A 144,179-nucleotide genomic window follows, 5' to 3' on the forward strand; every position below is an offset into this window, starting at 1 on the left:
GCTGTAGAGCGCTTGTGGCAGCAGGACTCAGAGATGAGGGCAAGGTGGAGGGAGAAGGAGAGGGGAGGGGAGGGATGGATGGATGGAGGGACACTGAGAGAATGAAAGAGAGACAGAGGGATGAGGAGATGCAGGAACAAAAAGAGGAGTAGGATTTATTCTGGATACATATTTTCAAAGACTAAAAAAGCCATTAGTCAGGGGGTGTGCAGGGGATTTGTGTGGATAAAGAGGATTGTAACACCACTGCATGTGATGTGCACAGACAATGATGGAATGGAGAGCCACAACCGGAATTGGGGTGTTGTTTTCAAGGTGGCAGAGAAAATGAGGGATGCGGGAGTCAGGCTCCCCCTCCCCTCCTCACCCTCCTCACCCTCCTCACCACCCCACTGCACTCTCTAATTTGGGATGGGGCTGTGTGTTTACGAGACGTTTGGGTTTCAGGGGCTGGATAAGGCTGCTGAAGGGAAAAGAAAGGCAGGGATGGAGAGCTGTGGGGGGGTTGGAGGGGGGAGAGAGAGAGAGAGACAAGCAGCAGCAGCTTACATAAGCCTGTGCACTCAAAGGACAGGCCATTTAATTTACATTGAGCCGCATGGTTCCTCATTCAATGTGGTGTTCACTGTGGTTGACATTAGCATTTTTAAATGATAGAATGCAGTTCGACTTGACATGATGGAAGGGGGTGCAATAACTGAATGTGACTTGACGGCATTGTGTTTGTGTGTTTGTGTTCCTGGTGAGACTGGCAGTAGAGTGGGATGTTTTTCATCAGGGTCAAGTTTGAATGTAGGGCTGTTGTTAGGTGTTTGTAGGTATGAAAATCCATCATGTTTTACTTTACCCACAGTTAAGTATGTAATGTCTGCATGAAGTGCATGGAGCCTTTTCCTCCTCAGCTCAGCTGCTGTCAACGTTTGTTCTGCTACCACCCGCTGTGTTCACAGTATGTATATTTCACATACACTATAACTTTAGAAAAGCTAAAAGCAGTTCCTACATTCAGAGTGTATATGTGTTATTTGATAGAGCAGGTGCACAGAACCAACATTTAATTTAAAAGCCCACTAATAAGAGAAAAAAGCATCATTAGCTATAATTTGCTCTGCTACCACCATAAAAACTTATAATAATTTTTTAAAATGTTTCATTAATTGCCCTCTCTCCTGAAAACATGTTTTCTAAGTCAGACTGTTGGAAATTCACTCTATTGGTAAAGTAGTTTAGCAATTAGCAGCAGCTGGTTTTCATTATTTTCTGTAATTGAATCACCTCCAACAGTTACATGTATGACAATTACATATCTGCTTGCTATTACCAAGTAGTTTCAGCTCTTTTTGTAATGATAGATGTTTGGGCTGCAGTGAACAGTTATTTTCCTTTTTGATTAATATGTGGGTTATTGTCTCAGTCGTATAGAAAATTGGAAAATAGTAAAAAAAATCATATTTCCACTGAGCACAAATTGACATATTCACATCCCATGTTTTGTCCAAGCAGCAGACAGTTAGGAACTCACAACATGTCAGAAGAAAGAATTTTTGCTTGATAAATTACCAAAGATACTAATCAACTATCAAAATTAATTAATCGACTAGTTTGGATACTGTGACTTCCAGGATATGAGTGCATTGTGGAGTCTGCTTTGGTCTGGACACACTTGACACTTGCCGTTCAGTCCTCACAAAGTTTCTGCGTGAATGTAATGGGACTCAGTCTGTCGCTCCTCAGTCCAGCAGCAGGCGAACTGGAGGCGACACAGTCATTTGACACATTAAATATGTGAAACTCTGAACAAATCCAGAGTTTTTTGTTTTCCAAGGTCATAGATGGTCCATGAGCAAAAAATAGCTTATATGCATAAGGGTTCTGATTTTCTTTTTTTAGCACGATAATTTACAACCTCTGGGTGTCTTTTCCTAAGAGAGGTTTCCTCTGTGGAGCTCGTACTAATCCAGGATGAGTAGGAGGGGAGCGGAGTCAGGGGACTCTTGAATCGATCGTCCTACTTTTATTTCCTGCACCAAACAAGAGCCAAGAGAGCTTGACTCTATACATGTCATGTTGTGGATTCAGAAACAGTTCTCAGTCCTCATTGTCCAACAGAGAGGTAGAGCCATTGAAATTATCCTAAATATTCCCTCAGCCACTGTTCATGTCAACAGTAACCTGTTCATGTCAGAAATCATCATCATTGTTGTGAAACCAAATCATAAAAAGATCCATGTTATCATCGTTTGTCTTTTGTAAAGGCAGGTGCAGAAGTGAGTAACCTTTGTGTGCTTTACACTGAAGAATGACGATGACAGTTTGTTAGCAGCATCATACAGTTGCGCAATACGACTGAGTCACTGTTAGGGCTGGTAGATCCAGGCTAATATCTACTGAAGCAGTTTGTCTGCAGGATTTAAACTTTAACTCACATTGTTTGTCCATTTTGTGTACAGAAAGATACAGTGGCTCCTAAAATTACTCCCCATCATCCACAGAGCATCAGCTCCAGCAAATAGATGACAGTCAACAATCAGCAGTTTTGGTTTGACATTAAGAGGAAATTGCACACTGCAAAGATGTTACTTCTGAAGGTGCGTTTGGTTTGCACTGCACCATACAAGAGGGTCCTTGTGCGTGCATCTGAACAGGAAGTCCAACAAAACCTAGCATGGATATGAGCAAAGTGACTTTGTTTTTTCACTTAGTCATGGAGATTTAGATGAACATGTTGCAAGGTTACCAGGCAAATTTGGTTCTGCTCTGAGTCAGCATCATATCATTCCTCTCATTTGGAGCCATTTTGCATGGCTACACCCTGGGAAGGCTCCCTGTGGGGGCTCAGTGAGGAAGGCAGTTGGACAGGCGGAGCCTTCCCCTCATCTGATGGCAGGATGCCGGCAGAGTAAGCCACTGGGTGTATCCTCTTAGCTCGTGCTTGGTTGTCACCTGGCCCCTGTTGGCCAGTGGTCTTAATGGAAGATCAGGCCTCATTGGTTTTGTCCAAGGCTGTTGCCCTTTTGTAACCATGCAGTGGTACTTATATTAGACAAAGTAGGATTGTACAACTGAGATAAATTAGTTTGACAAATATTCAGTGAGGATTTTATCATTTGAAAGAGTCAGTTTTCCTGAGCTACAGAATGTAGCATTGAGACACTTAAGATTTTACAACATCCACTGTCTGCACGAAACAGTTTTGTTAAAAAAAATCACACATGGGAATAACAATCATTAATATCCCTTTGAAACCCCTCACAAAATCCACCAGCTGTTCAAGTGTGAGGTCAAGGATGTACAAAGAAATAGGTGCTTCAAGTACAAAGAACATAATAATTGCGGATGAATTATGTTTTAGACCCGTTGTAATAGTTTTCATAATCATTGTACCTTTTAGAGAAAGAGAGAAACTGAGCCAGGCATATCTAACAACAAAACCCTGATGTAATAGTCCTAAAATGTGTGGAAGCTGCTGTCTTCATGAGACATGTTTATGTAAGCACCTGCTGTGAATACTTATGTTTCTTTCTGTTATATTTAGACAGCCCACATGAATAAAAGACACTCAACTGATTCCACGTTCACATGTTATAAAATGCCTCCTTTCAGAAAAATATCGAAGCTTATTGTCCTTAATCACAATGTTCCTCTCAGTTATGTCATACATACATTAAACCATTAAGCGGTGCAGTGGCCCTTTGTCATTGTTCTCATTGCTATTTCAGGAGAAGTGCACTCAATTGTATTTAGAGCCAGTGAAAGCAGACCAGGACCAGCCATTCATGCTTGCACCACGTCACTTCATCACAATACTTAGTAGATAGATATCAAAAAGGCAGAAAACATCTCGTGCTTAAAGGAGTGTAAAAATACCTTCATGAAGGATATTCTATGCTCCGGCTAGTGCATGAAACATTAGAGATTATTAACATATTTCTTTCCGACTGAAGGGCCTCTTTATTCTGACACAACTATGAGGAGGAAGTTGCAACCTCAAGTGTTTCATTTTCATATAAAAGACATGGCTAATAAAGAAGTGAGAGGAGAGAGCAGTATGAGCAGATACCTTTCAGTGCTGCGTTGTCTGTCTACGCTTACAGAGCCAAAGAGCAGCTGCACACAGGAAACTGACTCAGAGACGTGACCTCAGTTGCATGGAAGGGAAGGGAGCTGGAGGGGTGTCTCACATTTGCTTTGAAATTAAGTTCTGCCACACTTTCGCTTATACTTGGTCATTTTTATTAATGTGACACAAATATGTGCCTTGCAGTCAGAGCAGTTATGTGTCAATTTTATACCTTAGTAAAAAAAAAAAAAAAAAAAAAAAAAAAATTAGCGGCAGAAATAATAATAGCGGCTCCAGGCAACACTGATAAACTTTAAAATTGAGCAAGTTCTGTCTGTAATGGCTCAATGAATCATTTCATGCAACTCATTAGTGCACACAAGTAATTCACAGGATACATAGCAGTCTCCTGGTGTTTTCATTCAGGTGTAAAACCACAGACACAGACAGAACCTGTTAACTCTTGCGACCATAGCCTGCACACATAGCATCACAGAAAAGCTAGTAAATCACCTGCTATGCGCATCATCATAGTTAGCATACTGGTGCAAAAGCTGCTCCTTTTTATGTAGGTCAGAAGGTGGAGAGCTGCTGGTGTAAATGACACGAGGCCACCAGGCAGGAGGAGGGCTGTAAGCAGCAGCAAGTGCAGGTGTACAATGAAATTTTTTTTTCACATTTTGATATTGATCATTTTTGGACCTTTTACTATTTGTAACTAGCTACAAGATAAAGGTGTAGCAAATGTGCACGATAATAGTTGCAGTGGATCCAACACCACACGACTGGTATCCACCTCTTCCCCAGCCTTTTTTATACTTTATTACAGAGTGCATATCATAGTTTTACACTTGCTTAGAATTCATTCAATATTAATATATTTTACCATGAAAAAATAAATAAATGAAAATGAAAGGAAAGAGAAAAAGGGGAAGAAATACAAATAACAAGAGTAACCACACACAGAGACTCCCCCCTCTCATTCAAGAAGTAACAGCTGTAATTTCCTCTCTACCTTGTAGGCCTTGATTTCTGTGAAAAAAGTGTGTGGACTAGCAGAAAAGCAGAAAAGATTGTTAATCGCTGATTTTACCGATGCCTGCGCTGTGAGAGTCAACAAGAGACAGAAGTCTATTTCTCCAAATAATGATAGCAATTTTTGTCCATTGAGATCATAATGGACATAGACTGAACTAGTGTAGCTTGTAAGTTTGATGGCAACCATTTAGAGGTGGCCTTTCCTCGCTGCTGTACCCTCAAGTCATAAGCGGCACTTATTGAGAGTAACTGAAGACAGCTTTCGGAGATTTGCTCCCATAAACAAAGATTTTCAGCTGAGAAATGGGAATGAGTTTGGGCACCGTTGGCTCCGCAGCCATTTCGTGGGCACTGGGCTGTATTTCAGTGGACAATACAGAGAGAGAGGAAGCGGAGGAGGTCAGTGTCTCTTCCTCTGAAAGTAGAAAAGGTAAGGTAACAGTTCAGAGGGCTATTAAAGCAAAATCAGACAATCTCTTTTCTTCTGCCTCAGAGCTGCTTACACAGATGAAGCAGGGGTAACAGTGAACCGTTGAGCTCAACATAATAGAAACAGTCATGAAGCTGAGGGTCAGTTCCTTTCCCTGTCACACACGCCCACACGCGCACACACATGCGCACACACATGGCGGTCGCAGAGGGACAGCTGCTCTTCCTGTCACTGTGTGGACAGTGGACCACATCTTTAAGGCTTGGACACTGTTTCATAGAGTCAGCAAAGGCACACAAAGACACACATGCACTCAAACCATGTCTCATGTTTAGGCCTCAAAGCTCTCTGTCTGCCCCTCCCTCCGTCGCACACATGGCCTGCTACAAGGTGTATTTTCAGATACACAGGAAGTGGCAGTGCTCTGCCAGCACACAGTGTTGATGTCATGGCAAATAACATGTCAAACAATAGCCCGAGTTAGGTACTTTCTTTTACTGTGGCAGAACAGCACGTAGATTATGTTGGAAACAATAGCGCCTGAAATTATATTTTAGAGTGCATCGCTTTTAGGTTGTACTATTTATTAGAAGAGGAAGTTAGGTTTTAATATGGACAATACTATAGAAGGAGCTTTTTTTGAGCATACTTCCTCTTTGCATTTATTGAAAGGGGAGGTTCACTGATTATGCATCCATTGTGATCAAAAAATAATACAAAACAATGTCTACATGCACTGATTTGTGAAATTTTGTGATGTATTGCTCTGAGTCCCAGTGACAGTGTCTGACTCTTCAACACTGCAGCAGCTTGTTTGCTTAGCACAACCTAATTTCCTTACAAAAGCAAAAGCAAAAAAATAAAGAACTGAAACTCGACCAGACGCCACATAAAGCACTTGTTTGATGACCTCAAACATATTGGTTTACTGTAAGACATGAGCCACACATGCACAAAGAAGTCAGACACAGTCTTATATATGAATCATAACTAATCAGCTCCAGTTTGTGTGTGTCTGGGTGCATCCCTGATGGTTCAAGAGTGGACAACCAACCAATGAATAATTAACATCTTGGTAACCCTCGCCCCCTTTCGCCCAGACTCTTTAATAATGTATTAGGCAGAAGACTTATTTTCAATTTTTGAAGGACACATTTAAAGGAGGGCAGCGCTCTCCTTGAAATTAAAGTTATTTGATTGTGCGGAGATGATGCTTTATCCTACTGTAGAGCCCAGGGGGAGGTTTGACCTCCACATGCAACCATAACAACAGTGCCATACAGCAGAGCTGATGCAGACAAAGACAGCATTTTACTGACCCTTTTTGCTGATTGGTCCTTTTACAGAAAAAGGCATTCAACATTTCCACTAGTTGAAATATTTTCCAGACTTTCTCCAGACTTTTTGGAGCTAATCATGGCCCTTCCTCTGAAATAGGACAAGGCTTTTTTTTCACATTTCACAAACAACATGCTAGGAGGGGAAAGCCCATTGTCACTGTATCCTTAAAAGATCCAGTTGTCATCAGTATGCTGTAACATAACTGACAATAGAAAACTAAAAGAAGACAGGTGTAGTGATTGCTTTCTATTTTCTGTGTTGCAATGCTTGAGTCGTATGTGAAGGAAATAACAGCCAACACTGTCTTTAAATGAAGCTGCTGTTCTGTTATCTGTCATCATCACCTTGAAGTGCTGTGAAAACATTATTAGAGCAAGAATTCAAAAAGCAACAGTCAAAGTCTCTCCACTAGCGATGCTACATGCATAATATATAAGGAAAAAAAAAAATATGTGGAGAATTGCAGGGAAATTAACGATTATTAATGACAGGATCAAACTGTGGGTTACTGTCGCACTTACTAGCAAGAGTGCCAGTCTCTGTCACTGCAAAATATTGCTCACATCAATAGCAGAGAGTCTTCAAAAAACCTGCTCTTTTTCCTGCCTTGACAGCACCCCCACACCCACCCCCCGCCATTTTTTTTTTTTTTTTTTTTTAAATCGGCCCATTGAGCACCAGGTGCCAGAGATGCCGGCTTACATGTCTGTGGGGACCAATAGCTCTGACTGACGTCCGCAAACTGTTTGAATGAAAAAGGGAGATAAAACACATTACAAAAAAGAGAGTGCTGCAGTACCATCCACTTAGCAGCCTCTGGACTTGGCCCAGTTCACTGTCCGCAGTGTGGTGAAGGGGAGGGGAGGGGGGTTGTATGGTGGGGGAGATTGAGAATGCCTAAAGCAAGTGTTTGGCGTTCTCTGAATCCGATTCAGTCACATTAATACACATTAACGCGTTGCAACCAGCTCGGTTCAGAGTCACATATTCAGTAGCAAAGCAGGGATGCAACCTGATCTCATATGTAACAGGGTTGCGAGGGGATCAATAATGAGAGTGAGACTGAGTCTCGCTTTAAATTTCCCAAAATCAATCACTATTAGGGAGTTGATTTAGACCCTGTGGTTAAGAAATCGGCAAGTTGGCTTTTAACTATAAGGATAGACGGTGACACTTGAGCAGCTGACCTCCACACTGTGAAGCTGGACATTTAAAAGGCTTTCTAAGAAAATGCCTGAACTAGAGGAAATATTCACTGAAGTGCAATAACATGTCACGAGATGCTGTTGTTTGTGGTGAATCTTTACGTATCATTCTTAGTGTCATGTATCAACAACAATCTTCTGCTTTGAAAGACTGCTTGCATAATATGTAGAGGCATGCAGGGTGTTTCGCAACTTTAGTCTTCATTTCTGAGAGAGACACAACGGGCATAACATTATGGTGCAAATCTAAATAGTTGCTGCAACTTGATGTGAGCGATAGTGTGATAGGGTTGATAAGGCTGTAGAAAGAGCACAACTTTTGTCACTGATCACATCTAATTGCTGCTAAGCTGTTAAGCCGATTTCCACAGCTTCACCTGAAGGGAAACCAGATCAGATCTCAATCGCCTGCATCAGGGCACGGTCTTTCTTTTACCATTAAATACTTCAAACGACTGCACCATCAACGTTGATTATGATCACGTGAGCTGAGTTTAAGTTGACATCATTTACTGGCAGAAAGCAAATAACTGCTCATTCATGCTGCAGTGTGGCAGCCTGTCTGCTGTAGTTGTGGAAGTAGAAACAATGACGACACCCATCCTTTTAGGGTTCAAAAGTCAGTCATCTCTTCCTGTTTCACAGGACGCAGGACTTGCACGAGCCAATGCAAAATAAGTGAAGCGGCCATGACTTCCCCAAAACAGTGTATGTTTAATACAACTCTCCTCTGACTTGAGTTTGTGCCCTGACATTGTACACCAGAGGCCCATTAACCTTGTTCTGAGCTTGATGTGGAAGTGGACCTCATTTACTGTTGTCAGTTAAACCAAACATATACCCTGGGCAGTCATAGCCCTTCAAAGTCAATCTGGTGCAAAAAGAACAAAGGACAGGAGACAAAGAAATATAATCCTTAAAAGCAGATCAAATGATGCTGCTCCACAATCTCATTTCACATTTCCTTTTCTGCTCCAAGGGTTTCAGGTAGATCTTTAACTTTTGGTGATGAGAACTCAACACTGTCATTACATCTGACGGACACAGGAGCTCAGCACACAAATAGATTTTTCATTACTAAAATAAAGTCTACTTCATCTGCACTATGTGAACTCATTATTGTCCACTGGCTGAGTTTTAAGCTCTGAGATGCAGGATTAAACACTGCTGTCTACATGCATTATTGAGTTTCTCTGGTGTGCAGACTGGCTCTGGTACTGTGAGGGGATCTGCAGAGGACAGCAGCCTCCCAGTGGTCTTAGTGGATTCTCCAAATCTGTAATAAGAAAAAAAAAAATCCTGGAGAGCATCGGCTGCATGTCTTTGCCATCTCTTCTGGTCTGATCCTGTGGCGGAAGAGAGAAACAAAGCAACTTTTATTATGCTTATTATTTTTAATTGATTGAACATTTGCAGAGCAGGGTGGAACTATATGCACAAAAAATCATATTGAAATGATTTTGGCAGATATTTTGCGATTGCAATATGAGTCATGATTTCAGTTCAAATAGTAATTTCTGGATTTTATTTACACTGAAAAAAATATAAAAATGATGATGATGTGATTTTTGTTGGGTTTTGTGCCAGCAGAGCATGTTCCCTTACATCTGGAGGACATGGGTTATGGGCTGAGACATGTCTGCCTCAGCAAAATGCTTGATTTATGTTATGCTGTGGCACATTTGACTTTTTTTGTTTAAATTGAAACTCCTGCAATTTGGATATTGCACTTGGAGTCATATTATTAATCAACTTAAGTCAGTGTGGATCAAGGGCAGGAGAATGACCAAGTGAAGCATTTCTTTAGATCGCTGAGACACAGATGACGGATGGAAATATCAGTTAAGCGCACATACAACAACTACAAGACAACATAGATCATGGAGATATAAGTCATGCCAAAAATGTTGTAAACTCTCCTTAAAGCCATTTACTCGAAGTTGTTGCTGCTAACCAGCCCAGTGAAGGGTCAAATTTCTGTTGATGTGATAGTAGAGTTGTGTCTCCAGGAGCATCAGGGGTCATGCATGGTTTCCATCATCTCATACACTGACTGACATTTGAGAAATATGTGTGCACCATGGATGTGGGGAGTGCAACCAACTATAACTGTATTTGCTCCTTTATACGAGAGAAAGGATAGTTGATAGGTGCTGCTACTTCATATCATCTTAAAACAATTTCAATCGCAGTGATCTCTGAATGGACAGAGACCAAATGTCTTATATTTTAGCTCTATGTACTTATTATGTTAGAAAGTGATGAAACTGCATCACAGTGTGTCAGTAACATTTGGCTGTTGATCTTCTTTAGTTTGAGGCTTCACATTTAGCACATGATCATTTCAGTTCAACCATGCCATCCAGTTTCAAACTGTTCTGGAAACTGTTTTTAAACTAGTGAGATGCAGCAGCATCATCAGACAAAAAGCCATGCATGTTTGCAATCAGAGCACAATCAGCTGTATTGTACCTTTTGAAAAAAGCGCTTTCCGTTGCTGTTTATTGTTTCAAGCCTTCATAATATCCTTAAGTTCTGTTTTATTGCCACTCAGTCAGTCCTGCTGTTACAAAATGATCCATTTATGAACATATTAGGGTTTGGTTTAAGCCAGATTGATCTGCGATTGTAAGATTATTCAGATAGATGTATCCTGGGAAAACATTAAGTAAGTTATCAATAATTGATGTGGGGTTTTTTGTAGGAAAGTATTTTTTTTTGGCTCAAGAGGTAGTTGTTTAAATGATGAAACCTCACTGGTTTTGTGTTTAGAGGATCTACAGTGCAATGACATTCATTTCATAGTTTACTGACAAAAAACAATGGGGCCAGATAAATTCAGCAGAAACTTGAGGGGGCAGGGACAAAACACTTCAGTTCCTCTTTACTTTGTGCATCTACGTAAGGTGTATCAGACACTTCTCTATAAAAGTACCACAGAGAGGACTGTTTCTATTCAAAGAGAGGTCACTTTTGAAGGAGTTACTAATATATATTTCAAACACTAGTCTGGATCTAGTGAAGATCTAAATATGGCACACATCGGACATGGTAAGAAAATGACTTGTCTTGCTTTTTAAAACGTTTGGCTTCTTCCCATGAATTAAACTATTTCAGAAACTACAATTTTCTGTTTCTGCTCTTGATTCTGATTCAAAAGCAATGTGTTTATTATCCTCACACAGTGGTAAACAGAGATGAAAAGTAACTTAATAGCATAGTACTGGATAGATGCTGGAACACCAGACAGATTATGTAGATGTGAATCATGCGAATGATTTGGTGATCCAAGTTCTGTGCTGTTCCTCTTGAAATCTGGTTAAAATTCAGTCCGCACTAATTAAGAACCTAAAAAAACTGAGAATATTTAGTCCTTAGTTTTCTTTAGGGAACAGTAGCGTAGGGATCTGATACTAAGGAACCACAGAAACTAATTAGGAACTAAAAGATTTTTTTGCACGTTGCAAGCATGAGGCTTTGAGACGATCTTCTGGCATCACTGGTGTCAAACAAGTCTCTATACAGATTAATTTACTTTTATATTTTCCTGCCACCTACATCCTGCAGCCACTAAACCCATTTAGATCTATGCATACAGCGTCTATACAATATATGTATCTGGTATTCAGGAGCCGAGATATGAATGAACTTAAAATGATTCAGTCAACCAATCTTCCTGTGTTTTACAAGCAAGCAGTTAAATCATGACAGGATCATTGCTCCGCCTCGTTTGTCCTTGTTTCCTGGTTGGAGTAAACAGCATGACCAAGGTCACTGTCGCAGACGTCATCAGTCGTGGGCTCATTTGACAAAAATGAAATCATTTCACCCTCTGAGTAGAGTAAACAGGTTTATTATAAAACACTGGTGGACTGGATACCACATCGAGAGAGGGTGGCACCAGACTGGTTACTATGGAAACAAGGACTGATTCATGGGTTGGGGTCTTAAGAAGCTCAGGAATATGTGATTTGCACAAAGGTAGTGAGTGATTAGTGTCCAAGCTCAACCCTCGCTGTGCTGGTGGAGAGCAGGAGTGTTTCTAGTCGACCCTGGAAGTTCAGTTTGTTGTTGGAACAACATGAAAGCAATCTGTGATTTCTGGAAAAAAAAAGAACCTGCTGCCAATAATCTACACTCCCACTTTGAGACAGCAGAGAAAATTGATTGCTCACACTTTTTCGAGGCATTGTGAAACATGCAGATGATGTTGCAGCTAATGATTGCAGATAGGCGTAGACAAACATCCATTGTGCCCACATGGGTGATGATGTTTTAGATCGTTTGAGGGTTCCCAGGCAGAAACATGAGCAGGGTGTTAATGTCAGCAGCCCTGGCACCATATAGATGGTGCATAGAGGCTGCTCTGTGTGAACCAGCGCTTGTGTGTCAGATGGGAAACCACACATGGCAGGAAATGTTGTGAATTGACCACTTTATAGTGCAATGTTCCACATATAGTTCAGTCATATATGACCACAGCTCTATATAAACATTCACTCATTCATTCTGCACATGTACATATGTTAAGAGATGTATATGTAAAAATGTGATCAAATTTGACATTTTTGGACAACTAGGTAGGTTTGCACTGAGGGGATTTGGACTCATGGCCCTTCAGACAGATTTTTGTGAACTTTTCTTTTAATGTGCTACCTGTCCTCTGATGTTGCAAATTTAAAGCTCTCCTGGGGGAATTGTGCGCTCAGGGATGGTCTGTGTCAGCTTGTCTCAGTGTACTACGTGAGCAGACCAACCACCACCAAAATAAAAAGCACACAAATGTTAAACTTTAAACACGATTGTTTGAAATGACAATACTGGCTGTTGGGAGATAAATTATCTGAGGATAAGACTATGGTGTTGTCACAGAAACCCACTCTACGGAGACTTTGAAATATAAATATGAATATATTAATTAATATATTAGCATTTGTCACACAGCTCAGGCAGTTGTTATATTAAACTGAAAAGTTAGGCTTTCAGATCTGTAATATATATAATATATAGTCTGTATATAACAAAAGCCTTCATACATTTTTTAGTCCTCCAAAACAAAACCTTGGTGGCTGTTGTTCTCTACATTGTGCACAACATCAGTGTTACTGCCTGTAATAAGAAAACAGAGACAGAAGACAATGCTGGAGGTGATCAAATGCTGCATCAAATGATCCAAAACAATAGCATGTTATAATACAATGAGTTCAATACAAGTCATTTTTTCTCTCGTTGAAGAGCAGTCATTATCCACTTCTGAATTAACAAAAACCTTTGAGAGAAACTAAGAAGCTAAATCTACATTCAGCAGCACTTCCTGGCAACACAGAGCACCTCCAAGTGTAAAGCGAATGTCTTCTAGATGATGCGTGCATGTTTACACCTCGACACGTATTAGCATATGTAGACACACCTTTGAAACTGCTGATAACCTCTGATTGTCCACAACTTCCATATTTACTTTACAGCTTTTTAAAGGCTTTTCACAAAAAAATGTAAAACATCTGCTGATATATTCTCTGTGATGAAATAGACAGAGTAAGAGAGAGCAAGCAAAGAAGGAAAACAAAGATTTCTTGTTACTTCCTCACTTTTCTAAATAGAATTTGTATGTTGTGTGTGTGGGCGTGTGTGTGTGTGTGTGTGTGTGTGTGTGTGTGTGTGTGTGTGTGTGTGTGTGTGTGTGTGTGCGCGCAAGCTGGCTAGCTGTTCTGGTAGCAGCTCTGCACCACTGCACCTGCTCTTTAGGCTGCAAGCACAAGAGGGGAGATGCATGTGAAAAAGCTAGACAGGAAGAAGTCTCATACCTTTTTCAAAGCGACAAAAGGTTTCAGCTTGGGCTGATTGACGTCAGTTTGGTCAAAGACAGGGCATCAGAGACAGATATAGACAGAAACTGGATGATCTGTATCTGGAACAAAATGCACTTTGCTGGTAAGTTGCAATCAAAACTTAAAACGGTGAATCGCAAAAGGGCTTTAAAAAAAAAAGGGAAGCACAATTCTTCATACTCTTGAGCTCAAAGCTCTTGGCTTTAATTTACTCTTAACCTCTTCATTGACTAAGTGAAAATAAACAGTTAAACTCCATACTTTTAGTTATTAACAATGTTTCTGTTGTTATTATTTATATTTCTTTTAAACACTGGTGCAGGAGTAAACTACAAAACTGTATCTGTGTGAATGTTCCATATGTGAGTGTGAAGGACAGTTTACACTCGTTTCTTTTGTATGTTGGCACACTGTCAGTAAGCCAGGAAGGCCCCCTCCCCTGTGTTAATACTGTCTATTGTGAGCATGTGCAGGGTGGATGTGGTGAGCATAAAGTCTGCTATGGAGCTATTTAGGGAAACTTTGGAACGGAAAGTGTGTAAAGGAAAGAATAATAATGAAAGAAAACAGAGGTACAAGGCATTACTCAACAATAAAGCACATGTCGGACCTGCTTGGAGCTTTACTGGTCGAATTCAATACTTGTTTATCAAAGCCATTCTTCCCCACAAAGTGTTTTTTGTGTTCTCACTGACAGGCAGCTTTGGGTTGAATATAAATCTGTGGATTAAGATAATAGCAGTTTGGGTGAATGATGAGAAAGATGTTGCTAAAGACATTTTTTTTTCTCACTTTTTCTATAAAGGTGGCCAGTGGACAAGACCAAAAGGGAAGCTGCAGGCACTGAAGAGTGCAGACGAATGGATGCCATGTTAGAAGGGCTGATACAGACAGAACCTCTTCTACACAGAGGACAGAGAGTCGGGCTCCAGTGATGATCCCCACATCCTCACTCCACAGGAAGGAGCATCCCGCAACTGGAATACCACCAAAACACACATCTGCACACCTGGACGGACCCCTGCAACGAGAAACAGCTGAATATTCCCCTCAGTCTTTTTCATTTACACTCAAGAACTCTCTGCGTTGTGAATACAGAGTGTGGCACCTCACAGAAGCATCTATGATAGGAAAGGTTGAGAGAGTTCAACCATCTTAAGTGGTGTGAATGAGGAGTATATTTGTTGCTTTCACTCAGAAGGGTTTTCATCTTTGTGCACAGCGCTCCTGTTTCACACCAGCACCATAGATACCAGGAAAGAAATTTAACTGGGAGAGCAGAAAGCTCTGGACCAGAGTGGAGAAGAGACTGTGGGACTGGAGTTGGTTTCTCAGGCACCATGCAGTCAGATGACCTCTTCATCCGCAAGTTTCGGCGTCAGAATGTGCGGCCGCCGATTGCCACCGTCAACTTTGACCCCAAACCGGAAGCAGGAGTAGTGGAGTGGCCCCCCAGGAGGGATGGTGACGGAGCTGATGGCGACAGCCTCACTCCGAGCCGCGTGGGGCTGAACCTGAGGTCAGTGGGCCGGGGCCACATCATGCAGAGAAGTAACAGCGATGTAACCTTAGGAGACTTGGACTCCTCCGGGAAGGCAGGGGGGAAAGCAGCTCGGGCGGTTGGTGAGAAGGTGGGTGTGGGGGCTCAGGGCGACTCAGGTGTGCTGCTACATAGGGAATACGGCAGCCTGTCGTCACTGGAGAGACAGACTCAAGCCCAGGAGCCAAGCACAGATGACCAGGGGCCCCTGAGTCCAAATGCCCTCCGCTTCAAAGATCCTTTCCTACTTTTAGGACTGCAGGGCAACCCTCCGGAGCCTGATGGATTCTTTCGGGGTCTCTCTGTTTCCACAGGGGACTCCCCAAAACCTGCCAAGCCGCCGAAGCCTGAAGGTCTAAGTAAGAAAACCAAGCCTGGGCCCCCTCAGATCCCCCAACCAGGTCCGTATGACAACCTCGGGGGCGGAGCCTGGGTGAGGAACTTTGCCCACTACGATGTTCAGAGCATCCTGTTTGACCTCACCGAGGCAGCCACCAACAGAGACAGCATTGGGCGGAAAAAGAATATCACCTCAGGGGCTTCAGCCGCCTCCCAGCTGCGCCCCCTCTCCCAGGCCGCTCCCTCCTCACCTGCACAGGGCGGGGGAGGCAACGGGGTCAACGCAGATGACCCTGAGCAGTCGCTGCTGCTGGACGAGGGGGATGGCAATGATAATGAACTCCTGCTCAGCTGCCCCCACTTCCGCAACGAGACCGGGGGAGAAGAGCAGGTGGGTCTGGGTCGATCCCAGGGCCGACGGGGACTCTGGTCCAGCCTGCGAACCCCCAACGATGCCGTGTCAGTCCTGGAGGAGCCCAGAGAGAGTCACGTCCAGCAGCAGGGCAAAAGCAACTACTTTATAGAGCATGCAGATCTGGGAGCCCATTACTATCGCAAGTACTTCTACATGAAAGGTAGGTTTACTGATTCTGTTTACGACGGTTAATGGAGAGAATAATATCACAGGGAGAAAAATCAATTTCTGTTCAGCTTAACAAAAACTGGAAGTACACTGTGGTGCTATTCAATTATTAAACAATCACTTATCAAGTCTTTATCAAAATTTCTCTCAGATTTGTCATCTAATCATTTAGAGACTATGCAAGAATTATTCAAGAGGAGGGGGAGGTTAGGGAGGGTTGGACTTGTCAGCCTGGATTTATATTTTATTTCAGGGTTTTCTCATCAAAATCAGCATCTCATCTCCCCACCCTGATCATTTCCGTACAGTCCCTTTTCAGCATCGTATTATTTCAACCCCCCACACTGTCACAGTTTTTTGACCTGGTGCATCACTTTCATTATTGGTCTTCACAGTTGTACGTATGTGACTGTACTTTCATCATAGAACACCAGAATTTCTTCGGCATGGACGATCGCCTCGGTCCAGTGGCCATCAGTTTCCGTCGAGAGGAGAAAGAAGGATCCAGTGGAGCTCAGTACAATTACAGAATCATCTTTCGCACCACAGAGGTAAAGTGGCGTTTTCTCTTCCCTCAAAGCTCTCTTCAGGTTCAGTGTGTGTAAAATTGATTTGACTGGATGTGATGAATGTGAACCCTCTCCTCAGATGAAGACACTGCGAGGTTCCATCTTGGAGGAGTCAGTGCCCTCTGCTGCTCGTCACACGACCCCCAGAGGCTTGTCTCCCAAGAGGCTGCTGGAGTTCATCATGCCTGAGTTGAACCTGCACTGCCTTCGCTTGGCCTCAAACTCCCCCAAGGTCCGGGACACCCTGCTGAAGCTGGACGAACAGGGGGTAAGTGAGGATACGTCTGCTCACACCAAGGACTGCAGCATGTGTCAGGCAGAAATCTTTTCAGAACATCAGATAGTGTCAAATAGCATCAGAACCCCTGAGTATCTAGAGCTTGTAACTAAAAGCACATACTGTACAGTCTATTAAAAATCTCACACTGCTGTCCACAGTGATCGATCACATGTGTTTAGGTGTGAAGGTGCCTGTTCACTCACTTTGTAAGACAGCAGCTGCTGATTTTGTCTGATGTTACTTTTTCACATCAAATAGGTTGTGTATTATAAAGAAAAAGTAGATGTTATAAGCGTCAGCTTCAGTATCAAAATGTTGATACTATGCTGCTAATTTATGTCGACATTTTTTGAAGTGTTATTTACAGACAGAAATGAAATTCAATTTCAGTTTTCATATAATAATAATTAGTCTGTCTATCACTGTTTCAATAAATAATTTTAAATGTTCAACATCATGATAAGTATTTGTCACATGTTCTCAGAGCCAAAACAAAGTGTTGTCTTCAAGTTTCTTATTTTGTCTGACAAACACATTGAAAGAATAAAAAAAAAAACAGAGATTAAACTAAAAAAGCAATCAGATTGTCAGGGTTAAGAAACTTAAAACATTTTTTTTTTAGATGTGTTGATCCTCTGTTTATCATCATTTAAGCCCCGTCACAGGAACAGAAGCTTTATTTTTCTGACTGTGTTGCAGCGGCTGCTGAACATTAAAACTCACCCACGACAGCCTCTAGCTTCACCTCTGGGGTTAACTAGATCAGAAAAGCAATCAGCAACTTTGACAAAATAAACTGTCTCTCTATTTGAAGCGTTGCAGCAGCCTGAACTCTGGTGTAAAAGCTGAAGGGGATTGATAAGGACAATAATGTAATGTATGCTATGAGGGTGTGTAACATTGTGCTTATTGAGCTGTAAAGTAAGATGTCAAATGATGAGGGTACTCCATTATATGAAAGGTCTTGGTAGATGGTATGGTTGAAGACGGTATAAATGTGCACATTTGACTGTGTGGTGAGGATAATTCTAAACTCTTTGCTTCTCTGTCCTCTGGCATAGCTGAATTTCCAGCGAAAGGTCGGGGTGATGTACTGTCGGGCCGGACAGAGCTCAGAGGAAGATATGTACAACAACGAGAGCTCCGGGCCAGCGTTTGAGGAGTTCCTGGATCTGCTCGGGGAGCGGGTGCGGCTGAAGGGCTGGGAGAAATACAGAGCTCAGCTGGACAACAAGAGTGAGCTGAAAACACGCACCACACCCCGATCTATTGGCTGCATCTCACCTTGTCGCAGGACCATTATCCGAAGGGCATCAGTGCGCCACTGAAAGCCCAAGATAACTCCTATCTAGCCACATGTAATCTGAGTAATGCCTGCAAATAAGCATAGTCACTGCCGATTATCTCCGAGCTGTTTTCCCTTCAGTGAGCAGCAGAGAACAGCAAATGGGACAGATTTCACCCGGACTGTGACAGTTTGAGTTTTCATTCAGAGATGTTGACTGATTTTGCTAAATCTCTTCCTGTCTGTCTCTGTGTGTGATGTGTGTGTGTGTGTGTGTGTGTGTGTGTGTGTGTTTCTGTGTGTCTTGTGCCTGTGCAGCGGACTCAACTGGGACACATTCCCTATACACACGCTACCAGGACTACGAGATTATGTTTCATGTGTCCACTATGCTGCCCTACACAGCCAACAACACACAACAGGTAAAATTTACCCAGACAAAACATTTCCTTTTCCCGCCCTTTGTGTTTCTCCAAAGCCATGTTCATGTCTTGGAGGTGAGTTTTCTCTGATGTTTCACCTCCATTCTTTAAAATTGCATCAGTGTCAATTGAACCTTCATTATCCATCTCTGTTCAGACTGTCATGTTTTGGTAAACGCTTTAGAAAAAGCCTCTGTGCTCTGCAACAAGCATGACATAAAAATCCTGCCCCCCAGTGTTCACTCCCACCTTCCTGTTCAGCTGACTGTCACTTCTTTATGTGCAGTCTGTGGTTTAAGCCTGTTTGCTGTCATTTACAAAGAAACTGGACATGGCATACTGATATAGATTAAAAGCTTAAATAAAATAAAACATGGTAGTGACAACACTCTGGTGTTCTTCTTTAACCTAGCAGCTACATGGTGGCTACAGTTTGGGATTTGTAGTTTTAGTTGAATGACTTGTTTGTTTATTCTGTATTTACATCTCAATTTCATTTTTGTTGATTGAGTGGCATTTTTTTCAACTCATAAAAAGTTTCCTCATGAATAATGAATGATCTTGAAGTTACAAGATTGACTTAATCATTCTTTTAATATTGAGTTGTGCTAACTGTAATAGTAACATGTTAGTTAGCCCAGGGTCTTTACTTTAACTGAATTCTTTTTACAAGTTAACTTTTATTTTAATTAACAGCTTTGATTTTCATCATATTGTTTAATGGATCTCCATTAGCTGTTGGACTGTTGGACAACTACTTCCCCTGGGGTGTATATGAAAAGAAAATACATATAATCAACAAATGTTTACGCTTACGCTACAGACAGTAAATAATAACAATACAATTACATCCAACAATACATATAAGAGACATATACAAAACATTGAAATAGAACAATTTAAATGGGTTGATTGGAAAAATCATCTCAGTCCACTTGAACATGTAAGACATGTTTGCTTAATGTTTTTGCAGGCCTGTCTTCAATGATAATCTATTTAGCTGTTTGTTAAAACCTTTTTGTTATTGATTCTTGAGATATAAAGAAAGGCAAACTGTTCCACTGAGATAAGGCTCATTCTCCTCCCAGTTTTATTTTACTGTGACTCAGGCCTGTTTGTCTAATAAAATTCTTTGTGTGTATGTGTGTGTATGTGTGTTTTATCTCGTCAGCTGCTGAGGAAGCGACATATCGGAAACGACATTGTGACGATCGTTTTCCAGGAGCCAGGCGCACTGCCCTTCACTCCGAAGTCCATCCGCTCCCATTTCCAACACGTCTTCATCATCGTTCAGGTTCATGAGCCCTGCACTGACAACACCTATTACAGGTATGAGTTCTTCCTCTGTTTCACTGTGGAAAATCCCATTATTGAAACAGGCATTCAATTTTCAGACTCTTTTTATTGATTTCTTTTCTTTTATGGGCTGAAATCTGTTGAAATAATGAATTTGTGGTGAAGTAAAACAAGTTATGAAAAGATCTGAGCTTTAAGGAAAGACACAAAATAGTTCACAGAAGATTTTACTCAACGTATCGTTCATGATATGCATGTATATGTGTGTAAAGATGAGTGTTACTATGTACATTGTTTTATGTGTCATCTCACATCATAGTAGTAGTGGATCAGCTCAGTGGGTAGCACAAATATGTTCACCACTGCAGCAGATTCAGTGTAAATGTTTGTAATTCTGCAGGGTACTACAGAGCACTCTCTACTACTGAAAACAAGACATAGATCCACTGTGCCCTCTCTCTTACTCCATTATTCCTCTGTTTGTCTCTCCCTCTCAGGGTGGCTGTGACACGCTCTAAAGACATGCCATTATTTGGCCCATTGTTTCCTAAGGGCGCCCGATTCCCTCGCACGCCTGCCTTCAGAGACTTCCTCCTAGCGAAAGCAGTGAACGCTGAAAACGCTGCGGAGAAGTCCGAGAAGTTCCGCTCCATGGCCACTCGCACGCGGCAGGAATATCTGAAGGACCTGGCCGAAAACTATGTGACCACAACACCCATCGACTCCTCCACCAAGTTCCCCCTGCTCTCTCTGGGAGGCAAGCGCAAAGACAAACTGAAGGGCACCAAAGGTGCCGAGCTGCACAGTGCCGGGGCGCTGGTGTGGGCGGTGATGGTCTACAGCAGAGATGAAGGGGAGGCAGGAGAGCTCAAGCTCCCCTGTCTGCTCGGGGTGTCAGCCGAGTCGGTGGTGCTCATTGAGAGGTACACACGCAGGGTGGTGTTTAACTGCTCCTGCCGAGACGTCATTGGCTGGAAAGCAGTGACAGAGACTAAGGAGGGGGGGCCTTGCTTGGATATCTTCTATGAGCGTGGGGAGTCAGTTTCTATCTGTGTGATGGAGAGCCAGGTGGAGGATATACGAGAGGTGGTGCAGAGGCTAGAGGTGGGTGATTGTGGCCTGATTGGAAATGTTGCAGTGAGTGGTGTATGTCTTTCTGAATCATTCATCTTTTTCTGCACCTCTGCAGCTGGTTACGCGGGGTTGTGAGGCGCTGGAGGTCACCCCCCTGCGTGATGGTGTCGGCCAGCCGGGCTTCCTGATGAACGAGGAGGGCTTTGTGACCGAGCTGCAGCGGTTCTGCTATGCTGAGAGCGGAGGCCTGCAGCTGTGGGCTCGTGTGGTGCGGCTGTGCGGACACTCGCTGGTTCACCTGAGCCCCGAGGAGAGGACCAGGCTGCTGCGCACTGCGCACAAGATCCACATCACTGTCATCCCACCGGACGAGAACGGCAAGCCTCGCAGGTGGGTGAGGCTGCAGATAGAAGGAGAGGGGGGAGGGAGGGAGAGAACAGAAACGAGGGCACTTTTGGGTCAATAGACACAGGGTGAGACTAGAAGGGGCTCGTGGGTATAAAGCAAGCTGCGGAAAGTGAAGAGTAGTCCCAGTGAGGGGTGAGAGAGAGGTTGACAGCTGATAAGGAGGAGAGGGTTAGCAGGACAAGTCAGTTCAGAAAAACAAGAGAGGTGGCAGTCTGGGGTCACGGCTCATTCTGCTGTTGATGGCGGCCTGCAGTCAGTGTCACATCAGCTGGATAACAACCAATCAATCCCCCTAATGATGTTTAATCACTCTGGCACAGGCTGTCCCACTGTTACTAGAACGTTTTCCATTCAGCTGATAGACAGACAGATAGAAGCGTTCAACTAAATAAAAACCAATATTAAACTGGGCACCTCAGCAGCTCTCAGTTGATGAAGTAACATTTCAAACCTGGCTGCAGAAGCATCCACAGAGAACTCCCCTGGTTTATTTATATTTCAGCCCTGCAATGCTTGTTCTGTGACAACAAAGCACAAATTGTCACACAGATGTCATAATTCATGATAAGAAATGGAGGCTCTGTGATTTCAAAGGAATATAATAGAAGTTCAGACAAATATAGCCCTTTTTTTCCATTTGATCTTTGTTTTTGGTTTCTAGATGGATTAATGACTCAGCAGTGAAATGAGAAGCTGGACGAAAAAGAGGGTCTTGTTGGTTTTTTTCTTACTGAGTATGTTGTTGTATGTTCTGCAGAAGTTTCTCCGAGCTGTACCAGAAAGCCATCAAGGATGCAGAGTGTAAGCCTGGCGAAGATCAGTCAGGAGAGGCCTGGGTGCTGGACGAGCGGGAAGAAGAGGAGGAGGATGAGGAGGAGGAGGCGAAGGAGGACGAGCTGAAGGCGGGTGGGGTTAGTGAAGCGGACATAATGGAGGTGCAGATGGAGGCCGAAGAGGGCGAAGAGCAGTCGTGTGATAAAGGGCAAAGCGAGAGAAGTCATGAATCGCTCCTCACGACGCCCAGCTTACCTTTGTTACGGGCCACTTCTCTGCAGGACCAACCAGCCAATCAGAGTCCGGAGGGCAGCGCCTCGCAGCTCACACGCAGCTACTCATTGGAGAGACAGCCGTCCTACAGGGATACGTGTGATGGGTGAGTGTTAACTAAAGCTAACGTTCATTTAAGCTGTCATTAGTTGTCATGAGAGTGCTACGGAGGCAAGATAAGACAACTTTATGTTATTAAAAACCACAAGAAATGCTGCTTTGGTAGATGTACCAATCCATCTAGATACATCTGCGGTTGGGTAGACCATCAGCTCATCCAACATGGCTGAAAATATCCTCAAACTAAGGCTGACGCATCACAATTAAAACTCAGTCAGTCAGGGCGTCACTTTCTCAGCAAAGGACGAGCCACAAAGAAAGGACACCAACCACTGCGTCACTTTCCTTTACTGGATTGTGTTTCCTTAATGCTGTAGCATTTGAATTCTGGTTCACATGTTAAACTTACTTTAATATAAGTGCAGATGTTCTTCTTTCAACTTCTGTGAAAATTATTGATAGTTTTTTTTTCTTTTTGTTGACAATAACTCGAGTAAATGACAACAAGAAAGCACATTCCTTTCCCTTTTGTGTCCATAATGTCTGCACTGTGCACACCATAGTGTACTACTTCATCCTCCTCAAGTACCAAAGCCCTGGCCTGACAGTCACAGGAATGTTTACAAAGTGTTAAGCTCAAATAAGAGAGAAAAATGTGTTTAAAAGCAGCATGACATGTATGTGTCTGCCTGGCAAATGATTTGAAGCACACTCGCTGGTTTCTCTCCAAAAAGTCACATCAGGTTGAGAAGGATGTTGTGCATAAAGGAAATATTCATGAGGATAATATTAAACTCTGCTGCTGACCAAAATGAATTTGACTGCTTTTTATTATAAGGCAAAGCAGAACTGAATAATTTGACTGAACTGCTTCAGATCTGATATTTTCTGATAGATAATTTTGTGAGTGCAGGATAGCAAATGTCAATCAAGGCAACATCTAAGCCGCCCCAGAGATTACTTGTCTAAGTGCTCCAGTTTCTGTTTTGACCTCTGGACTGGATAATAAAAATAAAAAAAATGTCACGAAGCATCAACAGCAGATTTGCTTTGTGTTTTTTTCCCCCACATCTCCTCCTCGATGCCTGGCGGACAGACACATGTACGACAACGTGGCACTGAAGGTTGAGCACCACATCTATGAAAACGTCGGGGAGCTGAGAGACGCCACACCTGATCTGATCCTGGCTGTCAAACCCAAGGTTCCCCTGGAGGACGAACAGGTGACAGACTGAGACGAAAGGACATCTGATCGGTTTCAGCCCAACACTCCATCCCCTGTCTGACAGTGTCGTCTCCCCTTTATCTCTGTCTTTATGTTGTCTTCAGTTCATGGGGGCTGATTTTGGCGATGACAAAGCCTCAGCGAGTGACTCCTCTCTCTCGTCTTCCCGGTTGTCATGTGTAGACCGAGATGAAAGAAATTCACGAGCCCTAAGTCTTCATAACTCCATCACCAAGAGTAAGTGCTTCCCTGTACCTGTAGATTTTTCAAATTAAACTTTAAATACACACTGACAGTAACAACACATATTTATTTTGTATTCTTTAACAAAAGGAATATTAACAGCAAGAAAAGTAAAAACATAAATGTATGAAAATGAATTAGGAGGCAAAGAGAGACCCAGAGATATTATGATATTGAGATATGATTATCTTATGACTGATCATGGACTCAGAACAATGCTCCTGTCTCAGAGACAACAGCTGACACAACTGTTCAAATGATGCCAAAATGGAACAATTACACATGTTTGCGGATCATCTCTGCCTGATTTGAGCCTCAAATTCCTTTCTTTCCAGATTTTTTCTGCCTTAAACCCCTCTCTTCATTATCCTCCCTCTGCTTCCCTCTGCATCCCCTTTGTCCCTCCTCTTTCATCCACGCTGCCCCCTATTCCGCTAATCTAATATCACCCCTGCGCTGCTGCCACCCCCTGCCAGGGCTGGGATAAAAGGGGGACAGATGGGTAGTGGGAGGGGTGGAGTTTTAGGCAGCCCCAAATCAAGGAACCCCTCTTACACCATCTGCTCTGCCTCCGCTGAGACTAAGAGACTCATCATTTAACTGCCGTAAGAGCACACTTGCTCATCCTCTCATCAGATTCTTCTGATTTTTGTGGGGGTGGACTCTGGAGCTGCTCATTGTTTTTGCATTACGTTCTTTCACAGGAAGTCAGCAGGTTTTTTTAAAAGCATCATAACTTTTTATACTGAGTATCCAAGAGTCAGCAGATCTAAAAAAAAAAAAAAAACATTTACGGCATCTTGAATATCATTTTCTTTAATTAAATTTGCCTCCAATAATTTAACAAAACTTGATGATATTAAGCTAATTTTCTTACATTGTGACTTTCATCTACTGTGCTTTGGTCGTATGCCGCCTTAAATTCAATCTTCACCGGTGAAAAACATCTTACAATGTCAGAAAACTCTTCTCAGTGAAACCTGCAGGCGTTCTACATACATCATGACATCTCCTCCTTGTCCCTGTATACCCTGGGATCTGACCAGCGTTAACACAGCAGCATCCCCCAGTGGTGGCTCTTTGTTACTGTAGAGCCAAAGTGAATCTGGCTTCTTATAATGACTACAGTCTCACTGTTGTGCTGCAGTGTACACTCATCTGCTACACTGAGATGTGTTTCAAATGGCAGCTTGATAAATCTTGGCCTCTCTCTCTCAGTTCTCTCAGAGACAACAGACTCTACTGAGGAGGAGTGGCAGTCCATCGCCGACCTGGCCACAGCCTGCCGCAGCATCCTGGAGGCTTTGTCACGAGAGGGTGAGGAACTATTTACACACGCACACCTCACTTACTGTCTGTATAGATGTAAAATAATACAACAAGCTGTCGTAGTTGTCGGCACAATCACAAACACCAAGAGAAACCCGGATTCGATCCGACAGCTACAGAGTTCTCCCTATGTTAGATAGACTTTTGATAGATATACAAGAACCAGTAATGTAATTTATTTTGTGTACACTATATGACCAAAAGTATGTAGACACTCCTGGCCTGTTTTTCATTGTTTTGGCGCCTTTATTCCAACTATAGAGTAATATTGGAGATGGTACCAACTTTGTGGCAACACTTTGTCAAAGGCCCTTATCTGATTCCACATGAAAATATGTAATACACTGCACAAAGTGTTTTCCGCAAAAAAAAAAAAAAAAAGAAGAAGTTTTCCAGTTTGGCGTGGAAGAACTCAACTAGCCTGTACAGAGCTGTTACCTCCACTCCGTCCGACACCTTTGGGATAAATTGGATAAATTGGAAAGACGACTTTGAGCCGGGACTTATCACCCAACAACAGTGTTTGACCTCACTAAAGCGCTTGTGGCTGCAGCCTGGTTCTAAAATCATGTGCAGAGTGACAGATGTTCATTCGGCTGGTCACATACTTTTGGCCATTTCACGTATATTGGAAAAAAAGACTCCACGTTCTATCCTTAGAGAAAGTGTATATCTGTTGTACTGCTGTTGTAAACTGCAATAATGTCCATAACATTCTTTATCACAGACCGCAAAGCCGGAGACCCTGCAGGGGCTGACCAGACCGATGGCAAGCTGAAAGACTCAAAGGAGAGGTGGGTTGCTATACAGTACATACAGGACGAAACAGATAGTTCAGTTCCTCTGTAGTTAGTCTCTTGGTTTTCCTCATCTGCGTCACTGCACACATCCCTTCTCTCAGCTCAATGAGACCTCTACTCCTCCATTCTTTCACAATTGTTTGGACTTTATCAGCTACATCCCACTGTTTGAGTCAATGCAATGGCTTCACGTGACTCAGTGACGCACTTGCACACATGCAGACACAGATGCACACTGTCATCTTTCTGAATAACTCCCAACCTAATCCTTTTTTTTTTTTTTAAATTCTACTTTCATACTTTTCCCAGCTTCTCGGTTGTCCTCTTTATCTCCTTCATGCTGTGTCTGAGCAGATAAAGTCCACAGATCTGTTTACCAAAAGCAAAACAGAAAACAAGTCAATAAAAATTAAGCAAACACCAATGTAGAGCTTTTCTTCAGTCCAAGGTTTTATATTCAGAGGCATAGTTTATATCCACTACTGTAGATGTCAGCTTTGATGACTTTATCACCAATAAATCTTGCTCCAGTCAGCATGTAAATACTTAAAATAGAATCGAGTACAGTATACTCCATATACTGTACTGTTTAATCACCTCTCATTAGCTTCTGTTTGGGACCCTGAACTTGCAAGTATCACAACTTTTGTTAAAAATTTCCATCAAAAGTTCCATTTGTCTATTTTTCAGTATATACCAGTAGAATAAAAGACAGCAATTCAGATTATATTTGGACTGCACTTAAAATTAAACACTCAACCTCTTTCAAAAATATTCTCTCCTCAAATCTAGCTAACACTCACTATTTTCAATATTATCACTTTTGGATCATTTGCACAAATGAGCTATAAACTGAACAAAAAGGTAAAATATATATACATATACGTATATAATATATATACAGTATGTCATGCTTTTCGCATCACCAGGAGAGCAGTTGTGCTTTGCTCTGTAGGGCGTAGCCATTATGTACTACTGCATCATGGGATGACTGTACTCATTCAGAATAGGTCTGCTCGTCAGCCACAGCAATTACTGTAAATTGATCTCTGAGTATTACAGGTTTTATTAAGACGGCGGGGACGATGCCCTGAGCTCTGAGGCTGCCAGAGTGACACACGGCTCCACGGCCGATCGAGCAAATTAAAAAGTTCACTCAGTATTAGATGAAAGGAGGTGTTATATAACAATTTTAAAAAAAAACAAAATTTAATTCCAGCAGATACCAGTGAAGACATCGATCTTTTGGTTTGGTTGTTCGAAAACAAGATAATTTTTAATCTTTGGTTTCCATTTATATATTTTCCAATTATGATCCTTAAAATCCTGTAATTGCTTTTGACGAAGTGTCACTGCTTCTCTTTGTTGCAGTGACTCTCCAGGCCACCTAGAGGAGAAGGTATCGCAGCTGGAGGCCATGTTGAAGAAGCTGCAGGATGACCTGCAAAAGGTGCTTTGACTTTCATGAATGTTTTTTTTTTTTCTAATAACATTTTCAGTGAGCTGCACAGGAAAATCAGCAGGTAGGAAAAAGTATTTCAATTGATCGGTTTCTGAGAAGATTAGTATTTTCTGATGCAGCCTCTTGTCTACTTGTACAAACCCTGTCATCCTGAAGTCACAGCTGACTCACTGTAGAGATGCATCAAAAACACTCAAAAGCCATTTATGTATCCTTCTATGTAACATTTTCCAGATTTTTGGAATATTCACATTTTATACTTTTAAAAAATATTTAAGATGTCTTTAATGCTGTTATCAATATTTCCTAAGACTTCTGCACTACTAAACATAATTCTGTCTTATGCAAATTTTTCCTGAAGATGTGAAAGATTAAGATTCTCAGCACAAAGTCCACTTGTGTTTCCAAACTTTCAGCCCCATCTCACCTCAGTCAGCTACAGACAAATGGAGATTGTGTTGAGAATTGTTTTTGTCAGTACTGTATATGTCTCTGTATGTAAAAATCACATAGAATTTTTTTTCTATTTTTAAAGCCTTGATTAGGGCTGAAACTATAACTATTTTCTTTATTAATTCATCCAATGTATATTTGTCTAATCAGTCAATCATTCAGTCCAAGAACTCTCAAGAATAATGACAAAACATCATTTGGTGCAGATACAAATAGCTTATTAGCAACAACAATTTTGATAATCAATCTTTTGTTTATCTTCCATCTTCTTAAATGTGACTTTAAATTTGCTGCTTTTCTCTGTTTTATATGACTGTAAACTGAATATCTTTGGACTGTTGTTTGGACACAAACAAGCCTCACCTTCGATTCTTGGAAATTGTGATTGTGATTTCCCACTATTTTTGACATTATATTAATGAAAAATGATCGTCAGATTATTCAATCATGACAATAACTGTTAGTTTCAGCCCTATAACCATTGTAAGTGATTAGCTGACCAGCAACCCTTAAAGCACGGATTTTAATAAATGATATAAACAGTGAAAAGTCAGCAAATGTTTGGTGTTTTTACCTGACAGATGACTAAAACAGAACAAACAATTTATTTTGTTAAACAAATGATCAGTTCAGTGACAAATTGTTGTGCTGTTTTGGATTGTGAGTTTATTCTTCCTTCTCTGCAGTGTGATGTGCTTCTCTACACTGTTTGTGTTGTTTTATTTCAAGCTCTGTGTTTATGTGTGCCCACTAGTTTCCTTAACGCCACCGCTGTACCTGTCGCTCCCCTCCCGTTCCTGCCACAGCGATCTGAGCGACGGCTTTTGTTTTGTTGTGTGCCGATGTCTTTCAGGAGAAGGAGGACAAGGCGGTGCTGCAGGCCGAGGTGCAGAGCCTCAGGCAGAACAATCAGCGGCTGCAGGAGGAGTCGCAGAGCACAGTGGCCCGCCTCATCAAAGTCACCGAGCTGCTGTGCAACGTCAACAAGCCCTGTTAGCTTCACCACTGCACGCACAAACACACAAATCAGCGGAAAGATGCAAATCGTGCAATGTCCCCGTACGCTCAGTACACTTATTTTGTTCATACTTATTTGCAAAAGCAAACACACACACCTATCCTCTTCAAACTGTGTATTACCACAGTCTCTGTCCTGAATCCTGGACCTGCCTGTTGGTGAGGGAGTATGCAAATCAACTCATACAAAAGAAAAAAAAAAAAAAAAAAAAGACATTTTTCAAAGTCTCATGACCATCATAGACTGACCAACGTGCAGCTCTCACGCTGCTGTGTTGGTGTGCTATGCTGGAGTGCTTCTCTTGGTGTGTGTGTATGATACAGTACGTGCGTGGATGTGTGCCACATGTGTGTGCGCGTGTGTGTGTCTGTATGTGTGCATCTCTTACTGTACCTTGCTTCAAATACTTGACAAGCTGGGCTGAATAGCACTTGCATAAAAAGTGGCAATTAAGACTGAGAGACACTGTATAGCATGTTTGGTGGTGTCTTATCTGAAATGACCAAAAGTGTATATATATATCACCAATAATGTATGTGAACAGTAGTATTGCTATCCTCTCTGCCAGACGTGTAGTTGCAATGTCTGAGTGTGGTTCTGCCTGGCGCTGCTAGTGTGGAAGGCCTTGAAATAAAACACAACAAGAAAAAAAAAGGGAACATGACAATGATGAGCCTATAGGCAGCCTTCTACTTCAAAAGATGTAATGATGCTAACTGACTCGCCTCAGAGCAAGGTCTGTTACATAAGGACATCTTTCTCTGCCCTCTTCACTTCTCAGTAGTACTGTATTTAAGAAATCCTGGCGTTTTTAGGGAGAGACAATTAAAGAGAAAAAAAAAAAACATAAATGAAAGGGACAAAAACTGGAAATGTCAAAAACTATGAACTGAGCATGCTTGTTCCTTCTGGAAGTGTGTATGAAAACAGTATTAAAGGAATACTAGAAAGGGTTTTACCTCTCCTGAAGACACAGACGATGGCAGGAAAGAACCGCTTCAGATTCCTTCCATGATTGCCTGTAGCTGTTTTCTTCTAACCTCACTATTGTAGCAGCCATACTGTAGAAGATCTCCTGCTGGCCTGAACCACAAAATGCCAGAAGGTGGCTTTTCTTTCAGCTCGCAAAATAGCTTTACATGTCTGGATAAAACACCTTGAACTAATAGTGAAATACAGATTATTGTATTTAAATATGTTTTGTGTTTGGCGGATGTCTACAGTGACTATTTTGGGTAATTGTTTAGTATGGCTTATGAGTGGTAGCGGTAAGGACAATAGGTGAAATCTTACCATTCCACCCTGATGTGTGTTTGTGTGTGTTTTGTCGTTCTTGCACTTTTTTTTTTTCTTTTTTCTTTTTTTTTTTTGTAAAATCTGCACTGGACAGGGCACATACTGTACTTTATTTAGCCTGCCCAGGTTATATCTTGCTCAACATAAGAAGGTGGATAAGATCTCATCCCCCTGACACCACCTTACCTCACCTTTTTGTGTGTCCACTGCTGACGGCGCCGTTATCAAACGTGTGTTCAGAGGAGTTGGACTGCTTCTCCTCAGTGCCAACGAAAAAGCCCAGGCAGCTCTCCTGAATCCCACCGCAATCCAACAGAACTGACTCAACCACAAACTAAACTCCAACTACAAACTCTGAACTCCGACAAAAAGGATGCCAAACTTTCGCCAGTCACTCAGACTCTCTTGTTTCTTGTACAAAACTTCCTCTTGTAATTTTATTTTAGAGTCACTGTGAATACCTGGTACCAGCATATTAAGATACAGTATATACAGATTAAATTATGAATCTAAACTTTATCAGTATGTGAAGATACTGTATGTACAGCTGAACTGTTCCATGTTACTTAGTGCATTGGGGTTGTGTATGCCCTCCTTTTGCAGGATGATTATGCAGACAAGTGTGTTAATCGTGGCCATGCAGGCTCCTGTTTCATCTCCCGTACACGCCGAAGCCTCATGACTGAACAGGGAGATGTTGGTGTGAGAAGACCTGTTTTACTGTGTCTTGTATAGTTATTTAGATTGTAGGAGGTTGGTCAAGCATGAGAATGTGCCAAGCAACTTCCAAGCTCTCCTCTGTATGTGTGTATGTATAAAAATGTAACTTATTAATCATGCAAATGTGGATTTTCTTGTAGCTGTTTAAACTGGAGGGAAGTCGTGAGGAAAAAATGTGAAATAGGTCAGAAAGGAAGGCGGGCTTGGTTATGAATTTTAGTTTCTTTTGTAGAAAACCAACAACCATGATATGACGTGACAAAACGCTATCTGCAACTCTTGCTTAATGTGACTATGGTTCTTATTATCATTCTAATATTGAGCTATTTCAGCTATAGCTCTTACATATTTAATAAGGTCTTGAAACACCATTAGGTACGCCTTAATGAGTAAAACTCTTCTATCAGAATGGATGGTCAAAACTGGTCATACTGGTGTTATGTGAAGGCTGATCTCTCTGACTTTGTGCCTACCTGAAAATGTAATGTATGTGAACCCAGCTTATTGATCTCCTTTCTTCATCTTTGGTTGCACTTACTGAGGTTTTAAGTGGCAAATGAAGGATTTTCTAAGAGACCCTCTCAACATCAGGTCTTTCATCCGCTGAAAAAGTCATTGGGTGACACATGATCCAAAAGAAGGGATAATAATGATGATGATAATAATAGATGTGTGTTGTTGATCTCAAGCATCAATGAAGGTTTACAGCTCTGTGAGTACCACCGATTGTTAAGAGAACCGAAAAATATATCATTTTTAAAAATGAATTAAAAGGAAAAAGGTGCTTAAAATGACTGATGATGCATTGGAATCGAGTTTAAATTGAAGTGAATGTGTTGAATGGCGTATGCTTCCCCTAAGGGAGGATTATTTTGGTATTTAAATTTTTAAAATAAACTGTCTCAGAAAATCTAAAAAATTATCTGAAAAAGTTGAATGTGGCTGAATGACCTAAAAGGGACAAAAGTAGAAAAAAAAAGAAAAGAAATCAGCAATAATTTGGGTATCACATACTAGATCTTCTTGACCTAATCTGGAAATGCAACAATCTAAGTATGTGTTCCCAAGCAAAGTTAATGTTTTGTCAACACAGAGACAAATATCCCAAAGGCAGATCATGTGGAGATATTTGTGTTTAGGACATGATGGAATGATTCTGGGGGGTGTTTGTCCTGCTTTTTAGTTTGTAGAAAATAAAAAAACTCAAAAAGCAAAAATCTGGAATGAACAACATCTCTGTTCAAACGACTACAAGTGTTTTAATTGGTTGAATTGATGTTTTGAGGAAAAACAACTCCATGAACATACGAGCCACGTGACTTGTAGTAAAACTGACTTGAGCAGAGCAGAGACGCTGCACAGCACCACATTTTTCTCTATCAATATCTGACTCTACATTTGCATGATTGAAATCATGAGCAGGGATAGAGAGCGTCTTTAGCAACTTGACCCTATTGTGAATTTATTGTGTTCCTGAGATATCAATTTACGAAGGAATCATAGGACTATTCAACCAATGTGAGAGGTGGGGAAGATCTAGAGAGGACTCTGGTGACTACAGAGAGTTAGATCTTGATCGGAAGAGCTGGGTGGATTTGTTGAAGAGCACAGAACTTGTGAGGATCTCACGTCCTGGATTGAACTCTGATGAGCACGGGTGGTAAAACTGACATCAAACAGCAGCTGAAAGCAGTTTTAACGTCTGACAGCAACAAGATGATTGACATCAGATGGAGGTCATAGCCAAATGCGATTTGCTGAAAAGAATAAAAGGTGAAAGTTGTTTTATGACAGTGTCGTCTGTGGAAACCAGGATTCTGTTGCAATTGTAATTGAACCACAAAATTCAAAATTGTATTGAAAAAGTATTATAACCATCTGTATGAGCCAATACAAGAATAAAGTGAAAAGATTTTGCTTTTAGAAATTAATTGTTGAGAATCAGGTTGTCAGGTTTAATCTCAACCCTATGACTTAAGAGTTGCTTTATCGTCATCAAGGCTAAAACACTGTCAGCATGAACTTGTGATACTGAGGATTATGAGGTGTTAGGTTGGCCACTCTAGGTGGACAGAAAATACATGTATTAACTCTCAATGAGTTTAGAAGAAACAACTTCCTGTTGGCGACCTAGATCAGCTGAGCAAGCATAGCAACAAGCAACAAGCTCTGTCCCTGTCCCTCCAAAACACCACCAGACTGATAGTCGTTGTTCAACTGCACAGTTTTGCTTATTGACATCCTGCAGGGAACTGGATAATGCTGACAGAGCAAATTATAAAACCTCTTCAGTTTAACCTGGTTCATGTTTTGTTATTAGATCATAATAATCATGATGCACAAAATGCTACCAAAGAAACAAGACCACTAATTCTAAAATTAACATTAAACATAAAATACAGCAGAGACCGGTGAGAATGTGAACCTAGTTGTATTGCAATCTATCTGATAGTTGTTGAGACATTTCACACAAAACCACAAATTTGAACCTCATGGTGGCGCCAAAGGAAAAGTCAAGGGATCATCAATGTCACTGGACTCATCTTCTGGGAACCAAGAATGTCTTCACCACATGTCAAGGCAACCCACCCAATTGTTGTTCAGATATTTCAGTCTATACCAAAGTGGTACTGACAGACCAACATCACAAGAGCTGTTACCATGGCTAAAACACAGTCCGCTAATCTTATCTGCATCTTGAACAACTTTATTCCCATAATCAGCTGTTCATCATTTAAAGTGCCAGCAAATTTACCAAGCTCCCAAAATGTTTGGATGTCAACACAATCATGTCAACATCTTCAATAAAATGCAACATGTGTTTTGTCTGACATTTGGTGCCAACATAAAAAAAAATAAATAAAAGCAGCCTGTAGTCACATAAACACATGTAGAGATTTAGAGTGAGATAATACAGTTTAAAAACAGTTTGAAATCCTGATTGGATGCACATTCCTATCTCCCTGGATTGATACAGCATGAGGTAAGACAAATAGACTTTCCAAAGCTTTTTCCATGAGCATAATATAGCACGACAACATCATACAAACATTTCCCAGGACTCTGTCCTCTGGAAGGCTTTGGTAAACATCAGCCACAGAGAAACGCTTTATCTTCCCTGTCCTGACACCAGGAGGAGAACTGATGACAACAATGCTCCGGCCTATGTCTTTATTTGGGGTTGGAGCACAGGACCAAGTCTTCACTAGGGGCTATGTGTCACACACAGCTCAAGGGCTTAACGCCAGTTTGACTCATCCGTGTTCTGTAAATACAGAGGCCATGTGCGTGTGTGTGTGTGCGTGCGTGCGTGCGCGCGCGCGCGCGCGTGTGTGTGTGTGTGCGCGCGTGCGTGCGTGTGTGTGTGCACGTGTGTGTGTGTGTGCGCGCGTGTGTGTGTGTGTGTGTGTGTGTGTGTGTGTGTGTGTGTGTGTGTGTGTGTGTGTGTGTGTGTGCGCGTGTGTTTAGACTCCTGGTTCACAGGGTTGTATATTGTATTGTATAAATGGCCAGGCCACTGTTGCCCCATACACAACATGTAGATGACGTCTAATGTTAGTACATTTGCTACATCACTGCTGTGTTTTTGCCATAAAGGAGCCTAATTATAAGTTAGATTTCAGAGGTCTGATCAGTGTCACACATCTACAGATACAAACAACAGATAAATATTTTACCCGAGAGGTCTTCTGATGTTTAGAAATACACCCAACAGTTTATTTTATCTTGCATAACATGGAATTAAATTCAGGATTTCCATTTGGGGAAATAGTAAAAGCTTGATTTCAATACATTTTGAACAAAATCTGTACTGACATAACTTTTAACAAACAATTAAAATAAATCTCAAAAAACTGAACAATTTAAAAGACAAGACTTCTTTAAATCCAACCTGTTAATAAGTGATGCACCTCATATAACAACCCGTGACAGTCGATGATAAACTGATCAGAGTCCTGCTGTTATTTCATAAACTCTGGGGTTAAACATTAAAGAATGAAAAACATCAGGGCACTTTGGGCTCACTGATGTCGTATGAGGCTGGTTTCACCTTTTTTCTTTATTTCATTTTACTGAGGTTAAAATAAGTCTTTTTTAAGGTCTTAATTTTTAATAGAAGACATTAACCAGACCACCTCAACTGTGCAGTACAAGCACTTTTACGCAAAAGGGTTTGTGTACTTTTGTTCTTTCTGGGAAACTGGCAGGGTGGATTATTAGCAGACAGCTCTACAGCACTGTTTCTTAATCTTCACCCTGTTTCTGGAAGATCTCCATGTGACAAGTAGTCTTTGTTTCCCCAAACAGACGCCAGGGGCAGGCCATCATTTTTAGTATTTTTATTTAGTATCAATTTAAGACTTGGGAAATGAGGAAATGAGAAGGATAAAGGAACGACAAAGAGAAAATGTAAAGAAAATGTAGAGCATTAATGATAAAGTATTTACATTTTAACATATTTTCATTTTTTTCCTCTATGGTTTCAAATATCATTTTCCTCAATACAAGAATGAATCCAAAGTTCTGTATGTCATTGATTTAAGTTTTTGTACCAGAAATAAACCATAATACCCTACTGGCAGATTGTTCACTTGTTTGTGTTAATGATAATAACTCTCTATGTTAAGTATGGTGTCAAGATGGATATTTCACAGAAGAAGGGACGCTTCAAAATCTCATCCTGCTGGGTGCAGCCTGCAGGGGGTGGACACAAGAACAGCAACACATGCACAACAGAATGCACATAATAGCACCTATAAAGCCCACCAAATATTTTATGAACAACCATGTTTTCACAGAATTGAATCAACAATCTCAACAAAAACAAACATTATGTGTATTTAAATAAAAAATGTTACTGCGTCTTGCAAATGATGGCACTGCATCATACTGTGTTATATCATTTGTTTGGTAACTTTATCACCCTCACCACCTTATATCAGGGCACTGTACAGAGTATCTTATCCAGTTATGACACTGTGTGATATGGAAACTGTAGTAAATCAGACTGTTAAGACCTTATAGTGAGGACAGCTGAGAGATCATAGGGGTCTCCCTCCCCAGGACATCTAGGAAGAGTGTTTACAAAAGGCCTCCAACATCAAAAAGGACTATTTCGACGCCTCTGACTGACTCTCTGACTCCCTGCTGTCTTGTTGGATATACCATAGTCATAGTCAAACAGCAGAATGCACATTAGTGTCTTCCCAAGACTGTTAGACTGCTAATCACCTCACACCTGCCCAGCACTCTACACACGTCTTAGTTAACATGGAAATTATTCACCTTGCATCATTGTCTATTGTGACTTTGTACATGTGCATATAATGTACATTTGAACGAACTCGGGCATTTATTACGCTCACATTTTCATGGACTTTTAGACACTTTCAAAGTTTATTGTTTTTGTCCTGATGCTTTCATGTTTTGTTTGATGTTTTTAAACCTTGCTCCTGAAGAGATTTTTCATAGTTAGTAGTTAGTAGTTCGGACTTTCAACTATTAATAGGTGTTTTAAGTCATAATACCTTTTATTATTGCACCTTAAAGTTACCCTGTGAAGTTTTGACCACTAGTAGTGCCATGGAGTAATGGTTTAAACAGATCCTCTAACCTGAACAACCATTTAGGTTGATTGTTCCTACCCCCTGATATAATCCATTGGAGTGTCTCCTGAACTAGCAACCTCTCAGTGGCAAGCGAAACTGACCTTCACATCATGCCTATAATAGTAAATACATGGTTAAGCTTATGGAACAGTCACGGTTTAGTTTAGCTCAGGCACAAAAAGTACTTCAGATTTAGGGAAAATCATGGCTTGAGTTAAAATAAGTACTTTGTTAAAGTTAAAGGACTTTTATAGATATGGTTACAATAATAAGCTGATCGTACGGATGACCTATGAACTTTTTTTTTTTCAGGAGGACAGAGTCTTTGGTCGTATACACAAGGATGCACATTAACAAAAGTGTGCGTGCAGCCTGCACAACATGCTAGTCTGCTGATCAACAATTGGTGGCAGCAACACACAAAGAAAGCATAGTAATGCACCTGTAGAAGCAGTGAAGAAGAAGACATGCAAGTAAACACAGATGCAAATAATTCAGGAATAAAAAAAAAAAACTACTTTACAAATGTTTTATGCAGGAGGAAAGGCACCCAACAACTTTTTTAGGCCCTTAGGATGCGCACAAAAGTTCTGGTGAGTAACTTTTGTTTGTTTACAAGAAATCTCTACAGGCCACCTTTTAGCGCATCAAGTTTACTTATCACGAGGAGTAGAAGAGTGTTCAATCTGTGAAAACATCAGTATAATGCCTTTTGTGGTTGCGGAGGAGCTTTATAAAATCTGAAAAAATAACCCTGTTGATGTCATAGTGATGTCATCTGGGTTATCTAAGTCTGATTCACAAACTGGGGGCGTGCAGTTTGAAAGATATGGTCATTTAACAGACATCAGAATGACTGTCGAGCTGGAGGCAGAGCTGGCCATCCACTAATCATAGGGTTAGCACGCAGAGTCGCAGCAGTTAACACGCCAGCTGTGTTCTTGGCTGATCTGTATCTCCATGCACAATGGATCTCTCACAGGTGCATTGTGCAGGTATATCTGTCTCTTGCAACATGCAGTCAAATTATATGTAAGGCAAACACAAAACCACTGGAGCAACACTTAAAGGACTTTCTGCATGTGAAACTGATTATTATATGGAATAATGTAACGCTGCCTACTCTGAGCCCCAGCACTGCTTGCTTCCCATCTTCCCCTGCTCTCATCATGCTCAATTACCTAGATCAGGTGTGTTCAGCCAATCAAGAGCTCATCAGGTGGGGGCAGAGTAGAGACAGATGGAGAATTCGATGCAGTGTTGGGGACCCTCCAGGGCCAGAAGGAGGACCAGTGATGGGCAACAGGTGGTGCATTTAATACATCCACCCTCCTGTCCTGTATGTTTTACTGGTTGGAAGTGAATACATTGTGAGCAGACCAGCGGGGATACACAAGCACAAAAAGGCGGAGGTGGCGCTCACACACACACACACACACACACACACACACACACACACCTCTGTTGCATTTCCTCTGAACGAGGAGTGCTGAGTTTGTCGCCGCCTGGTGGCCACACAGAGGAAAGCACAGTGAGAGCAGAGGCAGTCAGAGAGAGTGAAAGCGCACAGAGCTCAGAGCATGTCGCCTCCTGTTGCTGCACCTCACTGTGGGATCTGCTGTCGACCTTTCAGACTGTACACATGAACGCAGAGAGCTTTTTTTACGCGTTTACTCGCTATGTGCGACCCGGAGGCTCGGCGGAGTGAACCAGCACGGCGTCTGTTCTGAGTCCGGAGGGGAAAACCAGGCTCGTCTCTGCGGGGATTTTTTTTTTTTTTTTGACACAACTTGGCAGAGAAGTCGCTCGCTGTTGTTGCCTCTACTGGAGGAGGTTTGTTCGGAGCTGTTTGCAGAAAAAGTGTGAAACAAGTGTCGGAAAGAGAGCAACAGATGTGTATTCGTGGATATGCGGCCGGCTGAGGAATGAGAGCAGCGGCGAGGCACCGGCGGCCCTTCCAGCGGTTCTGCTGCTGTGGAGTCGGGCTGGTCGCCGTCATTTGGCTCACACAGGTTATCCAGGCACCAGGTGAGACCTTAATATAGATTTACAGGCGGCGCGCGCCTGCGAGCCTAATTATAATCCTATGGACATTGTTATATGCACAGGAAAGTAAATATATTATATCAAAATAAAACAAAAAACAAACAAAAAAAAACAACATGATACACTTTATCATATATGCACAGTATTAATCATTGAATTTACATGAAGAATGAGAGGTGCAGCCATCAAGAGCCCACGTTTTAGGCTGATGCTAAATAACTATAATATTAAATCTCCTATATTAAGATCATATCATCACATATTAAATAATTAACTGACAGTGGTAAAAAGAGAAACCAAAAGAACCAAAAATAAGGAAATTAATTTGTTTATATATTGTATTGTGTGTATATATATATATATAGTGTGTGTGTGTGTGTGTGTGTGTGTGTGTATGTATGAATGTATGTATTACCCTTACACCGTTCTATACATATCCATCCATATAAAACCATTGGTCTTAACAAAGAGCTTCGTTGAAGAGCATTTGTTAAACTAGTTGACAATTTAGTATAATTGTGTAAGTAAGATAAGCAGGTGCACAGGTTTAAGGTTCAATTCTCCAGCAATGTGTCATTTTTAAAGCAAAGCTTTGTCTTCAAAGTGATGAACCCTGCTGCGTATTTTTAGACACCTGAAGCACTGCTTAAATATTCAAATGTTAGCTCATTATTTTCTAAAATGATTGCTAACCTTCTGTCCTTCTGGCCACTCTCTGTTCACACTGCAGGAATGTGACAGTTCCCACATTACATAAAGCAGACACAAATTGTGGCATGTATAAGGGGATAAGTTCAGTTATAGGTTATTGCAGATTCAGCAGCCATATATTCATCTCAGATGAAATACTGTATATGACTGGACGTGTCAAGGATTCATTTTTGTGGACATACTTGCTTTATCCCTTAATAGACTGGCTGCCCTTTTCATTTCTGCCTTTTGCCAGGTTGTCACTGTAGCTGCGAATGTGTTTTTCATTCAGCTAAATAAATTGTAAACGTAGACAAATAATAGATAAATGGATTTATGGATCTGGAATTATGTGGTTTACAGAAACTGTCATGTCATTCAGTTCATGACGCAATATTACACAATTTCATACACAAGACATATGTTCGACGTAATCCCCATTTCCTGATTTCCCTACTGATTCCTCATCCATCCCCACAGTAAGATCAACTTGACAAGTGAAAACAACACATCTATAAAACGACATGCAGTGTAGTTCATGTCAGATAAAGTATTACAGTTCATGCGCACATAGACCCACCTCTCCCTCACTATATCTCCTCCGTAAAATTATCAACCTGTGTAATCATTCCCGGTCGCATTAGTGTCCGTTAGTGGCCAGAATGAGGTTATTTTTCTTTTATTGTGGAAACATGAGAAAACAAATGAGTGAAGTCTGAGTTTGATACTTTAGTGTCTCATCGAGCAGCACTGCACCTCTTGGCATTACCATCACCCCCCCACCACCACCACCACCACCACCACCACCACCACACCCCCCATCCCCTCCCCCTTCAGCTCATTACCCTCTCATCACCTTTGCTGATATGGTCACACACCGTCACACAGGCTCATCAGCAGCTTCACCACCAACTTTTTCCTCTGTAATCCCATGTGCGTTATAACGATATGAATGAGTGAACTTTTTGTTCCATCAGGAGTGTTTGATTTACGTTAAGGTTTCATCCGGGTGTTGCATGCTGTCCTTCGTTGAAGAGTGTCCTGGTGAATGAGCCGTGTCATTAATATTTATACTTCACCTTTAAATTATGAGTGTGCCATCAACCAGAAGAGGTTTTTTGAACCGAGACCAAGGCTGCTCAACTTAAACCACATAAAAGCACAGGGCAAAGCATGTAGTCTGCTGTTTGTAATGGCGACAGGCGGGTTACGCTCGTAATACTTGGAAAATATTACACATGCTGTAGCATCCTGAAAGCTGCTGCTTGTATGACCATTTATGGATGTCCTGACCTAACACTTGTATCAACAGCAGTCTGATTATGTCAAAAAACTATACTAGATTGGATTTCAATCCAAAACAATTTATTTACAAGTGTATTTTAACATCACAAACTCGATACAAAAAAATTTGCAGAAGTGTCACACAAAGGAACATGAAGGGAAACTGTACAAGCAAGAATTGCCAAAAAGAAAAATTTGCTAGAGCAACAAACATTGCTGAAAGCAATGAAGAAGTACAAGGAACTCCCTACAGACAGCAGCAAAAACAAAGCAGAAAACAAAGAAACCTGTTGAATTGTTTGTGCTGGTTGGCCAGTCTGTGGTAAGGGGGCGTCACTAGCCAACATATCTCCAAGATGGCCGACCCTCGTCTGTAGAAGCAAGCATCTCAAAACATTCAGAAGTCACAGCAGCAGTGAGTCTAACAGCTGACACATAAAAACCTGTGTGGTCCCATGTCATGACGGTCTGACAGCACACAAAGTGCAAAAAGAGTATGAATAGCTTTTTACAAGTAGCGGATGTTATAAAAAAAAAAGCTATAACATACATTAACATTTTATTTTCTGAATTTGATATAGTGAATGTGGTAGCCAACAGTTACTCCAGCAAACACAAAGCAACTCCTTAGCTGCTAAGTGTTCTGCTATGTTAGCTTGCTGGTTGCTAACTTGGGTTTATCAGAGCTGCCTATTACAGCAGGAAGAGGTTGTTGAAAAAATCAAATGTTCATCAGCTCTCTGTTTACTGCAACATGACACTTAGTAAATGTTCAGTCTGAATGTCAGAGTGGAGATCTGGAGGACTGCACTGTTATCAACATGGAAGGTGAGAGTGTTGGACTGAAAGACAGTCCAACACTCTGTTATTTTTTACAAAGTAATATCTATAGATTCAGGTTTCATATGCAGCCATGCTCACCTGCTTTGCCACTATTGAGGATTTTACAGTCAGAGACATTTACTATCACAGACTGCAGTCTTGGCCAGTGGAGGCTGTGAACCTGTTTGTGGTAAGAGCTGAGGAAGCCGGTCTGTCCAGTCAATGTGTGATTGACGGGATTAAATGTCTTGTTTCTGCTAAAGAAGGAGGCGACAGTGGTTTGTCTTTCCTGAATGGAACTGATGATAGAGTACAGCGTTGGACTTTAGTGTTTCAAATAATGATTTCTTCTTTCAGGCCTTTAAAAAAAAGAATTAAATAGGTGCTATTCAATGATGCAGCATTCAGTTCATGTCAGCATGGTCACAACCGGAGGAATTCCTGGGATTTTAACTTCTTCGCTGCCTTAAGAATGAGAAAAAAACATTGTGAATAAATGTCACAACATGAACATTTGAGTCTGTGACACAGAGCTTCTTCTCCAAGGTTCCCCATAGTCTGTGTGTGTAAAGAGATGAATTATGATTTATGTTATTTACACTTAGCATGATGTTATTTATACTTACCTTCCTGCATTCAACCAGCATTATGTTGAGGAATGTGGCAGCAGGATTAAGATTTCATCACTGATCCCTCTGTAACCTTTTTACTTTATATTTACATTTTAGGCCTTTAGCAGACAGTCTTACCCAGAGGAACAATCACGCCAACATTTAAGTTAGCGTATCACCACAACTATAAGCAGAAGTCATAAACAAGGACAAAGGTCAGGGTCAGAGTGAAGACAGTGTTGCTACATGCATTGAAAGTGTGAGGTTGTGTTCTTTATGTCCATTTTAGAACAGCTTATTGTGACTTTAGAGTCAGGCAATGCCTAACGTCATAATAACTAATTAAAAAACATGAAGTGAGAAGGTCAAACAGGCTATCTGACACAGCAAATACCATATATTTCTATTGTTCAGGTTGTCATTTACTAACTAAGTTGATTACATGACAAGATGCATCAAGATCTGCGGTGGCTTTTCCTGGGGGAAACCCGGTTTAACATTAGCATAACCAGAACCCTCAAACTTACTGATAGATATAGAGGCTTGGAAAGGAACCGGAGAGTCCAACTTCTCCAATGACAAATGTCTAGGAGACAAATGTTGCATGGAATTTCAATTTTCAAATGCAAACATAGTGAATAATTGGGTAAAAGGACTTTTTATATTTAGTGTTTATTACAGCTTTAGTTAGATAAGCCTAAAGTTATGTAAATTAGGTTAATATTTGAAGAATGTTTTTGACCTAACTACAAGTCATTTGTGCTGCATTTTATTTGTGCTGGGAGCCTTTGCTTCCTCAATATTAACAATGCAACTACATTGTTTTTCATTAATGGATAATGTCTAGATGAAATGATTTACCATTTTGTATATGAATTGTCAGAAAGTAGTGAAAAATGCCCATCACAGTTCCAATGTAATGGCTTTTGATAGCTTATGTCCAGCAGACAGGTGAAAACCCAAAGTTGATCAATTTGCAATGAAATAAAATAGGGAAAAAAAAGCTAATCTAAGATGGAAAGATTTTTGCCAAATGTACAATATGATTAGTCAATATCAATCAGTGATTAATTTTCAGTTGTAAAGTTGTCAATAATCAGTGTTGTCTATGTTGTTTGTGCTCAGTACCATGTAGTTCATAAAATCTGAATCTGGGAGAAAAATAGAATAAGCCTCACACATTTTTATTTCAGCTTTTTCTAATGAGATGAGATGTGGTTAAGGTGTTGGAAACTCCTCCCACTTACAAGTGTGAAAATGGTGCCGAGCCATCTGTGGCAGAAACACATTTGAATTTCATACGAGCTGAGCTCCTCTTGATGCCTCAACATGAAAGCCTTCACGTCTCCTCTCAGCCACGACCGCTGCCCTCCTGAAATAGGCTCATTGAGCTGTACGGTACAAAGGGACTCTACAGCGCCTGGCAATCACGAAATGCATCAGACACAGACACCAAGCCGCTTCATAAATAAAAGGACAGTGTGTAGTACGGAGCTTAATAATCGTCTCACCATCTTCTCAGCCCTCGGAGGAAAGATCTCTGTGGGTGGCAGTGGAGTATATCTGTATCTTTTTTTTTCCCGTTAGGGAGATGGTGAGACAGATCTATCTGTGGGGAGTTCCTCGGTTATCGCCCTAGTAAAGCCGTAAAAACTGAAACCCACACAGAGATTAGCTATTGAGGAATGAAATACAGAGCTGAAATACACACCATAAAGACTTCAGTGCTGATGGCTCAGGACAGCTGACGGCAGCGTAGAGTGAATTACTGAACATACTCTTATCTCCCAGAGCCAGAAACATGAAACTGCAGTGCGTCGAGTCCTCGCTTCACTCAAGAATAACTCTACGGACAATAACTAGAAGGGGGGAAAAAGGGACAATAACAATTCTTGGGTGATGGTGGACAAGTGTACATTTTTAAAATTCAAAAGCCAAACTAATAAAATAAGAAATAGATTGTTTGGTTATTGTAGTTCAGTTTTTCTTTGAGAAAACTGACAGTTACTCTCAACAGAAAATTAATTGACAACAGTTGTGATAAACTTAATTGTTTAAAATGATTTATGAAATAAAAATTGCAAAAATTGATAGTTTTACCTTGTCACATTGGAGGATTCTCTTCTCTGTTTTTTGTCCATTTAAACTGAATATTTTTGGGTTTCAATCTGTTTGTCAGCAAAACCAACAGTTTGTAGACGCTCGAGGGCTCTAGGGAATTGTGTTGGGCATTGTTTCATATTGTATCACATTTTATTAGAGCTGCAATTAGTGATTATTGATGTAATCGGCTTCATTATTATTAGTTTACTTTCATATAAGACCAGAAAATCAGGAAATCCTCATAATGGAGAGGCTGCAAATGTTTAGCATTTTTTGCTTGAACAGTGACTGAAATAATGATTTGATTTATCAGAATAGTTGACGCACAAATCAATTAGTTCTCTGCAACAAAGCAGAGAGGTTACCTTCCATAGCTGGAGTGTGTGAGGTCTTTTTTCTTTTTTTTTAAAAATTGTATCAGGTTGGTTTTGCACTAAAAATGACTCTGGTGCCGTTTTATAACAGAGGCGGAGTCTTCTTGGTTTTGGCCAGGCGTGAATGACGGGACGCTGCGATGGACTCGCAGGCTGTTGCAGGAGAAGTCAGACAACCAGAGCCTGGATCAGCCCCGAGCAGGTGAGTCACTGTGTTTTTAAACTGGATAGATGCCATCTGCTCCTCCAGGACAGACCAGCAAACTCCCCCAGACTGTCTGCAAGCACTTCCTTATCATTCAGTGTAGGGGTGGGTGATATGGATAATATCTTCTATAAACATGTATGTAATGTTACATCACAATGCTGAAATGTATTGTGATATTTTACATTTTCTCAAAACCGATAAAATTGAGACAAGCAGATAGGAATGGTTATCTATTTTTTTTTTTTACTTATCCAGTGAATTCAATACAGGAAGGAAGGATTTATTTCTGGGCTGTTAAACTGACAACTGAGTGTATATTGTCATATTGCACATGCCTAATTCATGGTATGATATTTGGAACTACACACACCCAACATGACCGGCAATGGTGTGCATTGTATTGGTGAGGAAGTTCATTTGAGAGACTATTCAGAAGATGTGGAGAGTCACAAATGGTTTAGCGGTGTCATTTTTCTACATTATGTGCATGTGTGTGGTGTATGCAGGTAAACGGTAAAGGAAGGCGGAGTGTACCATTTCTGCCTCTCCCCTGCAGGTGAACTGAAAGGTCATGCGGACTAAGCATTGTGTTAGTTGACAGGAGTGTGTAGTCAGTGTCAAGCGTGTGCTCTGAAATACTCGAAAAGACAGACGGAGCACAAAAGAGGAGGCTGAAAGGAGAGTGAAGTCAGATTGGATTTTCTCAGGTTGTCTTTTTTTTTTTTTTGGAGATGCCAAGTTATTTTCCTCGAGTGTGGTTGCACGGTGAAGATTTTGGACAGATTCAAACTGCTCTTTGTCAATTTATTACTGAGACATGCAGCCAATCGACAGCAATAATCAGACCCGTGTTTCTCTGGTTCCCAGGCTGATTAGCTGGCTGGCTGACATGAGCCGCAGTCATCACAGCTGACAGTTTTATTATTAAAAATTCAGATCAGAGAGGAACTGTGTGGGGAGAATAGCACTGAGTAGATAAAATAACACAGCTGCACAAAGAAAAACCTTTTGCCTCACTGACAATATACAATTCTGTATCTTCAGATCATTTGCATTTACTCTACGGCTGTGCTAATATTAGACTGTCAGTCACAATGTTGTATTGTATGCAAATGAGTATACAATTTCTCCCAGAAATTGATGCAAGTCAAGTTATGCTAATTCTATACTATGCAAATAACCTGGCACCTCAGGTGTGCCTTCTGAGGGTGTGTAACCAATAAAAAACACACAAACACACACACAATGAATAATCGCCAGCTTTTTAAAAATAGATTTGAGTGAATGACGCTTGCCTTCTATGAGCAAGGACGTGCACATGTGGCAGTAAAATACTAAGTGTAACTCATTGTGAAGTCTTGGAGACTTCCCAGAACCTTTCACTTTTATCTTATTCATCACAGCAGTTGGGAAAGATCATCATGTGAGGGCATCCTAGTTTATTTACATAATGTGCACACGACACTAGCACAGCATGGCTATTCTTAATCCAGTCAGTAAGGTTTGATTTATAGTAATTTGATAAATTCTGTATCAAGACATTTTTTTAGTTTGGACGTCTGGCCTTGACTTGCTCAGTTATCCACTGTATGACCAGAGATTTTAGTTTTCATTTAATTCACTGTTTTATCGCCAAACGTCAACTCTCCATTTTGAGCTTCTGATAATTTTATCTGGAGAATTCCACAGTGACATTACCAATAATTTATTAGTTATATTTTTGGAGAGCTTATATTTGAGAGGTGCATGAATACTGACTCATCAGGGACAATTGATCTGGCACTTGCAGTTAATTCACACAATACAGGCACCTCACTGTCCCGCTGCTGTCACACATCCTCATCTGTGATATTACACCAGAGTTTTTTTTCCTTTTTTTCTTCCCCACACTTGAGAGAGAAAATAATGAGACTCGGTGTATGTCTCCACCAGTGCTCCATTTTCTCTGTACAGCCATTTGTGTTTTGCTACCTGATAACATACTTAACCTTTATTGAGTTCCTGGTTGCAAACAGATCTCCCTCATTATCTCTCACAAGGACACAAGCGTACTGCGGCTGGATACTTCATTGTACTTCATTTCGCCTGCTTGTCTCCAGCGGGAGACAAGCAGGCGAACAAAAAGCTGGACAGGTAGTATAAGACACAGCAGTGAGTACGGCTCCAGGCCCAGGTTGCCGCCCTGTTCCTCAGCAGGCCGTCTGACAGTGATTGCATAATCTGTAGTGTGATTAAAAAACCTGCCCTGGACCTCGGGGGATATTATATTGGGGATTGCACTGTAACGTCCAGCCCCAGGCTCTCTTTCTCTCTTTTCATCCTTCCACTACTTAACAAGATGGAGACGGTTTGATCCGCCTTCAGCTGACAAGCCTCGGAGACTGTTGTTGCTAGGCAACTGAATGCTAAATTTTGAAACCCAGACAATTCTGTCTTTCAAACATTAAAAGTGCAAAGCAAAGAACTAAAAATAGACTGTGAGGAGATGAAGGAGGGGTGAATGAATCCAAATAATGTAAATGAAGTAAATGGCTCATACTGTGTGTGTCGCTGAGGCTTGTTATGTTGTTTATTTTGGCAAGAGACTGTCAGCTGAGAATAGTATTTTTCCACTGCCATGTTTTCTGGGGGGTTTTTTTTTGGTAAAGCATTGAAAAAGAGAGGCTGGCAGATAATCTAACACAAATTGTCTTCAAATGGTCTTGGACTTTTATCAGGACAGCCAGATTATGGATGCCACACAAAGCAAACAGCAGTTAATGTGGCCATTATTTGTAGCCATGTGAGGTTGTGGAAAATGTGAAGCAGATACGGTTGGATCCTGTTCAGTCCCTTTTACTTTCTGCCCACAAAAACAAGTCAACATTTAAGGAAAAAAAAGCAGCGGCTAAAACTGACTGTCAGGTTTATCATAAAAGTCCTCTTAAGTCCTGTTTACCATTGAAAAGAAGATGTTTTACTGTTTCCTCTGACTTTACGTTTTACTTTAAATCTGTTTAACCAGCTGACGACAAATGGTTTAGCATGATCGATATGATCCGGCAGAGCTACACCCAGCAGTTTTTTTTTTTGTTCACTTCTGTCACAACAATGTAACATGATGTTTGGTGTTTTTATTGACACGTGAGGTGTGTGTGTGTGTGTGTGTGTGTGTGTGTGTGTGTGTGTGTGTGTGTGTGTGTGTGTGTGTGTGTGTGTGTTTGTGGTGTGTTTGTTAGTGCGGTCTGAAGCGCTGCTGCCGTTTCATCAGAGACGTATTCAAACTGCCTCAAAGGAAAGAAATCAAAGAACAAATGCATAATTGAATTTACATTACACACCTGGATGAAATATTTATTTTTTGATTCCTCATGAAAAATGCAGCGGTGTTGCATAGGTGTGTGTGTGTGTGTGTGTGTGTGTGTGTGTGTGTGTGTGTATATGTGTATGGTTGGTTCATGATACGACTTTACTCAGTGTGCCAGTCAATACCATAGCTTGACTCCAGGACCCCTGCAGACTTTCAGATCAATATATTATTCAGTCCCGCCCACTGCCTGTCATTCAGCACTTGTAATGCCTTCAGATAATTTTGCACGGCATTGACCTTTTACTTGAAGATCTAATCTAATCTGCTGCACAGGCTTTATTGTTCAGCGCTCACATAATATACATATTGGGATAATGACAAATATCTGTGCATCACTCAGATGCACAGTGAACATTGCGACATAAACAGTTCAGATTTTTAAAAAAAACAACCTTTTTGATGGAGCTTACATCAATGCTGTCTTAAACTTAAAACTGAAATTGTCTTCTGTCATTATTATCTGATACAAATTACACCAAAATAAACTCGTAACTGCCGGAGTTTGAAATAGACAACAGGGTTTAATTATTGCAATAAATGTTGTGGAGTCAATTAAAAGCTAATAAAGTTTTATAGTGTTGACACTCATGCTGTGTTTAACCATAAAGCAGATGCATTACAGCAAATTTACGCTTTCCTTCTTAACAAACAATTCTACTATATCTGTTAGTTATCTTTTTCATTAAACAAAGGCAGTATAAAGTTTTAGAGCAAAACACAATGAGTGTGAAAATCATGACACACAAGAGAAAGAGAGTGAAAAACAAACAATGAAAAACTAACAATAGCCCTACCCCAGGTATTATGTTTCATTCATTTTCAAGTAAATATCTTTCAACTTTAATCCACCTTGTGTTCAACACATCTAGCTCAGTTGTTAGAATGTGTATAAATTCGTATTCTTTCTAGCTTTTAACAGAGATGGAATCAACACTGTATTTTTCATTTATAGTAATATCATATTCACAATTTAGGGCAAAGAAATTCTGATATTCAAATTTTCTATAATTCTCCCACTCCCACAGCAAATCCATGAATTTCATGCAGTGAACAGTGAAGAGCCAGTTTATTTTATTCACTTCTTCAGGTGGTATGAAAAAAAAATATGTTTAATACTTTGGGTTGTAACAATTCATTGCTATCCTAGCATTTCTCCTATATGATGGTTCAGACCTCCCTCTTTTAAGAGAGGATCACTGACCCGGTGGTCTTCACATCTTTTCAGTAAGATTTTGGTTTGTGAAGTTGAATAAATCACTGTCTTGATCCACTTCAAATACACAAAAACTAATTCACAAGAAACTTTATTTCCCAAAGAGTTGTTTAGTTATTCTTCAGTGTAAGTCTGGGGGGAGGTCTTCCCCACTCAGCATTACATACACTTATTACTGACACAGTTTGTTCCATGTTGCCTCACAGCTGACAAGATGGAAGCGTTGCAGGAAGTTTGAAGAAATGTCACACAACTTCAATATCTTGTGAAATGAAGTGATGTGTTTTTAAATGAAGGAAGATAAACTTATCTGTACAGAATTACTGATGCACTAGAAGCTGTTCATATTAGAGTGATGATTTAGGATCCTCTTCATTTAGTAAATTAAACATTGTTCCTTGGTTTGCTGATTTTTACCCTTTTATCAATGAATGGTAACATAGTTTAGTTCAGCCAGTTTATTAAAGCTTCACATTTGCCCTTTGTCTGCTTCCTCCTACACAGGAAGTGATGTTCTTCATGTTACAGCAGAAGCCACAGCAGCCATAAATGTGTGAGACGGTTGAGGAAATGTATGGTGTTGTTTACACTTGTGGATTATGTTTTGAGGAGTACTTCAGCTTGTGTAGAAATGAAACAAAGATATGTGAACTGCTGTGACAGATAGAACTAGATCAGAGGTGATTGAACGGTGGGAGCAGTTTGTGATTCTGGCAGTGAAAAGCCACCAAGCACAGAGAGAAGTGATGTTAGAGGTCTGAGTACAGAGTGACTTCTATTGTCGGAGCCGTAACCGTACGTCAACGTCGTACTTGGACCTCTGATTACAAAATGACTGATTTTAATCGAGCTGATGGCACATCTGGCTTATATTCCTGATTTGGGAAGTTGCAAATGTGCAGTCCTGTGTAATGCGGGTGTTTCAGTTTGTGGTCTTGTGTTGTGAAACCACAGCGTAAAAGTCTTGGCAGAGTACATTCCTGTCCAACAGCCTTCAGTAAACCAGCACACTGTTTCTGTCTCTATGTATCTCTGTGCCGTTTTCCCCCCTCCCTCTTTCTCTCAGACCTCTCCTGAGGGTTTGTAAGGAAAAATAAATATTTTTAGATATTACGGTCCAGAGCTGCTGTCACTTCTTTTTTTTTTCATTTTTCATAAACCCTAACCATGGGAAACACATATTCACCTCCCCCCTTTCTCACTGTTCACGCAGTCGCCCTGCCTTTGGCTTCCTACTGCCACCCATCAAAAAAAAAAAAAAGAAGAAAAAAAAAAGCTGCCCCCGGGGAGAGGGTCACCATAGCAACTGCCTTCACCAGAGCAACTCTTCAAAGCGTCCATCTGAGCTGCATATTGCAGCCCTGAGTTTCTACCTACAGCATAACCTGGGAGTTTATGTTTTGGGGCAGAAAGGAGACTGGAAGTCTTCCAGTGCAGTTAGACAGGACACCGGGAGCAAAGAGGGAGGTGAAAGAAATAAGGCCACAGAGAGCACAGATGTCCAACAGCTGATCAGCTTGAGAGGCTGCTTCAGAAGACGCATATAGTGCAGCTTCACATCCAGCCTCTGTTTCGTGCAATAAGATGACACAAAGTTTACATGCTAAGCCTGGATGATTTAGTGCACGAGCCCTGCCCTGCAATAACAGCTGGCACACAGAGAAAATAGGCTTTTTCCTCAGTCGTCTAAGAGAGCAGAAAACAGAGATGCAGCCCCCTGTCAACCCTCAAAAACTCACTTCAAGTCTAGGCCCTGAAAAGATGTATATTACAGCACAGCAAGCCTGCAAGCAGACAGGCAGCGCTTCACTCTGGCAGTGACACAAATGTGTAAACATCAGTGCACAAACATTTACATTTTCTAACTGAACACGACCAAATTGCTGTCCCCTCCCCAGGACCATATGGTCTCCTCCTCTCAGTCTCTGACACTGCAGTGTCAAAGATCACATCTCATATCCCCCATCACAAGGGACCCAATCTTAATCCACACAGTCTGTTGTTCAGTTTCCATGCAGCCGCGGTTCAGCGTGCAGCGTGCATCGTGACGGCTGCACCGTGCTTATTGTGTGCCTGTCAAGCCACTGTTGTCTCACACAGCAGAAGAGCTATAAATAGCTCCATGCTCCCCCATAGTTTAAATTCATCCAGCTCGGCTCAGAGTTGTAAATTGGAGCTGTACCGCACACTCGCCGCACACTCTCTGCGGAACGTCAAGGGAACACAGGGACACTAAGCCGTCATTAACAGTTTTCCATTTCTTTTACACTCGAGGAAGGACAGGAAGCAGCTGCCACTTTCACTTCCACCTCACTTCCTGTCTCACTGTTGAGTGCAAGACAAACAATGTGTCCAGAAGACGTTGTGGGTTTTTGCTACATCTGTTAGAAGTTGTGTCTCAAATGAGACACACAGGATGATAACACTGTTCTTTATACACTTTGACTGAGGATTGAGGATTTAATGAAAGAAGGTAATACTTTAAAAATGAGGCTTTACATCAGAAATCAAAAGGAGACAAAGCATCTTATATTTCATCTGGGAAAAAAAATGTCACAAGCAAGAGGACAATAAGTAAAATATGTAATCTATTCCCTATTTAATCTATTCCTTAGTGACTGAAATGAGCAAATGAGACTTTATAGAAGTTGTATCAATGTGTCACAGACCATTTGGACCACTTGGGTCAGTATCCATTTGTTTTTGCACATTTTTTCAGTAGATAGCATTAAGATTGTGTTATTACAAAAAACAAATGTAAAAAATTAAACTTGAAATGTAGTCTTTAGTTATTATCATGTCCCCCCCCCCAACAGCCATCCATGAGTTTCCAGAGGACATCTTTACCAAGGAGCAGAGGAAGAAGGGGGCTGTGTTTCTGCATGCACTCTGCGTGAGTATTTCACACAAAATCAGTTTCTTGACTTTATTTACATCCTTGACTCAAAACGCTCAAAAGATCTGACATTGTATATTCCAAAGAAAGACCTACATAACAGGAAGGATGTGAATGTGTCCCTCCGCTCTCTTATCTGTGCTCGTACAGGCCATCTACATGTTCTACGCACTGGCCATCGTCTGTGATGACTACTTTGTCCCTTCCCTTGAGAAAATATCTGAGGTGAGGAAAAACGATCAGTATGCTTTTCTTAAAATGAATTATATATTTAATAATTATATTTTGATCTGTTTCTTTTTTTTTTAATCTTGCAGAACCTGCAGCTCAGTGAAGATGTGGCTGGGGCGACATTTATGGCTGCAGGAAGCTCTGCTCCCGAGCTTTTCACCTCTCTTATTGGTTAGTAGGTCAGCCAGTCTACACCGTTTTGAGAGAGCCTGTCAGAATTTATTCCGAACATTTGAAGGCATAAATGCTGGAATTTCCAGTCGTCCTCTCAGTCGCTGCAGTGCCAAATTCATCCAGGAGATGTCAGTGGAGTCTAATTTAAATTAAACTTCTACAACTCTCAACTACACTCTTGATTTAAATCAGTGTTTAATACCCCTTCCTATTTTCAGGCCTTGATTTTTTAAAAAAAAGAAAAATCTGTCTCTCCATTTCAGATGTTTTAATAAATGTTGTAAATCAGTTTGATTTGGAGTCAAATTTATCGGGAAAGTTTTCTGTCACAAATTGCTTTAAACCAGAGACATCCAACTGAGAAGGCACATAGTAAATAAAACACAGAGTGTGTGTGTGTGTGTGTGTGAGTGTGTGTGTGTGTGTGCGTGTGTGCGCCAGGCAGATCGACAACAGCGCACAGAAGGTGATAGGTGTTGACAGACTGAGGGGATTTTTTTTTTATCTCATCTGAAACCAAACAAAGCGACACAGTTGACCTCCTCTCATCCGTCTGTGCCTCCCACCCTCAGGTGTTTTCATCACCAAAGGAGACGTCGGAGTCGGCACGATCGTGGGCTCTGCGGTCTTCAACATCCTGGTTATCATCGGCCTGAGTGGGATCTTTGCGGGCCAGGTATGAAAAAACCCATCATTTTACATGTAGTTCTTACTGAAAATTGAACACTAACATTTCTAACTTTTCTCTCCAGACTGTGCATTTGACATGGTGGTCTCTTTTTAGAGATTCCTCCTACTACATCCTCTCTGTACTGACTCTCATCATGGTGAGATGTGCTTTTCACCAAAAGAATCCATCAGTGTTAAGCTTTTCCTCTTCCACATTGGGCTTTAAAGAATCTGTTTTGTTTCCTCTCTAGGTTATCTATGATGCTACAGTTGTCTGGTGAGTCCATATACCTTGAAATATGTTCATACTTTTTAGCTTTGAATAAATGTTGTAGTAAATGCTTGATTGCCTGCACGAGACAATGTTTTCCACTGTTTTCACTGATGCTAACTGAATAAATCAGTTTGGATTCGCCCGCAAGGCTCAGCTTGTTTGAAAGCTTTTCAAACTTTCTGCCAGGAATTTGATTAAATAAGGAGTTGCATTATATCATCACAGTTGATGGATAAAGGAGCTGACATCCCTGTTAACATTAAGTCACAGTGACGACATTGGCATGCTGATGAGAATCGTCCAAATGTCACAGAAATTTACTTCAGGCTCACTTTAAGGCTCATTTACAGCAGGAAACTCACAATTATATACCATTAAAAATGTATTGAATATATACAACGCTCTGTATCACAGTCAGTGCTCATCATGTGATCCCATTTCCATAGAGACACTCTTACAGCAGCTATCTGTACTCAGACAACAGATCTGCAATTTCATCTCCTTCCTCTCCCGCTTTGATTGATGTCACAACCTCCTCCTCAATTGGCTGTTATTACAATCATGAAGATGAAGGTGTCAGCAGGTTCAATAGTCAGTGATTGTGGAGCATGTTACATCGATATGGTTCCTGATTTGTATTCGGCAAATAATGATACATCTGAACATTTATTTCAGCTACCTGTATTTCAGAGTCGGCAGAGGTGACGAAGAACACGTTCAATTTAGAATTCGTTTTAAAAGGACTTTTCATTTGTATAGTTTGTGTGGAGGAGGTGCGTGTCATTAGTAACAGCCACTTCACATACAGTCGGTGGTTCTGAAGCTTAACTTTTGGATTAAATGGCTGATTTCTTTTGTGTAGATTTTCTTTCTCAACAGGCTCATTTGGTGCTTAGCTTCTAAGGTGTCCTGAATGTTTTCGATCCTGTCGACCTGAGGCCTGTTGCTAAAAAAAAATAAAATAAAAAGGGGCCATTGTTGTATGTGTCAATGGTTTTAATGAAAGAACAGATTTAATCATGGACTTAATGTCAGCTGGGCCAGAGCATTCATCGGTGATATATGGAGGACTGTTATTGAATTGCAGCGCGCTGAGCCAAAGCTGTCCTGCTGTATTTCACCTGGACCACTGTTCCTCTGAATGCTCTGTGGCAGATTTGTGTTTTTAGTTGGCTTTGCCAAATCACTGCATGCTCAGAATATCTGAGATATGAGTCTGCACATGTGCAGCAGCGGTCATCTAGTGTCTGACCAAGTGAAGCAGCTGTTTGCATGAGTTCAGTTCGGGTGTTTGTCGGGGAATGTATTTCTCTGGCATTAAATATTCATGACTAAATACATAATCATCAAAGTTAAAGTTCTCAAAAGAAACATTTTGAGTTACATGAACAGTTTATTAAGAGTTTTAAACTTATCTGCTTCATCAGAGCTGTGTGGGTTCAATTTGATTCAAACAAAACTGAAGCAAACAACCACCATCAGCTTTTTCCACCTGAGCCGTGGCCACTTCAAACCAGTGAGAAAAGCAAGGATAAAAACACAAATACAGAAATAACCAAAGCTGTTCTTATTTTATATATATATGTAAAGTACTGTAATCCTGACATAACTTTTTTTTTTTCATCTTTCAAAAATCTTCTGTTTCTTATACAACAAATATAAGGAATGTTATAAAGCAGATGATAAATATTTAAAAATGAATTATATTTAACATTATTCACACATTTATATTGATGTAAGGCATTACACACACCACTGGCATTACAGTAGGATTAAAGCAAAAGTAAAGGTTAACTATACTATGTAGTATGTATCTTTGATGTGCAGTTTCGAATGGAGGTTCACTTACAGTGCAAACACCAACTGTGTAACTGTGTTGTATGTCAGACTAGACTAACACAAATCTACTGCTTGCTGTGCAGGTGGGAGTCCTTGCTCCTCATGACCATGTATGGAATCTACATTATAATCATGAAGTAAGTTTACCAGGAGACCAAACTTCCTCATCAGTCATCACGCCTACACATACACGTCATTCTGACTCACACGGACTCTGTTTGTTGTATCTATGGATATAAACACAAGGTACCTGTTTGGCTGCAGGTTCAACTCCCAGATTCTGGCGTTTGTGACGCGCCAGTTGAGAAGCGTCAGGCCGTGCTGCGTCGGATCAGAGGATCCCAGAGAGGACAAGATGGGAGAGGATGCCTCCGCTTGCAACACCTCCATGGTGCTGCTCAACAAAGGTCAGAAGGTGTTACACCTCAGGCTAATCAACGTGTCTGTGGGGTTTTTGTTTTTGCTGCCAGTCAATGCTTCCTGGGATCTCAAACAGTGTGTTAAATGTAAATGGAGTGCTATTTGTGTTTCACACCTCTTTCACAGGCCAAGCCCATGGTCAGGAGCCTCCTCCGGTCATGATGGTGGATGAGCTTCTCATCCTCAACCCCCACAAACTGTCCTTCTCTGAGGCCGGCTTGCGTATCATGATCACACCCCACTTTTCCCCCCGCACCAGGCTCTCCATGGCAGGACGCATGCTCATCAGTGAGGTACGTGACGCAAGTATCACAGATCATAAGACAATCTGCCCTGGAGCTCCCCAACAAAAACCTCCCGCTCCCGCTCTCACAGAGACAGAGGCTGATCCGGACTTCGAAGAACCAGCGGGCCGGTGAGGCGGGCCCCGGGTCAAGAGGCGGGTCAACCAGCAACAGCCTGAAGAGGACGGGCTCCTGCAGCCTGGAGAATGGAGGAGGGATAGGAGACGCAGAGTTAGCAGACAAGCCAGGGGTGGAGGTGTGCCAGCCAGAGGAGGAGGAAGATGATGAAGATGGGATTTTCAGTCCTGTGCGCATACCAGGTGAGGAAGATCCAGCACCAGTTGTTAACAGCCACAAGTGATGATTTGAAATGATTTGTTTCTTTTGATGGATTATTGGGTTTAATCAAACAATTTGACGACTGACTTTAACAATTGTGTCACTTCCAAGCTGCTGGAAGCTGTGCCTGAGATATTTTGGTGTTGTTCCTCGGCTGATAAAAAGTCACTTTTAATTGATTGATTAAATACTTGATCCTGATGGGCCTGACTTCCTGCTCTTCACAGGTGGCTGCTGTGCGCGGGTGAAGTGGGTGATCACATGGCCTCTGGGCCTCCTGCTCTACTGCACTGTGCCTAACTGTATTCTGCCACGCTGGCACCGCTGGTTCATGGTCACCTTTGTGGCCTCCACCCTGTGGATCGCCGTGTTCTCCTACCTCATGGTGTGGATGGTAAGGAGGCAGGACATATGCCTTGCTGACAGATACTGAACTCAAACACAGAAACAATAAAAAAAAACCTACAAACGGATGCCAGGGGTGGCCGCTGTTGTTTCAACACAGAGTGATTATTTTTAGCATGTCACCGCAAAATGTTCCCTTTGTGTACATTGTAGATGATGAATTGTGAAAAGGTGACGATACTGCGGCACACACTTATTTACTTACTTAGCTGAATACTTGACCCTGATGTGTCCTAATGTTTCTATCAGGTCACCATCATCAGCTTCACTCTAGACATCCCAGACTACATCATGGGCATAACCTTCCTGGCAGCAGGGACCAGCGTGCCAGACTGCATGGCAAACAATATTGTAGCTCGACAAGGTAAAAAAAAAAGAAAAAAAAAAAAGAGTACAACTCTGAATCTCCCAACTCCAGATCTTTTGCTTGTCTTCTCTTTGTGGTGCAAGTGCTTCAATTCAGCACTTTTCTGTCACTTTTCCCATCTCTTTTCAGGCATGGGGGACATGGCTGTGTCTAACTCCATAGGCAGCAATATCTTTGACATCCTCTTGGGTTTGGGTTTCCCCTGGGCTTTGCGTACCCTTGTGGTGGACCACGGATCATCAGTATGCACATACTTTATCTCCCTACTATATGAGTCCTTTCTTCTTTCTGCCTTTCCTGGGTTACTGATGTGTGCATGTGTGTGAGAGAGCTACCAAGGCAGAGATTTTGGGTTAGATGTAATAAAACTGTGACACTTTTTTCTCACAGGTCTTCATAAATAATAAAGGGCTGGTGTATTCTGTCATCCTGCTGCTGGCGTCTGTGTTTCTGACAGTGAGTAAACAAAACATACTAAACATTGCACAGTTGTTTTCATGTCTGCCCGGGTTTCATTTTAGATAAAGATGTTGTAGACAGTTTGACGTCAAGTGTCTTCCATCTCTCACCTCATTGTATCGTACAAATCTGCATGCAAATATGTCCTGTGGTCACGTCATGAAAGGGACAGAACACGTTTGATGAAATAACTGAAATGTCATTAAAATAATTTCAGTCATATAATTAGAAGTCCTCAGGATTATTTGTACTACATGTTAGAGCTTGACAGATATATGGGAAAAGCCGATATCATCACCCAATTTTAGCTGATCGCAGAAATATTTGTGTTAGTTAATATGTTAGCAGATGCAAAATTGCTGAACAGAAATGCCAATTATATGTGTGAGGTACTTTCCAAACACGTTGTCCATCAGAGTGCTCTGTTTCAGCTATAAAATATTGCATATCTCGGTCACAATTATTTATTATTAAAATTTAAAACTATATTATTATATAACCAATGGATCAAGTGACTGTGTGTAATGTGACAGTTGTCACTCATAATCATCACCTGACTTTCCTCTTAACTCTACAGGGAATCAGCTTCTGTCACTTCAATATTTTGTTTTTATGCGCCGACAATTATTGTCAGTTTTGTTTCTAGTCGCAGCAGGTGGCTGTTTACACTTTAATCCACTGTACATTACCTGCCCAGCGGCAAACAGATGACTGATGAAGTCGGCAACTAGTGTGCATTAGTAGGCGACTGTTTGCTAGCACATTCTCCCCAACTTTGTCCATGTCCATGTTGTATTTACATTTTGTTGCACTGCCCCCATGTGGGCAAAAATTTTTTTTTAGGTTTTTTTAAAAAGGTTTTAAGGGATGCTCATCAAAATAGTTTTTTTAATTTTTTTTTTTTTTTAAGAAAAATAAACATGATGGTTATTGGATTTTTAAATTTTTTTTAACCCTAAAATATCAATATTGGCCTCAAAAATTCAGTATTGGTCTGTCTCTCTTATATGTCCACTCTCCTAACAATAACCTGCTTTACTAAACGCAATAGGATTCATAATTAATATCCTTTAATATCCAGTTGTCTCATGCTCCTCATCGCTCCTTCCTCACCACTGTCTCTCCGCTTGCAGGTGACAAGTGTTCATCTGAACCACTGGAAGCTGGATCGCCGGCTGGGTTTGGGTCTGATGTTTCTTTATGCCATCTTCCTGCTCTGCTCCATCCTCTTTGGGCAGATGTGAGGCCTTAAGGTCAAAGGTCAAACCCGGTCAGCCAGCATGCCGAGTACCTACCTTCCTACCACATGTCCTCTTTTGTGAAGCCAAAAAAAGAAAAAAAGAGTGACATCATTGTTGTGTTCCTTGTGAGAGTTTCTGTGCACCTCAATAGGAGTCGCTAGGATGATACTGTACACATGCAACCACACAAACACACTGAAATCCATCAACAGCACAGTCGTTGTTCAAAAGCTGTCAGTCGATTATGTATCAAATTGGGTGACTGACCAAAAAATTGAATGACATGGCAGATGGAAGCTGCTGGATTGTTGAGCCAAGATGAAACAGGAAAAAAAACAGTTCTGGCCGTCATTAGCTGGGTTTTCTGCACAGTGTTGTGGCTATGCAACAGCTAACTGATATTATAATAATTATATAATATAACTGAGCTAAAATTTCAGTTTACATCCCATGACAAATTTGACATTATATTACATGCCTGTTTTTAAATTTGAATGTACAAAAATGAATCTTTCGGCCTTTTCTATGAACATTTGTTGCGAAAAGCAGCAATTTTGAAGAAGGTCAGCTGCGCTAAAACTCTGCCAAATTAGTTTACTAGCCTACTAGCTAACACGCTACGAATCCAAACTGCTTCTGCTTAATAATTACTTTTTGAATAAATTATGTGCTAATACTATTTCATTAGAGCAATAAGCCATTAGAAGTAACACACATACACACTTTAACACGTTGATGTACATGACACATGTCACATTAATTGTTAATATTCCACACAGTGATCTTAAATGAGGTCTTAATGACACAAACGTCTTGTTCTGTTGGGACTATTGCAGTTCTTTTCCTCTGAGTCTACTGTTCAATTTATTTATTTATAATATTAATGTTCGTATTGTGAATGCTGCTGCAGCCAAGCAAATAATTAACAGGATTGTTAGGTCGCTAGTTGGCTTAATTAACAACACAGTAAACAAAAGTCATTTCCAATAGAGAAATGTACCATTATTATCCTGCATCTTCTCTGCTGCTGTATCCACATATTAGCTCCTCAGGATTTTTAGAGACACTAATCAAACAGTTTTGGGAGGGTATGCAGAAGCAGCAGACAGCTGCAGTTATGATTTACTGCAGGTGAAATGAGCCGTTAAAGTGAGACTACCCGTTAAAAACCCCACAAGGCTACAGTACGGAACAAATTGTCTTCAAAACAAGTCAGGGACCAGGATGTGTGACAAGAGGCTGGAATTCAAATGCGGCTGTGGTGATAATGGATGTTCTTCATGTTGTTCATTTGAAGAAGCAGTGCTGTAATCTGCCATGTCATGCATCAGATTAATTGAATTGTCTGTCGGCCTTAGGTTTGAATACCCTTGTATGTTTTGAATGTACACCCTAGCTGACTTTACCATTAGTGTGGAAATATTTACATGCATTCAAATGTAGCAGGTGGCACTGAATTACAGCGAAGAACCTCTGAACAGACAGTGAGGTACTTATTAGTTCTACAATAAAGGACACCGTGTATGTGTCAGAAGACTTTTAGAATAGAACCATTGATATGAAAATGCACATTATTGTGACAATATTTTGACGATTTTGCCTCACTACTTATAAGCAAGTATTGGTACAGCTTAATGTACGTAAGAAGTTTTACAGTATTTTTAGGTCTTATTACTATGAAATCTAATATATAATGTACTTCTATGAGTGTCACAAACTTTGACTTTGAGTGCAGGTTAGTTGTAATACTTCACGTTTAGGTACAACAATCGATGTTTGTATTGTTTCTTGTACATTTTATGAGACTAATTCACTTTGGTGGAACATTTTTACAGTTTGCACAAACTTGGATCAGGACGGACACAGAACAATATACACTCACACATATATACTGGTGTGTGTGTTATAGCGAATAATGCTGCATATTCCATATTCATGTACACCAGCTGCTCTTCTGTCCTGTAAGAAAGCACAACAATCTGGATTCATTCCCGTAATACAATAATTTTTAGATTTTTTGAGGATGACATGCTGTCAGTTTTTTTACTCATGAATTCAAGATCTGTTCCACCAAAGGGATGAGGGTTTTTTTTTTTTTCAAATGGCTGTGTAATTATTATCATTGTCTACTTGACAATACTTTTTACTGTTTGTAAATGTTAAATAATTTACATAGTTTTACGATAATGAATGTCTGACAGAGACTAGTTTTGTGGTGTTTTTGATATTTAAAAAAAACAAAAAAACAATGTAGCCTACTTGTGAATTATAACAGAATGAACGCATATTTTGTCACTGTTTAGTGGAATAAGGCTGTAACATCAGACTAGCACTCTAATTAATTCAGTTGCAGTTGTATTTTCATCTTTGAATCTTTTCAGCACTAAGATTTTCCTTTATTTCAGTATTGATTCATTGACACACTCAACCTTATTTCATGCTGAAACACACAGAAAATGAGACTCTTATTTTACAGGCTGAAATTAAGTAAAAAAAAAACAAAACAATGTTTTAATGAATAGCTTGAATATTCAAATTAGTGAGTGTAAAAGCAGTTGATTGAGTTTTTCTCAATTGTTGAAATTAGTTTTGACTTCATACCGACAGTTCATTGAAACCATTCTCCCCTTTGAACTGGAGAAATACTTAATTTGGATGACAGTACGTATTCACCCCTTTTCCCACTAAATTGTCTCAGAACCTTTAATTGTTTCATCTAATATTCATACTTTCTTTTTTAGCGACAGTTTAAAAGTGTAGTTGCATTTAAACACACTTAATCTCATCTGCTCAAATTTTATTGCACGAGTTTTGAAACCAGATCCCATCAATGCATGTTAATGGGGTTTTAGAGTGACGGATGACTTTTAAAATGAGAAAGCCAAAAAGAAAGAAGAAAAGAAGTGATAATTATCCTGCAAATGTCTGCCAGAAGCTGTACTTTTCTATCAGAAAAGTGCTGTCAAGGTTGGAGTAATAGTTTGTAGGAGGGCTTTTCTGTGTCACTCACCATTAACAGAAAACTCTGAACCAGTGATGAAACAATAAGTCAATGAATCGTTTAGTTGATCAACAGAAAATACAGTTATTGACAGTTATTCTGATAATCAGTTATTTGTTTGGGTCATTTATCAAGCAAAAAAGCCAAACCTTCACTAGTCAAAGGATTTGGTGCTTTTCCTCTTTGAGACTGTGATGCTGGATGAGCAAAACAATTGCTTTGTCGGGGACTGGACAAATTGGGAAACTGAGATGGGATTTTCTCTAATTTATGGATTAAAAGATTGATTGATTAATTGCAAATATAATTACAGATTAAAACATTAGAATGAAAATAATCCTTGGTTTCCTACTTTTAATTTGTCGTTTTTGTTTAGTTTGCATCACCGAAAAACAGACACTGTCTTTTCATATCCTCTATTTCCATCTTTTTTAAGCATTCTCAACCGCAATTCATTGTTTTACCAGGTGACAAGTTTTTTCAGTCAGCTGTTGGAAGTCTCTGCTATAAGCTCTTGTATTCAAATCTAGTAATAATTTCAATACATCAGTCATGGCTACAGAAAGACACAACAGCTCCAAACCAAACCAAGCTGAACTCCTGTACATGTTGTGGTTTCACAGCACAGAGGATGTTCTGTTTATTCTGCTGTGATGTTGGAGGTAGAAGATATTTTAGTTCAATTTTATTGCTTTAGAGGTCGTATTGGATCATAGAAGACTGTTGTATCTTGAGTGCAATAAAAAATGTGCAATAACAAATCATCTCTTTCTCCTGTTATTTTCTGTAGGTAGCAGTGATAGTGGATGGAGGTGGAGCTGCAGGCATTAAGTGTAGCTGAATGATTAGAGAGGACATTTAGTCCTTGACTGCCATCTAATGGAGTAAGATAGGAAAAACACATTTTTAATAGCATTTTTCCTACCCTGCCTTTCCTGCAGCACATCATACACTGTAATACACTAACATTTGTAGCTTGAAAGTGTAATTTGTGAGCAAAATTGTATCAAGGAAAAAATGCAGGTGAATTCAACATTTCTGATCTTTTCCAAAACTTAAACTAAACTATTGACGAATGCTGTTGTCCAATCTTCATTAAGGAAAAAAAGATAAATCAAACATCAGCAAATTATAGTGCTTAGTATTTTATTTCCTGAAGACAAATTTCTTACAATAAAACATTCCATCACAATCCAAATGAAAGTCCACCCTAAGAGAGTTCACCTACTGTGTAAACCTATGATCTCGGTTTAAACATATTTTGTTTTGAACAATTCTCTTCCAAAACTAGAAAACCATAATATGGTATTAAAAAATAATCGTATATAATTAAAATTAGGTAAAAGGTAAATTTTTTTTATGACTTTCCAATAAGCACAGCCTAGCCAAGTTGGATATTTGGTCCATCATTATTAAAGCAGTGTTCAAGGTGCAGCTCCAGAATTTGCCTCTTAATCACAATGCTTCTTGTTTCAAGGTTTGGAAGAGAGCAGCTCGGTTGATCACAGGATTAACTAGAAAGCAACTTCCACTTAAGCCCCAAAATGTCCCACACATCAGGTACGCAAACATCGATGAATACAAAAACAACCAGCAAAATATTCTAGTAGCCACTGTCTCTATATAACAGTAAGTGATGAGAAAATAAACCCAAGTTATACTCGTGTAATGCTTTAGTAATTGTTAGTTGGCTATTGAAACGACATGATAGCATGGTTAATTTATATTACACCACTTCCCAACACCTTTGCCGACCTAACGCTGAGACAACTATGTAGCATATGAGAGTGCAGACATTTACCGAGCATGCACTTGTTTAACTGTAGAATATGCAGTTATTGAAGCAGACACTGCACCTGTCATTACTATTTATCCCTCTGCCTTTGTCCCATCTATCTACAGCATGTTTCAACCCATTAAATACTGTTTCTGTTTGAGGTAAAGTAACTGCTTTAGCAGTTCAGCCAGACTTTTGTCTTTTAGCCTTGCCACAGAAGGAAACCATTGCATAATAAAACTATGAAAGCAGTGAGAAAAACAGCTGTCTCTCAATAGGACTATACATATACACATTTTTCTACAATATGGAGCCATCCATAATTGCTGCCACTGTCACCTATCTGTAAAAGCATTTTCTGAGAAATAAAATTTACAGTCTCACACATCATCTGCCGACAGAACCTAAACAAGCTCTGCTATGAGTCCCTGTGATTCCAGCATCCTACAGGAGCTCTTATATTGCTTTTACATTGTCAGCGAGTGACCATCTGCAAGGTCGCATAGTCCTCAATTACATTAAAATAATCTAGTGGTGTCGAAACATCAACAGATATTGGATATTGCATGATCAGCAAACTGCTAGAACACAGCAGTGAAGGCTTTTATCCCTATACCTGGCTGTAATGCAAGCAGATTTCATTTTTGATTTGACTGAAATCATCATCATAACATTGTCACATCTGTCTAAGAAAGGGCGAGGCGTGCAGATCAAAGACAAGTACCAGCATCAAGTCTGCTTTGTCTCTCTGCAGTCATCAGGACCAGAGTTTTTTCAGAAATGCCCCCAAAGCCTGAATGAAACATGCACGTCAGTATGTCCTTGTGCATCCTCTTGAGCTCTGTGCAGCTCAATGAGCCACTCAGCACACAAGAGTCAACAACCAGACTCAAGTCTAACCTGCCATCCCTGAAGTCCCTCAGGCTTTGGAGCCACTAGGTTTCTAATCATAGTTCCTGTTTCTGTGTGTGTTGGTGTTTGGCCAGTGGCAGTGGATGAGATGGAAAATCGTTTACAGTCTCAGCAGATCCCTTTCACTCTACCAAGTTAATCACCAAATATCAGCAATGCCATAAAAGAACATGGTTGTGGATTTTTCCATTAAGATGAGATGGGCACTAATAAAAATACCATTACATGACCATTCTTCTTCCAATTTTTACATACTTAACACTATTATATACCATAGAAATATATAAATACTATAAAATGTCTCTTTTTTACGATAAGCAAGCATTGGCATGCTACTTGATTCCAACAAGCTCCATTTCTGTTCTAGTTATAAAATCAGTACACTGCAGGATAGAGACAAGGGTTTAGCAACTTTGTGTAGGTCTATGTGTAAAAAGGCTGAACAGGAAGTCATAATTTGGCTATTTATGCTGTGTATGTTGTTGAAATTCAGTACCGCTCAAATCAGCTAAGTGGCAAACAGGTGAAAATAAAAATCTATGGGTCTGAATCTGAGCTTAGAACTGTGTAACAGTCATATCTGAAGCTAAATGAGGCCAGTCTGGTAAGATATACTTCCCTTTTCACAATTAATTGTCCGTTCTGAACACACTCCCACTGAGGTCAGCTTGTCAGGGGAGATTATCATCTGTCTTGAAGGGGAAACCATACTGCTGCGGGACGGTTGAGTGCTGAGTGTGTGCAGGCAGGAGTGGCCATCACGATGGTGGGGCGTTCTGGTTCTGGTATATGGAAGCTTTGTCTTTCAACAGGTCCAGACATAGATGACAGCTCCAGCTCCCTGAGTGGCAAAATAACAGAGAGGAACCATTAGTGTCAGAGATGTTTGAAGCTGTTGTTAACATCAACTTTGGCTACATTTTATCATGTATGTCCATGAGCCTAAAGTAGGCGACGCAGTCCACTAACTGCTTTATGGATGAAAGCCATCCTAACAGTAAGGCTCAATATTGAACATTAATACTTTTTTGGAACTAAATGAGATGTGTCTGTAGCACTCACTGCCAAAAAGCTGTCGAGCAGCAAAGTAAAAGCAAAAAACTCAAACCAGTTTCATAATCTTGTTTATTTATTCATTGATCAAATAGTACCTGATTTAAATAAACACTGACACTTTTAGTGTGTTTGTTTCTGTTGATTTGACATTTGAGAACTATTTTCATCTTTTGTTAAATGAAAATAAGGATTTTATAGAAAATATTTCTCATTAAGTGATCCAAAAAAAAATAGTGACTTGTGACCCTTCCAAAAAGAAGCTAATACATTTTCAGAAGCTATTAAAGATGTAGAGTCAGTCACTGCGATACCTTCAGTGCTTTTAAGCAACACAAGCAGACAAATTTCAGTGTTGTCTGACTCGAGGCTTTCAGCGTCTGATAAATGTACAAGCTTGGCTTACTAGGGTCAAGATTACAAGTCTTCTTTTTCCTCTGCTCAGCCTTGAAAAAGACAAAAATATGTGGGATATTTTTGGCTTTTCAAACTGCACAGTCCTAGTTCTACATTGCTGTCACAAACATTTTCTCTACAGAGCACTTTACTGAGTTTTTACTTTAGTTTTAACCCTTCACCTGAGTTCAAGCACATGCATTCATTATTTTCTACTTAGTGGAACACTGTTACTTACCCTCTGGAGGTTCAGACATGGGAGGGTTGAGACAATACATGTGATAGCCTCTATCACAGTCATCACAGAACAGAAGCTGATCCTGGAAGGAATGAGACGACAAATACACTTCAGCCCTCTGCCCAAACAACCTAGATCCTACTTAATCCGGTGGTTAGCATATAACATGTGAATGTAGGTAAACTCACATCATTCTCTGACGTGCCACACATGTTGCAGCACTTGCACTCTATGCACTGCCAGCGGTATGTCTTCACAGCGGCCATCATTACAGGAGTGAACTGCAGGCAAGATGGATGGCCTGCGGCGGAAATAGTTTTATCACTTTATTATTCCCGTTCTCACTGCTGCATAAATAAAAAGTTTTGCCGCTTTTGCTACTCTATATCAGCGTCCATATATCAACAACACACCTGAGCGTCCACAGTCGGAGCAGGACACCAGCTCCTCTGACTGACCAGTCTTGTGATTGGTTTTGGAGTCTCCCAGACAGAAATCACAGTAATTATTAGGCAACGCAAGACCATCTGGGCCTTTCTTGGGAGCTGAGAAGCAGAATGAAAACACCCAGAGAGCATCAGTGCAGTTACTCAAAAGTCAAACAAGGCACCATACATGACCGTCCAGTTGTATAGTGACTTCAGCAACTTAAAACTGAAATCTCTGTGTCAACCTCGAGTGCTTGTCACTTACTTTTAGGCTCCTCGGGCAGCGGCAAGGTCGGCTCACTGATCTCCATCTCTTCTTTCTCCTCACCCTCCTCTTCTGCCAGGTGGGAGTGGGCGTAGTGGTAGCTCAGGCCGGGACGGTTCTTGTAGCGCTTCCCACAGACTGCCACCAACACCAGAAACACAACATGTATGAAAACAACGAAAGCATGAGTAACATCCATGCTATACAAAGTCAGTGGTGAAAGGAAGGTGACTAATGGAAAAGCATGACTAGTTCTTTATGGTGCTAGTTCTGACCAAAATACACTATTAGTGCTGCTCAAAGTAACAGAAACACTTGCTATGATTGTGTCTTTTTTATTATCCAGATTGTTGTCTTTTATGATGATACAGGGACTTGCTGCAATAACCAAAGCCCTACAGTTTCCTACTTAAAACATAGCTGTATATACTGTACAGGAGCAGGGTCTATTGAAACATTTAACACCTGTAGTTACAGTCTAATTATCAGTAAATAATGTATGTATGTATTTTTTGGTGGCAGCAGCACCTACTAAGATTACCTTAAAATCTAAAACAGTATATCTCCGCAGACTCTGAAGACCCTATAGACGTACAAAAATATGATCTGTGCTATCTATTCCATTCTTTGATGTGGTGAAGTGCAGACGTGTGACACAAAGAGGAAATTGCTTAAACCTAACATGTCCCTGTGGTCTCCCGCTTTTTGTTTAATATCGAGATCAGTATAACGACATGATATGTTGGCATATACTGACATCAGAGGTAAAGATGAAGAAGTTTGGGAATATGAAGGACATGCTTTGAGGCAATGTCTTGAGACATGCGTCATTACATCCTCTGTGGTAGACATGTATTTAAGGACAGCAAGATAACATCTCAGCCACTCATACCAACACACATACTGCAGTTAGGAAATGAGACACTGAGTGACTGCAGATACCTTCAATTTAAGACAAGTGGCTGACATGCGGTACCTCACCATTATTTGACTAACTACTTAGAAATGTACTCGTTTTATCTCATGGTTTCAAACACCATCACTCTAAAAATTACATTTGACTGTATATGACCTCTGTAGATCACTAATGTTTGCAACAATAGCTCTGGATATTAATGTTTCTGATCTGAATTTATATTCATTAACCAGAGGGGTAAGAGAAGCCAGTGGGATTGTGTAAGGAGGATTTACTGACTTTAGGGAGGACAAAGATGCCACTGTGTGCAGTCGTTGTCACAGGGGGTGTGTGAGGTTTGTCATAAGATAACACCCAAAGACAAAGTACTTCTTCTTTCACTTCCATAATTTCTCTCATTTTCATTTCCTCAAAGGCTAGTGTCATGTTTCTTCCAACGATCATCTATAGGAATGACTATTCTATGGCACGGTTTTCTCCAGAGCATCTTGGCAAAGTTGCAGAGGACACAGCTAGTCACATGCTGTGTGCTTGTGTACAGTTGCAGAGAGATGTGAAAAATACGCCCCAAAAGTCAAACACGCATCAAACTGACTCAAAACCAAAAGCAGAGGCAGCAGTTCACTCAAAAACATGAAACATGGAATGAGACTTTACAGGGTGCAGAAATGGTGAAAAGGAAAAAAAAAATTGTAATGCAGTCAAATTGCACACATTAAGTAGCAAGACAAAAGACAAAGCACAGAGAGAAAAAAAAAAAAAAAAAACAGCAGCAGGATCCAGCTTCTAATTTATCTAAATCTGTGGGCCGTTCAGGGCCAAATTGAGGGGAAAAAATTACTTTTGTGGGCCACAGCTTATCTTTTGTAGGCTGTGACAGCTCATATCTTTGGCAGATTACAGACTACAGTTTAATTAGGGTGTATAATAACACAGTCTTGACCTTTTCTGAATCTGGTTAATTACATTTAAGTAAATGGTGTAGAACAAAAACATTTACCCCTATGTACTGATCTACAGAAACAGCAAATCTACTTGATGACAGACAAATAAAAACAGGCACTGAAGACAAAAGACAAGGCAGACTGGAGTAAAAAGGAATGAGAGAAATATACCTCTTTCAGAAGGTTTTGAAATATGCTTTTGTTTGATAGTGTCTGAAAGAGAGAAGAGAAGGAGAAGAGAGAGCACAGACAGAGACTCAGAGAAATAGGCTCATAGACCGACAGAGGATCAGTCAGTGCTGCCCTACTGACAACTGCAGCTGAAAGTGAAAATGCTTCACAAAAGAGAAAAAAAACACATCAAGCAGTACAGATAAGTAGTTTGACAAAACCAAAGAAGTGGAAGAAAAACCCCCCATGGAAAGATTTGAAATGCAAGTATAAGAAATGTTTGATATCAAAATGACAAACATAAAATACAGCTAAGCCTGGACTAGCTTTATAGACAATCAGATACAGGAAGTCTAAAGAAAGAGCAGAAAGAAAATGAAATAGAGAGAACATTAAGAGAAAGGGGTGAGGATGTAAAGGAAGATGATAAAGAATGCGGACTAGGGCAAAGTCTTGCTTGATTAGATTACAAACATTACAGCTACTAGCATCTGCAGTGACCCTCTACTCCGACCTGAGTTCACATGCTCTGCTCTCCCCCATCAGGACTCACTGTCACAGGCGTATGGCTTGTCTCTGTCCTCCAATGCTGCTGTATCCAGCTTCTTCCTGCTACTGCCCACTCCTCGACCCTGAGGACAGAAGTATTATCAAAATCAACAGAGGAGCTGCATTTTTTAATGAATCGTAATTCTTATTTGAATGATCCAACATTGATTTTTAAAATCGCAAGATTTATCTTTGCATTTGTGCCTAGTTTGGATGCATGATATGTAAAATGTCTACTTTGTGGAAATTGAGATATTACAATGTGCACAAAAAGGTTATTTGAAGTTAAAAAGTAATGTAGATGATAACTGCAATATGAGTTGTCTTGAGTTGCGACAGTGTAGTAAAGTGAATAATTACAGTACGGCTATGAGATGTGAGGCCCTGCGAGTCAAGTGAACAGTGTATGAATTCTACTTTATTCAGTCTGTCCCTGCCAGGTAGCCAACAATAGCTAGCCAGCTGTCTGCAGATATTAGGCCGATGTCTTGTAAACACAGTTGTGCATAGCTGCATGGGATAGAATTTATGCTTTTAAAATATACATGATGAAGACACCCTTGCAAGTGGTGCAAGTTTTTCATTATTCTTGCTAAAATGTTTTGCACATGCAGGCCAACATTATACAGTCACGTTTTAGTCATGCTGCATTTGCCAAGGAAAATACATCTTTGTTAACAATTATTAGTGGGAAATTTGTCTACAATTTAGTCTCATTTTATGTTCTATTAACAGTGTTGCTCACTTGTTGAATGTTACCAAGATAAATTCTGAGAAAAGCTTAATGCAACATCAGTATTTACCTAATGTAATTGAATCAGACTGGACTTTGTGAATTGAAATCAAATTGGGAGATCAGTGCCGATATCCAGCCCTAGTCAATAGACAGGCTGGGACACACACAGAGTCAGCATAGACTTAAGAGAAGGCGTATTTATGTCTGAGGCAGTTATTTACCTTTCCTTTCCCTTTGCCTCTTCTTTTAGGTGTGTCTTCCTCATAGTCTTCATCATCTAGGTCATCTAGGAAGTCATCTGGCTCAAGGATTCTCTATGTTGAGGCAATGAGAAAACCAGGCAAATTATTGGAAAGTAAGATTTTCTGGAATCCAAACATGTCTTATGGCTTATGCTGAAAACAAGAACCTTTCGAATCCGAGCTGCAGGGTTCAGGCCTCCAGTGTAGTCACTCATGTTTGAATCTTCTTCAGACCCTCGGAGCTCTGTGGTTGTCCGTTTGTCCAAAGACTCTCCCTTCAGCAGGGCCTCCAGGCTGCTGCCATCTGACGACAACAGAGCATCCTTCTTCACTCCTAAATCTAGCTCTATGAATAAAACACAAAGATGCGAGCACAAAAACAAAACACACATTAATATACTCTGATGCAAAAAACATGTAGTGCTGCTTCTCATGTGACTGACTCATTCAGTATATTTATATATATAATAATATTTATATTAATAAATTATTTTTCTATCCCATAAAACATACATGTTATGTTTTAAACCTTGCAGTTTCTCTTAAATGTCTCAAAAGCATACCCTGTAATAGCTTTTTCTTAAAGGTTGACATGGTAAAACGGAGATCGAGCTGAGCTGAGATGAATGCTGTGGTGATACCTGACTTGACAGGAGGGAAGATAAGCCGGGGGTCCTCTGGAGGATGAGACCGCCGTTTCTTCCTCCACCTCCTAGAAGGGTAGGTGTAGAGCTGCCCTGGAGCCATGCCTGAGGGACATTAGAACAGAACTTGTCAAGTTTTTCACAAATTGACAGAAAAAACATTTGTTCTTCAGTTTTCTTAAAACAGCATTTGCCTTTTTTGACTTGTTAGGGGGCACAGCTGGTTTAAAACTTGATTAGATTATGTTACAACTCTTCTTACAACTCTTCTGGAGACTAATAATGATCTCATGTAAACTTAATGTTCAGGTCTAAGCCTTAGATTTTCCACTGAACATGTTTTGTGTTTCACCTGGTCCCCTGTGTCTCTTTTCCATCCAAATGTAGCAGTTGCTTTGAGCCACACCAGTCTGAGAGTCGAGGAACGGCATTCGGACACTCCTCTCAGCACAGAGCCTGGCATTGTAGTTGTGACATTGCTCCATGGCATCTCTGTAGTACTGCTCTCCCAGCCTGACAGAACAAAACCACAGTCAGATGCTGGTTATTAGGTCTATAATGGTTGAAAGACAAAAATCAGCATGTGTGGATTCTCCAAAAACAGTGCGGTCCTACTTCAAACTTCTGAACCTCTCTGTCAGTGTGTTGTCTTTCTCTGTTTTGCTGCCACCTTAGAAACATTAGTGATTGCCTCTGTACTTCAGAACTAAAATCATTTGAGAGAGTGACACAGCAGGTGCTCTTTTGTTGGTACATCAACAACAAAAAGCTTGGTAGTCAGCACAGCACGATGTGTTCTGTGTTTCCATCATAAATATACTCAAATAGACACAGCTTTTCGCTTATTCCCTCTCAGGATAGCTAAAAGCTTCATTACCCCCAAGTGTGACAACCACAATCATGGAAAAGACCCCTTTATGCTTCTTCAAATTCCTGAATGTGTTGTCATCCAACAGCTGCAACTACTGAGGCTGTCAGGGTGCCCTGCAGCAAGGCACTTTAATGTGCAACTACAGTAATATTAGTTGCAGTGGAGCAGATGAACCTTAATGAGAGCAAAGTGGGTTTACTACAGCAAAAAAAGTATTCAGACCCCTTCCATTTTTTCACATTTTGTTAAGTTGCAGCCTTACGCTAAAATAAAAAATAAAAACCTCAATCTACACTCAATACCCCATAATGGCAAAGTGAAAACAGAGTTTTAGAAGTTCTGGAGGTTTCTCCAATCTTGACACAGGATCTATGCCAAAGTGACCAACGGGTTCTTGGTCACCTCTCTTACCAAGGTCCTTCTCCCCGATTGCTGAGTTTGGCCGGGCAGTCATCTCTAGGAAGAGTCCTGGTTGTTTTAAACTTCTTCGATTAAAGAATCATGGAGACCACTGTGCTCATGGAAACCTTCAGTGCAGTAGAAAATTTTTTGTAGCCCTCCCCACATCTGTGCCTCAATGCAATCTTCTCTCTGAGCTGTGCAGGCAGTTCTTTTAACCTCATGGCTTGGTTTTTGCTCTGATATGCATTGTGAATTGTGAGACCTTATATAGAGAGATGTGTGCCTCTCCAAATCATGTACAATCGACTGAATTTACCCCAGGTTGACTCCAATCAAGGTATAGAAACATCTCAAAGATGAGCCAGAGAAATGGGAGGCAAATAAGCTAAATTTCAAGTGTCATAGTAAAGGGTCTGAATACTTATGTCAATGTGATATATCAGTTTTCCCTTGTTAATAAATTCACAAAAATTTCTAAATTTCTGTTTTTGCCAAGTCATTATGGGGCTTTGAGTGTAGATTGATGAGGGAAAATGTTATTTTAAATTATTTTAGCATAAGACTACAACATCACAAAACGTGAAAAAAACTGAAAGGGTCTGAACACTTTCTGAATACATTGCATGCAGTTGTATAAAGGTTTAAATCTAGTGTTCACAGACCTAAGACTTTAATGACCGATCTAATTACTCATTTCTTGTAAAGATGCAATAATTTTGTTTAATGTTGTAAATCTGTTTGTGTTGCCCATCTGCTATTTGGCCAAGACTAAACCGGAAACGGAAGGCGCTTTTCGTGAAAATCTGGTAGTGTTTCTAAATTAAACATCCATCATAACCAGCCAAAAATGTGAAAATTTGCCATGTATGTCTATAGTCCTCCTTTCAACGCCATAGTATGGTTTTATAGGGGAATATGTTTGAAGATACTGTGGTTTTAATTTCTTAGACAGAATTTAATAATGAGCTGACTCAAAGTCATTTGAATACTCAGTTGATAAGTTGACAAAGTTACGTTTGGCAGACACTTAGATAATTAGATATCAGGTAAGTTTCATGTTACCGTGGTTACTAAGGGCTTCGCCTGTTGTTCCTAAGAACGTTTAACAGCAACCAGCTGGACACCTACGCAAAAATAAAGACAACGGAAATAGAAGCACGTTCTGGTACACCCGTGAATGGGTCACTGAAAACTTTAACTTTTTCAGTTCTGAAGAGTTACTACACGCGAGTAGGAAATGTGATAGTACACAGTGGCAATAACCCCCGGGTCTTGAGATGAAAGGAATGGTCATCAAGGCCAGCTTTCATTCATTCTGAACTACTTGGCCAGTCACTCCAGCCTGCGCTAACAACGTTGGCCACAACTACACTGTCTTTAGCTTGTTAGCGTGCGAGCCACCTAGCCGCTGTATCTATTTAACTGATGTTAGGACCGCGCTAAATATTTGGTTCAAAAGACACAACAGGTGACCCTAATATGTCTATGAAAGCATTTAAGATCAAACCAACGCATGTTCTATCACACAGACTCGTTAGTCCTGTTTCAAAAACGTCAACTGCGTGTCTGCTAACTTACACTTGCATACCAGGATGTGAACAGCCACGACGGTTCCGACAGCTTTGGCTAACCTCACTAAGTCAGTGGAAATGTCGCTAAGCTAGCTAGCGACACGGTCGGTGACGGTAGGAGACAGACGTTACGATATGGTCGCGGCGTGTGTCAACTACCCGGGTGTAAGGTATGAAGAAAAGTCCAACACTTACAGTTTGACAACATTCTCAACAACAGCTGCCATCTTGCTTTAATACACGGGGTAAGTGGCCACTGTGAATGTGTGCCCTCTGTTAGGACTTGTAGGCAGATTGAGCAAGAACGGGGTGCTTAGGGCCCCCTACTGGTGGAGTTGTGCAATTGCCAGAGTTTGATTGCTGCAACTCTTGCTGGTTATAACAATTATTTCGATAGAAATGTTATCGTCAGCAGCTCATTTACATGTAGGATAGGTTATCCTTTAATATTACACCATTTAAAAACAATAATTTTATTTATTTATTAGCTTTATTCATATAGCACATTTCAAACACAAAAATTAGCTCAAAGTCCTGTAGTTACAGTAAATGATATCTGAATTCCATTTAACTGCCTCGGGTGCTGGCATTGTGCATGTCATTTCTTACTGGGACACTTGTGTAGGACAGAGGCATTATTAATATTATTAGTAACACCTTTGCTTTTATCACTATGTCATGTCAAAATGTCAGCTGTGAAAAATAAGTATTAGTAGTAGTAGTAGTAGTAGTAGTAGTAGTACATAAATTTTTGTGATATTACATAATTCTGGTATCTTATATCCTGGTGAACAAGACAGACAGGTAATTAAAACAATCCACCAGTGATCTCTGTAGCCCTTTACCTTTACCAAATTACAATCAATACAGGATGAGGCTGTCTGACACTGACATAGATTTTCTGTTCATCACTGGATATTAGTCTTTGTTGTTTTCATGAAAAACCACCAAATGCATTAGTTAACAGTTATTTCATTTAAAAAAAAAGTTTCATTATGAATGTAGACATTTGCTTTTACTGGTTTTATTTGTTATTTCTTGACTATTCTCGTCTCATCATCGCTTGGCTTTTAAATTTGAATGCATAGTAGCTCATTATTTAAACTATAAAGGCCAAGCTTCACATACTGTGTGCAGATGTTCTTTCAGTGCCCCTACATCACTTTTTCAATAAATACAGATAATTTTATCTTCCTGGCTCAGTTTTTGCTGAGGTAGAGCACCATCCTCATCCTCTCCCACTTTTCAGTATAGAGATTATAACCACTGTTTCTCTAAACAAGTCTCACTGAAGGTTGGCTCTGCTCTTTAGATGATGACATCCTTCCCAGCACCACTGATGCACCATAAACCTGCTGTATGTTAGTCATTGCTCAATCATCCTTGACCTCATTTGCTGCAGTTGCATCATTAATTCATTCTTAATGACAGCACTGCAGCAGCTATCTTTCCCACATCCTCTACACTCATACTGCAAGAACTATATTTCACATGTAGGCTACTGTAGTAATATGTTAACATACTCACACTTTATCTCCTGTCAAAAGTATTTTAGTTTTTTATTTTTACAGATCCATTCTGATCTCATCTTTCTGACATATAAAATGGTTCATGAATTCTCTTGCAACAACAGATGTACTGATGGGTGACAAAGTAGAGGAAAAAAAAACGGACATAAGTGTTTTATTATGGTCTTAAGACACCACCAGTCACCAGAACTGCATCAGTGCTCCTTGGCATAGATTAATCATGTCTTGGGGTATCTACCAGAGAAATTAAACAGAATTGTTCCAAAGCATAAGTACTCATTTGGTGTTTTGATGATTTCAGTTGGGTTAAAATTAGGTTTAAAAAACCCCTCATTAAGGGCTATTTGACCTTTATATCACCAGGGTTTTCTGGGTCTCAAGGCTTACAATTTTTAACAGAAAGCCTGCGTAACAAACTGTGGATGTGGTGTTTGAAAGAAGTGGCCATTTAGGAGGCGAGGGTGTAATGAAAGGTCCTTCTGAGTTGCATCATGGGAATATGTTGGATCCAACATTTTTACATATACATCATAACTTGCACTAAGATCTAAAAATCCGAATATCTTTGACCTCTGTTAGTCACCCTAACTTTATGGGAGCACAATACAAAATGTCTGAAATACCCCTTTAACCAGTCATAATCAGTATGACATGCCGCCCCAAAATGAGCCTTAATTTAGTATTTTGATGAAAAATGTTTCTGATAACAATGCACTTTACTTCAAATTATATTTTGACCATTTATAGTTGTGGTATATTGAGATAGTATAATATATTAATATTTAAAAAAAAAAAACAGTTGAGTCATGGATGAAAAGTGCATTTTACACGTTTGCCAACAAACCATAATTAAAACATCCAGCACCTAATAGAGGAAAGGCAATAGAGCAGTGGCTAACCTTTTTTCAACATAAAAAACCCAACATCATGAATTTGATTAAACCATGTTTTATTATTCCTAATATTAGATGTAGATACACAAGTCAACAAACATTATTTTCAATTTGTAATGAAAATGCTCCACAGCACACTGACATCGTGTGGAAGGGTCTGGTATTACAGACACGTACCTGAAAATGGACAGCAGTTATAATTTTTGCAATAAGTTGCATTAGTAACAGTAGTAGTAATAGTAACAACAGTAGCAATAATGATAATAATAGCAATTAATAATAGTAGTGGTATTAACAACTCTGAATTACAGAGGGAGGAACAGACATTCGTCAAAAGTAATGAGAAATGAAGGTAGTCGGACAGGCTTATCAAATGCTGCAAGACAGACCACTGGATGAAAAAATACAAGCTCCCACTAGACAGCAAAATATCCTGCCTTCTTCTAAAAAAGGAAGCTCAAATTGTCACCAGTCTGTTTTCACTCATATCTAATACTCAACAAGTAAAAGTTGTTTTTTTCTTCAGTAAGTACTCCATTGTTACAAGTACTCTCAAAACCAAAAACTCATCTCTTTGACATCAATAATACATACGTTCCAAGTTCTGGTCAAAGCTCACCAGTAGCACAATGTTATTTTAAAAGGATGCCATATGCAACATCGAATCACAGCCAGCTGAGGACATTTCCAAAAGACTGGATTGCCAGGGTCATTCTGCATTTAAAATACAGTACAGTATTAATGTGTGAGAGTGTGTGAAGGAGAGAGAGAGCTTGTGTACAGTATGTCAAGTATGAGAAATATTTTTGCTTCACATGACCAATTTGGCCAAACTAATTTGAATCATCACACATTCAAATGAGCTGATAAGAAAATACATTGTGTGACCTTTAAACTTGAACTCCCAAACATCAACTGGATGCTGTGCCTGATGTCCAGAGCAGAGAAAAGGTAGCAATAGTCACTAAAACAGCTCATCCACTGAGGAAGAATGACACCTCCAACCGAAATTGTGCACAATATACGCTGACTGCGTTGGCTCACTTATGTATGCAATGACCTCATTAACCTGGTCAGCCTTTAGTATGGCTACTTAAACTAGACTGAAACTAGGGGCTCTGTCACATATTTGGGATACAAAGTCCCACGAACAGAGACAAGGCAGGTTTGATAAAGTTTGGACTGTACTGTTAACTGAACCCAGTTCAATATTCTCAAAGCAGATCTTCAGATACTCCTCTCCTCTGATTTGGAGGGTATCTGATTTGAGCAATGGTTCCACATTCATTTGAGACTGGAAAATATGGCCAACCTGTTTAAACTGCAACCAAATGCAAGTTTACTTCCAGCTGTTTGTGTGATCACAGCAGTTTGGTGTTTCATTCCTGTGAACTAATCAGCCCTCCAAGGCATGGCACACACATCCAGGCAAGTACCAGCTGTAAAGAGTTGCTTTCAAGATGTAATGAATTACAAATAATTGATTACCTGCAACCTACTTATAAGATAATCCATAAAACCTCTTGAATTCAGATTTCTTGACCAGTAACTTCCTGTTGCATTTTGGCAGTTACAAAAGGCAAATTAACACTTGGATTTAAGTGACTGACTATAATAACAGTTACCTACAAATCCAATGGTCTCAAGATATTTATATAAAATTGCACTACTGCCTACAGTGTCACAATATACTGTTAATGCCTTTTTCCTTTCAAACATATACAGTATTTGAGGAAACTAATAAACACCTATCTTTTTTTTTTTACATTAAGTATTAACTATATTGAATTGCAATTATTTGTTTTTAGAGTATTGTAGATGCCAATTACATACAAATAGTTACTCTCCAACCCTGAATATGAAGTGATCTAATGTTTTCAGAGTACATCAACACAGAAGAGAACAGATGCTTAGACACATACAAGTATAAACCTACATGAAGTCATGCCACATATGCAAGAGCGCAAAGCTCATCTAAGAGAGAATTTAGGACTTTTCCCTCTCTGCCATCACTAGTGAGCAGAGCTTTCCATTGTCTCTGTTACCTGCATATATAATCCACTGACATACATTAGATCATTGCCACAGGGCACATTTTTAACATTCTTATCCTTGTACTTAGAAAGCTTCCTTTAGGACTGTTTGAATGGAAGGTGGGTTTGTAAAAAGGGTTCAGTGTATCTGTAGTGGGTTCAAGTAAGGCTCAGTACACCTCTCTCTGTCAGGTAGCACATAAAGCTCATTCTTCACTGCCTATCCAATCTCACTTCCACACCCCTCACTTCACCTGTCATGAGACCTGTCAGCTGTCCATCTGTCCTGCTCACGTGTGCTTCAGCTTTTTATCTACAAACTGCCCCATACCTTCACACCAGTAGATGGAGAGAGAACGGAAATAGTTATTAGAAGACAGAAACAGAAATAATAAAACCGTCTTGAGGAACTTCATTGGTAAAGTCATCTTACTTACATATAATAAAAACCAAAAGCAAATAAAAGCTAATTTTGTGAAATCATTCCAGTAATATTATATTGAATTTGTGTCTGGTTTTCGCCTGCATTTGCGTACGGAAAAGCAGCATCCATCTGGCCACGTTTGATTAGGAATAACATAAACGTGCAAAATCCACAGCACCACAACTCGCACGCACGCACACACACACACGCACGCACGCACACGTGCACGCACACACACACACACACACACACACACACACACACACACACACACACACACACACACACACACACACACACACACACTAGAAAACTAATCTTCTCTGCTTTGTACAGAAAAAAACAGAAAGTTGAAAATCAAGCAGAAAAGATCACTCAAAGAAATAATCAAATACAGGCAAAATTAGAGATAAAATAAAAAATAAAACCACTTATTAAATATATATATTTATATATCATTTTTCCCAATGAAACTTGTGATCACTTACTGCACACTGCTAAAATTTAAAGAGCTTTATTTTTTCTCAAAACACCTCATTAACTGTCATTCCTAAAAAAAAAAAAAAAATACATACAAGGGCAAGCCCAACATTCTCCACTAGTTTAACCAAATTTATTTTTCTCCACAACATAAATCAAGATGATCTACTGTCAAATTAATTAGTTTGTTTTCTCAAACCAGCAATAGTAAAAGATAAATAATAATAATAATAATAATAATGATAATAATAATAATAATAGCAATAATATTTTTCAGGTTAATAACAACAATACCAAGAACACAAAAAGAGACGGATGTGATCCTTTCCAAAGAGAGAGAGGGGGAAATAAAACCAGAGTGCATCACAGTGGAAAGCCACCATCCAGTGTTTTATTAGTGACACAGCATCAAAACGGCTCTGCTAGTCAAGACTCACTGAAGAGAAAATATTCATGCTGCAGACGAGCCGATTTGGTGGACTTTTGAACTAAACTGGGCCTGGATCCCTGCTAATTACAACCACACCTGTTACTGACTCAGGCTAATAAGCTCTGCTGGTTGTCTGAAATCACCTTTGGATGGGGGCTTTCATCATTGGATTCAGCTAAATATGGAAAAATATGGATTGGCTGAACGAAAAAGTAAATGACAGATAAAACCGCCGAGGGAGAGAATCCAAGAGAAAGAAAAGAAACAAAGTTCTCTGTATGCCACATACAGTAGCTGTCAACAAATTCCTTGGGGCCTGCACTGAGAGCAGTGTGTTTGTGTGACCTGTTTGTACTTTCCTTTCTGCATGCTTCACTTTGTTAAAATTTGACAAATGTTGATTCCATCAATGATTTTACAAGTGTTTCTATTTTTTCTTTCCAAAGAAGCTGAACCTCTTCTCACGATCCTTCTCTTTGCCCTCTTTGTTGCGCATGGTAACACCTCCAGCATCACCTGAGCTGGGGGAGATGGGAGGCATCGTCATGGCACGGCTGAGGGCCCGTGGACCTCCAGGCGAGTCTCCTGCTCCTGTTGGAATGGAGCCAAGGATGGACCTGATCCAGGAGCTCATTTCCGCCTTTAGACAGACAAAAAAAACAAACAAACAAAAAAAAACATTAGTTACTATACTTAATATACTTGAGGCAGAGTCACACACAAGTCAGCACATGAATACATTTTTTTTTGTTTTACGCAAAAATCATTTGTATTTAATTATTTTTTTAGTAGAGTAATTATGTTCTATACATCTCACCTCATCCTTTGCTTGGAACAGGTACTCTTTTCCATCCCCTAGCCTGCAGACAGAGTAGAAGAAGTGAACCATTAGTCAGAGATAAGTTATAAGTCTATAAGTCTATAAGTCTAACAAACCTCACAATTTCACAATTTTCTTCGTATTTCATCATGGACTCTCATTTTATTTATTAAATCAGAGAGTGTGACAACTGTACTGTATCAGGAATCCTTGTTCTAAAGTTTTGGTTGCCATCTCTCCTCTCACCTGAGCTTGAATACATGTTTCCTCTTCTTATAGTCGTGGGCTACCTCACACACAGCCTCTCCGAGGCTTATGGGTACCTCTCCATGGTATGGAATGCCATTGCTTGCGCTCTTGCCGTCTTTATAAAAACCAAGACTTCCTTTTCTTAGGACACAGTACACATTCTGCCAGGACCTATGGGAGTAACGAAATGGTATCAGGAGCAGCACATGTTGCACATAAAAACAGAAAGTACATATATTTTCTAAATATTCGATACCTTTCTTTTTTTATATCTTCCATTGTGACTAATTCCCAAGAAATCTAAATCTCTTTTCAGTCTTCGGTGTCTGGCCTCCAGGGTCTGTTATGGTGCACTTTAGTGACTCCCCTCATGACAACACTCACCTGCTAGCTGCCTTTTTGCTGTGGGACTCCATCTCCTGTTTTCGACAGAGCATCCCCTCCATGGTTTCTGGCTCAGACTCTGCTCCACCCCTGCTTGGTAACGTGGCAGACGGCTCAAGGCGAGAAGATGCCAGCCCACTGTCCCTACCTGGACCGTTCACCGACTCAGACTCAGAGCCCTGTGGTTCAAATCAGACATGAATAATAGTGAGCAGGTAGAAAAAACACGTCTGGATGGAAGAAGTGAGCAACAAAGCAGCCATTCACAGCCATACATGAAGAGCCATGATGACGTTTGCTTTGACGACACTGTATGATTACCTGAGGTAACAACATAGCACGGGTTCAGAAGGTCCACATAATTACAATTGCAATACACTGATATTTACCAGGACAATTACAGTTCCTCATATGAGTAAGACATACAGTTAAAACAACATACATCTGGAAAACATGCATGCTACACTGAAAACAGTTAGTTAAAATATCTGCATGTTCAAAAATAATCAAAATGTACCAGAGGAACAGATTTATTTGGGACAGCGGATACTGGAAGATACTAATTTGCAATATAAATATTATTATTCACAAAATTATCTTTGCCTTATATGAATAATTGATAACTCTATATTGTAACAGATAAACACAGACAAAAAACATAAATCAACATATAATCAAATACAGTTACACTCTATCAAGCCTTAAATCCTCCAAATGGAGGATGGATTATGGAGTATTCTGGCTTTTGTTTACTAATCCACAGATGGTAGGATGCATTTTAAAGTACTTATTTGTGACAGTAGGACAAAACATTATCAGCTAAGGACATATTTGTGTTTGTCTTTTTTTTTCCTCCATAAACCCTTTCTACAAAAAGCTTGTTAATTGACTCTCTATCAAATGACTTTCACACTCATCACACACATGAACACATATTGGGAAACAATGAACAAGCTACATATAAATAAGCTTTGAACAACTACAAATATCACCACATTTACAATTCTGGGCTTCACATTTACAGTCACTCCTGTCCTGGTCAATATGAGCACATAAACAAGTGCAGACTGCATATTTGATCCATGAAGACAATGTGTTCATGAATCTGCATCATGCCTTTTAACAGCAATGGGGCTCATTAATGAAACTGCATATTGCATGAATAAATAAAGCAATGGATTGCATCTGTGACAGAGAGCAATGACTTCCTGATAGAAGAAAAGAGGCACTGCAGTTGACCAGGAGCTGAGCGGAGGCTGTGAAGGGGGCGAGGGAAGCTACAAAGCTGACCATGGCTTGGTACTCACACGCTCCAGCTGCTTTGGCTTAGACACACGTTTAGGCTCTGATTTCTTTCCCACTGACAACGATAGCGATAATGACTGCTGGTAAAAACGCAATAAGAAATTGTTAAGAAGTCTTTGTCAGGGGCAGAAATTTGAAAGTAAGTAAGTGGCTTGCACCTCTAGAACTTGAGTTCAATTCATACAGAAAAGACTCTCTTTCTTTGACGGATTCTTCTCTGTAGTATCAGCAGCAGACCTAAACTTGGGTTTACAGCAGCACTCTCCACAAGCAGCCAGTGTTGACTGCCGTCACTTCATCTGTGACACCAAGTGCTTCTTTTCACCTGCCAGTGAGGAGTTTCACTAGGGTCGTGTAACATTCATTGAAGTTTACTATATCCTATCCCAGTCCCAACCCCCCTCCTCACAGGTACCATGTGTGTTTAATCAGGGTCCCTGAGGTGATGGGTGAGTGTTTGTTGCTCTGCAACCCCCAGGAGGTGCTGATTCTTTTCAGAAAAAGTGCTTCTTTTATGTATCATCAACAATAACAATAAGCAAAACTTTGCTGCTTATCTTATAAAATATTGCTGATATTGTTGATTAGAATGGTTACATTTCACACAAAAAATAAAATATTTCCTTCAACTGGATAATTACAAGTCATGTCATTATATGACATTACATACACAAAAACAACGCTGTTGATTGGATATGAACAGACAGAGACAGGGACACACTTACATACAGTTACATTATGAGATACTTACAGGTTTGGACTTCTTTTAAAACCCAAAGCAAACTTGAGGTATTTTTTCCTGAAATTCATGGTTTGCTTCAAACTGTGGCCATGTGTTGATAGTTTGTCAGGAATACAACAGTAAATATTTAATATTGAGTGACTGTCTCATGGCAACAGTGATGCCAATTATCAATATTTTTTCTGTTCTGACTATTAATCTTTCACACAGATTGAATGAAAGAGTGAAAATAATTTTTACAAATCTGTGTCATTAAATAGGAGATGAGGCAAGGCAACATAGAAAAGACACTACAGGACTATACGTTTTACATTTGGAACCAGTAAAAAAAAAAAAAAAAAATCAGCACAACAGAGCAGAAACCCTGTAACAGTCAAACCTTTGGAGATGTGTCTCACCTGAGATGTGTCATTGTCACTATGTACTCCATTCACTGACACCGACTGATTGAGTGTGGTCTGGTCCAGACTGGTTCTGTGTTTAAGGGGGAGGGAAAGCGTGTTAATACAGAAACAAAAAAAATACAACGGCTATTCATAATATACACCAACACCTTTCTGCTCTACCATAACTCCTCTTTGGTTTACCTGGCTGCAGAGTCATGTGCTTGACTTTCTGTCTCAGATTGTGCCACTTCTTCAGCTGGGGGTGGTGTAGGGGGTCGCCGTGCCCTCTCCTCTTCCTCTCGCCTCCTCTGGATCTCCTGCTCCTCAAGCTGAAAAGGAGGGAGTGAGTAGTAGTAGTAGTAGTCTAAATGTACCACAAGGGTTTCCCTGCCTACATCACAGATCAGTGGCGGACATTCTGTACATCGTGTATCTACCAGCCCACAGAAAAAACAAACCATTGATGTGATTGAAGATATCTATACTACTTACTGTAGTGAGTTTCTCCAGTAGGAAAAAGCGCTCTTCCCAGGCTGCAGCAAGTTTCTCAAAGGCCTCATGGCGTTTAATTAGGCTCTCTACTTCATCCACATTTGAGCCCAGCTCTGCTGCTCGCACCAGAGGTTCTTGCCCTGCCAACCAAGACTCTGCCACATAGGCATCACGTCCAAACTGCAACACCTCCAGCACTGAGATGCAGGGAGGAACAGAAGAAAGAGGAGAACAAAAATATGTAGACAGTGAACAAAGATTGAGATATTAAGAATAACAATATAATCTGCACCAGAAACTGTTAGTACTGGGGCAGGTGTACAGTAACTCATACACTTGGAGCCCTTTCAGAACAACAATAGCTCTATAACAAAAAGCACAGGCGTGACTCATTTCAGTAAAACCACTGAATTGGTGCAGGGAAGGTTGCCTGAAAAAGGGTGTCACAAAGTTAAAAACATGTGCAGACAAACCAAAAAATTAGTCCTTACACTACTTTTGCTATAGTGCAATCAATACCAATAAAAGTCTTGACCGAGGAAAAAGTTATGGCTGGCATGAAAACTTTGAAGTGTTGTACTGTTTTAATGGAGTACAAACTAATGTGTGGTGTCTTTTCATCTAACAGGAGGTCAAACTGGATGTACCTGTTTATATTTTACCTACTATCTCTACCCTGTAGCAACATGCATACACCAGTGGATCCCTTGCATTTTATCAACATGGCACTATCAAATTGAATAGGCACGCTCTAAACAGGTTAAACATGCATACCAATTTGTAAATGATCCATCTTGTCTTGCCACTTTTTGTTGATCCTGTCTCTCTTTTCCTGAAGTTGAGCCAGTTTCTCTCGTATCTGTAGGTCAAAGAAGATTCAGGAACAAGAGGACACATGATAAGGTTGGTATTAAGTAATAACTCATGATCATTATGTTCCTTTTTTACTCAAAAACATTTCTTGTAATATGCATCAATATGACTGCAGATAACAGTGAGAGTGACCCATTCCATAATACCTCATCAGCTGCATAGTGATTGTTGTTGATGAGAGTATTTCCCATTTCAAAACAGGCAGTAAAGCTGTCTGCCCTGGTCTCAATCTCTGACTTGATGTCCTGATGATTGGCAATGACCAGCCCTGCAGAAGATACATCCCTGGGGAAACAGAAAGGAGAGAGAGGTGAAATTTAAATAGACACATAACAATAATAACAACAACATTCTGAGCATAAAATGGCTCTCACCTGGGACTGTCATGTGCGTCAATCTGCAGGTTGACACCGTCCATCCAGAGCATGAGGTCTCGCACCATGTTAAAGAAGCGGAATTTCTCCACAGTGTCCAGCAGGAGGAGCCTGCGAGCCTGACCAGCCTCAAGCAGGCCCTCCCAGGCAGAGGTCACAGCATGTTCGCTCCTGTGAATATCATCAGCTTTTTCTCCAGCATAAGCCTTCTGCAGCCGTGCTGCATCATCCTGAACCTGGTTCACCTAGGAAGTCAAGGAGCAAGAGGGGACATTCAGCATTCTACTCACATGGCTCTCTAGGAATTACACGTGATCTCTTTAACAACATAGCTAGCTGACCTGTCCACTGAGGGCTTGGATGTCATGTTCAAAAGTGTTGTGCTGTCTGTGTAGATGTTGGACAGTGTTCAGATCACGGCCCAGGTCAGAAGGCAGCGCCTCCCTCTTTTCCTTAACACGTCCAAGCACCTCCATGGCATCCTGATGGAAGCGATGCAACTCATAGGAGGCTGCCAACATTTGCGTGCGTGTGTCAATCAGCTCTAGCAGATCTGCCCAGGCCTCGTTTAACCCATCCTTCCACTCAGCCACACTGGCGTTCTCAGGATGACCTGACTCAATCAGGTCATCTGCCAGCCCATTTACACCATCTACGCGCTCTTGGCCGATGGTGCTGGTATCACGAGCAAACTCCCGGAACTTGTCCCTCAGCATCTGTAGAAAGAAAAATCAGGGCAAACGTGAGCAACATAATTAATTCAGCTAAATTTCTCTGAGCTTCAGTGTCTCCAAAGCATATGACAGAGAAAAAAACACTCACGGTGACATGTTCATAGTCCTGTCCTAGTTCATGGGAACCAGCAACCACCTCCCTCTCAGCAATCCACTGTTCTAGGTCATCCACCTCCCGCTTCAGCTGGGTCAGTCGCAGTCTCTCCTGAAGCCGCCCACGACGCTCCTCAGCAAGGTCTTTCAACCCTGCATACAGCTTGTCCACTTGGGCTTGCCGTAAGGTGATTCTCTCGCTGTTAAATGAAAAATGAAAGGACAGATCAGTGGTTGTGGATCTACAACTTTATTCATAAAAAAGGTATGTGTCATAGATAACACTTCAACATTCAGATCTACTGCACCTCTCTGGGTGTTCACTGGTGACCATTAGGCGACTGCTGTTGGCTAGCTGATGAATGGTTTGGGCGTAGTCTTCAAGAGCCTGTTCCAGGATCTGGTGCTTTTTGACCATCACTAGTGCGCTTTGCTCATCCTGCGAAATCATTAAATTTCTTAAAGACACATGATTGTGATACAGTGGCAATTTTATTTCTTATTTTGTCTCAATTTACCTTGGCTTTTTCTTCTGACATCATGTGTAGCTCTTGCTCACCCATCCAGGCCTCTGCCTCTGCTGCATCAGCATAGAACTGCTGGGCGCGATTGGCCTCTATTAGACGGGCATGACGTTTGTCTGTCTCGGCAATCAGCTGGTCCCAAAGGCCCCTCAGCTCAACAAGACGCTCCTCTAGGACAGACTGTCTCTCACCATCTACCTGACTCTGAGCCTTTCCTCGCCTGTGGATGTCATCAATGCGAGGTTGGTGGCCCTGGATCTCCTTCTGCAATGTCTGATTCAGAAACAGAGAAGGTGTTAACTTTGACTGGTGAGTTGGCAATTTTTACTCCTCACATTTGTCTTGGGTCAATACACAGTTTTCAGACATTTAATAATGAGATGACAATTATTAAAAGTCACTTTTACTTTCCTTTAAACTATCCAGCATTTACAACATTTTAAAGAAATTACTAGTATTGATCATTTTGCTATTGCATGTCATAGATACAGATTTTTTTGTCATCACTACCTGGTTCTTTTTGATTAGAAGCTGAACGGTAGGCAGGTCTTTTCCATGGTCTGTGGAGGTTGCTAGGGGCATCCTCTCTTTCACCCATAGCTGACAGAAAAACAGAATGAATAAAACATAAGCATGAGGCAACATATAGATCTATATCTAATTTCAGCACTCAGGCAGGTAATCCAACTCACAATTTCATCTTCCAGATCTCTGTTGAACTGATGTGCTTCTTTAGAGGCAAGTAGTCGCTGTCGCCTCAGTTTGAGAGGATCCTGAAGATTTTCAAAGTTGTCAGTGACACGCCTTTGCTGACCATCTACCTCAGCTAGTCCAGCGTCCTCCTGGGACAAGGCCAGTGCCTGAGACTGCAGGGACTGCACCTCCTTCTCTCGGACCTCCATCTGATGCTCCAGCATCTAAACAGGGACAGCACAAAGATGTAAGACAATAAGATAGGGCATTAGGCAGTCTCCACTAAACAGATTTGGTCAGTTCCACCACATGCACTCAACTCAGCAAGTTCAGGATCAGAAGCAAGTTCAATATCTTTAGCATTAAGTACAGATTAAATTCTTTAATTACTCTACATACGTTTTTTCAGCACATTTAAAAACTGAGTTGAGTTTTTGACACATGATGTTTCGTACCAATCAGAACTTGTACTAATTATGTCATATGATATTAAAGCTCTATAATACAAAAGTATTTCTCTTCATGGCATAGACGTGCTTTGCTTGCACAGTGTGGTCTACCTGATGCTTCTTGAGCAGGATGTTGACACTGGTCAAATCTTTGCCATAGTCGTCACTATGCAGCTGACTCTCAAGGTTTTTCAGCCAGACATCTAGAGCAGAGCAGCTCTGTGTAAAGAGCTCTGCCCTGTTAGCATCAAACAAACACTGGGCCTTGGTGCGAGTGGTGCCCTCCAGCTCCTCCCATTGACGCTGTAGGTCCTCCAGGGTCTGCTGGACAACAGGTTTCAGCTCAGGCTTCTCTGCCACCAATGCCTGACCCTCCTGATAGAGACAGAATACAAGGACAAGTTTTCATTTTCAGTAATCTTGCCATTTTGGCAACACTTAGGCAGGCACACTGTCCCAGCTGTATACAAAAAAAGGATTGCTATTTGGCCTCTCTGATTAGCCTTATTGATTGGCTTACCCATGCACCAATCAATTAACTATTACAATTACACCACGTCAGAACAACTGCCCACATATGAGACAAGTTACCCCAAGTTACACAGACAAGTTACCCTTTTCCCGTACCTTGTCAATTTTGTCCAGCCAGTCTTTGTTAGAGGCCAGCTCTGCCATGAAGGCCTGGTGCTTCTGCCACTTGCTGTGAAGATTTCTGGCCTCATCGTAAGACATGTCTTGTGCTGTCAGCATTTTCTCATTGATCCACAATGTGAGCTATAGAAAAGAGGACAGCATTACACAATAAGCATCATTATTAATATCATTATACAGAAATACAATACACAATACACAAATTCTATAGTTTTTTTCTTATGATAAAAGAAGCCATGTGTAGTCGCAGTACTAGGTAACTTTGACATATTTAAATTTTAAGCATGTTATTAATTTACTCATAATGCTATTATTTCATTTCATTTTTTTTACCTCCTGCCCATCTTGGAGGAAGTGCTGAAGTTCACGGTTGTCCTTAAGCTTTGTAAGCAATTCATTTGCAGCCTTCTTATTCTTAACATGCCTGGAGAAAATTAAGGAGAGCTAAATGAGCCACTCTTCAAACATCTTATCAACAAGGAAAACTTGCATTATTGGGATTTTTCATCCTTCTTGTACTTTTGCTCTAACCTTTCTTGGATGGAATCAACTTTTTCCTGGATTTTGTCAGAGTTTGCATTACAATCGTTAATGAGGCGCCGTCCAGCCTCCACTACACCAGTTATCTTCTCCTCACTGGCCTCTGTGGTAGTGAGGAAATCCTCATGCTTCTTAATGGCCTCTTCTGCTCCCTGAAGACTGCTGGGCATCTCTGTGTGGGACAGCACATACTCCTACACAAAGAAAGGAAAAGGAATGTTATAATTGTTTTTAACATTTCTTATGTTTCTTATGCAATTATCTAATTCCAATGATTTTGATGTTTTGCAGCCTGTTGGCTTACTGTCAGTGATATACTGAAATTAAAACATGTAAAACAAGCACAAGCTGGGGATATAGTGAAGAATTCAAACAACATCAAACTACAAATATAATTTCTGTTTTTCTTCAACAGTTTATAATTTGCTGCAGTTGTCTTTGAATCCCTACTTTTGGGTTCTTCCAGTCCTTACATTTGTATGAACTTTAATTTCTTCTTAATTAGATTTTGTGCTACATAGAATTATAATAGCACTTATCTAATTTAGTGGTGGAGTATAGTGGCCAACACATTACAGATTTAGGCCTATGGTCCAGTTACAGTGCACCTTACTTCTCACCTCCCAGTTGCCCTTATTTAAGAGCTAGGTGTGTGAATACTAAGTGTACTAGACGCCAATGTAAACAAACCACAAGAACCCATGCAAACACAATAAAAACCTATAGAGTAAACATTAATACATATTTCTGATTACCAGAACAACATGCTTGTGCTGCATTAACCCTGTGAGAGCAGAGTGTTTTAGTTCAGCAGAACTGAATTTAAGCTTGAAAATGTGATTAATTAATTAAATTTAACTATTTAAGATTATGACTTTGTGATGATTTTGCTATGCAATCAAGCAAATCTTAGTCATGTTAATAACAACGGGAGGGGCAAGAGGGCAGTTAGTCTGGTGAAAAATTTGAATTAGATTTACATTTCTACCCATGCTTTAACCCATCTGTTATTATCCATTTGAAGGATGTAGTACATATATTTTAGGTGCAAACAGTTATTAGGCTGCTTGACTATAGACGAAGCCAATAAGGCTGTACGTTGATACATATTTTGATTCATCTAGGCCACAGCTCACTGGCACAGTTATTTCAATAGTGCTTTTTTCAAACCTGGCTGTTCAGGAAAGCTTCTGCCTGCTTTGCATCTCTCAAGAAAGTCTGGAAGTCAAAGGCTTGGGCCAAAAGACTGTGGCGGTTCTCCCACATGCGACGCAACTCATGCCACCCGGTGTCCAGTGCCTGGAGCCTCTGGGCCAGGAACATGTGCTGGGCATCTGTCTGACCTTGGGTCACCTCTTCACCGACTGCCCGCATCTTCTCATAGTCCTCCTTATAGTTATCAACCTCATTCTTGATACTCTCATGCTGGGCTAGCAAACTCTCAGCCTCAGGCAGAGAAGTGGGAATGTCCTCTGAGGCCACGGCTGTCTGAGTGCGGGACAACCAGGACTGGAAGTCATCCAGGTCCCTAAGGAAGCCCTGCAGCTTGCTGGCTTCGCCCAATGACTCCTCACGTCGCTTCATGGTGGCATTCAACTCTTCCCACACCTCTTGAATCTCTGCCAGACGTCCCTGGATCTCTCCTGCCTGATCTGGATGTTCCTTGGCCAGCTTTTCTGCCTCATTTCTAAGGTCATCCAATTTTCCCTAAAAAGACACAAAGAATGGTTTAAATGCAGAAATGATGAGAAGATTCCCCAGCATGAAACCCAAATTGCTCCTACAATGAATGTGCCTTATCTTTAGATTATTTATTGCATTGTTTATAGTCTTTTCTGCTCCAATCCCTCACCCATAAGTCACTGCATGTAACCTCTCCATACCTGAATTGCCTCCAGGTCCCTCTCCATGCCAGTGAGTTTGCGTTGCAGTGCCATCACTCCAGCCAGGTCATTGCCCAGGCCCTGAGTAGATTCAATCACCTTGGTCTTTTCCTTCATCCAAGTTTGGATCTCATTACACTCCAGGTGGTAGTTCTGGATGTTAAGGGCAGACTCTAGGGCTTGTTTTTTCTGGCCAGCCAATTGTTCAAACTCTGTCCACCTAGGGGACCATACAAAATGCAATATTTAGGTTAAAAACAACCATTGCGCTCATTGAGTTGTAAAATAGTGAGTTTTACTTCGCCTTATATGTTATGTGCTCTGACCTGTTGTTCAGTTGGTCTCGTGTGTGGTGGATTTGGTCTTTGCTACAGTTGTCGGAGCTCAGCAACTGCTCAGCCACCTGGTTCACATCAGTAACACGAGTGCCTAGGTTGTTCATCTCAGGTTCAAGAGTCTCAAATCTGCAGTCATAAAGTAAAGAAACAGCATCAATTCACTCATTCTAAAAAGAATATGCTAATTTAAACTAGATGTTTCTGCAGATACTAAAACTACTTGTGACAGAAAGCAGCGACATTTTGTATACTTTAGGGAAAAATTAGAGCTACTAAATGATATATAGACCGTTGAGTCTTAATTATTATTTCACATCTGTAAACCTCAGCTTCAATGTTTGCAACTTGAATATTTTTGAGGGATATGAATTGAGCCTTCACCATGTTTCTTCCATATTAAATCTGTATTTATAGTCTTCCCTTCCCTTCCTCACACACTGACCTCTGCTGCACCACCTCTAAGTCCTCCAGTTTGGTAGGTATCTCCATGCCATGTAACCATTGCTCCTTTTCTTCTACCCAGAGCTGGCAGGCACCAGCTTCACTGAACATGCGGTAGAGGGCAAGGGCACCTTCCAAAGCCTGCCGCCGAGCTGCTGACAGAAACTCCAGTTCTTCATAGCGCTGCTCAATAGCAGGTAGGCGGCCATCCACCTACAGTAAGCAGTAAACCATAATTCAGTACTGTAAATGGAACATCATCAGTGAAGTATGAAAGCATGGAAAAAAAGCACACATACCTGAGGGAATTGTATATAGGCCTGTGGCAGTGCTTGGACCTGCTCATGTAGGGATTCGATGAGGGGGCGGTGGCTCTGGATCTCCTCCTCTATTTCCCTCTGCTTGCGAGCTAGAGTTTGGGTGGAGAACTCATCGTGGCCCACCTCCTGACTTGACACCTGTCTAAGTGTCTCCATGATCCAGGCCTCCATGTCATTGGCATCTGTTTGGAACTGATGCAGAGCCACAGCTTCCTTAAGACTCTGCTCTCTCAGTTTAGTTGTCTGGGGAACAGGAAGAACAAGGAAAATTACAGAAAAAGAAATATATAACAGAAAAACCTATATTTGGAGAAAATAGTTTTATACTGTGGGTAACAGTCTCACAAATACAAAGAGTGATGATCACCACCCACCTCCTCCAGATGTGTCCATTGTGCACGGATGTCTTGAATCCTCTCTGTGACCTCTGGGGCTCCAAAGTGTCCCTCGTTAATCAAAGCTTCCCCAGCAGCAATGCTGTTACTCAGGGGGCCATAGCGGGCTGCCATCTCATCCCTGAAAGCCTCATGTTTACTAAGCAGGTGAAGAGCGGAAGTGAGGTCACGCCCACAGTCTCCACTGGCCAGGATCTGCTCCTGTTCTCTGATCCAGGCTGCCTCCTCTCCGACATCCCACAGGAACTGCCAGAGACGTCGAGAATCCTCGAGACTCTCTCTGCGTTTCCCAGCAAGCTGACCAAGCTCCTCATAGGCTTGACCCAGCAGGTCAACCTTCTCACTAACTAGTCCTGGCTCACATGGTTTGTAGGCTGGCAATCAGAAAATGCAGGAGTGCACAGTGCTTAGATATTGTTCACAAATAGGCTAAACTAAAGCTGCAAGGTCGTACAGAGAATGAGTAAAAGCATGTTTGAAAACTCACCCTGTTCATAGGAAGTGAAGCGCTTTGCGGCTCCCTGCACTCCCTTGATCCTCTCTGCCTGAGCTGAAATGTCAGCCTCTACCAGAGTGTGTTTCTGAAGTAGGTCTAACACATCATGCAAATGTTTGCCGCTATCCTGAGACTGCAGACGACCCTGAAACAGACAGAGAACACAGTCCAGTAGAATATTTGGTTATTTATAAAAATAAGAGTAAAATAAAAGGGTGTTTGCAACAGCAACTACAAGGTAGGAAACTAGTTTGGATATTGTGTCCACCAACAGAATGTGTCAAGAGTGAACAACCTTCCTGGAAAAATCTAAAATCTAGTAAACAGAATAGATATTTATAAAGATTGAACCATTTTGTTGCCTATGCCCTGCACTTGGTGACATTTTAAATAAACAAAAACCGATAATAGCTGAAAAAAGAATTTCAACAAGCTTCAGACCATTAACCTGAACAAAAAGGAACCAAAATGGTACTCAAATGACAGCAGAGAAAATTCCTCTAATCTAAACCATTAGAGTAGGTCACTAAATGACAATAGGACATTGTGTTACAAACAAAATAAAAAAAAAAACATCAGATAATAAACTGTATACAAGCATTCTAATTATATGGTAATGGGCAACTTAATCACCAAGACATTAACAGGGTGAATCCAACTACCACTGAAAATTACAGAAGAAAAAAAAAAGATTAATGTCCTTTTCAACTCCACCCCAGAAAAGCAAGTGCAGACATAGATGGTACATTTCCACCCCAGCTGTCTGCTACCTTTTAAACAGATATAAAACTGATAGATATTTATTAGTTTAAAACAATTCATGATTAACACCACAATTAAGGTCAAAGCTGAATATCTAGGACACCTATACAGTGAATTTACTGGCACAACATAACAGCATGTTAAACCCATAACTACAAAGACTGGTAACCTCTATTAGATGTCTAACGTCATCATCTCTAGGAGTTAACGTGTGCACCATGTAAATCAATTACACTGAATGATACAACCTACTGTTCAATCACTTAGGCTACTTTAATGGCAGGCAAAAGGCAAAAGGCTATGTCAGTGGCTATCAGGCAGTTGCATTTGGCAATACCAGCATTTTGAGAATGGCAGAATCCAAGTGAATTAATATCACAGCATGTGGGAATGGGAGTCACCAGATTTAACCACTTAAGCAGAAAGGTACATACTCCTCAGCTGACCTCAGCCAGCAATGACAGGCTTTCCTGAGGTTAGGCCTATAAAAAGCTAATTACTGCTGTTAAGTGCAGATGCTAAAGCTGTTGTGAACATATATGAACAACAACTAACTTAATTGAATGGATTAGGAAATTCCTTTTTGTTAATTAAAACAAAGCCAACAGAGTATAGGAATGAAAGCAGTAGTTTAAAACAAGTTAAAACAATGTAAGTACTGTTAAAATAGTATAATCATACATTTTGTTTAGTGGGTCTTTACCTTCATTTCTGCCATCCAGTCCATGATGTAACGCATCTCCTGAAACAGTCTCTGTAGGTCACGATGGGCATTCAGCCGCTCCCTGCGTGCAACCAGAAGTTCTTTCAGATATTCCCAGAGTCGAAGCACATTGTCCCTTCGTGCAATTATACGTCGTACATCATGGTATGACTCTGCTTCAAGCTCTTTGGCAACAGCCTCCACAGCAGCCACACGCTCCCAGTATGCCCCGATGTCTGTCTCAATTGCTTCATGTTTACGGGTGGCAGCTTCCACTGCTCCCAAGTCAGTTCCAAAGTTGTCCTAATAACAGAGGAAATTCAGCGCATCACAGTGAAACTATTCAGTGTATTCCAGTCAGAAATAAGAATGCATCAGTTGCCATACATTTGTCTGTTTTTGAATAAATCAGATTTTCATCTATCTACCTGAGACACCAGCCTCTGGTTCTCACTCAGCCATGTCTCCCGCATAGCAGCTTTGCGGTCAAAACGAGCAGCGAGCATCTCCAGCTTCTCCTGGCGAATCAACTCGTTTCTCAGTGCCAGCTCACGTTCATGCTCTGCCTTTTCAAGTCGCTCCCATGCCTGTCACACCAATGAAAACACAACAGGAAGCTGGTAAGATCCAGCAACTATGACACCAATACTGCATACTGCTGAAACCATGACGACATAAATAGTCATAGATGACACTTCTGTGGTCTAAGAAAACCCTAAAGTGAACATGAACAATTTACCCAAAAGCATGCAACAAGCTGCTTATTTAACACATTGACATATGGTATGACATCACATTAAGAAACATTCTTAGATGGAAGGCTGTACATCTAGAGCAACCCATACCTTATTGATGTCAGAGATGAGTTTGCCCTCTCTTGGCATGTAGACTTTCTGGTTGTTTGCTCGCATCTTACTCTGGATAGTAAAGAGGAGAACTTCCAAGTTTCCTTTCTCTGTAAATCTGTGGACACAGACATCACCTCTGTTTAACATACTCTATAGCTTTACACTTTAGATCCTAATGGTTAGCAGGCATTTGGTTATTCACTGGGTTACATTAACCTAGCTTCCTGTTACTCACTTAGGGGGTTTCTCCACAGTCCGGTATGAGTTGAAAGCCTGGAGCTGGTTCTGCACAGCACTCAGTGAGTTAGCTAACTGCCTATCATTAAGCGTCACTATGGTCTGCTCAATCCACTGCAGTAGCTCTGAGGCCAGGGTCTCATACTTCTCTATCAGTTGGTCAGCCTCAATAGCATAGTCCAGCACCTGCAACGAGGAGAGGTCTGTGAGTCAAGGCAACTGGGCATTGCCCACAAACACAGCCCACGTACTCACTGTTTTACTCACACACAAATGTGTAGACACAAGCACACACAGCTAACCTTGCCAATTCTTTTGCCCTCCACTGCCAGGGCTTTCATCTTGGAGAAGTAATGGTAGTAGGTCGCGACATAGGTAATGATGGATTTTTCATCAGGTTGATCAACATTAACATCTGAAAAAGAGAGAGTATGATCCATCTGCATCCAAACTTTATTTAATCTACTCATCATAAACTTCAGCATGCACAAACAACACTGTGAAGTTTGGTTCTCAAAATAGCCTGAATGAGGAGTTGAATAGGTGCCAAACTGTTACCATCTTTAGATGTGATTCTTTGTGATGTCAGTGTAGCTGACGTGATGTTGTGATGCCTAAACTATAATTAATTCCAGTAATCCTCCATAGTCCAACACCCATTAGTCTGTTTCGGGCATCAGCTTAGTGCCTTAGTGGACAGTGTCAGGCCATCAGTGAGACTTACAGGAGTGCTTCATGTTTTTATGGAGGTTTTACACACTCACCCTCTGGGTCCAGCAACTTGGTAAGCCCCAGTTCCTTCTCAGCCACATTGAAAGCATTCTGGAGATTGTAGTGAGCATTTGACCTCTTTAGGTTGTCAAACTCAATCAGGTCAGGTCTGCAGAGGCCGAGAGAACAGTTATGAATTTAATAAGTACAGATTGCAGAGGACAGCAGGGTGAAAACAAACAGTAATGTCATTCATAAAGTATCACCTCCTTGTAGTATAGAAAAAAAAAATATATATATATTTTTACCGTCTACAATGAATGTCTCTGTTTACAGACCAGGATGCATAATATAATCCACTGGATTAAGGTAAAGTTGTCTGCATGCTAAACAGGTTTATCATCTGTGGATTAGGGAAGATACTCCAGCCAATTATCGCCTATTCTTGGCTAAACCTATTTTTTCATATCAAACTGACTTGGGTATAAATCAGGTATAAAATCGGTCTGGGAGGCATCTGTATAGGTCACTAAAACTTTAACGTCCAATAAGAATGAATTGGCATTCTCAAAAGGAGGACAAACATGGGTATTTTCTCATTCAGGTTTAGTGACCATGACCAGAATTTTGAACTGTACAATGGTCATGAAACCTTTATTCTAAAGTATGTTCCTCATTAATGAAACATAAAAAATTACATTGTAGATTAGGGGAAAAAACTCAATTTGCATATTGTAATTGCCTGCTGTGGTGCACCTTCTGTAGTTTGAATAGAGGCTTGACCATGTAAATGGAAGTGTCATGGTTTACATGAATATCTCATGGTTCAGTAACTTTTGAGAAAGCAATATTAGCACTCATGTATCAAGTATAACCTTAGGCATTCACTGTAATAAAGAATGCTCTCTGTTGTATTTGACCCAGAAATTTAGAGTACTTTTGGTTTCAGTTCACAGATTAATTTTAACACAAGATATTCATGGCACTATTACCAGCAGGGTGTGCAAGTGAGTTACCAGGCATAGTTCTTCATAGAAAATAAGTGGGTTATTATTTCTGTGATCTAGGTCATCTTAGTCCCTATTTTATTTTCATCCTTTCAGCCATACTGCAGACTGTTTGAAGGATGGGAGGAGTAGGAGGAGACCTAAATAGAGAAAGGGGATAAAAAATCCCAGAGAAGTGTGATGGTACTGTGACAGGTGCTCCTCATTAGGTAAAGAAAGATAAAAGAGGGGGTGAAGATACTGGACACAGTTTTGTTTTGCAGGATAAAATCCTCACTTTGAAAATGGAGCTGTGTTAAAATTATTTTAAATCTAATTACAAGTCTAAAAGGGACCAGCTTCATTCCACTTCACAATTTAGCAGGTAACAGTCAAGTATAGGAAGAAGTCAGTGACCTGTGTTTGTGCACAATGGCATTGAACGCCAGACCATCTCGCCAGCTGGTAGTGAAGTTGTGAATGTTGACATTGGGGTATCTGCAAAGGTCAGATCAGAAGTCATTAATCATTAACTCAACACAGCAAATTCACCAGTAACCCCTTCAGTAAAACCATACATTTTACTTCAACATATTAACAGCATTCATCCTCTGTGTTTAAGCCCTTTCCTTTTCTCACCCAGCAGTTTTCATTTGGCACCAAAGCAGCAAAGCATCTTTAGCTGATTTTTTCTCCTTGTTGTCTTCTGTCTCCACACTGATGTCCTGGATCTGTCAGCAGAGCAGTTATTCAGTTAAGACTGTGACCAAGACTTAATTCCTATAAGACTTATTCCCTATACAATTCCTATATGATTAGACTTTCCAATATTATCATTATATGCTCTTATCTGTAACTGTATATTACAACACATTTAAGGAATGGTTGAAAAAATTCTTAAGTAAGTTTGGTGAGTTTGCCTGAGGATGGACTTAGCTACATGCAGAGACCTGATGTCCCACAGCAAAACTGGCTTTTTGAAAGAGTTTGAGAAACGTGGTAGCTGGGCTGAGAGGGGAATGAGAAGAGCTTCATTGTATGTTACCTGGAAACGAAGGATGATGGTCCAGATGAGACCCAGGGTGAGACGGTGATTCCCATCTACAATGTCATGTGAGCCCATGTTTTCTAGATGTACTTTTTGCTCTTTGAGAAACTGCAGGGCTTTATCAACATTTTCCAGGCAGTGGATACGCATGCGGCCCTTAGTGGGCTTTGGCTGTGGGGAGAGAGGACAAACAGAAAAGAAGACATAGGTTGACATTGTTGTACAACGTGATCACAACATGATGAGAAAAGGGAACAGGAATTTAAAAAGAGAAACACAAGTCAAAGCAGGAGGAAAAGTAAATCACATTAAGAGAAAGCAGGAATGAAGAACATGATTGCTCCTTCTTCCTGACTTGTGGTGCAGGGTGAGGGCCGTGTTGAGGGCCTGGGTCAGGTTTGGGGCAGACAAGGGTGGTTTCTGTGTGATACTGACCAGCTGTTCTCCTGAGAGCACTTCCAGAAGGCGGATTAGCATGCGACCATCGCGCAGGTCAGTGTACAAGTCACCAATGCGACAAGTCACTCGACCTAAGTGAGAGTTCACCCATTTTGTAAAGGTCTTCTTCTGTACTGCTTCACGCTCATCTGCAAAGGGCAAAAAAAGGAGAAGGGTTAAAGTTACATTGCACCAAGATCACAACTGACTCTACTGACTGATGCCACTGGCCTCAATATAATTCCTGTCACGGAATTAACTTAATGGGAATTACTTTTGCTCTAAACAAACACCAGTGTGGTCTACCAATTTGATCACATATGAGCACAGACAAGTAACAGTAAATCATAAGGACTTAAGTCCTTGTCCTGAGCAGTTCATAAGCTGCGCCATTAAGTCTCCAGGATCACTGTATTGAGAGCTTAGTGAGAGGTTTTCACTCTTTACACCCAAGTTTAGTGATGGCTCTGCTCATGTGTGCATCACTAATTACTCTAATGATGTGAGTTTAGAAGAGAAAAGTGACTATTCAAAATTGGACAAAGACAATGATATTTAGTGAGCATTCTTGTTGTCAATTTATTAGAGCAGGGCTAAAAAAAGAATCACAATAAATTAAGCTGTAACAGCAGCTCAGACATATGGACCAGGGGAGTAAGAAGCTAATCCTGCTCCGCCACCTAACAAGGTGACCTCATTTCTAGGACACAAGGTCTCCCTGCTTTTCTAGCATTCTACTTAATGCACTGCACCTAACACAGGTCCACACAGAATAACCCTGAAGCAAACAGAAAATAGATCTGAGGAGCAGCTCTGTGCTAATGAGTTCAACAAAACAAAGCCTACTTACTGCAGCATGAAATGAAATATAATGGTGGTGAGGATAAATGGATCTTTAACAATAACACATCTTTAACAATAAAAATGGTGAAGCCTTCATATTTTGATATTTAACAGTAAACAAACCAAACAATAACTTAGCAATTCAATTGGCAACAAAGCTGGATATTTAAAAAAGTGTTCGTCACACATATTTCTATGTGATACAATTATCTTTGATTATGACCAATACCCTGTACAAAGGTGCAATACACCACAACTTCTTTCCACAGTGCACTTCAAACAGACTTGTGTGACAACATGAACCACAAACCAAAATTGTATGTGCTTTAGATGTTGCATCAAAACTAAATGAAAGGTAGAAATGCAATTAATGTGACAGAAAGTACCCTTGAGGGGTCAGGCAGTCCATCAAGCTGGACAAGACTCACTAACATAATTACTAATAACTGCCCTGCATCGCCCTTGCTCCTACCAGCAAGTATTTAAATGTTGCCAAATTTCCTTTTTTTTTTTACTTATGTAAAAGCCAAAGGAGCTTGGTTGGTTTGAGATACTGCAATAACTTCAACAGCAACTACAACCAAATGCAACTATTCAAAATTGAGACTTCCAATCCCAAGGCAAGGCCCAAATATCTAGTCAGTTCATGTAACAGTGGGAGTCTGTAGGTAAGCAATTTGAATATAGTCATTTTAAAAGAAATCACTGAGATCAAATCAAGGTGAGTACATTAATGGCAGTTCTTGTGGAATTAGAATATCATTAAGATGTAACTGTTTTTAGTAGACTTTGATTAATACATGAATACTAAGCCACTCCAAAAAAGATTGAGCAATGTGAAGTAAGCAATTTGAGGTGACCAAAGACAGCATGTTGTGGAATCAACCACTCCACCAACTGTCAGCTAAAAAAAGAACAGATTTTGAAATTACACACAAGCTTTCTTGGGTGGGGTAATACAACAGGACATAACGCTTGAACTGTTGTGAGCTAAAGGTGCTTCCTCCTCCTCTATACTCTACTTGAGTTGTCCTCTTTTGAAATAATACAGATAGTACCAGCAAACTGAACGCAATCTGCTACTAATTTTCTAAAACAGAAGAGAAACTATCACAAATAATGATTTAAACATGATTGAAATACGAGACTCAATACCCTACAGCTCTGTATTTTATCTCACTGTAATTCAGGTATTAAAAGGTATCCTGTATTTTTTTTTTACCTCTAGTGGACCTCTACAATGATATTTTAATAAGCAGGTTTCCATATAATCATTTATATTATTTATTGTATGTTCCATCAACATGCTCATAAGATGCTGTTATACAAAGTCTTGCCCACTGTAGAAGGCTGCATCTGTCAAGTCTCATGTTTTCCCTGTTGAATATTTCACAGTGTTTTTTGTGTCCAACTAACAGCCTTGAAAAGAAAATCTCAGGGTCTGTCACACCATCAAAAAACTATCACTAAGAAGTGTTTGTTGTTAGCCTATGCTTAAAATAAAATGCCAGTGCTCTACGGATCACCCTTCCTTGCTTCAGTTGCTTTTCTCCTGACAACACTGTCTGCTGAAGTGCACTGGACAACAATAGAGTGTTAGTGATAGCAAAATATATTCCATCATCTAGGATAAAGTTGTTTGGCTGTCCATGTTCTGCATTAGAGCCGAGGACAGCAGAACAACTCATGGACCGTGTACCAGATATACTTGCTCATAGCTTGGATGCCCAAGACAGCCTATTTGGATACATTTTAGTGGAAAACAGTAGCTAGTTCAAATCAAACAGAAACTGGTTCTTATAATGGCTGTTTCTCACACAAGACTGCAGAGGAAGCATTAAGTTTGTGTTAAGTGTGTTCAAATGTGATTTATTGATCTCTTTTCCTGTTTGAGGGCTTTGTAACAATTGACACATGCATTACAGACAGCAGCTATACTGTCAAACACACAGCACAATGAGATTTACATGTTGGTCTTAGAGAGACTACTATTTGACTACGGTAACCATTTAGACAAACAGAGATTACAGTTAATAGGTATAAAAGTACACATATACATGAATTGACATATTTTAAGAAAAGGCCCTCAACAATATGTCTTGTGTATTCAAATCTCCAGATTCAGCAGATATACAATTGCAGTTTCCACTATAGAAATTTAACATTTAAAGACAAAAGATATGTGGCTATCATAGATATGTTAATTCAAAGCAGGTGACAGGGCTGACTATAGTCATGGCCTACAGGCACATTTGAAGGGCTGGAGCTGAGGCAGAAACAGGCATTTCTCTGCTACCTAAGCTATCAGCCCTCTTGTTTCCTAAATGTGTCTTTTCCCTGCTTTTTTCTGGTTAACTTAAACTCAAGGGTATCAGGCACCAACAGCTACTATCACTCAAACAGCCCTACTTTAGTTTAGACCTGGTTGATTCTGTACTGCAATATGGTGTGCTGGTTGTTTGGAATTTGGCGTTTTATTGCCCTCTCATTCCAACTTTCAAGAACTGACTGACTAAACCTGTTTTGTCTCTATATTTCTCTGATGTACCACACTAACAGATTATTCAATTATTAAAGGACCACAAAGCCATTTGAAGCTGTTCAATGAGCTAGCAGATGTGGATTACTGTGGCAGGTAGAGTACAGCAGAGGAGCCTACATTCCTCCTGAAGCTTGGTCATGTTGTGACAGAACCCAATACTGAGGAGGAGGCATTGGGCAGGGATCCTAAAGAAGAAATGCTGCTACCCTATTGGTGATGCACTCCTAATAACAAGGCCAGTGGACAAGAACACAAGATAGACAAACACAGACATCAGTCTCATACGTGTTTACTCATTACAGCGAGCAAACACAAACTTGTCATCAGTCGTTGCTATGGTAGATAAGGGCAAAACTGGCGCAACTATTTCCTCTAACAACCTGACATTTGTGGATCGTGTTATGGGTGCATGGGAGGTTCAGATATGTCAACTGTAATGTTTACAGATCCACCTCTAAATGGTTTATTGTTTTTTACTAACCTGTAAATGCTCATCCTTCACAACAGAAAGCTAGATTATTTTTAACAGAGTATCCTGATGGCTGTAAAGTGAGAAAAGATCAACAATACCAGGACGACCCTCCTCTATACTAACAGATGTCTCAAGTCATGCAAAATATCTGCAGAGCCTGCCAACATTGTTATAAATTACCCATTATGGGACAAGAGGGAATAGTGGGAAAAGACTGTATGAGCTTTAGAAAGCAAGCCTAGTAATTATTAGTTAGTCTTGCGCACTGTGCCACAGCCAGTGGCTGCCAGATGTGATAAAATTACCATTTATACTAATACGTGCTTGTAATCCAACATAAAACAGATATTGGCTGCTCTGAATATTGTCTGAATCCTACAAAGTATACTCTATGTCTAACATGAATTCAATCATGAAATAGTTTTTCTACAAATTAAAATGTTAAACAAAGTTAAACTGGACTGTACTATTAAATTACTTTATTGTATGCACATTAAAAGCCTTCTGGGACAAGAATTAAAAGTATTCTTAATTCAAGTTTCACAGAAATGAACATTCAAAACTTTAAAACTCCCCTGACTATCCTGGACCTCTACCTCTCCTTCTTGAGATTCTTTGCGTGTAGGCTAGAAAAACAAGTGATTACAATTTTGTGTGCCATGTTTTTCTGAATTGTTTACTAATGGTAGATGAGAACTAGTGGTTAGAGGCATCATTTAATGTTTCAAAAGCATATTTGGGCATGTCCAGTCACTTTGAACATGTTTGTCTCTGGTAGTAAGTAGTAAGTATATGTCAGGGCACGGAGTAGAGTGGGGCCAGGCTTAGCCAGTGCCCTCTGTACTGTTGAAGGTACTGAGGTTTAGCTCGCTGCTGATTTTGTATTTTACCTCCAAACAAACTCAGGCACTGCTGATAATGGTGATTAACTGCAGGTAATCTGAGCAAATATGCCGCCAGACTTAATCCTGTCTCTGTGGCACATAGCGACTAGGATCATGTTTGATGATAACACAGAGACCGATACAACACCAACAATGAATCTCACACGTCCGTGAAGGAAAAAAATACCACATCTACAGTATGCAGCAGAACAGCACATGTGCAGTCTAAGACCAAGATTAAGTCTGTATCAGCTGTACCATTTTACTGAGGTCATGGTTAACATTTAGTGTTTAGTAAGTCATTTATGGTTATCTGAACATGTGTGCTACAATGTTTAAAAGTATTAACTAGTCGGAGGAATCTATGATTTCCCATTTTTCATGTCCCTACTTACAATGTGCTTTTTTTGTTGTGAAGTTGTTGGATTATGATTCAATAAATACATTCATGAATGAACAGACGTCACTGATGCAATGAAAAACACATAAATAAAGCCACTTTGTCTGGCTATGGGTTTTTACTGTTTTGATCTGTGGTGCATATTGTGCTGATTTTATGTATTGCCTGTAAAGTGTGCTGCCATTTTTCTGGAAAAAGAGATACCCTGATATCAAAAATGGCAAAATAAAGAAATAAAAAAAAATACAAATTTGAATTAATTGATAACACTATAAAATAAAATGACATATTGACTGGATCTTTAGAGAAACTGATGTATGATGAATTGGTGGGTACACATATAAAATCTGCAAACACCCTGCACTATAAAAATGCAGCTTACATTTTTAAAGAGAAAAGCACCATGCAGACTTTATTCGATATCAGACAATGTACAGCGGTATTGAGGCAGAATCTTGTTTGAATGGAAGGTGTTCTGCAAGCTCACAATCTTCTTCTAACCCCTCTTGTAACCCTCACCAGCACTTTTGTACTACACAAATATACAGAATGTTCGAAATATCTGATTCAGCCAGAACTTGGATGGAAGCTAGGACTCAACATGGAGCCATTTAATCGCTTAATCAGCTCTCTACCACTGTACAGATTATTGATCATCACTAATTGAAGATTTTGTCCACAATTTTCAGTATTTACAGGCTTGAATTCTACTGAATGTTCATTGGCCTGTACATTTAAGCTCGTCTCATTGACAATAATATTGTATATTGTAATATTGCAGCATCGGATGGCCTTTACTGCATGTCATTCCCCCTCTCTCTGCCTCCCCATTTCCTGTCTCTCTCTACTGCACTATCAATAAAGGCATAAAAAGCCCCAAAAAAATATACTTTAAAATAGGGGTGGGCGATATGACAATATTAGATCGTGAAGGATTACAACGTGAAGACGATCTTTCAAACTGCAGAGATCGTGGGATCATCTAGGGCACATTCTATTAATTGCAGTTCTATGCTGATGCACCGACGCACCAGATGTATTGACGTCGTCAACATAACCGACCAATCATAGCGAATTACGGGCAGTGACGCGCTTTCCTACCCGCCTCCTTGTTTGTGTGTGTAGCGGTAGCACATGGAGAGCGATGGCTGAAAGCCAAACGGAGTTGGTCGCTAAAATTCCACCTCCATAATATGAAATTGGTTTGGATTTTCCGCAACTGATCAAGCGCAAGCAAATGTAATTTGCAAAGTTTGCACAGAAACCGTTCGCACATCGGGTGGTAACACGACGAACCAGAATGTTGTTGTTGTTTACCTTAAACTTTACATTGTTTGCACATGCAGGCAAAACTGCGACTATTTGAAATAAAATCTGTTAAGAAAGGTTCTTTGGTCTAAATTGTCTGTTTTTCTTTTTCCAATTTAAGATCGTGATAAAATCGAAATCGTGATTTTATTTTAAAAAAATCGTGATATGATATTTTTGCCATATCGCCCACCCCTACTTTAAAATAATATTTGTGTTGTATTGCTATTGCTGTATACACAACAGACATTGGCCAGGTACAAGATGTCACCACTGCTCCTTGCCCGCATTGACCATGCCCTGCCACTGATGAAACTGTCTGTTTGTCCAACACAGAGACAAAGATAAGCATCAGTGAGTGGGAATCAGAGACAGACAGACAGTTTGGTATGTTGCTCACTGTCTTCTCAATGGATCCTGCATCCCCCTGCTGTGTTGCATGACATTGCACTTTGGGCTCCCAGTGGCCTCGCTTCAGCACAGAGGACAAGGAGTGACTCCATCCATAAATAGCTTACCATGGTAAACACTTCACACAATGGCAACAAATGAATACTGCACATTTAGTCCACTTTTCCTTTTCCTGACCATTTACTGTCCAAAACACTGGACTACTGAGATTGTTCCTTTACTCCTAAATATGTAAAAAGCTTTTAAAAGAGATATGTAAAAAGCAAAGACCAGTAGGTCTGCTTTCAACATGGGCTGTTATTCATTAGGTGCTGCTAACAATTTCATCTCATGTCACGTTCTGCCCAAGTCATGTCTTTGTCCCTAGCTAATTCTAGCAAGGCTGAAATGCCCTTGACTCCATATACTTTTGACATTCTGTCCCTCACCAACCCTGGGCTTGCGTAATGAGAGCCTCTGGTCAGCCCGTCCTCAGAAAGAATGACTAAACTACTTCCATCAATCTGTCTGCTTTAATCTGCTTTAATGACCTTCTCTTGGACATTACCACACAGACAAGATTATGGTATTGTGCCAAAGGGCACAGAGAAAGGCACAGCTTGCAGAAAACAAATTGAGCATGAATCAAGTGTGGTATACATGAAGCAAGTGAAAGACAACCACATCGTAAGAGGTGTGTATTTATACAGTATGTATTTATGCATTTCTCTATGGACAGTTTTGTTTGACACTTAATATGTGCTGCTTGGCATATGTTGGGCAATATCTACAAATAAGGAAGAAATACTTACATTTGATTTATTCCAAGAACCTATATAGAGGAAACCTGCATTAGTTATAATGCTACAATCAGACAGTACATTGTCCTACAGTTAACATGAACTCTGTAACTGAAACCAAAAACTAAGGCTTAAGATTCAATTTCTCAACCATAGGCTTCCAACTATTTTGCACTCTGAAATTACAGAGTTGACCCTAAGCACTCATTAAAGGCACTCATTAAGGGAATATCTTTACATCTTGAATACAGTATGGAGAAAGAAAAAAAATAGCATCTTGTAAGCTTTGTGGTTCAGGGTTACCATTTTTATTGACACCAGTAAGTGGTTTGAGCTGAGAGTCAACTGTGTAAGTCAACTATAGGGTGTGATACTGGATGCCGTGAGCAATGCAAACAATGAGGGCAAAGTGTTTTAGAGTAGTTGTAGGAGGAGCTGGTATTTGTAAATAATGTTTCAACAACAGGAGGAAAAGCTACTTTTGATGAGTTCTAGTGTACAAGGTATGGCTTGACTCCAAATCTTTCCAGCCCCTGTATCTGTAACTGCCAAGACTGGCCCAAAAGGACAGAATCACACATTAATACTTTTCCTTTGAGGGTCAGAGTGGCGTCTACACTTCACTTTCAAATAAGATGAGCGACAAAACAGGGCTAACACTGTTTTTCAAATTCAGGTATATTATCATCTTTGTATAATAGTTTTCAATCAAGGTTACAATTACTACTACATCTTTAAAGACCACATTTTCAGCAGTTATATTCTGTAAACAAACAGTTATAAACTATATTAGGAAGTCTGCTTTAGTTTAGATAAAAATCTGTTAAACTGTTAAACAGCTACAGGGTGTTCGACTGTAAGTACTTTCCACTGTTTGACCAAATTGAGTGCAAATAATATTTCACTCTTTATATGTTGGTAAGTGAAAATTTACCCTAAGTGTTACCTACTGATGTTACATGTCAAGAGAGCTGTAGTCGACCTCCCTGTATATCATCAGACCAATTATTTATGATATTCAAATCAAAATGTTAACAAGTAACGTGTGCAAAACAAAAGGAGGCAAAATGTCACATACAGATGCATATGCCTTGACAGTTCTCTTCCTATAAAAGCGGAACTGCCCTTCCTTTGCTTATAACTTTGAAAGAAGGGCTGTGGTAAAACCGCTGCCTTGCCACATGTGGTGCGAGTTATTTTTACACTTTTAACAGTTTGAGGTCACAAGTATAGAAACACAGTGTGTTTTGCCAAACTCTCACAGGTTTGTTCTTACGATGACAAAGACTGACAGGGTGAATAAGATACTTTCTTACAGTACTGTCCTCTTTCCCTTTCTGAAGTTAGTAAAGGCACTGCTCATTGATGACACAGAGAGGTTATGCCTCTGCAGCTGCAGCAGATAATGGGGAAGATAGGATTGGCCAAGGCCAACCCCATGAGAAGGAGACAGAAACAGGCAGCGCTCAGCCATAACATCTGGACACAAGAAGGGTGTGAAATGTAAACAAGACAATAATTATCCTAAAGCCTCCAAGACTGCACTTTTTTGTTGCCCTTCGAAGTAGGTAACTGTCAATATTAGTTAAACTGTACAAACAAAAAGGCATTTTGTGTGTGTGTGTGTGTACATATGGTGAGCCCGCACCAAGGTAATGTGACTCTGAGTTACAGCTGGAGGCCACTAGAGTCAGAGCTTTCACTAAGAGTGTTATAAATATTAAGTTACAATATTGAATTCATACTAGACCAGAAACTTGACCCAAATGTGAAAATGATCTTTTCCAATATCAATTTAAATCTAATCAAATTATATGAACAAAGTACTTCTGACCAATATAGTTTAGCATTCTAAGAGAAATAATAACTAGCCTTTGCCACTTCTTTGTTGAGACTTCACCCAACAGACCAAAAACTTTGTATTAAATTACAAGAAGAAAAAGTGTGGTAGATTGGTAGTACAAACTAGACACTTCAGTGTGAAAGTCACTTTTTTCACTTTGTAACTGGTTTTCAAAGTCAAAGTCCTTGAAGGCCAAAAAACAAACAAACTACTAACTGTGTCAACGTATATTTGAATAAAGCCATACTGCTACAGCCTGATGAGTGACAGTCCAAACGAAAGTCCACAACAGTTGCCTCACCAGGTAGCTAGGACAGTGACCCTTTGAACAATGACCTTGTAGTCTAATCTAATTTGCACTGTATTTATCTATGAACTAGGACATCAAACCAAAGTTAAAATGTATTTATCTTGGAGCCGAGATCAATAACTGGAAGTATAAGGCGATATGAACTTGACACATGGGAATTCTCTATTGTATATTACATAGTATAGTATAAGTGACACGGTAAAATTGCATAATGTAATTTACAGTCTTAATTTGAGCTACAAGAAAATGCTAGGGTATAAAAAAAAGCTGTATATTCTTTAAACTGGTCATGAATGACTTTATGGGTTAAAGAATAATGTTGGGATGGGCCAAGAAAAAAAAGCTAAAAAAAACTGCAACTCTTCCTCTGTCTATCAAAAAAGATAGCAGAAAGATCAAGTTTTTTTCTCACTTCAATTTAACCATGTGGCCTAGTGTTTCATTAATTCTGTCTCCCTTGGCCAGAGTTATTTAGTTACTCAGTTTATTCTTTACTAGTTAGATATCACTTACCAGTGAGCCAGTTAATGCTACATGTGCTCAGTGCTATAGTATTAGACAGGTATAGGGCCTGAAAATCTTTACCAAAATCCATCCATTAAAACATTTTTTTCAGATATTTCTCCACAAGGTCACTTTGTTAAGATGTTAAATTGTTCACATAGAAATCAGTTTTGCATGTTATATAACTGAAGTCCCATTTTTGTCCAAAAATTTTCAATTACAAGTTAGACACCATTAATCTTGCATAAATTGCACGTAAGGTGACATATATCAAATGAATGGTCTCCTCCTAGTTTGACGTGCCCAGAAAACCTCCAAAGGAAGGCCCTCAGGAGGCATCCTAATCAGATGTCCAAACCACCTCAACTGGCTCCTTTTGACACGAAAGAACAACAGCTCTACTCCGAGCTCCCTCCGGACATCCTTGCTTCCCGCCCTATATCTAAGGCTGAGTCCAGACACTTTACCAAGGAAACTCATTTCAGCCACTTGCATCCGCAATCTCATTTTTTCAGTCACCATCCAAAGCTCACGGGTGAAGGTTGGAACAAAGATCAACTGGTAATTCAAAAGCTTTGCCTCAGCTCCCTCCTCACCACAATGGTCTGGTACAATTACTGCTGACACCATACTAATCTACCAGTGAATCTAAGGAGGGAGCAATCCACCATTTTCTGGCAGAAAACTCAGACTTGGAGGTGCTGCTTCTCATCTCATCCCAGGTTAAGCAATGTTATACCCCAATAATTGGAACACACCCTCAGGTCCCCCATCCCTGGTCTGCCATTTCACAGGTACTGTCCCTTGACCTGACCTGACCCATATCCCTTGGGATATGGGAGAGGCTTCCCTCTAGTCTTCAGACTCTGCTTCCTCCAGAAAGGACATGTTGGTCAGGTTCAGGATCTCCTCAAAGTGCTCTTTTTACTGCTCGACAATATCCCCAGTCTGGGTCAGCAGTTGTCCCTTGCTGAACACAGCCTGAGCCAAGCCCTATTTTCCCTTCCTGAGTCGTTGAATAGTTTGCCAGACCGCTACACAGATAAGACCTGAGCCACACAGCCTCCTCTCCACCATGAAGAAAACTATTTTGTTAATGCTTCCACTTGTGTGAAGTAGTGGTATAATGAGACCAAACTATGTATGTGCTCATCTTCTAAAACATCATTCCACCAGCCCTCATGATTTAACAGAGGGAGGGAGGAAGTGACATAAAGACTAAGCCTCAAGGGTAGTCAAACTGGAAATACAAGTGGGTGTTGCCAAAATGTTTGTGTGTCTAAGTATGTGCATGTGTGAGTATACAGCAAACTTCATCCTGAGCATATCCATGCACAGAGATGACAAACAAAGAACATATAATCATATAAACATATATAACTTCCCTCTCTACATTTATATTCATAAAAGTGCTCCTGGATTAACTTCATGTCACAATATTCTTGTTGTAGGGAAGTGTGAATAAATCCTGTCAGCACAAATTTGGTGACTAAACGTTGACCCCCAAAATTACACAGTGAGTTTAAGGTTTTGTGCTTGCAAGTTGAAAAATATATGTAGGTATGTACCCATAGCTTCTTTGTGCATGGCGTTTCATGGTTCACTCTGACAATGTTGTAAATCTTGTACTTTCTTTGAGGTAAAAGATACTATCCCCTCTGTGGAAATCACCTCAGACATATGCATACACATACACATTTTTTCTGGAGAACAAACACTTCCTCTGTGATGATGACGATGTTGCTAAATTTGGGGGCTGAAATATTGTTGGTACACTTCAAGAATGTCAAACATGCAGAGTAGACTTGCCCCTCAAGTAAAGTCAAAGACAGCTCTCCATGCCAGACAGCAACCAGGGAGGGACCGGAAGCTAGCAAAACAGTGTGATCTTCATGCACACCACTGACTGACATGCCAGTTTCATTGCACCTACGCATTCTGCTACTGCAGATACTCTACCTCGTGGCCTGTGACTAAGGCACCAAAGCTCAAAGAAGCAGGCCATATGATAATACAAGGATTCTTACAAGGTACTCATGGTAATCAAACAAAAACTTTTACCCAGTAAAAAAAGACATAAACAGGAGAGGGATTCTTTTCTCTTTTTCAATTTAAATGAATGAATGAATTTTTTTATTTATGTATTTTACCATTTTACTGCTATTTATAACAAGCAATGTTTTTGGGAGTTACAGGATTCCTGAAAATGAATCACCTAAGTGGTAGCGATTTAGTAGCCATTTAAGATTTAGTGGGGTTGATGTATCATGGATCGTGTACATGTCAGCATTTAAGTTACCACATTATTTCCTAAGTCCTATGTCACAACCAATGGCCTCTGTGATTTCTGTGTGCAAGACCTCACAGACCTCACAGGCTTTGGCCAGAGACAGAGCCATGCATTGTAATAAGATAAGAAAGGACAGGTGGCCCAGTGATCAGGTGCCGGGGTGCCTGCCTGCTTTAGAGCTAAGATGAAGTCTACTGTGTGTCTACTACAGCTCTCCTTAATTCTCTCCACATTAAAATCTGAAATATTACCAGGTTGATAGAGGAGTCTTTTCAACCTCCCACAGATACTCACTAATATCAGAAAAATGCTGAGCTATTTGGGGATTCATTCAGAATGCAAAGCACCTGCTAGGATTACCATTAGAGCACAAGCCAACACATCAAAATTCAATTTATTTCCTGTTTCAACAAACAACAGGATATGTGTTAAAAGGTAACACCTAACAGTCTTATCAATGACTTAACATTAACAACTGCTCCATAAACTACACACAAGAGAATTTGAGACTTTAACCTGTGATGTCACTTGAACAACTGTATATTCAAGTTCATTGGCTTAACTAACCTAAACCAACAAAACTGGATAAACATATTACAAATTCACTGGAACAGAACTATGTCTGTATGAATCTTACCTTGCAGCTGTTTAAACCGTCCTTCCAAAATGTTGGAGTATTGCACCTGATTAACAAATGCTGCAGGGGACAAGCAGGGCTCTCTGTCCCTGTGTTCCCACTCCATGACTTTTTTTCTGGATCTCTCTCCTAAATATTCCTCTCAGATACAGATTGAATGGGAATTCTTGTGCATAGCACAGTAGAGTCCACCTTTCCCGCTAAAAGGTATCGAATCCTTTAGAGGGTTTTCCAAAAGATAAAACGTATATCCAAAACGCCTTGGTTTATCCTTCTCTTTCAGATTCCCTCAGCGCTGTACTTTAGTAAGGCGAAACACAAGCTTGAAAATATTGCCGCCTGTTCTTCTTTCATCTACTGTATGTCCCACCTTGTCCAATGAAAACACAGCAGTGAGTGCAGGGGGGGAGGCTTTTTTCAAAGAATAATTTCAAACAAAACTGAAGAACAAAATGTTCTCTTGTTTCACCTCCTCCTGAGAAGAATTTCCCCACACTTGTGGCCTCTGAGCAGACTAAAATCTTTGGTTGCACTCCTCGTGGTTCTAGCAAAGGAACACTGGCTATTCCTTCCCTCCGAGCTCTGAACTTCACTTGCTGGAGCAGAGCACAACAGAGCAGGCTAACCGGCTGTGGTCGGATAGCTGTGTAAACAAAGCCTGCTGTGCTGTCTGAAAATTGTGTCATTTGCATAAGGTGTGTTTGAGGGAGGAGCACAAAGGAAGAACATGGTGGCAAGATGAGAGGGGGAGGAGGTGTAGAGGTGGACTAAACCATTAGAGTTCTTTACACAGTGTAGCTTGAGGCGGATTATTCAACTCCACCTTAATTCCAGGGAGCACCGGGGTGTGGCCTGCCAAGAAGGTACATCACGAAAGTCCCCATCAGATTGTGTCGCCTTATCCTCTTGTCTCGCTGTGTGGTTTATTTTTATTTTTATCACTCTAAGACATAATTTGCTCTCACCTCTTGTTTTAAGGGGGTCTGACTTATGATAAGATGTTAAGACAGGAAGGAAGTAGTTGAGAAAGTCTCAGCAACACAAAAACCTCTTCCCTGCTTCAACAAGATTTGAAAGTGTGAACTTGTGTGTCTGTTTGCCAGGCAGATGGTCAGGCAGGGGTGGGGGTAGGAATGACTCATTACCTGTCTGAAACAATTATAGAGCTATACTATATTAACACATTTTACACTTACTAGATTAGGGACATATATAGGCACCCTTTGTTAAGGAAACAATGTTTCTGTAGTTTAAATTTGGGATTTCAAAATAATTATTTCCTCCATCACTGAACCAAGGAACATCATATAGCAATAGTAATTACAGCCTTTTAGCGCATGCTTCAGATTCTAAAGTAAGTTTATGTGCACGCGACTTTAATGGCTACACTCCATAATGCAACCCCAATATTAAAGCAGTATTTACTTAAATCTAAAATACATTTTGAAAGGTGAGTAACTTATTGAATGGAATGGTTTTTGGCTTTTTTTGCAGCTGCTGATTAACCCCCTAAAAATGCAACAGTAAGGCAAGGTTACAGATGTAGCCTAGCCTACAAACTGCCTGTATGTGCAAAAATTACACAAGACTGTAAACACAGTGAGGACTAAGGTCACAGCCTTTCTTATGAGCGGATGGTGTTTTGGTCTGGTCAGGGGGCAGTGGTAAAAAGGTCTGCTTGTGTTTTTGATCTTTGCTTGTCCTGATGAGCTGGGAGCATCTGGATGGGTCTCATTAGAGGACCAAATGCCTCGGGTGTTCTGTGACTGGTGTTTATGGAGGGGGGACTTGACTAATGAGAACCAAAGAGACCACACTTCCTACTGAGGAACAGAGGCTATGTTATGGTCACATGCAGTGAAAAATGAGGAACAGACAACAGGTAAACCACAGTAATGGCCATTTAAGATCCTACTGGCTATATACTAAACATTGCAATCCCAATTAACATAAGAGGCAGACGTGATGGCTGATTTGTGTGCCTGGCATATGCATTTTAACATTTTATGTTAAGGCAGTTTCCTCCTCATAAAACCAATCAGTCATTTAGATTTATTGTTGAAAAAACATACTGGGCAGGATCAACAGTCATTCAGTGAATCTTGTGAGATATGAAAACAAACCGTGAGAAAGTCTGCCAAAGTGGGATGTGGGAGAAATGCTTGCATTTAGCAAAATGGAATTAATGATAATTTATGATGGTCTGGTGTGCTGAATGGACCCAGACAAGAGAGAGGAAAAGATAAGAGCTGCTGTGGGAGTAAGCACTGCCAGAGGGAGAATGGCATGATCTATTGCTGAGCATGTAAATTTTATCCATCCTACAGCACAACCCCTTCTCAGGACCCGAGGGAGGTTGGAGGGCTGTCTTTGACTCCAAATGCTAGCAGTAAATATCTGATCTGAGGGGAATCCCCCTGAAGCAAGTAGGGTTGATTTCTCATTAGAGTCCCAAAGTCATCAAATAACAATAAAACAGTGTTAATGAAGGGCATATACATGCTGTAAAAGTGAAAAGCTTTGCCCTTCCCCACCGGGGAAACTTTCACAAGTATATACCAGTAACTGTTTGAGTGTGAAGCAAGGCATTCTTTGAAAAAGGCAAATTTGCATAGTTTGCTTTGCTACCTACACAGTATAGGAAAGAAAGATAGTGGTTATTTATGCAAATGACAACGATCTTCACACAGGGGAGGCTCTCTGTTGTGAAACTAGTGGCACTGCTGTCATACCAGTGACTTCAACAGACGGCAAGAGTGTAAAAGGTATGAAGCAGGAAATGAGGCAATCCTGTTTAAGGGACAAAAAGCAGTCTGATTGAGACAGACCATGAGAGAGAAGTGTAAGAAGTGTAAGAGAGCAGCAGCTTACAGAGTGCAGAAGGTCTTGACATTTGGAGATGAGTTTAAAAAGATGGGCAGAAGCTGGGCCTAGGGGAAAATAGATGCTACAGCATGTCAAAGAATGTGCACATCAAGCCTACACTTGTCAAACGGAGATGGTATCACAGGTATTTACATGGGAGGGCAGGGCGCGCACGTGCACGCACACACACACACACACACACACACACTCCACTCATACACATAGTATTACTGCCCTCTGTTGCTTTCCTTAATTATATGACAGTAAGATTTATGCTATGCTATCTTTAAATTCACTACTGTGCTTATACAACCAGAACACAGGAAACAACCAAAGTGTGTTTTCTGCTGGCATGAGGAATTACATCAGGCTGTATTTGTAAGTGAAATTAGGTTTATCTTTCAGAAATACTTTGACTACAGCCATGATCAAAGATTTTCAGAGCATGTGGTTTTCAGTGTGTGCATTTGTGTGTGTGTGTGTGTGTGTGTGTGTGTGTGTGTGTGTATCTTGATGCCTATCTGCCTGTTGCTCCCCTCTGCTGGGTTCTCCATGATACTGCAACTTGTTTTGACTATTAACATTAGAAATTTTATCTGTAGAATGTGAAACCAGGATGGCACACGGTAGTTAAATAAACACGAATGCACGGATGCACGCACACAGCCTTCATTTCACTAAGACTCCTGCCTTGGCACAGCATGGGTATCAATGCAGAAAAAAAAAAATCACAATCTCATCCAGAAAAAAGCTTAACCTGCATGGCTTAAATTTGTGCAGATTTTCATGTATGGTTATGGTTTTTCCAGTAGTCATTAAATGTGTGGACTTGAGACTAGACTAACATTTTGAATAATTTATAACACTGTTTTATCTTCTGTATTGCCACAGTGATGGAAGATTTTCAGCACACCTATCCCTACAGTGTAGTCTTACTACCTCATTCCATCACTGCTTATTGCTCTTTGGTGAATTGACTATACAGCTCCCTGGCTCTGTCCTCCTTTTGAAAGTATTTTTGTCTTGCCCTACAAAGAGAGAATTGTGCCTTTTGGGACAGAATAGAATTAAGTTTGTTCCTCAGTCTACAGAGCCTAATTAGATTTGTGCAGATTACAGTTAGTTTGTGATTTTGTCTCTAAATTCTCCTGTCGCAAATGTTTTAAAACAAGTTAATATATCAGCCTTAATATAAGACAATTTTCTCTCTGATTATTATATTTTTTCAAAAAAAAAAAAAAGGTGTGTTAGTTAACAACCATAGATGTTCTCTTTGAGTGGTGTGAATACCATCTATTCTTTCTAGTCTACAAATAAGTATATTTTATTAGTGTTACTACCATTTCTAGCCTTCATGCAGATGGGCTAGTGACTCTCTACCTGTCCATCTATGAGTGACTGCTAGTTGGTCAGCAGTGGAGGACAGCCTGATTACTTCTCCACAGAAATGGACCAAACAAAGTAAGAATAAGGCCATGTCTATACAGGAGGCAATTCAGCTGCATTTTTCAGTCATAAGCACATCTTGACAAACAGATTTGCTGCTATTTTAATCAATCAAGCTCTCCACTCAGGGTATGTAACGGCTTGTGTTTTACTTGTGCTATACGCCCATAAACGCAGCACAAAGAGTATTTTTATGCTTCAAATCTATTTTCCTGCAATTTGTGTGCATAACTAAGGTGACTGTGCATTGGGCTCTGAATGCTTCCAAAACGCAAGTGTCCAACATCTACCTGAACTCCAGAGTTCCAGAGCTGCTCCTTTGCTAACATGCTGCTCATGCTACGCCATCTATGTAGACGCAGTGTAAGCATTGAAGAAATGTACTGTCAAAGACCATCATGGCCTCCAATAAAGGCAATCTTAAAAGTGTCAGCAGTGATAGGAGAATTTCTGGTGGTACCTAACATGTGTGTGTTAATTTGCAATTGAAAAACAGAAATTAAGAATACCTTTTAGTAGAGCTATGAATAGCACTGGACATTACCAAATAGCTGAATCCACTGTTTCACACTGTTTTTCATTTACATGGTAAACATTTTACTGATTACCTGTAAAGTTCTGATTAATCTGACCTCACCTTGTTTATGTTTCAGCAGTTTTAACTTTGGCTATAGTTTAGTTTTCAAAAGATCTCCAAAATTCAATAAAAAACATTTATAACAATGCACAATTCACCTTCTTTTAATGAAAGGCTAAGACCATTTTATATGACAAACAATAGCATTTTAATCTGTATGTTCTAACAGTAGTGTGAATTTAATTTCTGAATTTTGCTGACTGTTTCTTTGGCTTGCATTTGATAATGTACTTTTTAAGTCTTTTGAATATATTATGTGAATATCATTCACATCTGCTCAGCTCAGCAGGATTCAATGGACCCAGCAGTGCAATTTTCCCATCAATTATAGCTAATGATAAAAAGTAAGATTGTTTTGATCCTTCCATTTTGCACTTTTCACTTGCTGTGGAGACTGCAAAACATAGTATTATATCTATTAACAAAACTGTATAATAACCGATACCAGAAATCCCTTTAAGACAATCCCACACAACAACACTACCAACTCCAGCCTCAAAAATGATCATAGAGCTGAATTAACACTTCTCTAACAGTGTTATCCAAAACTAAAGCGTATAATATTCACAAAAACTGGACTGTACAGGTATACATAATATACCAGTAACTCAGTATATGTGGTACTGTACTGTGTCTATACAGCTGAGGCAAAACCCAAATATCTACATATATAAAGTTCATAGTTGTCAATCATCATCTCACACTTGTAGTACATATAGGTACATGTTGACTCCATGTAAGCAGGTGAGACCTGAAGTGTAGAATACCTGCAAGAGCCTTGATTCGTGAGCGCTCAAAGAGGCGTGCTGAACTGTTCTCATTATCCCAGTCAGTTTCTGCTGCCAGATCCCAGCGGTTGTTGATGTCATTATACTGCTGCTGGATCTCCAAGCTGTCAAAGTCCGTTGGCGAGATGGTGCTCATGGTGTCCAGGCTGGAGGAAAACACATTCAACCTATAATTCAGACACAGAGACAAGAAAGCATCCAGAGTCAGTGAAAACAGAGAGGGGAGAGGACATTGCATAATATCAGAAGCTTCAAAAGACTGACCCTTGAAGTGATTGCAAGCTAATGTTTGGAAGATTCAGTTTAGAAACTGAGCATCTATTTCTTTTGGGGCAAGAGGATGCACTGTAACATACATCACCCACACACTCCACACAGCCTCTCAGCTGCAGTCTACTTTTATATTTTCAAACGACAGTCATATGCAAATAGCAGCTTAGACAGTACAACTGCCAGAGTGTATTATGAGATAAAAAAAAAAAAAACTTAGATAAGCTCAGCAACTGTCATGAAGTCGTTAAATTAGCCAACCAGTAATTTAATATAACTACTCCTGTGAGGCAGGGAAGCTCGACCAATCTCATTTTGGCCTGAGGGTCAATGGCAAAAAACAACCTCTAGCTACACTGATTAGATCTTGACTTGCACATGTCTAAGACCAAGAGAGGTACACCTAGCATGCAAAACAACTGTGCACATCCAGCAATATATACACAAGCGCACACACACACACAACCTCCCACTGCATTAGGCCTGGGAATCAAAGATCAGATAAGTGCCTAAATATGGATAGCATTTTATTAATGATTAGGGAAGCCTGTTGATGCTTTCAAAAGATATTTCCATGACACAAAGTTTGCAAAATAAATCACTCATAATGTTGATATGATATGAAAACTTCACAGGAAGGGGGATTCATTGGTTATTTCACTCAGCTTAAACAGTCAAATAAGTTTGGAAATGCCCATTTGTGAAATGGTATGGAGTCTTTATCACCATGGGAAAAAACTGTCACTATTTCACAACATCACAATAACCAAAATTACCAGACAACATCTAGCTTACGTCACAATATAGAAATGATGTCAATGTATCCAGCTATGCTTTGGAACCCATTTTGTACTAGTAATTTAAATGAATACCTTGTTAGATACAGTTGCGACTTTCAGCCTCTCCTCAAAACATGAGACGCTTGTGGCACACATGTACTAGTAGAATATATGATACAAATAGATGGGGACCTGCTCATCAAAACATTGCTATATACATATATATGTCTTTGGTTCCTTGTTTGTATTCTTCCTTCTGTTTGAAAGTTCCTACAAAAAGATATTTCATTATTATATATATTTTTTTCTAATTAAAAGCTTCTCATGCATCCTTCTGTATTTCAACCATTTATCATATATAACTATTTAAAATCCAAATGAAATGAAAAATGCCTTTTTAACCCCTTTAGAGGACATCCCCGGTCATATTGTGCCCCAATTTAAGAATATATGATAAAAATATCAATATTAAAATTTTATTACTTCTTGTAAAACAAAATTTCATGTGTGCTTATGTCACCATGCCTCAACCATTTTCAACCATTAATATCAGGTGAGGAAGGTGTGCCTGTGGAGCCCACAGCAGACAGCAAGAGTAACAAAAAGTACTGAGACAACTTGCCCCAGAGTGGCATGTGTGCTATTGCAAGCTATATAGCAAGCTAGCTTTAGTGCAGGACTTTGGTTTAGGTATCAAAATGCACCTTTTCTCTCCTCTATCATGTGCAAAAATAATATTATTGAATACACTTATGTATTCTTATGTATCCCGTGTGACAAGATGCCCCTGTCTCCCCAACTATATACTTTAATAATATAACCTATTAAGTAGAATATGATTGTTTTTAGTTATTTAATCTTTATTTTACCATACTCAGTCATAGATTTTTTTAACATGAACTTCGGGAATATAACGTATCTGTTTATACTCTATTGCTGTGTCTCAATGTGCCTACTTCCATACTCACTCTTGCTATGTTCCTATCTTTTAACATTGACAAGTATTGCAACATGCAGTGCACTATAAGTGCCCAGATGGTGCATTCAAAACGGTCAAAGACGTGTGTGTAAAACAGTGGACACTTCTCACCCTCATCTTGGCTACATAGCAGAAGGGGAGGGACCGCCAACATACTGTATTTTCAAACTTGTGAAAATGGCGGCAGAAGAAGGAGGACACATTGTCGGTGCCGATGGCGGCTTAATTTCCATGTTGCATGACACAGGAGGCACACACAGGAAAGAAAAACATTCAATTAAAGTCAAGTGAGCAAAGCAGCCGGCAGGCGGGCAACAATCGCGGTCACATGTTGCAATCATCCTTTCCAACAGCAGGGTCTGATTTGGAACAACACTACCCTGTCGGAATTCCCGCACTATACCAGTGAGTATACTGTGTACAAAGTGTACTATATGTGAGTATACTGACTGAAGTATCCGATTTGATTTATCTGTGTTTGTTTTTAGATATGCAATTAGGTTACAGATATATTTTTAACAGTCACCTCAAAATTGCTCTACTTTGTGCAGTGTAACTGCAGACCCCTCTCAACGTAGTGCTGCAACCCCTGCAGCACAGACAACCATGGTGGAAGAGTCAGAGACAAGACTGAGCAAAAAAACACAGACCAAGACACTGACACTATATTCATATTTTTCAAGTGTTCTAAAGGTTCAATTCTTGGGTTAATATAAAATAGATATGTATGTATGATAAGTATTCTACCATAGTGGAAGATGGGAGAAAAAAACATTGTATTTATACCAATTTTTAAAATGAGTAGACCATTCTCTCCCACACTGCTTAACACAGAAAGGATTGTGGTTGTCTGATACTTGATCCTGTTCGGGTTTAGTATAGAGTGACACAGCTTCTTTATGTTCAATCAACAGAAGATCAATAAAGATCAGTAGAATCATACCCACAGCCAAGTACTTATATGCAAAGCAATAAGCTCTTAAAGATCAAATTAGGGCAGGGCAATTAACCATAAAAGTATCAACTAACTAGTCTGTGTTCACACAAAGCAACACTGGCGATATGGATGACACAAGTGCAAACACTGAGCCTCAGGAAACGTTTTAGTTTTGAAACACATCACTTTTGCTTCATTTACACCTGGTGTACACTACTTTTTCTTTTTTTTTTTTTGAGTTTTCTAGCCCCTAAAACGGAGACTTCTAGAAACAGTAGTTTGAAATTTTCGGGGTTGCGCTGTAGTCTGGCCAGGCAGAAATGGTTACTTTCGGAAACAATGACACAGACACCTGCTTTGTCTCCTGATTGGGTCTTATCAGTCACAACTACCAGACAGGGGTTAGTGCAACATGGATAGCAACCAAAGGTAACACCACCAATTTGTTAATTACTTGGAACACAATCACATTGCTGAATATGAAGAGTGCATGGCTCAAAAAAAGAGAGACTAATAAGCGCCAAAACAATCATAATAATTAAATCGCAACTGAGATAAAAGTTTTAAATAATCAAGATAATGATTTTAAGTCATATCACACAGCCCTTGCTCACATTAACTCATCACTACATTGCAGATCTTAATGGCTGTCAGTACACATAATGACATTTGATGCTGCAGCACATTATATGATATTGTTTCTGGATCTGCCATCTATAGGTGAAGATTACAATTCATTTTAAGAATTACTAACAGTGTAGTAGTCATTTCATATTACTCAAGTTATTTAATGATTTACACTTCCCCCAGTACACTTATGTTAGAATGGATGATACTAGCATAAATATCAGTACAGCTGATCAGGCCTTTATGTAGGCTATATTCATATTGCATAACCACTCCATTATTATTATTAAATGGACGAGTAGATGGATCATTAATACTGATCCATCCATTCGTCCATTTAATAATAATAATAATAACTGGTATCTGAAAGTCAGAAAGATTACAACAAGCTGTGATGCCAGCTATCACAGAAGATGGAGTAGCCTATGGTAATGTTTCACTCTAATCCATTATTCCATAATTCACAACTCAACTAACCCTGCTACAAATATTTCAAACATGAATCATTAATTTACAATACACAGAATTAGTTTGAAAGACAGTACAAGTCATCAAAGTTCTTGTTTGCTGGTAAATCCTGCTTTGAATGCTGCTAAATTATTCGAAGCCTCACCAGTCACCTGTCAATTATGTTTCTGAGCCTTCACTGTAACTCTCTTATAGGGCTTCAGCATTAAGAGCTTCGTAATATTGTTGGATCCTCAAATTTCTACAGATAAATTAATGTTAACCCAAAGTTAACAGCAGCAGTGAAGAAAATTTCATATTTTACATTCATTCAGATTAAAATATAGCAGGCTAAGTCTGAATAGATTTACTAAACATCACACGTCAAACATGTTCTGCCAGCGATAGTGTTCATTTGCTAAAGATTTCACTCCATTGTTTAAAAAAATTTCTGACACTAAGTGCACATGACCAGACAGATCCTGTCCTTAATATTATGCACAGACACCCAATGGGGGATCTGCATTAATATAAAACCCCCCACTAGAGAGACCCATTAACTGACTGGGGACATTTGTTTAAGAGCATTGAACAGATTAATAGATGAGGTTGAGTAGTCAGTTTGCTAATACCTGTTAGTTTATCTTTTGTTGTGTCTAGTAGCTGTGACTGACTTATACGGAGGTGATGGATGAAAGAGGATGGTGGTAAGATAATGGTAGGGTGTTAGAGGAGCTTCTTCTAAGCTTCGCATGACTGAGGACAGCAAACCCTGTCTATTGGTTCAAGGTTCAATTAATTCATTTAATGCATGGAAAATCCAGTGCCCACATCCTGGCCATATAAACCCTCTACATCATGTCTGGCATGATGAGTTTAGTCAAGTCTATGTTAGATTGCAGTGTGCTACAATGAGACAATGAAAGGAAGAGAATCCAGGGAAACTTTAGAGGAGATTAAGTAGGCCAGCTAAGCAGTACATTGCACATTAATGAGGCTCTGTATTCATTTTCTGTTATTTTTCTTGATGTGTGATTAAAAAAAATATCCAACTGATGGCAGAAATTAATTGTTGTACATAAAACTGTCTGATGTCTGTCAGCTAGGACGATTCTTGGACTAATCATGTCATGCCAAGTCAATGCATTCTCTAAATCTAACCAGGAAAATCAATAGCAGACAGCTGCCAGAACCAATACTTATCAATACTGTATACTGCTAGTGTACAGCCAGGTTGAGCCCATATACCTTGCATCATTAAGTGCAAAATACACATAATAAACAGGCAATAGCATAATTGAGCATAGTGTCAAAGAGGTAGAATGAGGTTGAGCAGATATAAAAAGGCTAACTTCAATTTAAAATGTTCTGCTCAGAAATCTCATATCATTTTACAGCACTGTGTAGCTGTTGTGTGTTAAAACTGCAAGTAGAGTTCACTCACCATAATTATTACTAGTACAAACTTTATTGTGTTGTTTATCTTTTGTATATAGTAAAAAAAAAAAACAAGATTATTTAATAATTATTCTATCCTGCATTTATTGACGAGTTTACATTGTAGATACCGGCATGGACCCAGGCAGAAAGAGGAGGGGGTGAGATGTGTCAAAGGTCCATAGCCACATCTGAACCAGGGGTGTTGTAATTACATGACATGCAATTTAGATCCATTTGGCCATTCGGCTTTGTTTTAAAGTATGATTTTTATCAATAAGAGAGGTTTACATTTTGTTGAAGCCATGCATACCCAATTCTGCTATGCAGTACGACAGCTACTTGAATATTAATAGTATACTGTGTAAAGTGTAGACTTTTAAGATAAAAATTTATTTACTAAACTACTTATAATATTTTACATCTATTGACTCTGACATAAGATTTTACAAATATCATTGATGACTTTAGTCACCAACCATGGAATTGTCCATCATCCCAACCCTAAAGTACACCTTACTATTGTTAAACCAAGTCAAACAAGTCGCACACATTCCAGCTATAAAAAAAATAAAACAAAAGCCTAGAAAATCCTATTAGTGGCAGATTAAGAAGTGGCTGGCAATAGAAACTAAATGCAGGGATTAGAGAAGAAGGCAGAGCAACACCTCCACACTGCCCCCCGACCTGTCACCTCTCTACTCACTGGCACCCCAGGACTTATCTAGTGCTTTGAACCAACTGTGTGTAGGTAGTCAGTATTTTTATTCTCTAAAATAAAATAATTACAGTCAGTCCACAAACATCAATTTGACAACTCCCATTTTAAGTCTACGCCCTCATCAGTATCACCAGGTGAAATTATGGGGAAAATTAGTTATAAAAATAAATAAATAAATATCACAGGCAGGCCTATACAATGCATTGATTGTAATGTGTTGCTGCTGACAATGAGCTAAGCAGTAAGATTTCTATACAGCTTAAATAACCAAAATGTCACGGCATGGAAGCAAGAGCCACAAACAGGACACACTGTCCAGAACAGACCTGGCAGCGATGAAGTCCATGACAATCTATCTGTGGGAGTGGAGAGGGGCGGGGGCTGGATTGGGGGCCGGACCAGTGAGGTCACAAGAGTCTGGCAAATAGAGGGCAATCCTCCCCTTGTTGTGGATAGGAAGAGGCTTGGCTCAGGGTCTGCACTAATCGCTCCTCAATGGATCAGACAAACAATCCCCTGACCTACTATGATACAACCTACTGTACTCATCCTCCCACACACAACAGTGTGGCACAACACCGTGGCACAACACCACACATGAAAGCTGAGCTGACCTATTACACCCCACCCCACCACCAACACCATCCCACACATACACACAGTGCTTGTAAAAGCCACACATGCAAATCCACCCACTCAGAATGTAACCATATAGTGTATTAGCATTGAGCACACAAAATGGGTCGGTTGAACAACTACAATCATGCTAGCCTGAGTGATGTACAATTGTCTCCCCCTGGTCCAGAAAGAATCTAAATCAGAGACAGAAAAGAACCCCAAAACTTTCATTTTGCTCTGCAAAGCTAACAGGCATTCAGGGGCCTTTTCAGTCCTCTTTATTCATACACAAACCCTCTCAAGACATCAGATGTTAGCCCCAAAGCAACTGTAATTCAACCTCCAACAATACTACTCATATCAGAAAAAAAGACACAGACAGGCAGTCGGGCAGACAGATGTGGCACAAAAAGGGTGCATAAAAGAGGTTCTATTAAAGAAAATCCCCTCAAGGCCTAATCCACACATACATAACAAAGGACACACATTAATGTAATGAAATATTCAGAATCTGCCACATATCCTCAATATTACTCTCTGAACACTTACTAGCGCAATCAAAACAAACAAAAAATAATGCAAAAGTAATAAGTGCTGCTATAACAATTATTCTATCATTGCAACAACTGGCTAAGACTGCAGTGCTGTGTGAACACAATGAAACCTTAAGTGAAGTCGACACAGATTCAATGACAGCATGTCTTCAATATTATTACAAAAAACCCTTAAGCTGGGGAGACATGGCCTAAATGGGGACTAACCTTTTCGAACATGACAGCATTATGCTTTCTTTACACTCAAAATAGGAAACATAGAATATAGTGAATAGTACTACTGGAAAAGGGAAGAGTGAAAGTGGGACACAAAGGAACGCCTGAAGGCTAAACCCCAGCTTCTGACCAGGCAGACACACATCAGGCTATCCTTCACAGCAGAGTGACACCAGCTAAGAAAGCAGGGCAGCGCCAGCAGCATGATAGGCAGAGCCACCACCTCTTTCTGTCTCACTCTCTATCGTCCCTCCTCCCCTCCCAGAGCTGCTTCCCTTCGCCCAGCTGGTCTGTTTGTCAATGCACCCATTAATCAGGGAAAGAGGAAAAGAGAAATAGAGCCCACAATCAGTCGCCTGCAGGGAATTAGGCCTGTGCACATTAGCCAGCCGCACAGCCACCATGCACCAGGGGAATAGGGTAGACACACATACACACACACACACACAAAACCACTCCCTGTAATGCCAAACAAAGGAGCCATAAGCCTTGCCATACAACTCTTACCAAGAGCCACAGTATGAGACTGGTATTCGAAATACGCAATCATTAAATTCTAAATAGTTTACTGAAAACTTATTATAATGACTGTAAAGCAGCCAAATTTTCTGCACAAACAAATTTTAATGAGTTCAAGCTGAGGTAGCACCTCTGTGTTGCCACAAATCAGCCTGCCTGTGATACTAAGATGAGCCTATAGGGTGGGGTGGCAGATCCCAAAATACAGCGCACAAAGCCTGCCTCGCCAAACTGGCCCCATACAATGGAGGAGTCAGCAAAGAGTTGAGGCCAGCCGTTCAAGCCTTTCCTGTTTGCAGAGATGGGGCAGCCAGAGGCACATATGTATCAGAGGCCCCTCCACAGGCTGCTGATCCTGGCTTGAATGCCCTGCTGAATAGGACAGCAGAGGTCCTTTGTTGACCTGTAGCATCACATTCATCAAAAATTCAAGCAGCCAGCATGCCCTCCACATATAGACATGTTACTTTGGTTTAAGGCACCAGCCCTGAACAGAGCTTTTTTAGTTTTTTGATTGCTACATTTGATCAAATAACTGATTTTAAGTAAGCATAAACTAATATAAATGCATTATGTCATTCTGTTAATATGAAACATACAAAATCAATTTTTCAGTTGTCAAGAAATCATATTCATGATTAAATTACAAAATATTTAAAACAAAATCAATAGAATACAGTATTTGTGGCAACCTTCTCATTCATTTCCATATAATCTTGGACAATTTAATGAAAAACCATTAACACTTACAACCTTCTCATCAGTCTAGATATGAGAACTACAAAAGCAGAACTTCCTGTGACATTGTACTGAGATACTGCTATTTTCTTCTTACACCTGGATAATGAAGAAGCACCTGGATTGTAAACAATATCAACATTGGCACATCACAGGTTAGTGGGTGACACAAGATGCACTTTCTTACCTCTGTCAATGAGAGGTATGGGCAAACAATAAGTCAGAGTATAACAAGTTTCACAGCTGTACTTTCAAAGAATTTCTTGGAGAATAATCTATTATAATCCAATTGATACAAATAATATGCATCTCACATATTTTAAAGATATGTAACATTTAACGCTTTACAGATTATTCACCTGATGTCTTCATTACCTCCTTCTCACATTGGCAATTCTGGCCTATCCAAAGCATTAGCCTATTTATGATAGGACTACTTTGCTTTAAGATTTAGCACTGCCACAGCATGGCCAAAAGGAAGGTGAGAGTTATAGTGGTTGATGCTCCTGTCCTGCTTCTGCTGCTGAATGAGTACTGAGCGTAGCCTGTGCTTTGTCGTACATTTGACTGGAAGTCGCAGTAACAGCATCAATCTCCAGCACTGCCAGAATTCCAAATTAAAGGAATGAGTGAATGAAATATTTATGCAGATCAGGCTAATCCACCATGGAATGGTTCTTGCCATTTTAAAACACACAAGACCAAGTGCAGGCATAAGTGCTGTCAGCATGCCTATAGATCTGCTCCTGTGTGTGTTAGGAGTATGTGTGCAAAAATTGTGATACACGGTGCTACGAGATTCGTACCAGATACATAGAGTTGACTTCACTGGGTTGGGTTCAAAGTCTCTATGCTTAATACAGTATGAATACAGTTTACTTGGAAAGCAGCTTGATCACAACAATAAACGTCTATAATAACTTAACTTCACAAAATGGACAATATAAAATCCTCACACCAACCAAGACCATCTAATATAGACAGAAATATGTACATATATGTAAAACTACAGTACAAGCCCAGTAAAATCCCTGCATTTTTTAGCCTCAACTGTTCTCAAACAAATTCCATTGACACCTATAAACCCTAATGCCCAAAGATCAACAGTACATGTATCGAATTCTGTATTCTTTGCTTTAGCTTCATGATGCAGGTCTGCTTGAGTTTGATACAGTTTATTAATACCAGGAACTCATTACTATAACAGTTTGATGAAAAAAAGCTCATCTGGTTGACAGTTAACAGTAGAATAAAACAAGAAATACTGGGATAGAGAAAAGGATAGCATGCATTAAACGGTTGGACACCACATTCAAATTACCAGCTTGATATTAGAGGTGGTGTAAAACAGCTGCTGCTTAAAGTAGTACTGACTAATGACTTGTGAGCCTTCATTTAGCAAATTGCAACCTTTCGTAAAAACATGTTCGCTTCTATCAAAAGGCTTGCAGCAAAGGACTAGTAACTGTGGTTTCTAACTTAAATTCATGGTCTGTAATTACCGAGTAAACCCCAAAAAGGTTTAGGGTGACAAACTGAACGCAAACAATGAATAGTATTTATTGTGTTAAGAAGTAGTTAATGGCTAGCATGAGTATTTGATACCAGATGAAGAAATGTCAGAAATTATCAGAGATGTTGGCTTGGCAATGCTCTCAGTGAGACATTGTGTTTTCAGATTCCTGAGGGGGTGTACAATATTGTGTGACTCTGAAGCACAGAGCAACAATCTCTGCCTCTGCATGAAAACTCTGCCCCCACAAGAGGCACTGAATGTAAAATGTCCAAGGATCCAATTGTTAAAAAGGGTGGATTTATTAATTAAGAGCATACTGTAAATGTAGCTTTATTAGTACATGAGGTGCTGTAAATACAAAAATTTCGAAAGATTCTGAAAGTCCAGTCATGTTTTCCAGATGGTCATGTGGCTGTGTCCAGCTCCTGCCTGCTGCCATGTATGCCCCCGTTATGCCCTTATTCTTTCTCCCTCTCTACTTCTCCGACATTATTAAAAATAGAGGAGATACACAGACTGCTCTCTCCCTGAACAATTTAGCATTTAGCCATGTTTTTCATTCCAGCTTTAACTGTTACATACTGCACTACAGTTATAGAGTCACTCTCTGGAAGTTTTGCAACCTAAAACCCTGAGCCACAAGGCTCTTGATTTACAGTTATTGCTTGACTAATTAACTACAGACTCATAGAAGACATGGTTACTATTTCCAATATTCCCAAAGGAAAATTAGCAAACTCAATTTATGTAGGCAGAATATTAGCATCAAATTAACAGCAATATGAATACAATTCGTTTTGGTCAATATAGATTAAGAGGAACGCAATCTGAGATTAGTGCAGATATGTACATGAAAAAAATTATCATTAAAAGCTGGACAAAAGTGATATAAAGCCCATGGTATTGACAGAAAACTGTGTTGTGCTGTGTTTTTTTGCTCAGAAAAATGCTATTAAAGCAAACTGGTTAACTGTACTCATTGGCTACTGTTTAATTATAGATGCAAGATAATTTACTATTTATATTAATGTCACCGCTCTCCTAAAAAACGAAATGCATATTTTATGCAGATATTACAGTTGTTCAGAACAGTTCTTTAGTTAATGTGGCTTCAATTGGTTTTTAAGATAAAAAAAAAAATCTTATTTTTCACAGTAAGTCACGTTTCTATGGAGATCATTTTGATGCGTTACATACTTCATTGCTTTGTTTTGAAGATACTGTAATATTCATGCTGATGACCTACTTTTTAAAATTCTGAAAATAAAGTTGGTATGTTACAGTGAGTGAATTGCTCAAATGTATCCACAGACTGTCAACTTGACAAACCAATCTGAATTGATCCAACTTGTCAGAAATATTATATAACCCATTTTTGGATTTTTGGTCTCCTAGAAGATCTTTAAACAAACAGTAAATATTGCAAAAACAAAATACAAATGACTAAGACCATACACTTTTACATTTTGCTCTATGCATTTTATTTTTACAAAGCTTTAGGTCCATTTACTTTCTAACAATTAAAGTTCTTGCACAGTCCAAAGGATGGATAAGTGATGGATAACTTCAGTTGATTATTTCATGGAAGCAGATTAAGAAAGAAACATTTTGATCTTGACTCAACATCAGTGTCACTTTCTGGCCATCACAAGACAGGGCGCACGTGCTTTCAGGGGGTTTTACATATGTCACAACTGCATGTGAAAGACTGGATAAATTAAGGCTGAAAAAACCCATACCTAACTCTCCACTGTAAGATGTTGCAGTATACAGACCTAAAAAAATAAATGTTAATGATGATGAACTGTACATCCATCAGAAACCAACACTAGTTACACAAGGTATACACTGGGTTAGTGATATGGTTTACTGCAGCACAATGAATGTGTGAATAGCAGGAACTGAAAAAAGCTTGTTTGAGAGGGATTTTGAGAATCAGCACTATGGGGGGCCCACATTCACAGTGCCATTCCATTGTTGAATGCTGTTCATCTAGACAGCCATCCAGCCAGCCAACAGCCATTTCTCTTCTATCTATCATCACAACCCATCTGTCTCTCCATCAAAAAGGCTCTACAGTTATTTCAACCAGTGGCTAAGAACACAATAAAAAGGTATAATCTCACTAGGATTTTTTGAGGCAAGAATTATGAACAAACACACTATGTTCAGCCTTTCCTTGTAATTTCCCCATTTGGTGTTTAGTCATATCAAAGCAGGCCTCTGCAGCTAGATTTCAGGTACAGCATCAAACGGTTGCCGTTAATTATTAAATATACTGCATGTGGCCTGCTACAACCTTAACCTAATGCTGCCTGCAGACAATGGTCCATGTGCATCATTTCAACAAGGCGAACAGTGAGGGAGAGTCATCATACCGCCCTCTAGTGGCACCATTCCAATAGTACTAAATTGAAGTGTGACTTCTCCCTGGGGAATTGTGTGTAAATTTAACAAATTCATCTAATAAAAAGTGGATTAATTTTGTATTCTTTTAATCTAGTGGAAGTTTAAGTTTACATACATATGTTTTATACATGATTAAATATCACAGATTCATTTATTCAATGATTAATTTGAAAAATAAATTCTGTATATGGAAAGATAAATTGACATCTACTCCACAGTAAATGTGACATGCAGTATGGGCAGGTAATACTGAAAATTCAACAAAAAGAACAATTTTGAATTAATACCGCCACTATCAATAACAATATTTTGGGTATGACTATTTAGATATAAGTGACATTGTCTCTGTAACCATGTGGATATGATGACCAAGAAGGTAGAGACATCCATGTATATGTAAATTATGGCAATATGCCACTTTTCACCTTTACACACCTTAACACAAGAAAAAGAACAAAATTCAAGACGATGTTTCATATCACAATGTTGATACTGTTTCCACATATCTCCATATCTCCCTGTTTCCATCAGAATGTAATATACTTTTTAACTGCAAGTATGATTATCAAAGTGTGAAATTTGCAGCAGAGTTGTGATTTATAGATATTGAAATGAAGGTAGTAAAGTTAAACTTTCGCTTAAACATGGAGGTGCTAAGCAAATAGAATCTAAAAAATATTCTTCATGAGATATTCATGTTTACTTAAACAAAGGTTCCTGGAAGAAGACTTCAAATTTGTTTAACTCATTTCCCATAGTATTAGGACTATGTTTGGTCGCTCCATTGTTTAACTCAGATTCACATCAAAGCCGTCACGTCAGTCAGTATAGAGTGTATATAAACTTGGTTTTGGGACAGTGGAACAGAAGCAACAATAACCAAATACCAATTGTGGACCTTCTACAAGAGGCTGTGAAACATTTAGAAGGGAGGGGTACCCAAACGAACAGTTCACTCCTGGCCAGAAATGCCTTTGTCCATTAGTGCTAGTGCTAGGCAAAAATAATCAATTGCTGAGGATTATCCAATGCAATGTTAGGCCTGCCCTTATCACGGTGACAGACAGGCAGAGTCCTTACTAAATAACATAACAATGAAATAAATGAAAGAGACATTAGGCAAACCTTGGGTAGGAAATAAAAGAGATCCAAGATGGAAATCGTTAACAGGAGTCATTAAGAATGTATTGAAACAAATAAAGCAAAGCAATTAACATAGACATGAAACAACTATAAACTAATTGCTAAAATGATTAAGTAATTTACTTTATTGGTTTTTTAGTTGTCTAATGTATCTCAACTAAAACTGAATTTAAGTGATAATTTTGTCTTTAATGTAAACCACTTTCCAGGTCACAAGGCAGAAGAGGAGGTAAGAGGAAAGGACAAGGCATTTGAAATGTAACAGAATGAACCCCTGGCTTTCTATCCCAACCTCTAGGTAACTGCAATTTATTGCATTCAGCTTCCAATCAATGTGTAAATCAGTCACTGAATATAAAGTGAGCCAAAATGTGCTTTATTGAAAGCCACTGATATAGGGTAGCATGATCATTCCCTCATGAAAAGACCACAGTTTTGCTTCCACAAAACAGCCATAGGTCTTACCAAAGACCCACTATGAACTGTTCTAGCCCAGAACAGCATTTTGTAATGTCAGTGAAAAAACAAGTTGGTCAAGCCTTTTTTTAATCTAGCCATCATTATCCCTTTCCTTAACCACTGTAGAGTTTTGTCCTACATTGTCTCATCTTTTCAGATTTTAGAAAATCATCAAAAAATAATCATAAATTAATACCTTTCTTCATCTCCAAAAACCACTACTCTCCAGGGTCTCACCCCCATCTTTGCTGTACAAAAACCTAAAATTTCAGACAGCTCATCAAGAATGATGATTAAAAAGTTAATTTCATTATTATGCATGAGCTTTTCTTTTCTGCCATAATAACATTTTTTCATTGAGCTGATGTCTCTGGGCCATGAGACATGGTTCTACACGTGGTAGCCAGCAAATGTCAGCTCTCAGTATCTCTGTAATTAGATGTATTGTCTTGAAAATGCTTGATGGCCATGTAGCAAACTCACACTTTCCAAACAACTTGTTAATTGGCCTTTGTTTTCAAATATAATTTGCTAGTAAGCCCTCCTTTTAACATAGTTTAACCTGATGCATCCCTGCTATGACTCACAGTCTAGGCCAGGCACGCAGTATAAATCTCAGACCTATCATAACATAACCACACAGCCCACAATGTCGAGAGCAAAAACTGCAGCTTTACAAGATGCCAACACTATTCCACCTCTTGGTATGTTACAAATAATAACCTGGCTAGGCAAAAAGACTTGGTTAGTTTAACAACAGATGCTGAATCAAAGATCCACAGGCTGGTCGTACAGAACACGCAGATAAAATGTGGCTGCGTTTGACATCGATTCAAACAAAGGCAAGAAGAGACAGACATATAGAGAGATGGTCCCCAGTAACTAACGTAAGGCGTTGCAGTCAGATACACCTCTCAACCAGGCTGCTAACGTACCAGAAATGCATATTGTTTTATTTTAACCAGCATCTCTTTCAGAGTTTCAATAAAGGCATGAGTTGTGATACAAAAAGGTTATCTGTTGGCTTGGAAAGCTATAGCAGTGGCAGGCTAACAGCAGTCACCTGAATATCACAGACTTCCCCTCCTTTTCATTAGCTTTGTTATTAGTGGGTAGCCTACTGGTGGTGGAGAATAAAAAGACAAAAAATAAATAAGTCACGCTTACCCCTTATCTTGTCTTCTGGTGAAAACGCTATCGATATTATTTCTACCGCGTCACTATATGTGATATTTCAGCAGGCATGAAAAAATTCTTCCTTTGCTACCGACGGGTACGACTGAGCTAATTCGAATTTTAACGGTTAAAAATCCCAGGTGACACCGATAACGTCTTTCTGTTAAATCCGCATCCTTGAAAAAGATCTTTCCTTCCGCGCTGCTGCTACCGGTGCAGCGCGTTACGAAACCAAACCCGGCTTTTTTTTTTAATCTAGCTTTCTCACAAAACGGTCAGCGGTAAAAGAAAAAATAGGCGATGAAAGGAGCTCGTTTTGAGGAGGCAGGTATGAGACGGATATCCGCAGCGGCAGCAGCGGCAGCAGCAGCAGCTTCTTCTTCTCCCCCCCTCGGCCGAGCATCCGAAGGGCCGTCCGTACCTCACTCACTCCCGCTCCCTGTATTCCTGTTCAACAGGGAGAAGAAAGAAAAAAGTGGACGTGGTGGTGGTTAGGGGTGCGTGTGTGAGTGGTGGTGGTGGTGGTGGTGAGGGGTAGGTGGGTGGGTGTGTGGGTGGATGGGTGCTGACCCTTCATAGTCACATGGGAAACACCGTGCACATTTTTCAGTATTCTGAACAATAACTGCACAGAGAGAGGAAGATGCTCTGTCTCTGTATCTGGTGCTGTCCCTGGTGCTATAACTAGAAGCCTCCAAATACCAGACGTTTTTGTGTTTCAAGAAAGATTTTTGAAAATGATCTGTATCCTTCCAATCAGGCAATGAAAATCACGAGGACATTCTACAAACACCAGCATTGAATGCATCATATTCATTTCACATGGGGTTGTAGCCCACCTACACATCACACTGAGCTTTAAATTCTCCAGCCACCCCCTTTGTAAATGGTGAGGATTTATAAAAAGGCAATCAATATCCATGAAAAAATCCCTCATAGTCAGTACATTCATAATACTATTTATCCTACTATATCTATACACCATATGCCTATTATAGGATTACAGTACAGTATTTAAATAGCTCACCTATATCATCAATTTTTATTGAGTAAGAATTATTTTTAGAAAACAAAAAGAATTTATATACTGCAATCTTGATGTCTTATTTTCAGGATTTGCTCCATTCATCTTAGCATTTTATCTCTGAGGAACTGTTCTTGCACTAAATTATTCCTGAGACACTATGCAGCACCTGGTTGGTATGTGACATCAGGCAAGTCATCAAGATCTGGCTTATTCATAAAGCCCTGGAAGATCCTCATGCAAGACAGCCTCAAGACCAGGTGTTTTCCCCCTGTGTTTTTCTCTTTTGTACAGTATGCTATCGTAACGTGAGCAGTGATTTGATGGTCATTGCAGCCAAATTAGAAAAGATCCAGACTACAGAGGGACTCATTCATGTTGGTGGCCTGTGGACAGACACTAATGATGGCACCTGATCTCTGACACCTAAATTATTTTTGTCATTGTGTTCTCTATTACTGTAAATTCCAACCCATCTGTGACACAAAATTTTATTAAGTCCACACAATTGATCAGGACTGTTAACATGACATAAAAATTATAAACTATACTCATCCTTTGTGAGCTTGACATAATTGTTTTATGTTAAGTCAGCAATTTTAGATTTTTGAGTTGATACTGCCTAATTAGTCTGGGACCAATAAACAACAGTACACCTAGCATATATTTTGATCGTTTAATGAAATAAAATTATGGTTGTAAAAATATGCACCCAATGTTTTTATGTTCAAAATGACAAGTAGTCGCTTTCTTGCTCAATAAAATGAAAATTTTGTGTTCACTTTACTGGTCTCAGCATAAAACCGCCACAATTTTCTGTGTTTTCACATACTTATTATTTTAGTACATCCTTTAGTAGAAGCTTGTCCAAGCAACATTGAATTTAAAGGTTCCTTTGTTTGTGTAACTTAAAATGTTTGAGTAAAGACAATTTTCAAGATGGCGGTTTTCCTCCTCTTTTCTTCTTTTTCCACAACTGTTGTGTTCACTTTGCTTTTGTAATTGTGTTACAACAAATGGAATCATCAAGATGGACATGAAACTTGTGGCTTTCTTGGTACTTTTTGGATTGTTTACTTTCTGGTCAGGCCAACTTGTGTTCAGCCATGCAGCAAAGGAGAAGAGGAAAATAGGGGTGCAAACCAGGACATGTTACAGTTAAAGAAAGTATCTGCAAGTATTCTGTTTTTGTTGTTGAAATTGTCATTCACAAATTGAGTTAATATGCTGAGCACTAATTCAATACTCACTCAACAGTGATTACTTTGTTTTGTATTTTGTTATCCCACCATCCCATAGATAGTGGCAAAGGAAATATTCTGACATAATTGTATTACATTGTGGGAGTTTTAAACAGTGAACATAATCTGATACCTTTGACCAATATAAATCTGAATGTTGTTTCTGGTTGGTTTTGCATAATCCTGTATATTGGTTGCATTGTCATGAATGCAGCATCACTGAATGGGAGTGCTTACAGCATTATGTACATTATGAATGATGTCATTCAGGTGAAACATGTTTCATGTAGCCTATAATGTCAATATGTTATGATTCATCACAGTAAGATGTCCTGATAGAAGGTTAAGGTTGGCAATATTTAGTTCACTGTGAGGGAAACAAGGCAAAACAGAGACCTGCTTACCCTAATCTGGGTTTTACCAGACACCAACTTTGCAGAGAATTCTGGTAAATTCATTACCTTTCAAAGGGAACTTGAATACCATTTTAGAAAGTAACTCTAACGTGGACATCTCAATTTATCAATATATCATAACTAATACAGCGGTTTCAAGTTTTGCAAACATTCATTCAAATCATTTTCTAATAAGATTTCTCAAGTTTTCTCATTTCCCGATCCCAATGGAGCATCAACATGAAGGGACTAAATACAAGGCATTTACCCTGTCGTTTCCCACGGTTAGACCCACATTGAAATATAGTCTTGTACATATGACTAAATTAATTTTTTTTTTTTTTTTTTTACAAATGCCTGTTGTAATGAAACATTGCTTGAACTCACAATAGTGGGAGATCACAAAGTTTCCAGTAACACTAAATACTGCTTATCACAGTGGATTCTTGTGTCATTTATGCCCCGTCAGTCCTAACCCCACTTGTCTGCACTGATACCCACAGCTGGTTGCGTCTGTGCTGTGACCAGAATACAGTAACTACCAGACTAATGTCTCTTAGCATCTTATCACTTATTGTAATGAATTTAAAATGCTTTAAATCTTACCTCTGGTAATTTCCATTGAATTGTATCAATATAAAACACAGTTTCGTACACAAGCCGCGGGCACCTCTTTTGAAACTGAGTGCATAATTTGCACCTAACTTAGTCAATAAGTAAAATTGATTTTAAGTAAAAATGTTTCAGAAAATTGTATTGTGATTGATGTGTAAAACAGGGTCAAAATTTGTACTTGTGACTTCAGTGTCACACACATTGTAGAAACTTTGAATGCTGTGTTTGCACACATATGTTGACAAAAGCACTTTTTTCAGTGTTTTTGGGTAACCTCACCACTGATATCATTTGTTCACAGATTTTATTCAGTCCCTCTCTCTGTCTTTTTTTTTGACAAATACAAATCTCTTCTACTATTTTTTCACATGCACAAACAATTCCTCACGCACATTTATTTTATAACTTTACAACTACAAACTTTGAGATTATTTGTGAACATCACTTTACAAACTCAAAATTGTTTTCACCCCAATTTGACAAATAAGTCTGGGCCTTCCCCTGGCAGCATGCTTGCAACTTGCCTCAAGGCTGAGATAAAGAACTACCCTACAGGATGATGAGACTGGATACATTTGGCTGTATGAATTGGCAACCAAAGCGACTGCCACAAAGTAAGACCGTGGAGACTCAGAAATGTATACAAGAAGAATTAAAGAACATCTACTGAAACAGAAAGGACTCCAAAAGTATTGAAGAGAAAATGGTGGTAACTCTCTACACTCAGAGGTAACATAATAAGTGGAATGGAAACCTCTGTTCTGGTAAGAAAGTGGCCATATCTGTTCGAGACGTGAATATGATGGCTCACTCACAGTATGGATGTCGAGAGAAAATTTGTGTCAAGAAAATGTGGAAGAGTCGTTTCATACCTCATGTCCCATTAGAAGAGGAGCCAAATAGGGGACATCCTAGGAGGCATGGAAATCACCAAAGCGAAGCATCTAGATGCTGATCTTCCCATGGGTCTTGTGCTACTTTTGAACCAATTCATTGAGGACCAGGGCAAGATGTTCCCGACAGTTAATGAAACATGTCTCCCATTTGAAGTTGATCAACTTCCAAGCACACTGTACAACGTTGTGTTCACTGATTGCATTATTGACCAGGTGACTACCAATGAAAACAAATAAATAACTGAATAAACGATCAGGACCAAATGTATAATTTCCACAGTATTAAGTACAATTTTGAAAAATGGAAAATTTAATTAAGTTAAAACTATGAATGCTTCAAGGATATGAGAGCTTTCTTGTTATTGTAAACCAACTAAGGGCAACATATTTTTACAGTAGTTCCTCATTGTGGTTTATGACAGTAATGATGCTAGACTGATCTTTTAACTCCAAATGTGACATTTTCCTCTGTTGACAGTTGGACACTTTGTGATGCCAGTGGACCAGACCATTGTGAATGCCAGTGTTCCCAATTTTGGCAATGCCCTTGTTCTGATGTTTGCAACATACGGCTGCCTCAACATCAGTTATCCACCAGAATTGGGGCAACTCTGGAATTGGTGCAGTGGTAAGACATGTTATTTTTGCATGCAAGCTGTTTCCAACAAATCTTTGAGTAGAGTGTGATTAAGCTGAGTAATGAAAAAAAAAGTAAATTTAGTTTTAAGATTCTTACATATAATGTTGTTTGTTCATAAAATGACTAAGTTATGACACATAATTTTATTTGTGTTGAGTTAACATAAAAACTGTAATAAAAAAAATATTCAGAAACCTTGTAATTTTATGTTATGTGGTCTAACATATATTCCCTGTTAATAAGACAGAAGTAAATGCCCAAAAAATAAATGTTGTTGTATGTACTTTGTTGTATTTTATTGTGTGATTTTTAAAAAAAATCTGTTGAACTTACATTAATTTCCAGTCAGACAAGGGTCATGTGATACAGTTATTTTGTGTCTGGTGTACCCATAACTTTGTTATAAACTAAAGTTTTGTGTGCAAACTGTTTCCATTAAACTTTTAAGTTGAGTGAGTGAATTGGGATTTACAGTGTGTGTCTGTCTCTCTATAGGGCGTGTACCTGTGTGTATGGGTGTAGCTGAACCAACGTCAGTGGTAGTCGTGAGGGCTTCATGGGATGATGGGTGTCTTAGGGAGGGCTGAGCAATTTGGAAAATAGCATGCTACTCATTATAGGCAGTTAGTGGTGAAAAAAGCTGTGCTGTGTTGTTAGTGTGGTTCCAGTATTTTGCATTTTTACTGCAAATGCATTATTGTAGTTGAAGCTTTCCAAGTGGGTAGTTTCCTTTCATATGCAACTATAACATCAATGGTTGCTATTAATTTGCAGTATCAAAATATTTCAGCAAATTTGTCACTGCTCAAAAACTTATTGTAACGTATTGCACCTATCACCTGACTCAACAGACTCATTTCAGTGGGGTTGATGGGTAGTTGAGGCTCCAGCTGGTTTAAAGAGGGGGCTTGTATTTCTGAGTTAACGCTGTCAGTCAAAGTTATGGGAAAAGTGGGTGTTGTCATTTTTTAGGTAATTAAAATGGGCTGGTGTATTTACACTTTAAAGGAAGAAATGGTGAAGAATATATCTTAAAGGAAATGAGTTGGTAAAGGTTGGACATAAAATTGTTAATGGTTGGTCAGTAAACATTTGGACAGAAACACTGTTTGTGGTTTGGTATGGATTAAAATAGTTATTTTTAGGATTTGGAACATGATGAGGTTAGCATGAACAGATTTAAAGCTGTATCAGTCAGATTTAGGACAGAAAACGTATTGTCTAAGCTTGATAACATAAACAGAAATAAAATTATGTAATGCCTCTGGTTTTATGGCTACTAATTTTTCTTTGAAATGTTATACAAAATATAAATGCTCCTATGATGGTCTGTTGCAAATAATGCTGGCAACAGTGTTAGAGAAATGGGCTTTGTGGAGTCACGCCTCTCTCACTACCACTACTGAGGTGCTATCAAGCAAGGCCCTTAATCCCCAGCTGCTCCAGTGATGCTGCTTAGTGGCCAGAAAATCAGACTGTGGTTGTAGTGGGCCTCCCTGGGTGTAAATGTTAGTAACTGTGCAAGTCTGACCTGAAAAGGGTGATAGTTGCTATCCAATTTAATATAGATAAAAATCATTTATTTCAAAGACATTCAATTAGATTATATTAAATTAAGGACATTGTTGGCTTGTTTGTTAAACAGCTACATGTTATGCAATTAGAGTATGTGAGAAGCCTTTCTCCTACAGTACCTACTGTAAGTTGCTGCCTTGTTAGGAGAGCTCAAGAACATTAATGGAAGCCCAGAGTTGAAACCTATGCCAGATCAATTTCTGTGAATGACTTATTAAAAGATGTAGAGACAACTCTGACTGTGAACTCTCTTGTGTGTATTCACTGATTTGACCCATCCACGTCAACATAGTCCAACATTTTAAATCCACACACTGAAAAACACTCACAAAGTAGAAGATAATACTTTGCTACTGTGAGGATAACATATAATTGTGTCATTATGCTGATAATACTCAGCTGTTCGTCAAGGCTTTTTACACATATTTTTTTAACTACTTTAAAGTTGTATTTACCTCATTTTCTATTCAGTGAGGCTCTTCTCTCTAACTTCTATCTAACATTTTGTTTATCTAAATGTTTCTTTATACACAGCTCATGGGGTGTCCATATGAAGAAAAGAACAACAAACAAAAAGGAATCCATGTAAAATGAAATGAAAAGAAAAAGAAAAGCTAATGAAAAACTTTAATGCTGTTATTGTCACTTGATCCATACAAACAAACAAAAAATGGTCTTGATGTGGCCAGTTGCACCCTATCCGTTTTGAAATTGGAACACATCATATGGTCTGTCCAGATGCTGGACAGTAGTGTTTAAAGCTAAAAGAATGCTCCAGGGCTTCAAAAATCACTCATCTGAGCTGTATGCATGTGTGTCAGCATTGATAGCGCACACACACAACCTGTTTACGCCCCTGGCCCCAGTCCCCACCCCTGCTCACAGGCCCACACCCCAGCAGAGAGCTCATCCACAATCCACCGTGACAAAGGGAAAGAGCTGAGCGCAGGATATAAGGCTGCTGCTGGCTGCCAGAGTGTGTCCAGCACAGTGCTTTCTGCAGATTGCAGCAGTTTGAGCTAAACCCCCCTCTGTCTGCTCACTATAGACGGGACCTGGTTTGGGTGGGGTCATCATTAGTGCGTGCAGTGACCAGGGTGGAGTTGGGGGGCTTGTGTTGGTGTGACTGTATAGCTTCACAGTCGGATGGACATGATCTTTTTTCTTTTTTTCCCAGGATAATGTGTGTGTGCGAATGATATTCCCAACCTTAAAGCTGAATCATATGACTCCAATTCCTGGTAATGAAGGGGGTCTCTGTGCTGCCCTTTAATAAGGTGTCTGAGGGACATACACAGGCTGAAAGAAGCACAATGAGCGTTTACTACAGCATTGTAGAGAATTTACTACTGAATGAAGATCCTTTTGAATTAACAACAAATACAGTATATGGTAAAAGGTTGTCAGAAGAAGGTACATTCACAAGCTAATCACAATCACTGGGTATATTAATTAAGATTTAAACCCTATTTCAGAACATAATTCGTCCCTATAAGGCTGCCTTGCTGGAATTGTTTTCTTATTAGCATCATCTCTGATGCACTATTACCAAGTCCTCCTCCCAATTTGGCCAGACATGGAAATCTTTCACTGCTAATGCAGATAAGCTTCCCTTCTCATCTGTCTCAAAGAAAAGCTACAGTTCAAATTGCCTGGGATGGTTTATCTATTGATAAATCTTAACATGTATATTTTCATGTGTATAAATTAGCAAGAGAAAGCATTCGTGTTTTTATCAGTTTTAGCTCCTTTTTATTCAACATTATTGTGTAGAACATCCAATGTAAATACATTTCAAATCAACCACTCTGTATCCAGGAATCTACAAGAAACAGTGTAAAAAGGCTTCCCAAGGGGGTCATAAAAACACAAAGAGAAAAAGATGATGATGAATGCAGAAAAGTTGAAATTTTCTCTCACATGCAACGTCTTCCTCTTTTTCATTCCCCTTTCTATAAATCAACCACTGCAGTTACAGGGATATTGATGACTGAACTGGTCTGAAATGACTGTTTAAGTGACTTAAAGATGCAGCAACATTTTAACTATAAACTCAGTTCAGTCTTTATGAGACTGCTCAGCATGTATAATGTCATAAAATAGCAGATCACCTGTCTGTGTTTGCCCAGCGACAGATATGAAACATGCAAGTCATTGCATAACATTATCATTATCTTGCCATGTTATGTTGCGTTCGTCAACCAGCTTCCAAAACTAACTGAAGCTGTATTTGACCAACAAAGAAGAAAGTTTTGGAGCTGGAGTCTACAGCCACCAGTACCCAGTGGGTTATACTCCGGTCAATGCGACCTACTAAAAGATATTTATATCCCCCCCACCACTTTTTTGAGTCATCTCCTAAGGACAACTATGCTATTTCTGTTGTGGTTCTTTCTCATGCTCTATCTCTCCTGTCCCTCTTCTTATCTCTCTTTCTCCCTAAACTAGTTGCTGGAGGTCACCCTGCTGTTCTAGTTTAAAATTATATAATAATTCGACAGAATGAAACCAGGACAGTGAGGAGCTGTGGTGCCACTATGGTGCAACGTGACTCACTGAGCTCACAGGATGAGGAAACATCTATAGGTCTGAGCAAAACATTTCCTTAGAGGGAGACAGACTGCTCTGTGAGTTATGACACTTATTTCTTGAAGTAAAAATCAGCAGAAGAGCTCTTTCACATGGAGATAAAATTTTTGAATCACATGATAATCTGTACTTCGCTTCATTGTTGATTGAGAGTATATTTCCAGGTGGATAATAATCAGTATTTGACAATCAATAACAGGCCTGCAGCATCTCCAGTGCACAGCCAAAGGAGTGAAAGGCAGTATCGCGCTTCATTGGCATTTCTCATAATGTTAGTTTCAAAACTTTTACTTCTTGAAAGTATTATGTTCATTATGTCAGACAAAAGCCAGAAACATTGTTGTGAGAGACTTTTCCAGTATATTTAGCTGAAAGTTGACAAAAATAAAAAAATCAATTCAATTAAAAAGTCTATAGTAATATTGAAACTCATAAATTGAGGCTATGGTGTGTTTTCCCCCTTTTTTTCTTCTCCCTTTCTTTTTTTGTTCCAAATTGACAGTGCAGTGCAATCTTGTTAATACTGACAGTACAGCATAGTGTAGTGATGCTTAATGAGAACTGTATACATATTATAGTATACTGCGTGCACTGTGATCATATACATATGTGTGTATATGTCTGGAAATAATTTAACAGGTGCCCTCTCTGAAAGTTACAATTTCATCCATTATTTCAGCTCTTGTTAGTTTTATAATAATGAACTTCAGCAGTGGACAAAAGGAGATTAAACTCTGTGTTACATTTCTAAATATAATATATACAGTATGTTTCCTTATTCTCTTAGATTTATATCATCACATACAGTACGTCAGAAACATGAGCCATTTCCATGTTGTCACCAGAGATGACTATGCCACAGTGCAGACATGATGATAGTGAAGACCCAGTTGGATGAATGGAAAACACATTTAGTGCTGTACATGTGTTCCAGCAGCTCCCTCCAGTGGAAGATTTTGAGGATTATTTTTACCCCCTTTTTCAAAAATAGTAAAACCTATTTTTAACATGCAATATCAAATGTGAAGGAGTGTAGGAAAGAATGAATAACGTAAATCACACTTCATACAAAAGAACTACTGATTTGAAGAGTTACTTGATTGTCAGAAACTTGTTTTCATTTTAGTTTATAAAAATCATATTGTCATATTTAATTTGAAGGCACTGTCAAGTCTGATCTCTTATGAGCTTAACTGTAGAATTGTTACAGTTAATTTCAAACAATGCAGCAGCAGAGCTGGCACATAAGACAACTATAACTTAACTCTGTCTAGCAGTGAGTGGTTCAAGTGCTTATATCTTCATAGTGGTTTGCCTCGTTCTGATATTGATATTAATCATAGAGAAACCCATGACTCACCTGGGACACAATACAGGGGATAACTGTCACATAATCTGAAAAGTGGGAACAATGCTGAATAAGGATTCACACTGTTACACATTTGAGTTTCCCACTGTTTCTGAAAGGACCTCTGTTGAGGATTACGTAACTTTTCTCACATAAAATATTGAACAAAAACACCAACACATAAACTGAGATGATTCTTCATGTATTGACTTTTTATTTGAGGAACCCTTTATACAGTTTGCCATCAAATCTTCCATTCTGTAGGTGGGAGTGC

At 39.9% G+C, this 144,179-nt stretch overlaps 4 protein-coding genes across 11 annotated transcripts; 2 read left to right on the forward strand and 2 right to left on the reverse strand.

Moving 5' to 3' along the window:
• Nucleotides 1–15,524: 15,524 nt before the first annotated feature.
• sipa1 (signal-induced proliferation-associated 1) lies at nt 15,525–29,500 on the forward strand (the record flags this gene model as incomplete). The annotated part of the gene is made up of 15 exons (XM_022762700.1): nt 15,525–16,356; nt 16,791–16,915; nt 17,013–17,201; nt 18,275–18,449; nt 18,817–18,920; nt 20,092–20,249; nt 20,714–21,320; nt 21,406–21,680; nt 22,456–22,851; nt 23,902–24,028; nt 24,135–24,267; nt 25,492–25,590; nt 26,330–26,396; nt 27,774–27,852; nt 29,171–29,500. Coding segments are annotated over 15 exons (3,510 nt in total), but the record flags the coding sequence as incomplete, so codon positions are not given.
• A 9,032-nt stretch (nt 29,501–38,532) lies between these two features.
• LOC111234405 (sodium/potassium/calcium exchanger 3-like) lies at nt 38,533–61,757 on the forward strand. The gene is made up of 17 exons (XM_022762483.1): nt 38,533–38,988; nt 44,982–45,092; nt 52,477–52,553; nt 52,707–52,781; nt 52,874–52,958; nt 53,534–53,637; nt 53,714–53,788; nt 53,882–53,907; nt 55,827–55,880; nt 56,008–56,150; nt 56,290–56,456; nt 56,539–56,767; nt 57,014–57,180; nt 57,441–57,555; nt 57,688–57,800; nt 57,949–58,014; nt 59,151–61,757. Exons 1-17 carry the CDS (start codon nt 38,886–38,888, stop codon nt 59,259–59,261), a joined length of 1,821 nt encoding a protein of 606 aa, XP_022618204.1. The 5' UTR covers nt 38,533–38,885; the 3' UTR covers nt 59,262–61,757.
• A 1,631-nt stretch (nt 61,758–63,388) lies between these two features.
• On the reverse strand, nt 63,389–74,654 carry LOC111234599 (zinc finger protein ubi-d4-like). Of its 3 annotated transcripts, none has more exons than XM_022762762.1 (12): nt 74,570–74,654; nt 71,883–72,043; nt 71,528–71,635; nt 71,054–71,232; nt 70,866–70,958; nt 69,913–69,991; nt 69,360–69,401; nt 67,329–67,466; nt 67,049–67,180; nt 66,824–66,936; nt 66,636–66,717; nt 63,389–65,789 (listed from the first exon to the last, which is right to left on the reverse strand). In XM_022762762.1, the coding sequence occupies exons 1-12, from the start codon at nt 74,599–74,601 to the stop codon at nt 65,707–65,709; spliced, it is 1,242 nt and encodes a 413-aa protein (XP_022618483.1). In that variant the 5' UTR covers nt 74,602–74,654; the 3' UTR covers nt 63,389–65,706. The 3 variants fall into 3 exon arrangements, with proteins under 3 accessions (XP_022618483.1, XP_022618484.1, XP_022618485.1); XM_022762763.1 differs by lacking the exon at nt 74,570–74,654 and adding an exon at nt 74,382–74,443; XM_022762764.1 differs by lacking the exon at nt 69,360–69,401.
• A 4,886-nt stretch (nt 74,655–79,540) lies between these two features.
• LOC111234280 (spectrin beta chain, non-erythrocytic 1-like) lies at nt 79,541–118,173 on the reverse strand. 6 transcript variants are annotated; one of them, XM_022762265.1, is made up of 39 exons: nt 118,017–118,173; nt 99,076–99,227; nt 98,638–98,811; nt 98,232–98,323; nt 98,010–98,090; nt 96,660–96,775; nt 96,198–96,310; nt 95,894–96,081; nt 95,656–95,773; nt 95,239–95,397; nt 94,811–95,113; nt 93,337–93,490; nt 92,829–93,223; nt 92,434–92,697; nt 92,136–92,347; nt 91,682–91,819; nt 91,356–91,575; nt 90,643–91,179; nt 89,464–89,666; nt 89,266–89,356; nt 88,909–89,055; nt 88,393–88,656; nt 87,832–88,056; nt 87,650–87,739; nt 87,134–87,412; nt 86,924–87,054; nt 86,611–86,815; nt 86,130–86,504; nt 85,789–86,033; nt 85,561–85,699; nt 85,316–85,400; nt 84,542–84,738; nt 84,251–84,378; nt 84,062–84,137; nt 82,924–82,998; nt 81,617–81,795; nt 81,230–81,403; nt 80,981–81,023; nt 79,541–80,803 (listed from the first exon to the last, which is right to left on the reverse strand). In XM_022762265.1, exons 1-39 carry the CDS (start codon nt 118,171–118,173, stop codon nt 80,591–80,593), a joined length of 7,137 nt encoding a protein of 2,378 aa, XP_022617986.1. In that variant the 3' UTR covers nt 79,541–80,590. The 6 variants fall into 6 exon arrangements, with proteins under 6 accessions (XP_022617986.1, XP_022617985.1, XP_022617991.1 ...); XM_022762264.1 differs by having other exon boundaries at nt 82,924–83,001; XM_022762270.1 differs by lacking the exon at nt 82,924–82,998 and adding an exon at nt 112,302–112,409.
• Nucleotides 118,174–144,179: the final 26,006 nt, after the last annotated feature.

The sequence above is a fragment of the Seriola dumerili genome, unplaced genomic scaffold (assembly GCF_002260705.1).
Source record: "Seriola dumerili isolate Sdu_G_001 unplaced genomic scaffold, Sdu_1.0 BDQW01000449.1, whole genome shotgun sequence".
NCBI lineage: Eukaryota > Metazoa > Chordata > Actinopteri > Carangiformes > Carangidae > Seriola > Seriola dumerili.

Excerpts from the sequence above, each read along its gene's own strand:
- LOC111234405 (XM_022762483.1), top strand. The coding sequence starts at position 38,886 with ATGAGAGCAGCGGCGAGGCACCGGCGGCCCTTCCAGCGGTTCTGCTGC. Across the intron at positions 57,556-57,687 it reads CAATATTGTAGCTCGACAAG|GCATGGGGGACATGGCTGTG; the intron begins GTAAAAAAAAAA and ends ATCTCTTTTCAG. Across the intron at positions 57,801-57,948 it reads TGGTGGACCACGGATCATCA|GTCTTCATAAATAATAAAGG; the intron begins GTATGCACATAC and ends TTTTTCTCACAG.
- LOC111234599 (XM_022762762.1), bottom strand. The coding sequence starts at position 74,601 with ATGGCAGCTGTTGTTGAGAATGTTGTCAAACT. Across the intron at positions 71,233-71,527 it reads CTTCCCTCCTGTCAAGTCAG|AGCTAGATTTAGGAGTGAAG; the intron begins GTATCACCACAG and ends TTTTATTCATAG. Across the intron at positions 66,718-66,823 it reads GTGGCACGTCAGAGAATGAT|GATCAGCTTCTGTTCTGTGA; the intron begins GTGAGTTTACCT and ends CATTCCTTCCAG.
- LOC111234280 (XM_022762270.1), bottom strand. The coding sequence starts at position 118,173 with ATGAGCACCATCTCGCCAACGGACTTTGACAGCTTGGAGATCCAGCAG. Across the intron at positions 96,311-96,659 it reads CAAGTTGCTGGACCCAGAGG|ATGTTAATGTTGATCAACCT; the intron begins GTGAGTGTGTAA and ends TCTCTTTTTCAG. Across the intron at positions 95,114-95,238 it reads ACCAGAGGCTGGTGTCTCAG|GACAACTTTGGAACTGACTT; the intron begins GTAGATAGATGA and ends CTCTGTTATTAG.